A 141793-nucleotide genomic window follows, 5' to 3' on the forward strand; every position below is an offset into this window, starting at 1 on the left:
CTGGGAAAAAGGTGGGATGCTCCCGAGAGAGGAGATGAATAAGATCAAGGCGGATGCATTGGCTCGTCCAATCGCTGTTTGTGGATCCCGCTGCAAGTGAAGGTGGAAAAAAAGATCTTCCCCGTCTGCTCAAGAGATGCTGGTTGAGAAAAAACCAAAGACTTATTCCGCTGCTCGCGAAGGTTTGCTGGCTGCCCCCATGCTTGTGATTGACTTGACTTTTTCCAAAAGGACGAAAGACGGGGTTGCTAAATCTAAGCCAATGATGTCTGACATGCAAAAGATAGCTAGTTTGATTTCTGATAGGGTTGCTCAGTATAGAGGTCCTATCATGCCCCCAGTGCCGAAGTCTATACCAAAACATCCGTTAGAAGCTAAGTCTGGTTCACATTTGGAGATGTTTGCTATTATGAATAGCGATAAGGTAGACTCTGGTGCTAAAGTGGCGCCAAGGCTTACTCCTCCTCCTGCTGAGACTGAATCGCCTGCTGGGAATGAGGAGACTGCTCGCGTGGGCAGATGTGAGAAATCCACTAAACCTGCTTCTGATGAGGTTGTTGAGATCTGTGCGCTTTTGAAACCAAAAATGCTTGAATACATGGACGCTTGTGCCAAGTTTATCGATGGCATTAGAGGGATTGTTTGCCCCAAGTTCCTTTGCGAAGCATATGACCCAGTATAGGAAGACTGCCTGTTTGCCATGATGCAGAAGACGACTATTCTGGCAGCTGAGTCTATGCTTATTGACCAAATGGATACCAAGGCTGCCAAGGAGGTGGCAAGAGCTGTGGCAACCGAAGCTTATTCTTCTGCCGAGAAGATCAAAAGGTTGAGCTCGTCGTTTTGAAGGGGTCTAATATCCATGCCCCTACTTCTCTGCAGTTTGAAACCACTCGCCAATAGATCGTTGACTTGAAGACTAGGCTTGATGCAATCTAAGTTAAGTATGAAAGTGCAAAGAATGAGATCGAGTGTCACGTACCTCAGATTCAAGATCTTGAACGTGCCATTTCTTAGCTTCGTTTCGCTGCTTATGTAAAAGATGAAGAATTGATTGCTGCTTATAACTAAGTGATCCACTTCAAGAAGGTCGTTCATAGGCTTGAACTCAAGTGTTGGAACTCCAAGGTGTACTGAAGATCAATGAAAGTTTGAAGAAAGAAGTGGATGAGCTTCAGCGCGTCCGTGTTAGTCTGTTCGAGGAAATTAGGCAGTTGAAAAGTGAGAAGGCTCGGCTCAAGGATCTGCTTGTTCAGAGTCAGGCCAATTTCTACAAGTAGGTTATGTAGATCATCTCTTTGGTAGGCCGTTTGACTTCGAGTTTGCTGGGATAGATTTCAAAACCTTCTTTATTTCTCCGAAAGACTTGTTTGCCTTTACTTTTGAGGCCTTCATTGGTGAAGTAGCCGGAGATGTTAGTGCCCGGGCTAGAGCAGTTGGGGGTGAAGTGCCGAATGGTGCCGTTGCTGAGAATGTCGCGGCTGCTGAAGGTGTGGCGACCGAGTATTCGTAGAGTATCTAAGCTGCTGAAGAGTAGTCTTCTAGGTAATCTTTAGGATTTTCTTTGTTTCCCTTGTTGCTTTTTTCTTTGCTTAAACTTCTTTGGTCTTTGCTAGTTGTTTATCAATTTTGCTAGAAAATTTAATAAACTTGTTTCCTTCACTTTTCTTCATCTTTGCTTTGTTTATTCATGCCCTAACCTTTAGACTTTATAGACCAGTGGCAGGCATGCTACTTTTTTATAAGCAGACAAGTCGCATAGCCTATGCAGTCGTAGGTGTTGGTGTAGAACTTTGCAAAGTTGTTAGCCATAAGATCGGCAGCCAAACGCCTTACTTACAGAAGCAGATTAGTCCGTGTAACCACTAGGCTGTTAACGTTGGCTTTCTCTAATTCCATAGGTTGCATAGCAAGTATCATAACACTTTAAGACTTCGTGTAAATCGTTCCGCGCTTGGCAAGCTTATTGACTACGTAGCATGTCGGCAGTGGATAAAGCTTCATATATGCACACTAGCTTGTTTAACCTTTCATAAGAATGTGCAGTTGTATAAGTCTAGTGTGGCTTTACTGTTTGAAGGGCAAGTCGTAGATAGTTTTCTGGAAACCGTAGACTACCTTAGTGCACTCGGTAGCAACTTTAGGGTTCTAGGGCAGCCATCCATCGGGCGTACTGCGTAACGTGCCCCTCCGTCTCTAAGGCCCGGTTCCCCATGGATTAGGCCAAGAGACCCAAAATCCTTCAGTTAGCTAAGCCTTGAAAAAGACCATTGTGGCTACTTCTAGGAATCCCGGCGCAAGTCATCGTGCTTCTAGTTATACTAGGGCAGCCCTATTCATCCACGTCTGGATATTTGGAGTGGTGAGTTTACACGTCTGGATATTTGGAGTGGTGAGTTTATCTTTCTACTTTGGAGAGCATACCCATATGGGTGTCGGGGAATTGGTTTACCCTTTCGCATTGGAGAGCATGATTGGTCCCTCGAGGGGGGTGCAATTCCTGCAATGAGTCCCTAAGAAGGGCGCGATCTTCTTTTGAAGTGCAAGGATGATCAGTTGTTGTAAACATATAGTTGAGCCAAGTTGCAAATTACTTCTAAATTCTTCATTGAAAAACAAGCGAAATGAACGAATAACTTTGTTATAGAAAACTGCATAACAATCGGATAATCCTTGGCTTGCGAGGTGGTGCCCATCGAGCTGCTTGAGTCTTTGGGCTTTAATGTAGCAGGAAGTCACACATGGTACTTCCTCAGATTGTAGGCGTTCCACTACTTTTCAATCACTTTGTCGTTCATGGTGGCGAGGGTGTAATTTCCTTTGCCGCCTACTCTGCTGATCTTGTACGGACTTTCCTAGATGAGATTCATCTTTTTGGAGCCTTCTCTGCAGGCAGTGATGAAGGTTTTCCTAGATCTTCGGGCTGGAACTGCCGGATCTTGGCCTTTTTATGGTAGCTGGAGAGGAGTTGATGCTGGTAGGCTGTGATGTGAATGATGGTCTGCTCGCGCTTCTCCTCTACCAGATCGAAGCTTATGGCCGTCTCCTTACTGTTCTACTCAATACTTGGCAGTTGAGTGCTGATACTTGCTTGTAGTGTTGGTAGTGGTCACACTTTTGTACTAACTCCTTAGCATCTTGGTGTATGGTAGGCTAGTAATAGCCTTCGTTAAGAGCCTTATGTGCTAAAGATCAGCCTCCAGAGTGGTTTCCACAAATGCCTTCGTGGATTGAGCTTATAACCTTCAAGTCATCGAGAGGCGCTAGGCAGCTAAGATGTAGTCCGGTGTAGGATTTTGGATGAGAATATCGTTCCACATGTAGTAGCGTGTTGCTTTTATTTGGAGTTTTCTAGACTCCAATCTTTCCATGAGAAGTGTGTCATTGACCAACAAAAAATATACCAAAAAAGTTGATAAAGAAACAAGTAATTAAAGATAATATTTTGCAACAAGCAACGTGTAGTAAACATAATGAAATGAAATCTATCCACCACTCATAATCCTAATGTCCTTTTCATTTACAATTTAAGCATCTTCTCAAATTCTACACACAAGTTGATGCAGGCGATCACATGACCACTTTGGGTATTAATTTTTAAAATTCTTTTTGTGTAAGTTTATCTTACATTGTCGGTCCTAAGTCCGGATAAAGAAGGAGGAACAAGGTGTCGAGCAATCGACAGCCGGCACTCCGTTCTTACGTCGAATCCTTATAATAATGAATCCTGAATGAAATTCCCTTTTTATAGAATTAGGCTTTATTGTTGTTGTTTAATTTGCGCTTACTAAATATGGGTTCAAATTTATGTTTACTAACACGTAGAATCTCGATAAAACTATAAATTTTCCTCTTAAAGTCCAGAATCCAAAACTTCAATTAGAAATCAAGTCAACTAGAGGATTAGGTGATCCGATGTTCTTGTCCTTACTTCCCCTTTTTCTAAAAGTTGTTCGATCCCTTGCTTCTATCATCCTGTTAAGTAAACAGAAAGATAATTAATGTCATTCAGCACATCCATTGGTGTTTATACTTTATATAAGAAAATTAATTACATTTGATCAACTTTTATGCTCACCCATCTTCATTATCACCAGTATTGTATTCCAATCGCTTCTTCTCTTACATTGATAGTTTTTCAATATTTTATGGGAAAAAAAAACCCAGGGTTATAATGGCATTATGAATCTTTTTTCTATTAAACCATCCAAATGGAATGTCCTCACCCATATTTTTTAGAGAGTTGTAACGAAAAGCCCACGGTACTGTTCACTTTAATGAAAAACCACATTTTTACATTAAAAAATCAATCTTAATACTCTTCACTTTACTCTTTATTTTGTCTTTATCATTAAAACTCAAAAATTTCAAACTCTTTTCATTAGTTTTTCTTATTTTTTAATCTCTCTTTTCGTTATTGTAATGAATTAATGTTAACCTATCAAATTGAATGTCCTCACCCATATTTTCTAATCTCAACTAATTGTATTAACCAAACATGACCTAAGACTTGAACTCGTAAGTCTTTTTAGCACTTATTTTTTCTTAAATCAAACGATGGGAGGTTGAGAGTTGAACAATCGTTGTAAATGTGATGATAAATGCTCCAACATTGAATTTGTAACCTCTTTATCAAACTGAATTTTGATCATTGACTTCTGTTTATTAATCATTTTTTGTCATTTTCATCTAAGTTGAGTGCTAATGTGTGTACGTGACACGACAAAGACTAATGCATCAGAGGTTTTTTATTTTTCTAGTACAATGATATATTTTTTACTAAGGTGAGGGGAAGTTCGAGTAAGTCACATAATGGACAACCTAAATTGGTATTGAATTCTTTATTCACGAGATTCGAATGTAAGATTTTTCACTTATAAATGAAAAGGAATATCATCAAATCATAGTAATGAATGACCATACATTATAGTTAATTAACGTCAAATTAAGCAAAAAAGATTTTAAAAACAATTAAGGACATAAAACACAATAACAAATACTTCATCCTTAAAAGACAATACCAAGAAAAAATCCAAATAAAATACAATAAAACAGAATAACAAATGGTATTTCAAAAATACAAGTACAACCAGTTTTCCCCTCAATTTTAATAGAAGATAATTGAGTGGGTCCATCTTATATAGTATGAGTTATAACGAAAATTTATAATATGCATTATAACTCATAAATAAAAGAAATCGAAACTGCAAATGAGGCTTTACTATAATAGCGAAAATAATAATGTATATACAGATTAATGCGGGTTTGATTCCAATCCATCCTTTCACCCACTAATAATTAACTGTCTAGAGGATAACTTTGCAGAATCCTTAAAGTGGAGGTGATGCTTACCCCTCATTGATTTTGGTTTAACTGATTTAAGATATATAAATTAATCTAATGACAATCAATGGAGGGTGAGTATCACCCTCACTTTAAAAAGTGAGCAAAAATGCATTCAACTATCCAATCGTTGACGTTGTCACTCTACTAAAAATCTAAAACTTAAACTCAACAACAACAACAACAACAATTAATACATAGTGAGCAAAAACGACTCGAATAAGAGAAATTTTTCTATGTGATCAAAACACGAGATGATATATCACATGTCTATACAAATGGTGGGATATGTGTGTTAAAAGTTAATAACTTAGAAAATACAATTTTACACCATTTGTATAAAAACACGTGATATAAAACCCGTATTTTCGTCATAAGAAAAAATTTATCCCCAAAGAGAATCTCACCTTCATTTCTTCAAGAATATGCGAACCTAACTGTTGAGAATCTAACCTGTTCTTTCATTTTCCCTTACAAATAAATAGGCTTCCCCCTTTGGCACACAAATCCACCTATGCACGTTGCGTTTTTAACCTGTTCGATTCCAAATCTTCTTTAATTTCCTTTCTTTTCTCTCTTAATTTTATTTTTTGAGATTTTGCAAATTACAATTTTAATTTTTTAATTCCCAAAATATATTCCGCTATATAAATATATATTATATTTTTACTCAATAACACAATTTTTCTGGGCTGTGCCCTTTTCGGCTTTCACTTCAAAGGCATCGATTTCAATTTCATAATTTCTAGGGTTAGGGTTTTCGATTCATTCCTCGCGATCGATCGATTGGGTGGGAGCGAATTATGGGTGGCGAGGGCGATTCGAGCGAGCCTAAAGTCAGTGGCGAAGGAGAAGGAGGAGAGCAGATTAACATTCGATGCTCGAATGGCTCCAAGTTTTCGGTGAGGGCGAGCCTGGACTCGACTGTTGGGGCATTCAAGGAAGTTTTGGCTCAGAATTGCGATATTCCAGCTGATCAGCAGAGGTTAATTTACAAAGGTCGTATTTTGAAGGACGACCAGACCCTCAGTAGTTATGGTAAGCTTTGTTTCCTCTTCGATTTGATTCTGTGTTCGTTTTGACTTTTGAATATTTATTTTGTGATTTTAATCGAATCTGGGGTTGATTGTCATGTGGGTTTGTGTTATTTTGTAGAAATTTGAGTATAATTTTGTTATATTTGTGTTGGGAAATTGTAATTTGGGGAAATTTTGTGGATTATTGTATCGTTGAATGTTTTGGGGTGAGATTGTTGGATTTGGATGCTATCCATGGCTGTGAATGTTCCCATATGTCATGTTTTGGGTGATTTACTGTATTCTAATGCATAGTTGATTTCTTGTGTTGAAGGTCTGCAGGCAGATCATACTGTTCACATGGTCCGTGCCTTTGCTGCACCTGCATCAACCCCGGCTCCCCCTACTGCTACTGCTAGTCCTACCACTGCTCCTGGTGTTACACGCGGTGTTGGTAGTGAGGGGCTTCAGAGTCCTGACCTTGGGGCATCTTTGTTATTTGGGCAGGGTTTAAACCCACTTGGTGGTGGTGGTGGAGGACAGGGTTTATTTGGAGCTGGGCTTCCGGAATTTGAACAAGTGCAGCAACAACTGACTCAGAACCCGAACATGATGAGGGACATAATGAACATGCCTGCCATTCAGAGTTTGATGAATAACCCTGATTTGATGCGTGGCTTGATCATGAACAATCCGCAAATGCGTGATATCATAGACCGGAACCCAGAGCTTGCACATATACTTAATGATCCTGGCATTCTCCGACAGACATTGGAAGCCGCAAGGAACCCTGAACTCATGCGTGAGATGATGCGAAACACTGACAGAGCAATGAGTAACATTGAATCTTCCCCTGAGGGATTCAACATGCTGAGGCGGATGTATGAAAACGTTCAGGAGCCATTTTTGAATGCTACAACCGGAAATGCTGGAAATGATTTGGGTTCAAATCCGTTTTCTGCTCTTTTGGGAAACCAGGGTGGGGCACAGGCCAGGGATGGGTCTAACAATCCTTCAACCACTGGTTCAGAAACAGCTGCTGGTTCTGCTGCTCCTAATGCAAATCCACTTCCTAACCCTTGGGGCATTGCTGGTGGTGAGCTTCTCCCTCTTTGTTCTCTATTATCCAAATATTTGTTTGCTGGTAGTGTTTCAATTTATCTCGACAATTTATGGGTATTAAATGGAAGAGACTTCACATGGAAGTATAATATATTCTCGGCACTAAATTCTATCCTGAAAGTAGGACTGATTTTGCCGTTGGACATAGTCTTGATATCTGATATACAGTAATCAATTGTTATGCAAACTTGTTGCTGGGTCTTGAATCTTAATAATATGCTTAGTAGTCAATTCCTACATTTGTTACATTTGTTGGGAAATTTTAGCATGATTTGGCCCTCTCAATTTTAATGGGTTATATAGATGCTCTCACTTGCACCCTTCTGGAAGTTTGTGTTCAAGTCTGCATTGTATTATTTAAACCGTTGCATAATTTAAGAGTCTTTAGTAAATACAGTCGCTTGTTTGACCTGAAATTGACTGCTGTTGGCCCTTCAAATTGATTATTAGGTTAGCTTATGCCTTTTTCTGTTCTATTTTTGAGCTGTTTTTTACTAGATTTTATATTGTAAAAGAAGAGGTGCTTTGAATACATTATGACAATTTCCATATTCATATATTTGATCTGAATTGTCAGGAGGAAATCAGCCAAATACTACGAGGACAAATCCTGTTGGGGATGGAAGGGCCGCGGGTATTGCTGGCCTGGGAGGGCTTGGTCTCCCCGGAATGGAACAGATGCTTGGTGGCATGACAGATGCTAATGCAATGAATCAGCTTTTGCAGAATCCAGCCATATCACAGATGATGCAAAGCATGCTTTCCAATCCCCAGTACATGAATCAGGTACCATCAGTTGACAAAGTTTTCCTTACCCAAGATGTGGATTTTTGCGAAAATGTTTCTTAATGTTTCCAATTTTTTTTTAACTTTAGATTCTGAGCCTCAATCCACAACTACGTGAAATGGTTGATTTAAATCCTCAACTTAGGGAAATGATGCAAAATCCAGAGCTACTAAGGCAGTTAATGAACCCCGAAACAATGCAGGTACTTTCCCTTTCAAAGTCTGCTAATATATGTTTTTGAATATCTCTCCCGGCTTGTTTACTCTCCCTAGTCCCTGCATGGATCTTTATTTTTTATTTTTATAATCTAGACTTATTGTCCCTAAGAACAATGAAATTTTTGGGATGTGAACCACCTATCTTTAACTTAATTTTTTACTACTCTGACTTTTCCTCTTGCAGCAAATGCTCGCGTTACAGCAGTCACTATTTTCTCCCAATCGACAACAACCAACTCAGTGAGTCTAATACACCTTACCACGCCTGCTTGGTTTCCACATTCAAATTTTATAGTTACATTTTCTATCAGTATTTGATGGGTTTTTTACTTTATACTTTTGTCAAAATACAGCATCATTCTAGGGTGTCAATGATTTCTTAATATAATTGTGTCTAAATAATATACATCATGTACCCATAATTAATTCTCAATCCGTGGAGGTGTCAACCTATCTCAAGTAGGAGTTTTGGCCACTTAAAAAGAAACAGAAAAATACTTGTCTTGATGTTAACCTTATTACTAATCATTTGTTGCGTTCTTGCCAGGGATCCAACTCTGACTGGTGGTGCTACAGGTACTTTGAGAATAAGAAGTTCAAATAAAGTTATGGGTTCCTGTCATTTTCTTCTTTTGGGTGTTCACACTTGTTTAATTTCTGTGTATGATCAGGTGCCCCTAATAATGCCGGGTTGGAGATGCTGATGAACATGTTTGGAGGTCTTGGAGCCGGCAGCTTGGCTGCTGCAAACCCTAATGGTTAGGCTCCCTATTCATTCATAACATCTTAATACAATCTTACCCTTTATGAAATCAACTTTTTATTATAAGAAGTCGAATTAAATAAACCGTTATGTTGACTCCGAACACTTGTCATTGCGGTTGCAGTACCACCGGAAGAACTGTATGAAAATCAGCTGAGGCAGCTTCGAGAAATGGGTTTCTTCGATACCCAAGAGAATATCAGGGCATTGCAAGCCACTTCTGGGAATGTCCATGCTGCGGTAGAGCGACTTTTAGGGAATCCTGGGGTGTAACTTCACTCGGTTTCAAGTTTTTATATTATTCGATTGGGAAATTTTCTTGTGGACGTGTGAAATTAGTAAACTTGGAGTAAAGTCATCGCAAGACAAGACATACAGGCGCTTGTAGATTCCATTTTGAGGGGTGTGAATAAGCAAGAACACACGATGATAGAGCTGTGAAACTACTTGTGGCTAAGCTTTTGCATTACCCCTACTATTTACTTGCTTCTCTCTCTTAGTTTCTCCCTTGTTTGCTTGAAAAGTGCCTTTTTGATCCGGAGAAGGTTTCTCTCCTCGATTATTCCTCTCCTTCCTTTCACACTTTGTTTTTGTTTATAAAAAAACCAATATAAAATGTTGATGTGTCTTAATCCTATAAATAGAAGGAGAGAGATTAAGGGGGGAGATAATCCTCCTCCTTTTGGGTTATGTATACATGCACATTTGAATGGTTTCAAATTTGAAGAATGATTCTTTACCCTCCTATTCTCATTCCCTTCTCTTCTCTCACACATTACTTTTTGTTTTATTATTTCTAAGAAAAAATCAATATAAAATATTAACGTAGTTTAACTGTGGGCCTTCAAATAGAAGGAGATGGAAAGATAGAGAGATTAGGATGGCAGAGAATAGAGAGATTAGGATGGCAGAGAATCTTACTTCTTCAAATTTAACAAATCTTAATTTTTGTTTGGTCATAGAACAAATCATAATTGTTGCTGTCTGGTTGATTTGTTGAAACGACCATCAATCAATTCAAGGCCTTTTTTTATATAACAACTTACTTGCCACATATACACCATCAACCGCCATGGGGTCTTATGCGCACAGGAATCAAACTCAGGATTTTAGGTGCATGAAGAAGCTTCTTAATCGATTGAGCTACAATCCCATAGCAAGATTCTTAGTTTGAATACAAGTCATCATGCAAGGGCACACTAACTTTCTATCACTGTGGTAAAGGGTTACTAACCATCGACGGGATTCGAACCCAAACCTTCATGCAAAGATACAATATCTTTCTACCATTATGGTAAATGATCACTTACCATTGTACTATTGTTTCAATATTGATCAGTCCTATCAAAGCTAAGATCATTTCCCTAATATAATATCATTTGATAACGATGCACCTTAGGATTCTTTAGATTTTGACCGAAAGTTACAGATAAATACAAAAAGGAAACGTAAATTGTCAACAAAGAATTAATGAACTTCTATTTTACTTATTAGAGTTTCATCCCTAGCCAACGATGTGCTTTGATCAAAGCTTTATAGTATTTCATGCTTTGATCAAGGTTATTTGACTTTTGTACACGTCACATTTTAGCATAAATATATTAACATGTTATTAATATATTTTTTAAGCATAAATTTAAATTACTTTTTTAGGGCTTTTAGTGCTCACATTCAATTGGTTTACTTTTTTTTTAGAGGTTTGGTTTAGCAAGATTATCTCTTAATTAATTTCAGTTTAAAAAATTCGTTTCCTTTTTAATTTTGCAAAATTTTCACAGTTTGTCGAAAAATGTACCGGTTATTTTTTTTTCTTCTAAAATGTACCTAATTTGTTTTATTAAAATGTACCTTTAAAAAAAAATGCACACATTTTTATTAGATGGCAAGAGAGGAACTTCAGTAAAAACCTAAAACGCATAGGGGGTGTTTGTTTGTCTTCCCTAATTCTCATTGGACATGATTGGACTAAGGGTTAGTCTAGTCATGTGTTTGTTACCCGCAAGCAGGATGACAATTCTAACCGTTAAACTCAATAACCGTGGATAACCGTCCGAATGTATTAGATTTAGGTATGAAAATTTGGGTATATTTGGGATATGGGAAAAAACCGTGAATTTTATTCGGTTATGGTTTTGGATATGATTATATAGGTCCCCAATCTGAACTGAATAATATTATTATACATAATTGTATTATAATATAATAGTATTAATATATATTCATTACTCACCGAATCCATTATCTTGAGAATACAAAAGTTGCATTGTATGAGTTGCATTTTGTGGGAAAATTCAAAAGTTTTGATATGAATCAAAATCAATGAGAATTCATGGTACTTATGGGAGATATCAAAGATCAGCCAATATTATCAATGTTTAGCTTTAATTTTATACTCCACAAGATCCATTCATTGAATCATTTTAGACATCAAATATTTTATGATGAAATTAATATTTATTAAATTATAATGCGTCAATTGAACGAATATGTTTTTTGTATTGACAAAGATAGATATAACTGTTAACCGATAGGAAATCCATTACCTGGTAGGTATGGTTATGGATAATACCCGATGGTTAATTTATGGTTATGCATATGATTACTTTCGTGATTATGGGGATGGATATAACATTTTCATCCCCAAACCGAACTTTCCATCCCTAAACCAAACTGTTGTCATCCCTAGCCATCAAATCCCTAAACCAAACTGTTGTCATCCCTAGCCATCAAAGATTAGGTTTGCTGACCCTAACTTTCACTCGCGTCGACTAAACATGGGACTAGCAGTTCTTAGCGACGTCCCCAAAAAAGCATGAAACTAGCTAAGACTAACCAATTTTCACATGAATACCAAATTGCAGCCGGGAGTGGGCAGGGGGTGGTGGGAATTATACCTGAATTGAGAACAAAAGGGGTCAGAGATGGTTGGAAAATGGCCTGGAATTCTCAACCTATTTGGGTGATCGAATTTGGATCCAGGGATGGTGAAAAGTTTGTTGGTGGTGTTAAACCTCGTCTAAGTCGACGAGGTTAAACATAGATATAATTAAAAAATCTCTCCCCCTCGTGTGAGAGGTCTTCTATCCCTGCTATGAGAGTCTCTTCTTGCCCGTATGTGAGCTTGGTTCTAATTTTCCGTTCCCCCTCTGCCGTCGGCCCTAGCTATGGCCAGGGTCGGTGGTCCTTCTTCCTTGCTTCCTTGCTTCCTTTTCTCTTTTTAATTTCTGTTTTTCCTGCTTCTTCCGCACCAATCTGCCCTTTCCTCCAACCCTCTGTGCTTTAAAAATCAAATTTTCAGCCATCACTTTCCATCTCCCTTTCCCGTCCTCTTTTTTTCTTTTCCCACCATTAATCTCCATGCTTTTCTTCCATCCTTTTGTTACCCTTCCCACTTGGTTCCAACAATCCTTGATTCCATGTTTTTTTTTCGGATATGCAACTTTGAACCATTAATGCTTTTTGACGTGGTTCTCCCGGGAAGTGCGTAGAGCTCCGACTTGGGTGTTCGCACCACCACCTCCCATGGATTTGTCTTCAGTGGCTTGGTTGCCTTCGACGACTTTGTTGCTGGTGGGTTATTTCTCACTAGTTTTCTTCGGTTTCTAGTTGTTGTCCCGCTCTTCATGGTGGTCTTTGGATGTTGTTGGAGTCGCCTTCTCCTTCACTCTTGCGGATTTGGTTGGCTGGATCAATGGCGTCAGGTTGGAATTTTGGTCTGTGGCGGTTTCTTGGCTGCGCGGCGGTGGCGGCTGTGGTTGCAGGAATGTAGAGTTTTCTTTTTGGTTTGTCTGTTTTCGGGCTCAAAACTGTTGTTTTCGGCATTGGTTTGGGGTCCCCTTTTTATTTGTGTTTATCTTGTAATTGGGCCTTCTTGTATATTTGGTCTTTGTACTTTGCTCGGCCTTGGCCCTCTAATACTATTTTCGGTTTACCAAAAAAAAAAAAAAAAAAAAAATGAAAAAAGGTCGACGATGTTTGGCCGAAAAACGCTTAGGGAAAAGAGGTTTCGCCGTGAGGGTTCTGTTCGAATAGCGCACAGCTAGGAGAGAGGGGAAGGAAAGAGGGAGATATAGAGAGGAATCAAGAGGGAGTTTACGGGAAAATTTTTAAGGAGTCCAGTTCAGTGAGGTTTGATATGGGGAAGAAGGGAGAAAAAGAAGGAGAGAGTGGGAAGGAGAAGTGAGAAAAGAGGGGATTAATAATAAAATCCTATCATACTTCTTAGTCTGATACTCTACTAAATATTTCACTAAGTTAATTCATCTTAGTCTATTATAAGTCAGTCTTACTTAGTTCCTGAAGCTAATCCAGTTCAAGATAGTCTGGTACAATAGTCACCCCCATAAGATTTTTGTCCGTAACAGTTGGGGGGCGATGGACCACAACTAAACCACTCAATTAGTACTTCTCTTTCAGACATTGAAAGTGATCATAAGCTTGTATCTCCGCTATTTGTTGATATTTTATTCAATGACGGAATCAAGCTTCATTTTTTAGAAAAATTTTATTCGGACCTAATATTTTTCTTTCTAAACCAACATATAATTTTTTTTTTGTTTGAAACCTTTGTTTTCCCCATATACTACAATGCCTTCGATTATCTCATTCCCGCTCCTCCATGAAAACACCCTCTCGAAATCATTTGTCATTCCTATTGAATGGTTTAAACTCATTGAGTTTCAACCTCAAATTGGTTTATCACAAAATGGTTGAATTTTTCTGAAAAGGAAGAACGAATAACTAGGATTATGCACACATACTCATTGAACTCATTTTTAATGATTGGGATTGAACAAATTGGCTTAACTAGATGATACCTCTTAATTGATTTATTATTATGGTACTTGGAGTATTGCATCTTTATTATGGTGGGATGAGATTTGGGTCTTTGATTGTGGGCGGTATGGGAGGTGCAAATGGCGTGGTTGGGTGGTTGGTGAGGAGGTGAAGAACATTGGATGTCTTTGGGTTTAGAGATGTAGGGGTGGATGTCGTAGGTGATGTTGGCGGGGTTTCTTTTTCGTTTTCTTCTTTTTCTTTCTAAACCCATTTTGCACCCACTTTTTCTCACTTTAAACACCCTTGTTAATTTTTAGTTTTTGAATTGAATAAATCACAATAGAGTCAGGAAACACGTGCATGTGGTTTAGTATCTTAGTGGATAGAGTATTGAGTTTCTACCCATGCTCTCGAGTTCGAAACTCCTCATTCCCTATATTATTGTAAAAATTTCAAACTCTCCCTCCCTTCCTCTAATAATGATAAATTGAAAAAAGAAAAGGAACCAAGTCCAAGAATATATAACCAAAGCAACAATTCAGGCCCAACAGGCTACAGGAAAAGAATGATAATCAAGTCCTTCTGGGGTAAAAATATAATACCAAAAGACTCTAAGGACCAAAATGCAAAATGCCTTGCGTAGTTACTAGTTAGAGAGCCATAGTTTCTGGCTTTTGAAACCCATAGTTTCAAGCGGTTAAGGTAAATGCTCTTCCCCTTCACCTTCCATTGCTTTTTCTCGATCAAGATCTTCGTTTTCTTCTTCGAATCATTAGCTGTTCTGGTATTTTTCTTCTTGTTTTTGCATATATATGCATTTGCATTTTCAACGGTCTGATTAGGTGTTATGTGATGGTAGAACATGAACAAAATCTCAATTGCATGTTGATCTTTTGGTATGGAGTTTGATTTTAAAGTGAAATTGATCAGATGGGTGTTGCTAAATTTTTTATTTTAGTAGAACCCATGTCTCGAAACTGATAAATTCATGCGGAAATGCAGTGATTTGGATAATGGTAATTTTCTTTGACGCATATTTGTCTTTAAGTTTCCGGAATTAGGAAGTGGTATCTAAACGTGTGAAAGCAAGTTATTTGATCATTGATTAGCCTTTAAGCTGCTTTTTGTGTGAAAAAGGAATGCAGCGTTTGGTATTTGGAAGCTAAGTTGGCGTTTTTGTGAGACTTGAGTTTGGGTCTTCTTTAAAGTTTAAAGGAATGCATTTTTAGGTCATAATACCGAACTTGCGTTTTTCCCGCCAAGAAAGATAAAATGTTCGGTATACGACATTTAATGTTTTTGCTGATTTGGATAAGGTTGATTTCTTTGATGCTCTTTGTCTCTGAGTTTATAGAGCTAAATAGAGGAATCGAAATGCCTTTAAGCTGCTTTTGGTGTGATAAAAGTATGCATTGTTAGGTATTTGGAAGCAAAATTGGTATTTGTAAGTTTAAATGAAACTTGCAATGCAATTTAGGTCATAATACCGAACTTGAGTTTTTCCTGCCAAGAAAGAACGAGAGAAAATGTTGAGCATACAACATTTAATTTGTTTGCCGATTTCACTTATTTCTTTATTTATAATGCAGTAATGCACTTATTAGCACCTTCTTGTATTAGATATGGTAGGTTTCTACTCTTGTGTAGATAATTACAAGGATGAATACTTGGTCAAACCACCTCTTGTAAGATATTACTTTGATATTGTGTTAGATGAACTCTTCCGACGGTTTTAACTGTGTGTACTACTTTGAAACCTATATCAAGAACGATGTAGTCTCTTGTGCGCACCATTGTGGTCTGTAGGAGAGAATTTCTGATCAAGAACATGCTTTGTTTGTCGTGCTCTGGAGATCTTATGTAAAATAAGCTTGTCTGCTTTAGTTTACCATTGTAAGTTTGCTTTCGTTAATCATCGAATTACTCTTTTGTTTCTAATTTTGACTGGCTTTTCATCACAAGGTCTCTTACTTTAGATGGTTCAGCCAACCATAGGTTCTGTAGTCAGTAATATGGGATGGGAACTACTGAATCTGAGTCGCCTCTTCATGATAAACAACTACCAGCTCCTGTAAAGAAGACCGTGTTAAGAGATCTGCAAAATGTGCCCAAGGATATAGGACACACTAGTTATGTCCCTAGAGTTTCGAGCACCAAGAGACCTTTACCTGAGCAGAAGATGAGCCCTCCTCAACACCAATCCCACGGTAGCAGTGCTGCAAATGCACAGCTTGTCTATGTTCGTAGAAAATCAGAAGCAGACGCAGTCAGAAATAACGCATGTGATAAAGCAACCATTAATGCCGAGTGTCAGGTGTCAAGGAAACTTAGTCACCACGAGGCAAGCACCCGACCCATATCCCAAGCAAAGGAAACAAAAGTTTTTTGTGTGCCGGCTTTTGCATCTTTTCCAGTGGCAGCTTCAACCATTCTGCCTGGAAAACCTTCAGTTCCGGTCCCACTTTGTAAGTCTGGTACTGGACTACCACCAGCAGGAGCCAATGGCCATCCCCATACTTCTGCTACATTGCCAAGGGGTCTAAAAAATCTGCACTGGGAAGAGCGATTCCATCAATTGCAGTTGCTGTTGAGGAAATTGGACCAATCAGAGCATGAGGATTATCTCCAGAGTACGCTCTTGAATTGAGAAAATCCACCTTAATATGTTTTGATTGAATTTCCTTAGATTATAACTGTACTGACTTCCCCTTTGGATTTTGATTTTATGCTAGTGCTACGGTCGCTGTCCTCTGTTGAACTGAGCAGACTTGCAGTTGAGTTGGAAAAGAGATCAATTCAGCTTTCACTGGAGGAAGGTATTATGATTCCATTTTTTTTTTTTTTTTCAGAGATCTGTTATAGTTAAAAATTTGCTAAGCAAATATCCCTTAATTGGAATTCAATAATGGAAATTCTTGTTTTATTGTCTTGTTACAAATATAATTATCTTGGTCTTTGTGTAACTCCGGATTGGGCAAGTTACCCATAATATATGTTAAGAAATCTTGACCTGCTTCAATGTAAGCATTGTCGTCCAAATACGTGGCTTCTATCTTTTTCAAAATCATTCATTAGTTTCTCATTTAAAAGAGTGCATTTTTGCTCACCACCCTCAAATAGTGGTAATGCTCACTACCCCTTATTACCATCGGATGAGTTTAAATCTGGAGATTTGTCTATCCACTACACAGATATTGAAATTTAAACTTATCCAATGGTGAGCATCACCATCACTTGAGAGTGGTGAACAAAATTATTCCCCATTTAAAACTCTGTGATCCATTTGATGTTGGGTCAGAGTTGAAAGAGCCCAAGTTCTTTTAATCTTCTATAAGTATCTGGTAATCATGCGTTTTCCGGTCGCCATAACTGTTGTAGCCGGATAGTGGCTACATATAAACTTTTCAAGCTTTCTGTTAATTGTTCCTATTATATTTCCACCGTCCATATCTGGAAAAATAGAAAACCTGTGCCTCTTACATTCCCTTTTGCATCTCCCATTATTGCAGCAAAAGAGTTGCAACGTGTTGGGCGTTTCAATGTTCTCGGGAAATCTGTGAAGCACTTTAATGTGCTCTCAACTCAGGAAGACCAATCCAAGAAGTGAAATGAAACCAAGAAGGAGCAAATTGTGCTAATCAGTAAATTGCAGCTGGATAAAAGTGTGCATACTAGTTTATTTTCCACCGGTTCCTACCTTTTCTGCAGTTGGGTCTCCTCCTGGTATTCACTGCAAGTTGTCTGTAAAATTTGGGTTGCCATATCAATATGTGCAGTATTTTTACGTCAGCGGTAGCCAAAGCTGCTGAAAGTGTTGAATTGGAACTGTTGAAAAATAAAATTAAAAGGTAAATTTGTCAACTGCATTCCCGATGCTTTATTTGTTCCTGCAGCTTCTAATTTTACACTTGCTTGTCCTCTTATGTTCATTGGGCTCAAAATGTGGTGGTTCACTTCGATCATAAGGATCAATTTCTAATCGCATAGCTTCATAATAATTTTGTAAAGCTTCTGCTTAATTTTCTTCGGATTGAGTTGACGTTTGACGTTTGTTACGGTCATCATTCGATTCAAAATTTTTTTGTTAAATCCAAGGTTTATGTGAACGTTTGGCCCAATTGTATGATCCTTAACAAATTAATGTGGGAAAAGCATAGCGACTGGTTTTTAAGTAGAAATGGTTTAAAAAAAAAATTCGAATTTGTGTTGCAATGCATCCTTAGAAGTCTCCTTTTTATTTAATTAATTTGAAGTCCGCCTTTCTTGTAAAGAGAAAGTAAAGATTTGCGTAATGAAATCTTGGGTTAGGCGGCTTGAGATTTCGTCATGCCGTTCATGTTATTGATACATGCTATATAAGACACTAATCATATTTGATGCTTTGATTCCAATACTAAAGGTATGTTTGTTAGCTAATGCCACTCTAGGCAGAATTCCCATTGTCGAAAGTACATGACAATTTGGCAACATCTGAGTTATCGAAGAGGATACATGATTAGGTAACCAACTCAAAATATATTTCATTTAACGAGTTTAATGGGGAAAATAAAAAATGAAAACTTGGTAATTGCTGAAGTGAAAAAAATGGGAAACTTATAAAGAAAGTAAGGAACGAAAATCAGATAGGTTATTTCCCTTAGTTGATCTAATAATATTTTTACGGAATGTGCTTGCATATTTGGGCTAAATACCCTAATCTGGATTCATTACTTTAAATTCATGGACTAATCTGTTAATTTGCCTGCGTATTCCAGTGTCCAAAGAAGACCTAACCAAAACAAAGCAATTTAACAATTGCTTCCAAACCAACTTAGCTATTGGAATGGGAACAGAAGAATTGATTCAATAACCCTAACGTCTGAATTTCTGATTTTTCAGACTCGATTTTCCTGTATAATATGGCACAGCTTGTAGCTACAAATCGATCGGGCCGGTCGCCGCTCACGCCATATTTTGGCTAATGGCTTGTAACTCAATCCCAGAGACTAAACAAATACCAAACCAAACTAGCAAGAAGGTGCAACTTGAGTTCATACGTTGGCAGATGAACAACAAATTAATGTGCTACATGCATTAAGACAAACATCTAACAAACCCAACTCAGCTAATTTGTAATTTCTTAGCTAAGAAATTTAATTGTAATGAGAAATTTGTCTAATACACGATATATTTATATATATTCTCCCAATTGAGGAGCCAATAACAAGTATTTTAACTAAATACACATATATTTCCATGTCAAATATCAATTGTTACAAAATATACCAATCACCTATTTAAGTTCCAGAATACACACACTATTTTATATATATATATATATATATATATATATATATTCAGTAATTCAGATTCCTTCAAAGACCCAACCTTAAATCCAAAGTGAGTCCAGAAGAAGAGTAGTGCTGATGATCATCTTCAGTAGTGTGAGAAGCAGAAGCAGCAGCAGCAGCAGCAGCACACAAATTCAAGTCCAACCCCCCACCACCACCAGAATTTTGACCTAATAATAATCCTTTTGAAGTTTCACACGGATGCTGCAGGTTGAACCCGAACCCTAGCTCAAACCCTAACCCTAATTGCGTCTCATCCCCTTTGTCCCAGTGACACCTCATGTGCCCTCCCAATGCCTGCCCACTTGAAAAGACCCTCCAGCAAACACTGCACTTGTGCCCTAATGATGATCCCAAGTCCATGTGATCCTCATCCATCACATCCTCATCGCCATCACCATCATCATCACCACCATCTCCATTATGGTGATGATGATCCTGATCAACCTCCCCATCGCTTCTCGTAATTGCAAAACAGCCCTTCACATTCTTGTGGCTTGCCCTGTGGCCCCCTAACGCCTGGTGGGATCCAAACACTTTCTTACAACTCGAGCACTCAAACCTACCACTGTTGTTACTATTACAACCATCAAACCCCTCTAGTGCACCTTGGAGATTACTAGTATTACTCACACTCTGAGTAGCGGCAGTACTAATGATGATCTCATTACTTGTCCCAGAAGTAATCCCACTGGAAAGCATTAGCAAACTCGAGGCCGCCTCGTGGTCCTCTTCACCCATTGCCAATCTCAACTCGCTCAGCGGTATGTTGGACGACACGGGCTGCCGCAGATTCGGTGGCGGTTCAATGCCCCGCCACTGGCGTTCAGGGTGGCACCGCATGTGCCCGAACAAAGCCTTCCATGACCAGAACGTCTTGCCGCACTCAGTGCAGGGTTTCGTGATCTTCGGGGCAGACGGGTCGGGCTTTTTTGCATACTTTGGCCTCGAAACCTTGTTCAGAGCAGTCGGGTTGTCGAGCCTGATCAGCTTGGAGCGTTTCTTCCTGGGATTTTGGTGGGTTCTATCGTTTGCAGTGAAACAAGTGGAAGAAGAAGAAGCGGCGTAGGCGGTGGCAGGGGCGGTGGGAACGACGGCGTCCTGGTGGGTTGGTGGAGATATGGGAAATCGGAAATCAAGGTCGGGAGTGTTGTTCATTGAGGAATGCTTTGTTCTTGTTGTGATGGGTGGATTTGGTGGAAGAAGAGACAAGAAAATAGGAGAAGAGGAAAAAAGTTCGACAGTTAGAGTGGGTTCAGATTTTGTAGGGCAACAAAGGGCGGTTACTTTGGACTCATCTCTGAATTGGCAGTTATAGTGAGTTATTGTGGTTCCTATCCGTACAGTTCAAACCCCACTATTCCACAATATCTTTTATTTAATTAAAATTTTTAATTTGTTTTATTTTCTTCCACATTGCGTGTGCATGAAGGTATCCCACTATCCCCGCATTGCGTGTGCATGAAGGTATTAAGATCTTATATAGAGTTTTTGTTGCCATTTTTTTTTTTTAGTTTTTGGTTGGGATTTTGGCTTTGTTTCCTAATTTTCCTAGCTACAATGTTTAGCTATTAGAAATGGGTTGACCCACCTTGATTCGGGATGTCCACTAGGACTTCGAATCGAGCTGTGCTGGCTGACACCTGGAAGGTGACGAAGTCATAAAGTGTAGTGATGTGGAAAATGAGAATAAATTTAAACCTAAAAGTGCTTAAATAAAAGAGTACGCTAGTGAGCGGGAATGAACCCATTTCACAAGTGATGTCAGAGCATAAGTAAAGTACAGTGGACTGGATAAGGATCATACCCTCAGAGGTAGCCACCCATACTGAGATTCACCAAGAATCCTTGTCGATACAAACGTTTAGTAGCTAAAACTTGGAGGGGTGCAAAAATAAGGGTGAGTGGGCCTGAAAATAAAGTTTTAATAAAAACCTTTTGAAAACGTTATAACCTCTCATTGTAAAACCCGTATAGTTTCCAAAAAATAATATTACACATATACATACGAAAACCAATGCACAAGGCCAGTAAAAACTGAAGTATGCCATGCCATAACGTTTCCGCACTAAAAGATGTAAGTCAAGTGAAATCAATATAAAATAATATGCCAGTCGAAGTCACCTAATGTGACATGTACGACTGGACCTATAGCTCATCAATATATACTAGCACACGAGTTGGAACCACCTATTGTGGTCTATACGACAGGGTTGGGTGTAAATATGTACGCTCAAGTGCTACGATCACGTGAAGGCTGTGCAAATAATCGTAGATCACCCACAAGTCGAAACCACCTATTGTGGTCTGTACGATAAGGCTGGCACCAAACTTGGATCCAAAGTGAGCGTGCAGTGGGGGAGGTGAACATCACGTGAAGGATTGTGCCCTGGCCTCTGGCGGGAGCATTAACATCGGGGTGCAGCAATGATGAGCTCTAAATGCATTTATGCACACCAATATGATGCAACCAAATTCAATCACATAATACTCACCTGAAGCTTACCTGAGCCTCCGCAGCATATTCAATATAAATATAATTCATACTAATGCAACATTTAAAGAATCACACATTTTAGACATGGCATAAAATGCATGAATCAATTCAAGAGCATTTGTGGAAACTATCATTCACACACACACACACACACACACACACACACACACACACACACACACACACACACTATAAAAAGGAAAAGACCCACTCACCTGGAGTCCGCGCTACAACTCCCTAGCACGAATATCGAGGTGTCATGAATGATTGGCTCCTAGAACAATTATCAAATCACATCCCAAAATTCTTATCGATAGAACACGTAACTTACATAAAACATATCCCCAAGGACGTTCTAGAATGTTTTGTAACCCATTGACCAAAAGTCAACCGTCGGTCAAAGGTTAACGGTAGGGTCCATAACCCTACATAACTCGATCCAAAAGATCCACATCTCAGATTTCCAATCCGTACTTCTAAATATCCACATTATGCTTCTAGAATAACATATTAAAATCTTACCACGATCCGATGGTCGGATCTCCGCCAATTGCCAAAATTAAGTGATGGCCGATGTTTTATTTTACGAACTTACAAATCCAATTCGGGAAGATCCGTATGTCGGATTCCTGATCCATAAGTTCCTATGGTCCTCAAATATTATGTACTATAATGTATTAAAGTTTAGTGACAATCCAACGGTCGGATTGTCGATTACTATACTATTTAAGTGGCGGATCTTAATGGAACTAAGTTCAAATGATAGAATTTCATCAATTGGACTTCACATATGGAATTGGAGTATCAAATTTAGCCTAGGAAGGTCAGGGGACGCCTCGGCCCATGAGCTGCTGCAGGTGGCGGTCGGCCACCCCGACTCACCGAAAAATCCAACTATTTCCAAAATTTACAAGAATGAAGATCTCAATGAGTAGAGCAAGTTTTATACATGTTGCCAAGTCTAGTTTGGCTAGGAAAGGCTCCAATTCATCTCCAACCCGCCAGAACCCTAAGAATGGGTGGCTTCAATCAGTCACTTTCGGTGCTTCGTCGTCCCTATAGTTGTTTAGGCTTTGTTACAGGCCTCAAGGGAAGCCTAATGGTGGTGGAGATGCATGTAGTTAGCTTCAGATTTAGGTGATTCGAACATACAGCTGCTGCAACCCATCGTGCGAGTTCTCCTATTTTCAAGGCCAAATCCCTTGGTTTTTGGGGTGTAATAGGAAGCGGGAAGATCATGGATGGTTTTCCAAGTGATGGTTTGATGTAATTTGCCGGAAAAATGGGCGGAAAGCCGTCTGAAGAGTAAGGAGCCGATCGGGTCAAGTCAAAAGGGTGCGGGTCAAGAATCCCTTGTTTCCCCTTTCTCTCCTTGCTTCCTTCATCTCCTCCGTCCATCTCACTTCCCTTCTCTATCTTAGCCACACACATGGCTCATCCCATTACTTCAGATTTTCTGGAGCCTTCCAATTAAATGGTAAATTATCTATTTTGCCCTCCACTTCACTCATTAATAACTCCTTCATTATAACTTTATTTCACAAATGATTTACGCCTGCGCGTTCGTGAGGTCCCTCAAAAAATTACATTTTGCCCCCTAAGGCATTTCCATCAATTCCCTCAATTAAAATAAATAAAAACGTAAATTTAGGGACGGGTTGTCACATGGGCATCAGAAGTAAAAAATATATATATTATTTGTCCAATTTTTGACTTCATGTTTGTAAAAACACATGAAAGAAAAACGTGAATCTCACTTTAAAATCAATATTCCAACTTCTCAAACCAAAAATTGGATCAACTTGGAGACTGAGTTGTTATGGTTAGTATTTCTTACTTTTCCTATTCATAATTCCAATTCTTTACTACTTTTACAATTCTTAATAAGTAAACATGTCATAGATGAGGAAATTATTTAGTTAGACTCCCTGACCACGTGTCTTATCTGACAACCGAGATGCATCCACTTTGTCATTCACCTTTCATTTAGATTTTCGTCAACAGACACTAGGGAAATGGCACATGCGATGCAACGTGGTGGAAGTTAAAGAAGGATTTATTAGCAAAAATTGAAATTTACGAGTGTGGGAGAGGAAAAAAAGCATAGTTAGAAAAACCGTAGACCCAACACAATTGAAAGGCGAGCGATTTTGTATTATACTTTGATTTTTGAAGTGTTTCACTAGTATTTCATACCTATACATTGCTAAAAATACAGATCTGTTCAAAGAACTAAAGGAAAACAGGAAGAATGGGAGTAGTAAAAAAGTATCAAATACGAAACCAAGTAGTATGTAAGGGCCAACGGAGACGTAATAACGGAGTAGATGCCAGTCTGACGTTTTCAATGGGCTTACGGAGGTCTCAGAATCGAGTAGAGGCAAGTTTGCGACTTAGCAGTATGTCTACGAATGACGAATCACACTTCTTGTCCCATGCACCCTCAGCTGGTCTGGAGGTAAAAACTGTGGTTCTAGCTTCCTTCAACTTTGCTATGTGATCAATGCTATTGATATGCGACCAAAACATAGGACCAGAAGCCGAATCAAGTTGACCCGAAGCACATGAGAAAGACAATCCTGAAAAAGAAAGATTGGCTGAGCTTTTGTGATAGAAATAAAGGAACTATAGCAGGTAGCTGAAAGGTTAGAACAAGAGACCACAAAAGGTTGGATCTTTGCAAGAAGATGATAAGAATTCACCTAGTCAGTTAATTTCTAGTAAAAAACAATGCAAAACTATGTTACAGAAACTGTTTTGTGGTGAAAGAGAACTCTTGAAAAGAAATCAAGCGACCAGTCTAACATGAAGTGAGCTGCATGAGATCTTACATACCATGAACATTTTCTTTTGTGTATTTTAGCAGCTCATACAAAGGAAACTAAGGAAGCATCGACACCGTAGTCATATATGCCTTAAATATACACAATGAATAAGGGAAATCTAATTTATGGACAGGATGTTAATCGATTTATAGTTAGTCCATTCAATATCCTAGGAAGGATTTCGGTACAAGTGTGCTGTAAGATTTCTAAAATCAGTCAAAGTCTGTTATTCAATTGAGCTGAGCGAGCATTAAAAGTCAGCAAACTTTGACTCTGCGAATCCTGCTTGCGATTTTAACAGGAATTACTTCTGGGATCATATTGATATAAACCTGTCCCTTGTATGGAATTTATTAAAAAAAAAAAAAAAGAAGAAGAAGAAGAAGAAAAGGAGAGTCAATAGCAGAAAACCAGTTATACCTGAGATCTTAAAGGTCGATTTCTTTCTTGGCTTTTTTTGTAAGGTTCCATTACGTCGCCAACCAACTCCAAGTTTTTTAGGGAAATCATTTCCTCTCAATAATCGATAAATTCATTTGTGTGGGGCTGCAAATTAATTAGACTCTCTCGACCCCAGCCTTTCTGTACCCGCTTGAGGGTTTTCAATGCTATTCCACTGCCATCATCTCTGAAAAGAAGAAAGGTAAGTTACCAAGGAAATATCAAATCAAAAGTAAATAAGTAAAGAAACTGAGATGTCCCATGCATACACACAAAGCAATTCCAGAAGGTGATTAATCCAAAACGGAAGTTAAGAAGAAAAGAATCATGTATAGCTATTAATCAACCATACCTGTGCACTATGGTCTGCCAATCACTTCTGCAGGTGTTATTTGGTTTTCGACCACTTGTTTCCCTCTCATTTCGGTAAACCTTATCTGTTACCCTACCCTCTGTTTCCATTTCCATCATTCTCTCTGCAAGTTCATCCGCCCCGTGCTTATTTCCCCTTTTACCTAAGCCATCAATTACAGGCAGGAATGATGCTGTATCAAATCCATATCCTTTATTCTTCATCGTGATAAGAATGCTGCTAGCATCCTCTAACTTTTCATCCTTGCAAAGTCTGTCAATGAGATCTTTGTAGTTAAAATTTCCAAGATAAAAACACCTGTCTAATGCAACTTCAAATAGCTCTTTAGCATTCCATATTTCCCCTCCAGCGAGCAACTGATTGAACATCAAACCATACAAAGCTTCCTTGTGGCCACATACACTTAAAGCAATGTCGAATACCTCATGCGCGGCTCCAAAATCACATCCCTTGCAGAAAGCTTCAATCAATATTCTGAAGGTAGATATGTTCGGGGATATGCCCTTCTGCAGCATTTCATCTAAAAGAGATGTGGCATCTCTGACTCTCTCTCCTTCACAGAGACTTTTCATCATATTATTATAAGTGCGCACATCAGGGGGGACTCCTCTTTCTCTCATCTCATCCATCAGTCCATATATTTCAAATATTTGCTTTTTACTCCCTAATCCTAGGATTAGTGAATTATAAGTTTGAATGCTCTTGTTGCAACCTTTCTTCTCCATGTCCTTCAACACCCGGAATGCAGATGATATCTTTCCTTGCTCACAAAAACTACGTATAAACATATCATAAATCACTGAATCAGGGGGCAAATTTTTCCCCAACATCTCCATGAACTTCTTCTTCGCTTCATCAAGCCTCCCAGCCTTGCATAACCCACCAATTATGGTTGAATACGTGATCAAATCAGGGCTGCATTTCTTCCCATTGTTACTATCATCAACCAGGCCAATAAAGGAGTTCCCTAAGTTTCCAAGAGCCGCACTTCCATGACTCCACATCCCGCTTACAATTTCAATTGCTTTGTCCAATTTCCCATCATTGCATAGACCATCAATCACAATATTGCAGGTCACAGTATCTAAGCCATAACCTCTCTCATTCATCTTTTTCAGAAGCTCCTCTGCTTCTGATGTCCTTCCCTCCTTCCATAGGCTATGCAGTAAAGTGTTGCAAGTATGAGTATTTGGGAAGCAGTTATTCGTTATCATCTCATGCAGGATATTGTTGGCCTCAAATACCTTACCCTTGCTGCAGAAACCATGAAGTAAAGTACTGTAGGTCACCGTATCAGGGGAAATATTGTTTCTTTCCATTAGACTCATCACCGTTCTTGCATCACGGAGCATCCCACTTTTGCATAACCCATTTATCACAATGTTGTATGAGTAAATACTGGGTTCTATTCCTTTATCTACCATCTCTTGAAGAACCAATCGTGCCTCTAAGAGCTTCCCTTTCCTGACCAGACCCAACAACCATATGTTATAACTCTCTAAATTAATAAAATCACCAGCCTTTTCCATAGATTTGAGCAATGCCTCTGCTTCCTCTAGCATCCCTTCCTTGCAAAATCCTTGCAACATCAAATTATATGTTACAACATTAGGTTGAGGCAGCCCCAACCCTTGATCATCTACACGCATATCTCTAAATATTCTAGAAGCTTCAAGGATTTTCCCTGCACTGCAGAGAGCTGAAATCCTAGAATTGAAAGTAACAGCATCTGGAAACAATCCATCCTCTCTCATCCTCTCTACCAACTTCTCGGCCTCATCAGTCCTTCCTTGTTTACAGAAGCTAGAAATCAAAGTATTATACACAACCTTATTCGGCATAACATTACAACTCCTCACCTCATCCAAAACCTCCAAACCTCTGCCAGCAAGCCCAGCTCGACAATACCCAAGAACCAAAATCCCAACACTGTACTCATTCGGTTGACAACCCTTGTCACGCATTTTATCAAACACCTCGCGGGCATCATCCAAACGATCCGATTGACACAAGGCCCAAATCAAAAGGTTAAAAGTATAAGTTTCGGGCTTAATCCCGGAGAAGATCATATCCTTATACAGCCACAAGACGAAATCTACATTGTTCTCCCTGAGAGAGGACTCGAGAAGCAAATTATACAAATACACAGAGGGGGGCTTATCAGGGAAGCGGCTGCGGAGGGATTTGAAATGGGCAACGGCTTTATCGGGGAGATTTGACTTGGCCAAGATCCGCACGAGCGAAACGAGGCAAGGGCGAAGGGTTTCGAGGGATTGAGAGAGGAGGAGGAGCTGGTGAAGGCTGTCGATTTCGCGGTGCATTTTGGAGTCGATGAGGATACGGGCAATGACGCGGATGGAGCGGAGGGGGAGATCGGAGGAGGATGAGGAGGAGGTGGGGGAGGAGATGATGCGCTTGAAGAGGTGCCATGCGAGCTTGGGATTGTTGGTGTTGTTGAACAAAGCTTTGGAGAGTGAGGTGGTTGGGTCCATGTTTTGGCGGGAGACGAATGACGAGCTGCGAACTCAAGGAACTAACTTTTAACACTAAATTGTAGCAATAATATCTTAATTTTAACTCAATTGAAGTAATTGTCCATTAACTAAAAGTTCATTACCATCGGTTTTTCAACTCATCAAAATATGCAGCTATGATCTTTCAAATAAAAATTCATTACCATTGGTTCCTCAACTTTAATCTAACTAGAGAAATAATCTCTTAGCTTTAACTCAATTGGAGCAATGGTCCCTTAACTTTAACTCAATTGTAGCAATGGTCCTTCCAACATAACTCGTTTTGACAAAATTCTAACGAAGTTAATGAAAATGACCATAGTTACACGTTTTGATGAGTTGAGGGACACCCCCCCCCCCGAATTGTAGCAATGATCCTATCAACATAACTTATTTTGACAAAATTGTAACGAAGTTGACGAAAAAACCATAGCTACACATTTTGATGAGTTGAGAGACCAATGGTAATGAATTTTTAGTTGAATAACCATTTCTCCAATTTGATTAAAGTTGAAAGATTATTACTACAATTTACTCAACTTTTAAATATTTTTTCTTCCTTTTTTTACTATAAGGATAATACGTCGCACGACATGGTAATTCATGTGTACAATCACATGATTAACATTGTACTTATAAAATGTTACTAAAAACGTTAACTTCTTTTTATTCTTTTAATAAATAGTATGAATTATCGTGTATCAATCAACTTGTGAGTAGAAATGAACATAATGCGATATACATAGGTCGATCAAACGGCCACTTATGCCACTTTATACCTACTTTTATTTACCAATTGAAATAATGTCCGTTGTGCTCAAGGCTTTGGACCTGCTTCACTTCCTCTTATTGTCAAGCCCAACCTGTTTAATTTTGTCTCACTTGGGCCCTGCCGACATGGTGCAGCAACTTAGCTAGCTTGAGGGCCGACAATACAACGTCGATAATGGCATCGCCAATGACACAGACACCCACACGAGAAAAACTTACATGCACCACACAAGTTGCATATTGGCAAGTTTTTCTCTACCCGTATATTTCTGATTATGAAAATTATAGAAGATCACAGAAGGTGTACGATTTCTTAACAAGATTTTGTGGTTTTTATACCTTTTACGTAATCTGTCACATGTATCATTACAACATAACTGTTATCTTTGAAGGGTCACTTTTTACTACATTCCCACCAGCAAATGGGAGAAGCCGGGAGCGTTGTGCAAGTACGAGCACATATAGTTTGACAACAAAAGTAGAACCTCGGCCCGGAAAAGGAGAGCCATACTTCCACTAGTATTTCAACTCAAGACCGGTGAAGATTCAACTTCTTGCATATCAATACTTGCGTGCCTATTCGGTGGACCAAACAAGCTCAATACCACCTGCAAAACCACAAAAAGCAAGCTCATGTACTTGTTCGTTCAATCAGTTTTATCAGCGAAATATGTGTTTCCGTGATGAATAACAAATCTGTTGAAGGGACTTGCAGGAGTTCAACCAACAAAGAAAGTGTTTCAGTGGTGCAAATATCGCCAGCAGAGCCATCTTATAAGGGGATCAGAGTGGAAACAGTGCCGAGAAGGAACTCCAACAAACTTACCGGCAAAAAGACGAGCCCATGCAAGAAACCAATAAGAACCAATGCCAGGTACATTCGAAAATAGTAAACCTGCAAAATTCATAAAGCTACTTAGACATCCAGCATTGCGAGAAGAATTTAAAAAGCTGAGAGGGAGAGATCAAACACCACAAAAATTTCTGATCTTGAGAAGGCTAGGACAATTACTCCAACCAGCTTTGTAAGTGTAATCCCACTGCCATAAAAAATGCAAACAATCAAAACTCTACAAGGTATATACGTTGTCATATTTGTGGACAAAAGCACTGCCCTGTGTAGATTATAAATTAGACACCATAGTAACAAACTTAGAACGCTGATATATATATATATATATATATATATAAAGCAGTATGAAATTGAGATCTGTAGAAAGTCATGGGCCTGATGGCGAACAAAGTTCCTGAAGTGAGCAAGGCCATTTAATAACTTATCATATTTGTCCCAGTGAGTCTAAGACAATTCTCATTGCAAGAAGATTTCAGCTCAATCATGGAAATCCACTGAGTGCCACAGATGTCACCAACCCTAAATGCTTAACAAGAGAATATTACAGTTTACCTGAACACAGAAGGTCCCACTCTACTTAGAGCTTTCGTTGCTCGTTGGCTCCTGTTGCCATGACTCACCTGTACAGGTATGCAAGATTGGTAATATAGTAGCAATATATAACCCAATCAAAGGCGGTTGTCCATTGAGGAGAGATCTCAATGGAAGCCAATAGAATTAGTAAAAGTTAATTACGCTGTTTATGGTGTGTAATGTGATCATGTGAGAGAGAGACAGAGAGAGAGACATACTAACCAAGTAAGCATGCATTATATGGACACAGAACTCAACAGCAATTCCGATTGACATTATAAGATTTACAACAGAGACTGCGTTTAGTTGGATATTGAAAATGGCCATTACACCCTGAAAGTTCAGTGAAGTTTGTCAGTTCTAATATGGGCAGAAGTTAAAGGAATGAAAAGTAAAGCTGACATGAAGGACAAATAAATACAAGGGCGCATAATCGGGAAAATATAGTTGCAAAATTAAAAGCATTACTAATGACAGGTAAACATACCATGAGGTCCACAACAATCATTGCCAGTACAAGTAAAATGATAGCAGAGCTCCATACACTGTAATCAAACAGATGAAAAAGAAAAATGATAATTGCAAGTTAAAGTGATGGAGAAACACAGCTTTCTGGCCTCAAGAAAGAAGACAAACCTGGATGTCATGAGCAGACAAACGATGAAGATTGCACCTGTTATGTTATGTTATGTCATCATACGAGATAATATTTTGGTAACTGCTTTAGGGGAAAATAAATTTTTAAATTGCAGATCCAGATCGAATGATAATGAAATCTCTGCAGAGTAAAGCACAACTAAATAGCAGTTCTTCAGTCATCCTAAAAACTCATATGTAGTGGACAGATACAGATTCCGCAGTACCATTAAAGATTTCTTTCAGGGACTAGAATATGTAATCTCTATCAGCAGAAATATATTATGAAGAGCACACATGCAATGATAGTCAGGGTTAATAGCAACTTAGAAAACCAAGGGACGTGCAAACACATATTGTAGAAAGACAAAGAATACATCGTGCATAACTGTATAGTAATAGAGTTAGAAACACTAACCGAGTGCAATAGCAATGTTGATCAAAGCTACTCTCCATATATCCAGATATTGCTCAAAGAAGATATAGAACACCGAGTACGGAAAGATATCCATCTGCAGAAAATAAACACCGTAAACTTAACAGAGATCCACATCCACCTGAGAAAGTAATGTGGGCAGAGAAATGTTGAAGATGCAGAAAAAGAGAAGTTGAAAGGACAAGAATTGTCAGTTTTTCTCCTCTCCACTATTTTCAAGTTCAAGGCATTTGGGAACGCAATCAACATTGTTTAAGTAGGAAATGCCAGTGGGATACAAATCATTAGGTTCAGTTATGCTTCCTAAGTAATACTTAAGCCAGAAGACTCAAAACACAATCAACAAGAAGTTGACACTACCACTCTCATCGAGAAGGTTTCAATTAATGAAACTTTAATGAAAAACTTTCAGCATTATTTCATCCCAAAAAGAAACAAACAACATTACTTAGAATATTAAATACCCAATTGATAAACATGCGATGTCATTTCCTGCATAGAAAGTTGTGTTCTTGATGTGGTAATCAAATAATAGATGGACCTCTGGGCATAACTTCTACATGTTAGGGTTTTGAGAAATGAGAACTCTTTAGACATCCAACATTATCACATTCTGGCATACAGAAGTGGCTTTTAATTTCAGTTCCACTATGACGATATGTGTTTCATGAATTTAATATTCCTGCAGTTTCACCATATCAAGTTAAACGTTCAGGCATTAGGAACAAAACACCACTAATCCCGAAATGAATATATACATAAAGCAAATTGAAAAAGTGGAAAGCATAGCATCTTATTCCAAATATGTGAAGAAAATTTTCCAAAGCTTATTCATGGAACTATGCTGCTTGGTTATACCTTTAAAGAATCAGACATTCTTGAGCTGAACTCCCGCGCAGCTCGTATTGAATTGACATAATCACCCTGAAAACAATGAAAGATCAAACAACAGAAGGGTGTCCAATACAAGCTATGCCGAAATCATAAAAGTATAATTCTAGACTCAGTTTACTCAAGATACAACCATACTTGTGCGTTAAGTGGTGTGTGATAGGTACGGAACTCAGATGCACTTATAACACCACTCCCATAACCTGAAAAAGGGAGCACAAATGTTCCTGAAATTAGACTGACTACAGATTCAATTAAAATATTTTGGCTTCATGGAAGGTTATAATCACAGAACTTGAGAGAGAGAGCTGATCTTTCACACCTTTTAGATCCACACTATTAGTGTAAGCACCATGGCCCCCTTTTGCACAATCAGCAGAAGGCAGTGCATTTAGGAACCATGGAAGCTTCTCTCTAAACTGTGCTGTAGATGGACGATCATTGACCAAATCTGAGTGCCGAAAGCACTGGAAAAAATTTAAAACATTAATTCTTGACCCTGGTCGTTTCTAAGGTTAATCTCAACTGTATAGGTAAGAAGAGCCTTACTGTTGTACAATCTTTGCAAACTCCACCAAGGCCACAAGGACCTTCATCAGGTGAACAACAAGGTGGCTGGAGACAAATGCATCTGCTTCAGTATATCATTCTTAAATAAACAGAAATAAATGGGACGAGAACACCACCAAAGTTGAATCCTTACAGTCTACTGGTCAATGAATGCACCAAATATATCACTAATGTGCAATAATGCAATCATCACAGCTATCTTACAAATGAACAACAAATTAGCAAACCTAACTGAGTCACAAAAGTAAAACTGTTGCCTAAAATAAATGAAAGAAAGATCGAAAGATACAGATTGGAGACATTATCAACATATCTATGTCTTTTAAATGTAAAGAAAAAAAATATCTAAATGAATGATAGTAGGAAGGAGCACTCAAGTCCCAGAAACGAAAACAACAGATTCCTTTTCAAGTAAGGCATGTAAAATGAGCACCAACCTGATCATCAGGGGGACAATAAGAACCATTTAAATACTTCCGACAGCAACCAAAAGCCTCAGGTGAAATCCATACAAGAAAATCATCAAGCCAAGAGGCAGCTGGCTTAGCAATGTAGCTTGATTCCGGTGTTGAAGATGCTCTGGATATCTGCAGCATTACAGAAGAAGAAATTAAAGAAAGGAAAATAAAGTGTGCGTACACACAGAGAAAACGCTTCACAGTTGTCACAGTTCAGAGCACCAACACAAAGACATAAAATGACAGGATGGTCAAATAGAAAATAAAGCAATAAACACAAGGAATAAATAATCAGAAGAATGCAGCAACCAAAAATTACATTGTGATTCTAAAACAGGACAATTCAATAGTAGAGAGAAACATGCATTAGAAGTAGCTTTTGTTGGATGCATCCAGCAAAACCCACTTTTACTTTTTGAGAAATACTACTCAACCATTGTTGTACATGTACCTCATTTAAAAGGGAGTTGGAATCACATTTACTGATGGAGCATAACTGGTTTGTATGTCTTGATTCCGAACTGAGACAACCAGACAACACTCAACTGTTAATCATTGTTCTGAAAGTAATTTCTTATTAGTTATTACTTTAGATTATGGTGAAGCAAACCCTTTGACATGGAACAGGGGACTATACTAGAGAGACATATTGATATACAGCAGCCATAAAAAGACAAATAATAGTGGGCATCATGATAAGTTCATCTCAGTATCTATCTCAAGTTAGCAAACGATTGTCTGCAATGGCTCCATCATCACCATATAAGAGGCAGCGAAATCAGCCCCATCATTACTAACCCAAAAAATTTTAAAAATTTTACAAAAGGTAACAATAGATCTTATGTGACAACCCACAACTCCAATAATATAGCGATGTCCCCTCATCTTATACATGTGATAAGTCTATAATAGACAATGGACATTAAAAATGGATTAAAGCCATCAATGAGGTACTTACCTAATGGAGCGTAAAATGTACTCTACTTCTAAACAAAGGCATCCACAAAAAAAATTCATATTTCATCTGATGCAGACTATTAAACATCCACAATTTTCCCTTCATAACAGCATTATTCTATTTCCTTTTTTTATATCTTATTTCAACCACTGCATGCTATCTTCAAGCACTGCATGCAATTATCTTCAAGCTTGGAAATAAAAACCAAGAGCACAGAACCTGAACATTGAAGTAGAAGAGAGATCACAGAGATACCTGTAGTTGTAATCCTTGACAACAAAATATAACGGTGGTCCAATCCTAAGATGCTCTGAAATGTTATTGAAGTACCCCTGATACACAAAATATTCAAATGAAAAAAAAGAACAGGTCAGAACTTTAGGGAAAGAAGATTCCACAAAACTATGGGGCACCTGAAGGTAAGAATCCCGGGGAAGGGCAATCTTCTGTTCCAAACCAGGTTCAATACTAGTACATAATGTCTGTAAGGATCAAAATCATGTAAAAGGTTTCTGTTAGATACTCAAAAGATAAAATAAAAAGAAACATAAAATCATGTGTAAAAAGATCATAAGCAACTTACAATGCTTGCCAAGGTGAAAGCAAGAAAGACAGCAACAACAACCATTTTAATCACCCAATATCCAAGAATGCGTGCATGTACTTCCTACAATAAAGCCATGACCAAACTTATTTTTACTTTTGAATTAAACGAAGGAGAAGATATCTGGTCACTTAGTTTACTTCTGTCCAAGAAATAGAACAAAATAGTGATTTTTATTTTTCATGTAATACACAATAAAAACCCTGGGCTCTGATAGATTCCTAAAGATGAAGATGTCTAGTAGCCCAACATGCCCATAAGAAAAGGCAGAAACAAAGAACAAAAAAGAAACAAAAGTTACCTTCATATAGCGGGTCAGCAATCCAGCTCTTCTATGATATATTCCTACATGATTAAAATAGAAAAAATTTCAAATCAACGCTATACTACTAGAAACGCAAAGAAACCTCAACTCAAGACACTAGGTCAGCCCACCTGTATTATAATTAATTTCATTTCCATAAGACAATAAAATTACACAACTGAAAGAGACAACAAAATATAAACAAAAATCAAACACTGAAACAAAAGTGCCCCTAGAAAGGAAGAGCTATGGAGAGACTTGTATACCTTCACTAGTTCCCTCAGAAGATGGAGCGACTTGTATGCATGGAAAACAATCAACCCTGTTGTCCTCAGCTCTCAAAAAGTCAAAATATATCAGCGCAACAAATGCAGTAACTTGCAGGAAGAAGTCCAGTAGAACAGCAAGAGCTACAAAAGAAATAGTAAATATACAATCAATGCACTAGTGAAACCACGATTCCAATGTAATTGAATTAGGATAAGAGGAGAATAACTTTACCAGCAAACATGGAGAAGACACGACAAGCTGGCATAGGAATGAAACTTCCAACTGCAAATGCCAGAATCTCAGATAAACTAGCCAGCGTTATGGATGGGCCAACTTCAGCAAGTGCATTGCTTATTCGTATTTCTAAAGGTAAGTCCAGTGGTTGCCGTTTCACCGCATGTACCAGTATACACATGTTATCTACACCAACCTGATTACAGGATTACAGGAACCAGAAGGGAATACCATTTGAAATATCATTCCATACAAAGAAAACACATAAGATAGGTAATGCCAAGGGAGGAGGCAAAAATTTGCAAAAATTCACAAAAACTCAACAAAAGATCAGAAATATATCAATAAAATATCTCTTCCCCTTTTGAAAGAGAAGGATGTGTTTGAATATGAGGAAGGGGAGGGTTGGCACCTATTAAGTATTGTGAACAACAAAGACTGGATAAAATCTAAAATTAGGGCAACAAAGGAAAGCTCTGAAAAAGCAAAATGAAATAAAAATGATCACGTACAACGAGAATCACGAAAAAAGTTCTCTCAAACCATCAGGAGAAAACCTAAATTAGAGGTGCAAATGTTCAACACCAAAAGAGAGTGGTATAACTCTTCCATGTTTCTATGTTTTTCACTTCCTTTCAGTTCCTCTGGTGAATACTTCACTCCAAATTCGCTAATCTAAAGTGGTGGAAGCTACAAGGAGGGATATACGACATTCTATAGATATTCTAGGGTAGCAAAAAAGGTAATCGATGTGTTTTGATTAATTTATTGATGAGTTGTACTTGTAACATTGTATTACTACACACATGTACATTACTTCCCAATTATCTCTCCAATTAGAGTGAGTTTGCATCAGGGTCTCTCACTGGCAATTTGGTAAATAATTACCATTCTCTTAGCTAATAACAATGGAAACAAAGCTTCTTAGGCATGTCACATGGTGACATTAGAGTGTTGACTACAGCAGACCTACCATAACAGGAAATTTTAGTAACTAAAAACTGCACCCATAGTAGTTGGGTAAAAAAAAACTTACAGCAAGAACAAGGAACGGAATGACTTCCATTATGATTAATGTAGATTTAACTCCAACAGCACTGAAAAATCCAACAGACCCAAGGACAGAAAGCATGACAAGTATGACTCCTGACAAGCCAAGCAGGACCTACAAATCATTGAACCAAAAATTAATCGCATGTCTGAAAACTTCATCAATTCCAAATTGGTATCTATGTATGCCACATAGATAAGAAGTAACATGGTAAATACATGTTCTTGTGACACTTCTTCAATTATTATCTAGTGGTTGCTGACACGATATGTGAACCAACAGTAAAACACCCCAAAATCCTCCAACTTGCTCTCACAAAAGCCTTCACAAGTTAATCTCAGTGTCTTGAGTACTAGTTCTCTACACCCTTGCTATGACTTGATGCCAAGAAAAAATCTAATAGAGACAATTTTATTTTACTTTTACAGAAAACAAACTGTTCAACAGTGAGAATTGTTGATGCCATATCAGCACTTGTAAGATCAACCACGCAGAATTAGCACATCCAGATAAAGCATTGGGGGGGAGCCATAGTTATAGATGATTAAAACGGTGGCAGCCGGAATTAAAGTATAAAGTAATAGTCAAAGTAGCTTAACTATAAAAGCAAGCAGTAAAGGACACATTAGTGCACACAACATAAAAATATGCATGCTACAAATCAATGGTCGTAAGGATTTGCAGACTACTTAAAGCCTTAAACAAAGGTTTAAACGTACCTTGGACGAGAGGTAAAAAGAAGACAAATGAGGTGCATCTCCCAAGGCTAGAGATATGTAAACAAACATTACCAGATAGCTTACCTGATATAATGTAGCAAAAGAAGAATACTTATAAAACAGTCACTTATTTAAGTCAAATGTTTGGCAACAAGTATAAATATTATATTTATTTTGTTTATTAATGTAAGATGGCATGATGCACTTGATCTGCTGCAGATTGATCTGAGCAACATGAAGATATCCAGGTCTCAGACTTACTAATATGGTTATCACATCTGCAGTACTTTCTCTTTTTAACTCTTCCTCAATTGAGTTTTCGGCTGAGAATGAGAGAGTAAGATTCCGAGACAGAACCATTGGCATCAGTTCCTCCTGTCAACATAACATCAGATCTCAATATGCAAAATCATCTATGGACTAGCTCAAGGGCTTTTTCCTTCTAATGGATAGGGGCACATTTGAAATTTAATAGCAAATACAAGAACAGAAACACAAAACAAGCAATATAAATATCTATATATATATAGCCTTCAGAAGACCTACTCCTCTTGATAAAATTTCACCGGACGTGCAATTTAGGATAACCATTTACAAAGATGCAGCTATTATATAGATGCAATTTATCTTGAGCTTTATACAGAGTCTGAAATTCCATGAGACAAGCATCACATGCCACTACAAAAACAATCAAAGGATGGATCTGTAGTGTTGAAACCTTCGCTAGCTGAATAAAAGCCTTCTCCCAAGCCAATGCCTTCCCATTCTCATTTCCTACATCACCAGCTGCATTATTAACTGGGTAGGTGACAATGAATGCAGAAGCCTGAAATTTGAAGATCATCGTAGTATTAGTAGATACACATATATCTGAGAAAAGGATCACTTTCCTACCTCTGAATGGTTGTTTCCTGAGAATCCTCCCAAGGCAGTGCTTGGATCAAGTGGAGCCTGAAACGCGCTCAAACATGTGTCCGCAGAAGTAAAATGCTGCCGGTGGGAAAATGAAGGTGATGAGCATCAGTGAGTATTCAATACTAATTCAACAAGAACAAGCTTTTGATGTGCTTGCAAAGTCATTTTTCAAGAAGTTAATAAATAAAAACCTCACTGTCCCTGTCTAAAAAATTAAAACAAAGTGGCTACCGCAGTTTACCTGAAAGCAATACTCTACATGTACAACCCCTCCATAGCTGTCAAAGTTTTCAGGGTCCATCTTAAAATACTGTCAGAAAAAAGAAAGTTAAAAGAAGTAAACTATCAGCAATGCAGTAAGTCGAGAACTTTACACTAATTCACTTCATCATTAGGGGATTTAAACATTAATCTCTAAAAATCATAATAACAGTCCCAATAAGCAAGGTGTAGCCTCTGGTCTTTCCCAGTGCAGACCTTCCCTTAGTGCTGGTTGTCTTAAATACAAACTGAACATGTGAAAGAGTAGAAACAAAACTATACGCTATAACACCTGCAAAATGCTTTGGGTGGCACAATCTTGGCCAATAGGCGTCAAGCAAATATCAGTTAGAGCTACCACCGAGTCAGAATAATTAGCACGAATTCCATCAACCTGTTGAAACTCAGAGAATGTATAAATTAAATTAAATACTTGTACCAAAAAATAAAAGAGAAAAAATACAAACTAAAAAGACATCGTAGCACATAATAGTCAAAATACCTTGTTTTGTATGTCAAAAAGTAGCTGAATATTATCATCTGTGACAATACTTGGTGACTTGCCATCTTTGGGATCTGGCACAGTCGCTATTATGAGCTGAAACAGAAACCAAAACCAATTAGCATGTTAGTTTTTCCAGAAAACCATAACCTTCTTATGGAAATGCCGTGAAATATGCTACAGAGAGATAAAGAGCAGAAAACTGCATAACATAGGAACATAATTGATGATCACTTGAAGACTTGAAGTTAAAAGATTAGACATCCAATTTCTTTCAAGCCATGGAAAACCTTTATTACTCGGCTACAATAGATATAACAACTTAAAAGCAATTGTTTAATTGCATCATGTAATCCATTAACGTCGTAATAATATTAAAAATATCATGGAGTGCTACTTGACAATTTACCACTGTAATTTCTGTAGAAAATGGAAGAAAATATCACAGCTAATGAAGGAGAAGTGAAACAATAAGACCTGCTCAATTCTGTAGAAGGGGGCAAGATGGCTGTCAAAGTATTGTTTCTCTTCCGCTGCCTTGCTCCCAGGACCTACCCACAGCTGCGAAAGTATCTATGTCAACCCTTGACCAATATTGTTTCTTTCTTTTTATACAAGCACACTTGACCAACAGGTCCAATACCAATTACAGCAAAGCTTATAACAGAAATTGACAACTGAAACGAAAAGATCTATTCTCATTATCTTCAACAAAATATGGGTCTTTAATTATGTTCTTATCTATTTATTTGTCTTGCTTAGGGTTTTATGTTTTAAGTTATTTGGTGGACGATACCTAGTCTTACTATTTTTAATAGTCCAGTCATGTGAATTTTTAATTAGACCTAGTACAGCTGGGACTTATTAGTTATCCTAATAGTAAAGGGCTAAGATGCTAGTGCTGCTATAACCTAGTAAAATCTACTACCAGGTATTCTTCAAGAAGGGATACCACAACAAGGACTGAAGGATTAAATATGAACAGAAACATGAACCAAAATAATGGAAAAGTTAAAGCAACTGTCCCACACAACACTGTTATTAATTTGATTCAGCATGGATATTGGAGCTTCAGCATCACAGTAGCAAAGGCTTTTTCACATGCTATAAGTAATAAGAGAGAAACATGATACCTTCTCTGGCCGTGTCTCCACCTTGAAACGAACTAGACCCACACACAGAATAACAACAATTGCCACCGAGGAAAACAGCACAAGACTGGGATTTCTGGAGACCCAGCTTCCATAACTCCTAAATAGAAAACAAAAATTATTCAGCATAGACTCCATATGCTATAAGCAATGGTAGAGTTCTGACCTGTAAAAGTTTGACATATATCCCTGAACAGGAGCTAGGTGGATCCCTTCGGTAACTTGAGGATCCATATCATGCCTCTGATGATTATATAAAAATTACAATTAACAAAGGCCAATGACTTTAAAAAACTCTAAAAGCGTTACAGCAAACTGAACAGAAGATTAAGTTAAGAATTGAGAATAAGTTTCCAAAATTTACATTGCAAAAATTCAACAAAATGATATTACTACTCAGCTTCTCAGCAACCTAAAATAACATTTTAATGCATTCCGATATCCATAAAGCCCCAGTTAGTGAGGCATACATACAAAACAGCTCCTGAACTGTAACAAATCATGGATCTCTGAACACTTTTTTTTGTACCCAAGGTTATCAAATATGCCACCAGAAATATCCAAATTTACCTTTGTGGCAACACTTTCATCCTTGTGCAAGTTAACAGAGTCAATGTCATCATCATGAATGACATTCAACAATGGTTCCTCGCTAGATCCAGATCCCCTCCTTCGTCTCATCCGACCAAAAAAGCTCCAACCAAAGAATGCAAAAACTAAGAGAATATACAATATGGCAACCGAAACTTCAATGCACTTTACCTGGAAGCATCAATAGGCGGATGTAACGTAATTTAAATGTAAGGCTAAATTGACACACAGATATAGCAACAAATTAGTTACTGCTCTATGACTTCAACTAATGGCCACAGCCGTGAAGTTGTAACCCTCAAAAAAAGAAAAGAAAAGAAAAAATCTCAAAAGAAACAGTAGAAAAACTTAAATAAAAAGCGATTTTATCAAATCCAACCTCAATAGATAGAATTCTAATGGAGCATGGCTTTTTCTTTGGCGGAGGAGGTTCAGGATTTGAACACACTGGAGATGAAGGGCAGTCACCACAAGAGCAGCCTAGTGAAGTGTCACCACATGAATAAACTGACACATTCATGAGCTCCATTCCAGATGACTCAGGAACAACCAGCTTAAACTCAATCGCATAAGGTGAACCAGGGAAACCGGGCTCTGCTTTCGCACCAATAAAATCGAACCATTCTGTTGAAATGGAAATTGATGCATTAGAACTGGAAATACAATCAAGGAAAAATGGGAACAAACATTCTAGTCACATCCGAGCTATCTGCCTCAGGGCTAATAAGGACAAGCCAGATAATTTAGGAAAATTCTCCTTGTCAATCATTGTATATGAAAAGTCAATTATATTCTACTGAAGGCCTATAACAGATAATTTAGGAAGTCATCTAAAATCTAATGATACTTTTGTCACTACAGATAAACCCACTTTTTCTCCCACATTCTTATGCTTCTCTCCCCCCACTAACTTCCATATTTCCACATGAATAAACTTTATGAATTAGGGACAAGTGTTGTGTTTCAAACAAAGGAAACATCAAAAAGTCACAAACAGCCAAACTTGACTAATGCGACATAAAAAACAAGACATTAACTGCAAAACAAAATGACCAACAATAGACTGTATGTATTCCAAATTTTAAACCCACCAAAGTTGTTATAGTAGGTTACCTTCAAAATTTTTAGCACCGGCACCAATAAATTCTATTGCCCGTGTGTTCATAGTCCCAAATTTAACATCCTTGCAAGAGTCGAACAACCCTTCTCCAAAAGTGTCAGCTATGTAAAAGTCAATGCCATCCACAGTCATATTTCCATTAACCTGGAAAACATCAATTGTATAACAATGAGACTGAAAATACGTATGAGAGAAGCTTTCACTAATGTTGTGATTATTAGATAGACTTACTGATTTTAACAATCAAGTTGACCCTTTTAAAATCAAGTTGGCCTTTTTTTACTAAACTGTGTAATAGAACTAAATATTCAAGGGTCAACAACTTATGCCAACCATGAGAAACACTTTGTTTGCATATCGAGTTGTATAGGATGAACAATTGAACATAGAAGCTGAAGATCAATGACAGATACTTTAGTTCAATCTACACTGTCCAACAGAAGAAGAGAGTGGAAATGGAGAACAATAAAGCCATTTAAGAAGCATGCAGCAGTATTGATGCCAACAATCCTTATGGTTTACTTTGAAATGAAAAATACAAGCACAAAAGTCGTACCAACTAAAATCCAATCAAAATAGCAACAAAAAAGAAACCATAAACAAGCTTTAAATAGGAACTTTCAACAAGTTTAACAACATTAACATCAAGTCTGACCTCGGACACAGAGGTCACGTTGATAAACTGACTCTGATTTGGAGAGCAAGAAAGCTCACAAAAAAGATTTAGGAAGTTCCTCAAGCATGCTGGGCAGCCTACAAGAAACGGAATTGCCTGCAATAGATTACAAACACTAAGGTTGAGGTCTAGCAAAAGGCATTGCAACAAGTATCTTAGAAAGGCAGATACACAAAGAGATCAACTCGAAAAGAAAAATCATCTGCTACTATTTAGCTGCATGCCATAACTAATAGCTGTGATAGAATCATAGAAGTGACCTTAATAACTGAATTCGGTATAAATATGTGTTAAAAGAAGCCTTACTTGTTGAACTTGCGCGCGTAATGTTTCAAACTGAAGCTCCGTGCAACAAACATTCCCACTTATTGTTGGACACAAACTTTGAATTTTGGCAGAAAATAGCTCATCAGGCTAGAAAGCAGAACATATTACAGATTCCATCAAAATGCAGCATTGAAGGTGAAAGGAAAAACGAAAGAAGCAAAGATATTCATAACAGTGCAACTAGCCAGAAGTAATGTACCGTCACGGATGGGGAGCCATAAGGGCAATTCAGGACTTTTCCGTCGCTGCGTTCACCACATATATCATACATTGCACAATATTCTTCAGAGTTCCTTTTCCTAATAATTATAAACAGGGCATCAGCATCGTAAAGAGCGGAAATAGGCCACTCCTCCATCATCAGCAATGCAGTTACAAAAAGACACTAAACAAATCCATGTAAAAACCCTAGCTTCACAGAACCTAAGTCCACTCGGAGCAAATTAGCCTTACCCCGATGATGCGATGTCCGAAAATGAAAGAGCCGGTGAATCCGTCTCCTCAGCACTCATCAAAGGGGCGAAAAAGATAACCTACATCAAACAGTTCAGAGAAGAAAAATAAATAAATATCTCAACTGGAACAACTGAAGAAACATATAACATCATGAAAGAGTGGAACTTTTTTTCTCCAAAAATCATCACTCATATAATTATTCCATAAATCTTCTCTAAATATTATCTCTACAACTACAACCCATCAGAATTTGCCCAGAAGACCAAAATCAAAACAGAAAAAAATTGCAGAAAATTGAAAAAAAAATCATACCTGAAAGAGAAGGAAAAAAGCAGCAAAACCCAGAAACGACTCCATGATTTGTGAAAGATGGATCGATGGAGTAGCAGCAAAGACGTCGTCGGGTTTTGGTAGTTGTTGGGCAAAAGAGTCAAACGGAGCGACTGAGTGTGAAACCGTTTAAACGCCTCTTTTTTTTATTCTTTTTTTTTCTGCAAATTATGAGGATGCGACACGAGACATTAATGTGTATGTGTCATCATATCTTTCGCGAATATTTTACACTATTTGTTCGCACAACGCTGCGTTTTGAACGGGGCTGGCAGTAAACTGTAATATTTGACGTCGTTTCTTAACGGCACCAGAACGGTAACTTTGTTACCGACATATTGGAGGATATTTAGGTACATGGAAATGGGTACTAGCAACTTTTTGGGTTGGGAACGAAAAAGTTATATTTATTATATAATCACGAAAATTAATATTATTTATAATTGTAAATTAATCATCGAAGATTATTTAATAATTATTTTTATCGGGTAACGGATTTCTGATCTGTATCAATATGAAAAATATATTCGTTACACATTATAATATAATAAATACTAATTTTGTCATTGTAATATAATAGATACATTGATGTTGGCTGATGTTTGATCTCTTCAATAAGCACCATTGATCTCTCCCAAAAATGAAACTTTTATAATTCTCAAAATAATGAGTTCGGTATATATTATACAATACTATATTTATTATATACAAATTATATTATATATAACATGTATTATTCGGGTTGGATTCGATACGATAAGGAACCCTATAACCATAACCGAATAATATATCTGGTTTTTCCCTATATTCGAAATATAACCGAATTTTCATTTCCAAATTCGTTTCATTTGGACGGTTATCCACGGTTATACAAGAAAAATCGGTAAAAAATATAAAAAAATCATTTTTTGAATTTCAGTTACTGAAATGATCGTTTTTTTTTTTTTTTTTTTTTGGAAAAATTAGTATCTGGTCCCTAGTTTCCAATGTTCATTGATTAAGACTTTATCAATTTTTAGATTTTGATCAAAGTTTCTAGCATTAATATATTAAGAAATTACATGTCAGTTACATAATGTTTTAAAATAAAAATTAATAAGTAATTTAGAGTTTTAATACTCACACCCTTTTTTTTTTTTTCAAATGATAGATTTCTTAGATTAAATGTTAGATTAGAGAGCGGACAAAGTTCGAACACACGATGTGATGCAAGGGCAACACTCTTATTAAACCCCTAATCAATTTTCAATTCAAACATTTCCAAAATATAAAAAATAAAATTAGAATAAGTTTGTACCCATTAAATTTTTATAAAAAAAAAGTTCTCGAACAAGAGTTCCCCATTCTCGAATGGCAGGCAAATCTCGTTACAAATTTCATCGTAAATGTGAAATACTTATACAAATAAAACACAAATCAAAATGTTCCTGAGTTGTAGAGAACAGCACGAATTGAGGCAATCTTTCTGGATTCACTCCACCTTACAGCCTTGCTTCCCATTTTAATTAAATTTCAATGTTTTAATCTTATATGTACCCATTCATATAATTTTTTAATTTTGTCTAATCTTAAATGTACCCATTTCTTAAATATACCAATTTGTTATATGAAAAATGTTCCCTTTTTTCAATATAAAATGTGCCTATTTTTATATAAAATTCATTGAATCTTTTCTGTAATCCATTTTTTAAACTTATATGGGTACATTCCATTTAGTTGATTTAAGAATGTATCTCATTAATATAAAATATAAATAACTACAAATTTCATTTTAATTTTAAATACTATAACCTACATAAAAATATATTATTACGTTAATGTCAGGGATTTTAATCAAAAATTGAAAACCACAAAAATTTCAGTCAAAGAACCTTGATAATTAGGGGCCACATCCAAAACCTTTTTTTTTTTTTTTTTCAAAACAAGTGATATTATAAATAATAAGAGAGAGTGGGTGAGCTAGTCTTACAATGGCTAGCACTAATATAGTTTAAATTCACCTTTAACAAAAATTGAATTTAAGCCTCTCACTTACAAGTGAAAAAGAATATCACTAGACCGTAGTACTAAATGGCAATGATTGGCTTTTGGTATCTTTGGTTGTTGACATTTGATTGTTACGTCATCAATATTTAATCTCAATCACCACAAAGCAACTGAACTAACGAACTTTATTCAATTAAGTCGAAATCATCAACAATATTCCTGTTTCCGGTCTTGAACATGCAGGCATGCAACAGCTCAAGCATTGAGTGCATATTTCCATGAGATGGTGAAACGGATTTGGAGTGGGAATTACCATCACCAGCAACAAATCTACATGCCTTGTTACCAACATTCACTACACTGTAACCAGCCGCAACCCTCACCCTTCTTTCCTTCACCAACCTTCTCATACTTGCAGCGTCGACCCACAACCCGTTCGCTGCATAAATGCTCGACGCCAGTAAGTACCCGGCTGAGTTTTCAGGCTCCAGCTCAAGCACACGAGAGGCGGCTTCAAAACCAACTTTGCTGTTCCTATGGCTTCTGCAAGCGCTCAATAACGCACCCCAAGCATTACTTGTTCTGGCGGCCATCAAACTTTCTGGGATTTTTTTAATAAATTCCATTGCCATTACAAGCTTTCCTGCTCGCGCCAGCATGTCAACTACACAAGTGTAATGTTCCAGTCTTTGTTCAATGCCGTGATCTTGAACCATCGAATTGAACAAGGAAAGGCCCTCTTCGACTAGACCTCCATGGCTACACGCAGATAGCACAGAAAGAATGGTCACTGCATTTGGTTTCAAACCATACAGCTTCATTTCAGCAAGTAAAGCTACTGCTTCATGGCCAAGACCGTTCATTCCATACGCAGCTATCATTGCACTCCATGAGACGACGTTTTTTTCAAGAATTTGTCCAAAAGCCTTTCTTGATTCTCCTATTGCTCCACATTTCGAGTACATGTCAACAATTGCGGTTCCGACAGCTACTTGTGCTGCCAAACCTCTTCTGATAGCAATTCCATGAGCCCATTTCGACCTCTTCAATTCGGCTGAAGCTGAACAAGCGTCAAAAAGATTTATGATGGTGATCTCATTGGGCTTCTGATCTTGTCCCTGCAGCCTCATCATCTCGTTGAATACGGCAATTGCTTCATCAGGTCTGCCACAACTAGCAAACCCTCCAATCATGTTGCTCCACGAAACCACATCTCTTTTCTTCATCCCTCTAAAAAGTTTCCATGCAAGTTCAACATCGTTGCACTTTGCATAAGCATCCATGAGAGAATTCAGGAGCAATTCATTTGATTCGTATCCCTGCCTGATTGTTACGCAGTGCACCGACTTGCATTGAATCAAGCCCAAATGTTCGGATGTTTGAAGAACATTCACAAGAGTCACTTCGTCCACCTCAATTCCTTTATTCCTCATAGAGAAAAACAGTGACAGGGACTCCAAATGCTTCTCGTTAAACACAAATCCAGATAAAATAGAATTCCACGAGACCTTATTCCTTCGCGGCATTGCCTTGAAAATTTTAAATGCAGAATCTGCATCACTGCACTTGGAATACATATCAATCAAAGAGTTTCCAACGAACATATCACAATCTAAACCTCTACAGATTACCAACCCATGGATCGACTGTCCCATTGTCAAGTCCTTCAAATTAGTGCATGCTTTAAGAACACTGACCATTGTAACACCATCCGGTTCAATGCCAAGCTCGGCTACCATCCTTCGGAACATCTGCATCCCAATTAGAGCTTCCTCACAACGCACAAAGCCCCCAATCATCACACTCCAAGAGATAACGTCTCTCTCACGCATTTCGTCAAACACGTTCTGCGCGTTGTCCATGTCACCTTCCTCTGCATACAGACTCAACAAAGAGTTCTGAACCGAAGATACAAAGCAAAACCCGCCTCGAATCACATAACCATGTACGATCAGCCCCTCGCACTTATCCCGGAGGTGGCGACACGCTTGGATTACAAGCACCAAAGTAGAATTATTGGGTTGAAACTGACACCCATCAGCATAAACCCTAGCATTGTTAAACCACCACAACCCTTGTTCCAAATCACCCTGATCAAGGCACCCACAAACCACAATATTCCAAGAAACTCCATCTCTGCTCCTCATGCCATTAAAAACACACAATGCAGAACCCAATTCCCCTGTTTTAACGTAAAAATCCATGGCGGAATTCGCCACGAAAGTGTAGGACTCGAATCCAGTCTTGATCAAGCCTCCGTGCACAGCCCTTCCAAAGGCGGAGGAGCGGAGGGTTGAGCATGCTTTGAGGATTGGAGGGAAGGCTGAAGGGTCTGTCAGTTTAAGTCCAGATTTCTGGATTTCATGGTGGTAGCAGAGTAGTTCTTGCCATTTTCCATTAGATGATAGCTCTTTGAGCCTCACATTGCAATTGGAAAGGTTTGGTATCATGGGGAAGCGCATTTCCAACATGCACACATAATGTATGTATGTGCTGTTGTCCTCCACTCTTATTCAGTCCTTTTTGTTGGTTCTTCAATGCAGTGAAAATCTCGGGTGTGATAGTCGTCGACACATGGTGGTACAATATGATTGATATTTCATAGGCTTTTATAATATTGATGAATTAGTACCAGCATATGAGGTTGTGACAATCAAACTAAAAAAAATTCTCAATAACGTTTCATGTGCTTGCACCCAATCTCATTTGTATCAACAACAAAAAAAAATGTGCAAAATGACTATTTACGTTATCAAACAACAGAGGAGAAAGTTTCGGAAATTTTTCATACTCGCAACTTTGAATTAGCTTTTGAAAGCTGTTATTGGAACTCCAAAAAAAAAAAATAGGCTTTCCAGTTTGCAGAAACATTTTTGTTCTCTTCCTAGACTAAAATGACGTCATCTTTGAAAGAAATAAAGAATTTTGAATTTCCATTTCTTCTTCCGACCGACGGATATTACAAGAGCCGAGTGTGTGTGTGTGGTAAGGGGAGGGGGGGGTAGGTTTTTATTCACTGATTTTACAAAGTCGAAGATAAGGGTTATCAGACATTACATATTTTGACCAGTACGCCTTGTACTTTGAAATAGCCAGATCCAACCATGGCTTGTAGTTTCCATTGTAATGGATCACAGCTGCATTCTCTATCGCCGTTTTGTTGAGGGCCGGGTCATAGCCGAGTCCCAACGCATGCCAACCCCGATCCAGCGGATAGGTCAGGTTGTAAAAAGTTATAAGTCCTGGTGGCAATGTTCCAAGTTTCCAAAGTGTTCTATCCTCGTTCTGCAGAACAGTTCTTCCATCAGTTACGGTTTCTTAATTGGGAATAGCTTAAGAACTTGAGAATACAAAATGGGAAATAATGGGAAGAACCGAAAAGGTGATGAAACTTTACCATGTCTTGCCAACGATGATATATACCAGTGATGTTTCGCTTCCTCCACTCCTTCAAGTCGAAGATATTCATGCCGAATGCCCAGCCACAAGCATTGGAATCAAAGTTTTCAGAGATTAATGGATTTGAGAAGTTGAGATATTTATCATACCGATGGAAGCTCTCTTTACAGGTCTCCACTGCACCATTTACATTCCCTTGAAGATCAACAGACCAAAGAGCCGTCAAATCCTTCTGAACTACAATATCATCATCCAGAAACAGGATCTTGTCCAGCTTCGGGTAAACATCAGGAAGGTAGAATCTTAGATGATTCAGCAGGGACAAATATTTTGGATTCCGATATTTGAGAGAGTCAGAACCCTTAGAGAGGGAAGAAGGATGATTTGCCTTGAAATAATATTCTTGAAGTCTGGCAGATTCAAGTTGACGGAGAACAGAACACGAAGAAGAATTCAGCCACTTGAAATCATCAATGTTTTCAACCTGGACTGTTGCTCCCCCAGGAGGGTTGACAATAAACCACATTCTCATAGCAGCATAATTTAGTTTATCGGTGACTACATGGAAAACATGTTTGTTGGGTTCCTTCGCATGCAGCACGGTAGAATTAACAACCACTGATGTCGCTATAACATTATCAGAAAAGATGGCATAGTGGAAGAGAGAAGGATCCTCAAGCTTTTCTTTGTTCGCATCCCCTCTATTATGATAACCCAACAAGAAATAGTCAGATGCAAGTTGTAGAGGAAGGCAATGTAACGGTTTAGGGACTGTTTTCGCGGCAAGCTGAATCAAGAATGCACTCTTTTTCTTCAAAGCATTTACATTCTCTTCAGTTGACTGAAGCATGACTCTCAACTTCCTTTCGACAGTGAGGCAGTCATATAATTTGTCTTTCGCTGCAGAGAGAACACGGCCCATTGCTTTGGCTCGGTTAAGTGCACTGGTAAAAGAAAAATTAAACAAAATAAAAACTCTGCATAAAATCGATAAGCTTGCAAGCAGATAAAGAATAGAAAAACCTTAAATGAAGCTCAGCGTCTGAACTTGCTTCTCCAATAGCATGCTGACTAAGTTTATAGTGTTTCATGAGAGAATTAAAAAGATCAGTTTCATTCTTCGACTTGGCAATGCTTGCGTAAGCTTTGGCCATTATGATCTGGTCCAGCATAAGTTTCAAGGTTGAATCAGAATTTGGGCTTTCATAATCACTCCTCCATATGCTGTACTTTCCCTTGACAAGGGGATCAAAGTCTTTTGATCGTTCAATTGCTGCTGCAGCCATCTGGTTATTAGCTTCTGTATCCTTTCCTATCAACTCTGCAGTCCGAAGATTCCTCCTTCCTTGCCGCATTACCTAACGGGCCAGGAAAACCTTTAGACTACAAACCCAACTGAACAAAATGAACATGGTGAAGTAAAACAAGTAGCATTTGACAATTCACCCGACGCTTGAGCTTCACTGGGCTCATTGACGATAGACGAGAATATGGAAGTTCACCTTCACCAGATTGATGATCATCTGTAGGATGCTGAGTCTTTTCTTCAAATGTCATTCCAGATTGAGATGAATCCTCCGCCATCTGGAAAGAAGAATTAACTAAGTTAATTTCCGATCCAAGTTTCTATCTAGAAAATACAACTCCAATCCAGTTGAACTAAGAGACTATGACAAATAGAGATGTAGAAGTTGTGAAATTTCAATCTATGTGACCTTCATTTCCTTCAGCTATGATAAGAAACTGAATATCCAATACCTCAAATCTCTTTGGATGTTCCTGCCTCCCATCAACAGGATTTTCCAAGACCCAAGAAGCAGATAGGTCCCCCATTTTAACCCTACTACTTTGCACAGCTCCAAGATTGTTGCTGTATGTCGCAATTATGTCAATATTCTGTTCGGAATAGGATAAAAGACATAAGCACCAATGGCATCTACAAACATAAATAAAAAGTACCATCATCAATTACCTTTTCATCTGGAAGAGTACTGGCTCCGATCACCAATGCACCCTCTCCCTGCTCAATCAGCATATATTTAAGATTTAGCAACATGACCGCTTCAATTGAAGATAAAGATGAAACATATGAATGCAGGATTTGTGGGTGTCAGACAGTCAGTGCAGATGCATATCACTTCAGCGATCAATCTCTCTGGCAATTCAAACCATTGGGTTGTTAAAGGGTAAACCCATTTAGTTTGATTATACCAGAATAAGGTACTACACCATCGTCACCACTACCAGTCTCACTACCATATTATGGTGAAATCAAATTAAATGGGTCTTAACGGTAACCCATTAACATGCCACCTCTACCGGTGAGGGAACTTAAATGATTGTAGATCAAATACAATTCTTTATACCCTTCAGTGTAATGTATTTTTCTATATCATCAGGAAAATGACAAAGGCTAACTTTTCCCATAAACTAAATATTAATCATCTATATAACTAACTCTGAGATCAAATGCATACACTATAATTGCTACTAAGGTTCCACTTCATTGTCCTTTCCTAAACGGCCTCTAATGTTTCTGAACTAAGAACCCTCTTAACAAATAAACAAAAAAAAAAAGTACAATTGGATGCAAGGCCATGAAAGTGAAACGAAAACAACTCTGAAAAGAAAATAAAAGCGATATCAAATCACAAACAACTAAACATGTCTGTTTCCTACAGGCTGGTACTTTTTTTGGTGAAATCCTACATGCTGGTACAAGTAAACTAGCATCACCACAAATGCACAGTTACTAAATTTTTAGCATATGTGGAAAGACGGGATGCAAACCTTGCTGTCTTCACATTGCTCGCAATCACAGAGCGATCGGTATTTAGTGATATCTCTTTGCCTGAAAAAAAAAATCAGCAACAATAATCAAAACAATAAGAGTAACAAATTGGAATAAACCAAACGAATCAATTCCGAAAACCAAGAACAAAGCGGGTCATACCGTACTGTAGCATCAGATACATCTGCTCCAACTAGGACACAGTGCAAAGCAACCTGAACGAATTGATTCATCAAAACCAGAATTTAATACAGAATCTGAAATTTACTGATGCATAACCAGATATTGATCAAATAAGTGAATGATTGAACGGTATAACATTAATCACTAAGATTAGCATTAATCAATCAATCAGAGAATGCAGAGAATCTGAGCTATCGCTTTGGCCAAATACATTTAGATGAATAATTGGAGGATTATTTTCATACGAGGGATCTAACTTCTAAGCTATGGAAATCGATCCGCCATTGAAAAAGAAACCCTAGAAAATCACAGAGATAGTGAATTGGTTACCAATGAGATGCAGAGGATAAGCAGAGAAACGAAGCTCGCCGACGTTCTCGGAAGAACTTCCATTGCCGATGTACGGAGAAACAGTGTCGCTTCTTTTCTGAATTCCAATTCAATACGACGACATGTTTTCACTGTACAATTACAACCTCATAATATTTTTTTTTTTTTTAATTTCATACCACCGTAAAAGATCTGTTAAATTAACCGTTAATAACGTAGTAAATATGAGGTCCGTGTTGTCACATTTTTACCACATGGCTAAATACTTAATAAAAAATTAAAATAATTAATTAAAGAAAAGTAAAATAAAAAATAAAAAACCCAAAATTTCATTCTCACTCAACCTCGCCCCGTTCTCCCATCTCGCATCTCCCATCCCCCCATCATCACCCTTTCCCTCATTAATTCTACACCTCCATCTAACCCAAAATTCCAAATTCCCCTACCCGAGCCACCCCTCCATCAACCCACCGTTTTGTTTCCTTCTGTTTCCTGCACGTGGCCCCCTCTCTCGCTTCCGTCCCATCTATTTCCCCTTCCCCTTTTTCTCTGCCTCAAAAAATATGAACCCAAAAAATCCTAGAGATTTTTAGAGAAAACAAAAAAAAACAGGACTTGAAACTTGAATCGAGATCGAAATAGGAAGAGGTTGAGCTGGATTTGAGGTTGTTGATCGGTAGCAACTTCCGAAATCCAGAGAACTCGAAGCTGGCCAAAGCGTTCGACATAGATCCAAAAAAGGATGAACACCAAATACCGCCATCCCAATTGAACACGGCATCTTCGTCACCATTTGAGTCGTCGGAGCCGAAGAGCACGTTTCTGGATCCATATATGAAACAGGAGATGTAGATGATGAGAAGGCAGGAAGCGAAGAGGAAGCGGGAGCAAAAGAAAGGCCGAGGACAGAACGATCCTCAAGCGGAGGAACAGCCGGCCAAGAGGGTTAATCCAGTTGGCAGGGAGAAAGGGGTGGGCTCGAGTTAAAGTTTTTGGATTGATGGGGAAGACGAAAGGGATTGATGCAATTCTTTTTGGGCTCAGGGGGGGAAGACGAAGGGGATTTTGGGGTTTTTGTTTTTTTGTTTTTTTGTTTTAATTAATTTAATTTTTTATTAAGTGTTTAGCCACTTGGCATAAATGTGGCAGCCACGTCAGCACAAATAAGGACTCTATATTTGCCACGTCATCACTTAATGGTTAACTTAACAGATTTTTTTTTAACGGTTGTATGAAATTAAAAAAATAATAATACTAAATGTATGAGATTGAAATGCGTTAAAGATATTGTATGAGATTATAATTACACTGAAACCTGAATGGGTAAAATGTAATTTACCCTTTTTCTTTTTGTTGTTTCGCGGATTTACCCTTTAGGAGGTTCCTATAATTTTTTATTTTTTCCAACAAAAAGTTACTATAAATTTTTAATTTTTAATTTAAACAATTACCTCTTAATTTTTGTAAATAGCTAGTTCCTAAAAAAGTAACCATTCTCAACATTAGATTTTCAAATTTATATCCATTATTTCGTCTATGTTTAACATTAGATTTGTTATTTTAATCTCTCTTCTTTTTTTTTCTTTTTTAAACCAACCATAGGATATCTACATTAAATTATGAGAATGATGATTAGAACATGAAACATCGGGGTGTAAGGATGAAGACTCCTAACTAATTAATTGTAATATTTTGAAATTCTAGTTACTTTTTAAAAAAAAAAATATTATTATCAGGAAAAGAGGGAGAATTCAAAACTATTACAATAATTAAGGGATGAGGGAGTTTCAAACCCAAGACACTTAGGTAGTTCCAACACCCTATGCACTAAGACACTGGACCACATACTGAAATTCTTGATGCTGACAATTTAGTTAAAAGAGGCCAAATTTTGGTATTTCAAGTGATTCACCTAATTAGCATTTTCTCTATATATACTAGTATTTGCCTACACAATTCGTGTGTATGAACACATTTTTTTAGAAAATGAGAAGGGGAGAAAGAAAGAGAGAGAGAGATAACGTGAGGGGAGTGGGAGGTTTTTGTTTTTTTGTTTTTTAATATTAGAGATATTTTAACATCATCTGTAGATGAGGCTTCAATAAAAAACAATAAAATTTAGACCTGTGAAATTACATTATTGCCCATCATTTTTTTTTTTGTGTGATAGAAGACTAAGTTGTCTTTTCACCCTCTTTTGGTTGACAAATAGGATTTCATTAATTTGTGTGTGTGTGTATATGTAAATTTAAAATCTAGTGCATTGGAATTTTACCTTGCAGACAAGAATTTGTGAATTAGTGAACCACGAGAGAATGAAGCAGACTAGAAAAACCTTGTGCAAGTTATTTTAGCTGGACTGGGATCACCTTCGGATCCTAGCTTGCGGAGCCAGCTAATCACACATCCCATCCTTCTGCTTTCATCTTGCCTTGTTTTGCTTGTGAATTTTTCATTATTTCTAGCCACAGGATCAAAAATGAAAGGATGAGATGTTGTGGTCAGCTAGCTCCATAGGCTAGGATCCGAAAGTGATCCCAGTCCATTTTAGCTGATGCTAGAGGTGAAGCAAAAGTACTATTTGGCAATAAGACTATAGGTATTGACAGTGACAATCATAATTTTATAACAATAGGGTCATAATTTTGGCAAACAAAAAATTCATTGGATCATTTTGTAGAGTGTTCATTTGTTTGTTTGTTTTTTTGTTTTTTTTAATTTTTTTTTTTTTTTAAGTTGACCTTGGAATAGAGAAAAGTTCTTAATACCACAATATCTTACTAGAGAAGTATTATCTTCCACAATTTCCTACTAGAGAACTATTATTTTCTAGAAGTGATTTGCACACCCCCTTGAATTTGTTCCTTGGTCCTCTTCTTTTTATGATAGTTTAATTTGTAACCTTGTCTGTGATAACCCGTCCCTAATTTTACGATTTTATAAATTTTAAAATAGTGATTTGATGAAAATGTCCCTAGAGGTGAGATTGTTGACTTTTGTTGACTGTCTTTTCATGATGTGTACGAGCTACTATTTTATCGTATTCTTAAAGTACTCGACAGTACAAACATGTAGGTGCAAGCGAAAGCGAATTTGGAGTAACGGTTAAAATTTTACGGAACTACGAACGCGAAAGGTATTTTGGTAATTTTTGCATCGCATGGATATTTTCCTTTTTTGTTCTTTGGTGACATTGCTTTGTGAGCCAGTGGGGCCCACATCACATTCTCTCCCCATACCCCGGTGTCCTTTCCTCCCCACTTTCCCGGACATCTCTCTCATTTTTTTCAAATATCCTTCACCTCACTCTCCACTTATTTGCTGCCACCTCATCTATCATTCCCTTATTTCACTCACTCACTCTCTCTCTCAGCTCATTCTCATCTCTCTTTCTTTCTGAAAGTGTAAAGACCACACCACACGATCCTAGCCGGAACGACAAGCATCGCCACACCACCTCGTCACTCCGGCGATCCCTCTGACACTGAACCACCACCATAGTACCAGTTACCAAACTCCATTCGAGAACTGAGCTGTCTGGGTGTATACAAACCGAGAAGGAGTTTGTATCAATTGATTTTTTCGGCGAGTTTCTTCCATCCACGACCAAGGTATGCTTCGAGACACCTCAAACCTTTATTATAGCTTGATCGAATCCTACTTAACCTAAATGTCATCTTGGGGAAGCTGGGAACACAGAAATACCTCAAGAGTATAACTTCCCAGATTTCCAGCAGTTTTTTAGCTGTTTTCTGGCCAACTCCGGCCACGACCTAGGAAACCAAAGGTATATTCTGAATCTCTGATTCCTTATCCTATGTGCTTCGATTTGATATATTGGAAGGCTAGGTTTAATGAAGATTTGGAGTGGTCAGAACTAGGATTTATCCCGGTGGTTGCAGCGACAACCGGTTGGAGAAAAAGAAGAAAAAAAAAAGAAAAGAAGAGGAAGCCCAGATCCGCGGATCCGGCCCGGCCCATTTTTGAATTGGGTTTGGAATATTCCTTGAGTTGACTTTTTCGAAATTTTCTCGGAAACCCTCATAGGCTAATTTCGACGTCCCAAGTCCCTTTTTGGCATCCATTTAGTGAAATCATAAAGTTTTAACATAGTTGACCACCGAGGCATCTTAGTTGACTTTTTTAGGGTTGATCGTTGACTTTTTACAAATTTTGCCCGAGACCCTTATTAGCGTATTTCGACGCTTTGATTCCACATCCGCACTTTGTTTTCCTAAATTTAAATGTTTTAATCAAGTTTTACTAACATGTCCCAATATTATGCTTATGTGCAATTACTATCGGAGACTTCGACTTTCCTAGTTCAAACGGCTATGTCTTCGCCAGTATCTGTGAATGAGTCTTTTCTTTTATATAGTATATATAATTGTTAGTTTCCATTTATACATCTCATAAAGAGTTTTCCAAAATACACATAGATTAGCGTGACGTTATTAAGATTTAGCGCATTGATAGAAATTATAACGTTATGCTACATGCTACGGGATGCACAGGTATGCATATTATTGATGCCTTAATTATATTTATGGACGTGAATAATATTATGTTGACTAGAATTATCGAATCAAATATTATGTTTACTAGAATTATCGAATCAATGTGGCATGACTATAATTATGTTATATGCTCATCGTTTGTTGCACCGGTGTTAATGCTTACTCGGGCCAGGGCCAGTCTTTCACGTGTATGTGCACATCACACCGTACGCTCACCTTGGATCCATTGTAGGTGTCAATTCTGACCTAGATTGCTATAGGCAATTAGGACTCGTATGTGCTGCGCATAGAGTCAATCTTCACATGATTGTACTACTATAGCGTATATCATTGTTACACTCAATCCTATTCATGTCATGATATCTCTACATGAACTCATGTGTCAGCATATGTCGATGAACACTCGATATTATATGTTTGCTTATGCAAGATTATGTGATTACGAACGTCATGTGCTTACTTACGAAATATTGTGTCGTATTGAATTTTTGAGATTTTGCAAGCTACAGTAAGTATTTTTTTACTATATGTAGTACGTATATTTTGGAAACTATACTTATTTATGGCGAGGGGTTATTATGTTTTTGAAAAGGTATTTATAAAGCTTTGTTTTTAGGACTACTCACCCTTATTTTTCGCCCCTCCAGGTTTTAGTAGCTGAGCTTTCATATCGACGAGAATTCTTGGCAAATCTTGGTATAGGTGGTTACCTTCGATGGTATAATTCCCACTCACAAGCACATTCTTATATTTAGGCACTTTTAGGTCTAAATTTATTCACATTTTCCTCGTCACTACACTTTATGGTTTCGTAACCCTCCTGGTGTCGGCCATCACAACTCGATTCGAAGTCTAGATAGACATTCCGGATAGGGGTGTGTCATTGTCTATAATGAAATTAGGGTTTTCAAATTCATGTATGCTTTAAGGATTCATTCAATTTCAATGGACTTTTTTCATTATTGATTAGAGAAAATTATTGTAGCTTTCAGAATATGAAGAAGCATTGTGGATAATTGTAGCTTGTGATATATATATATATATATATATATATATATATATATATATATATTTTTATATATATATATTTATTTATTTATTTATTTATAAAAAGTTCCCAATAAAGTTCTGGAAGACTTTTTAGCCAAAATGGTCCCTCAGATTTGCATAATACAACACTTTGGTCCCTGAGATTGAAAATCAATAGAAATGGTCTCTGAGATTGTCTACCATCCATTATTTTGGTCATTCCGTTAAAAAATTCGTTAAGTGGTTCCGGAGCTTATACCGGAAACTAAGATTTTTGGTCGGAAGTTTGGGCAATTTTCAAAGCTTCATAACTTAATCGTTACTTAACCAAATTCGACCCACAATATATCAAAATGAAGATAGGAAAGTTTTGAACAAGATTATACCTATTTGGAAGCCCGATGGTTGCTGATGTGGCCAAAAAAGAGCCTGAAAGGTGACTGGTTCGCGGAAAAACTAGAAAACTCGCTGGAAACTGGGTAAAATTTAAACGTTCATAACTTCTTCAATACTCAACAAAATCGAGTGATTCAAAAATGAAAATCATACTTCTCAATGAGAAAAAGAGAATGTACCATTTTCAATGGCTAATTGGCCATGGTTTGGCCGGAAAATTGCTCGAAAGTGGCTAACTCGATGAGACCAAGACAACCAATTTCAAACCATTTTTCAGTCAAACCACAGCGATTTAGCCATCAATAAAGGTACCATTCTCTTTGTCTCATCGAGAAGTATGATTTTTATTTTTAAATCACTCGATTTCGTTGAGTATTGAAGAAGTTATGATCGTTTCAAATTTACCTAGTTTTTCAGTTTTCCCGTAGACCAATCACCTTTCAGGCTATTTTCCGGCCAAACCATGTTTAGTTAGCTGTCTTTGGCTCGTTGAGAAGTATGATTTTCATTTTTGAATCACTCGATTTCATTGAGTATTGAAGAAGTTATGAACGTTTAAAGTTTACCCAATTTCCGGCGAGTTTTCCAATTTTCCCGCGGACCAGTCACCTTTCAGGCTATTTTCCGGCCATCTTCGGCAACCATTGGGCTTCCAAATAGGTATAATCTTATTCAACACTTTTCTCTCTTCATTTTGATATATTATTGGTCGAATTTGGTTAAGAAACAATTGAGTTACAAAGTTTTGAAAATTGCCTAAACTTCTGGCAAAAAATCTAAGTTTCCGGTATGAGCTCCGGAACCACTTAACGGAGTTTTTAATGGAATGACCAAAAAAATGGATAGTGGACAATCTCAGGGACCATTTCTATTGATTTTCAATTTCAGGGATCAAATTGATGTGTTATGCAAATTTCAGAGACCATGTTGGCTAAAAAGCCTTTCTGGAATGCCAATAACAACAACCTATACAATAGTAATGCTCACACTAATGTATTATAGTAGAATGTTAATATGGATTATGTATTTAAACAAAGGATTATTAAGGAAAACGAATGAAAAAAGTTTTAAAACTTTAAATTTTAACCAAAAACTATCTAATAACTTTATTTAATAATAAGGGTAAAAGAAAGAAGAAAAATCAAAAGAAAAAAAACCAACAAAAATAAAAACCTAACCCAAAGCGCGTGCAAGGTGCACGCCAACCAATTCAAGTCTATTTTATTTTATTCATTTGAAAAATTAATGAGTCAAACAAAGCTGACCATTAGTTTTTGCAGTGCACTGTGTGTACCACTATGTTTCTTTTTCCCTTACTGAAACCATGTTCACTTGTTGGTTTTTGCGTCTCAAAATTAGGATGGTGCATAAATTAGGTATTTATTACCTATTCCTTTTAGTGTCCTATTTGGGTCTGGATTTGACTTCTTGGTTAGATTCCTTACTTGGTAGAGAGATTTTGTTAATTACCCATTCGATTGTGTTTACTTCCTATTAAGATTCATATGTAAACCTAATCTTATGCTCTATAAATAGGGCATTATGGTGAGTTTATTTTGTGTGGCAATTTGGTGAGAGCCAATTTGTGAATGTGTGAGTTAAAGAGCAATTTGGGAAGATTTTCTCCGTTTGTTTTGGGTCCTCTACTCATTTGGGTTAGATTTGTAATTTGTTGGATTTTGGTTGTGAGAGTTAAACACTCTTTTGTAATCTCATTTTGTTTAGTGAAATTCCTCGCCGTGTTTTGCCTGTGGACGTAGGCTTTACGCCAAACCATGTTAAATCTCTTGTGTTCTTATTTTGAGATTGTTTTAGTTTTCGCCTACGATGTGAATATTTGGTACTTTATTAGAATTTCTTTGAAGTATCCTGCGAGTCTATATGTATTGAGATACTTTAAGGACTTCAATTTCAGTTGATTGGAAGTCTTTTCTCCCTATATTTACTATTTAGAGACTATATGATTGTAGAGACTCCATTTAACGTCTTTATTGAAGATGCTCTAAGTTCAAGTTCATTGGCATACTGTTGACCCTAAAAATTACAAAGCATACGTGGCGTGCAAGCCTAGTAACTAATAAGCTAACTACGTCCTTCGGTTGAATGCAGGGTCTGCCAACTCGTCGGCCGAGGAGTAAAATTTGTTGATGTTGCGTTAAGTGTGCTGCTGACTTCTTGATCTTGCGATTGCGGCCGATGAGTAAAATTTGTTAATGTTGAGTTGAGTACGCTGCTGACTTTTTGATCTTGCGATTGCGGTCGAGGAAGGAACAAATCTCGGCCTTTTCGTTCTCGAGCCTGAAGACAAGGCTGCTAGTTCTGTGAAGTTCGATATCAAATTCGGCTCTCAGGGTGTCGAATGTAGTAACCTGGTAACACTTCACTTCGCCGAGAAGGCTAATGAGATGACCTCTACTAATAAGGATTCGAAAATCCTTCTCGACCAAGACTCGGATAGGTAACCAGTCGGCCTCAACGCAGTACTGTATATCCAAACTGAAGGTGCTTCGTGGTCGGCTGATTTTACGACAATAGTGCTGTTTATCCAAGCTGAAGGTGTTCGCCAGTTGCCTTTACAGTGTTGTTTATCCAAACTGAAGGTGTGTTGGCAGAAAAAGAAAATAAAAAAATCTCAAAGTGTTTGAGAGGTTTGCGCAGGGCAATTGTGTGTTGAATTGGAGGTCCCCATTTTCATTGCACCGATGCTTGTATTTATAGGCAAATGTTGTGTGGCGCGGCCTGCCTATATATATATATATATATATATATATATATATCTGATCTGTTGGTAATTGCATTAGCATCTATCTAATCTGTTCATTACTATTCACATACTTGTATCTTATCTGCATTTCTTAATCGTCGGTCCTCAGTTCTTCTTTCTTCCAGCCAAACAGTAATACGTGGTCCAAACAATAAGTCCCAGGAGAGGCATGAGCGGAGCGCATGAGCGGGGGAAGAGTCTAGACATACGAGGAAGGTGAATCTTTTAAGTCTTGCATATAGTATACTTGTTTTGTGCATATCATGAGTAGATTATTTAGATCTAGTTCAATGGCCAGCACTAGCTCTAGATCCACCTTAGGAACTATACCTGACATTGTCAATGAAGAACAAAAACTGGATTTTCAAACAGACGAAAGTATTGATTTTTCCGACTGGAACATTCCAAAAGTTTCAACCCAAAATATTTACAAGAAAAAATGGTCTTTGACCTCTTTTAAATCCGAACATCACGTCAAAACAGTTGAGAAGGCTTATGCTCTTAGCAAAGAACATGAGACTTGTCAATTATTTTCTCCAGAACAAATCAAAGCGCATCGCAAAAATGGTCATAACTATCTTCACATTGGTTTAGTTCAAATCGCTGTTAAACCTTTAACACGAAAAGGTCTTAATACGTCTATTCTTTTATGTCTTCGTGACGCCCGATTTACTGATTTTAACGATAGTATTCTTGGAATGATTGAATCAAGTCTTTATAACGGACCTATCCATTTTGATTGTTTTCCCGATCTCACAATAAGTCTTTCAGATCCACATGTTTTAAAAGCTCTTACTCTTAATATCAAAACCTCCGGGTACCAAGTCCTGGAAGGAACACAACCTTTGGCACTTATTTTTAGAGTTTATTACAAAGTCACTGGCACAAACATGAATTTTCAAGCTTTGAACAAAAGTCATCGCGACCACACTCTTTTAATCCAAACAACCCAAGAAAGCGCAAACATTAGAGTACCAAGAACCATTAGGTGGTCAGGCATCAGTCTCCCCTCAGATTGGTGTTTAATTAATGAAAGTAAGCCGGTTTCTGTCCAAAACAGCCTCGTTAATCTCGACAACATTGAACAATATTTTGACGGCACAGTTAAAATCAATTTTGATCGTCCAGCAAGAAAATCTTGTGAATCAGTTTTGTCGCACAAATCTTTTACTCCTAGCAGACAGTCTTTTTCTGGATCCACGTCAACCGATAGACTGGGTCGAGATCAAGATTTGATCAAATCTTTAGTAAACAAAAAGTTAAAAGAGCAGGAAGCTGCACAACAAGATCTAGTCAATGATTTACTCAAATTAAAGTCTGTCGACACCTCTTCACAAGTTGCACATCCTGTTTATCATCCTCCAAACCAAGAAGAACCCACTTCTCCAACTCCTTCTGATTTTGAAACAACATCGGTGAATCACCAATTACTTGTTTTAAATAAACCACATAAAATCCGATGGAGGAAGCTTAAAGCTGACATCACTTCTGAGGAAAACATCCCCATAAGAAATATTTTTAGAAAAAAGTATTGTGATGAAGAAAAGCTAGCCATATATGCCGAATGGAAAGCTTTTGTAGAACAATACCAATTTGAAATATCTTTCTTTGATTTTATTGAAAAACATTTTGAAACAAAAAATAAAGTTACGGTTGTTACCAAAGAAAATTGGGTCAAGGAAGACAAAACTTTGATTTGTTCCAGTCATCCTCCCAAAGAAACTATTTTGATTTCCACTGGTAATACCAACATCCCCGCAACCCCTTTTAAAATTCCAAAAGAAGATTCTGGTTTTAAACCTGTCATTGAACAGAATAATTTTACAAACCAAAGTCTTCATACTATTGGAAAACAGTTAGACAAAATTGAAACCAAAATCGACAAATTGTCTCAACCAAAATCTTCTCCAAAAGAAAAACCTTTAGTAAATTTTACTGATACTGCTTCAAGTTCCACTGCTTTAAAATCCATGACTACTTTACAAAAAATTGATCATATGCTCACTGAGCTCAAAAAAGAAAAAGTTGTTAATGTTTTGCAAAACAATGATGTTTCTGTCGAAGAAGAAAATACTTCTGATTCTTCTCAGGACACGGAAACTAGTTCTGCTATCCAAAATATTGAAAATATTTTTCAAAACATTGATCTTCAACCAACTTTTGATTTAAAACGTATTCGTACTCATCCGGTCAACCCTACTTCTCTCACAAAAAACTGGTATCCCAGGCCAACTCCTCCTGACCTTCAATTTGAAGAAAGAAATATCCAAAATCAATTTTCAGTTTCAGCCGACAAACTTTATGAGTGGAACATAGATGGCTTATCCGAACAAGAACTTTTGAACAAACTTCAACACATGTCCATGGTTGCTAATAGTTACATTTCAAATCACAATTTTACTCAAACACAAATCGTTGATCTTCTCGTCACTGGTTTCACTGGAATGCTTCATTCTTGGTGGGAAAAGCACTTAACTTCTCAGTCCAGAGATGAAATACGCTTTGCGGTCAAAAAAGATGAGGAAGGATTTCCCATTTTTGACGAAACGATAGGACAGGGAATACCCGACGGAGTAAATACTTTACTTTATACGATTATAGAACACTTTATAGGAACACCCAGCAACGTTACTACGCGTATTCACGACCAACTGAGTAATTTAAGGTGTCCAACCTTAAGTGATTTCAGATGGTATAAAGATGTTTTCATATCCAGAGTTATGCTTCGGGAAGATAGTAATCAACCTTTTTGGAAAGAAAAATTTATCAATGGTTTACCAAATCTTTTTGCTCACAAAATTCGAAATGTTTTAGTAAATGAAGAAGGTGTCATACCTTATCATACCCTTACTTATGGTAACATAGTTAATGTTATTCAAAAGGAAGGATTGAAAATGTGTATCGACATGAAGATTTCAAAACAAGTTCATAAAGATAAATCTATTGCTAAATACGAACTTGGAACATTTTGTGAACAATATGGTTTACCTCCAATCGCTCCTTCGAGTAAAAAGAAAAAAGCCCAACAAACCAGCAAGTTTTCTAAACATCAATCCAGATTTTATAAAAACAAAAGATCTTCCAACAAACCTTTTCAGACAAATAAATTTTATGAAAAACCATCTTCAAACAAAAAACCTTTTCGAAAGTCTAAAAAGGATTTTCAAAATAAAAAGGGAAAGTGTTACAAGTGTGGTAAATTTGGTCATTATGCAAATGAATGCAAGGTTAAAAAGGTTATTAACCAACTAAAAATCTCTGAAGAAGAGAAGGTTCAACTTATTCAGGCTTTAGAAATCAGAAATACCGACTCTAGTCAATCTGATAAAAATCCAGATTTTTCCGTCTCCGACTCTAGCAGTTCTAGCGACGTCTCCTCGCCAAACATTAAGTTTGGATGCACGGACACTTGTTGTAATAAAATTTCAGTGCTTAATAAGCAAGAAGAACAAGAAGAGTTTTTAATGGAATTAATTAGCAAAGTCGATGACCCTGATTTAAAATCTTTTTATTTGAAAAAACTAAAAAATTTGATTTCTCTCCATGAACCTGGCACTAGCCAAAATTCTTCCCAAAAGATTTCTCTCAGTACCACTTTGGAACGTTTCAATAAATCCAAAAAGGAAATCACCCTCAAAGATTTACAAAAAGAAGTTAATCAAATCAAATCGGAAATTAAGTTTTTAAAATCCGAAAATACCGAAATTCGTTCACAACTCAGTAGAGTACGTACGCAAGAACTCGTCCAAGAACAAAATGGTTCTTCATCAAATTCCGATTCCGACGCTCACTCGACTAAATCTTCTTCTTCAAAAGAACTTGTTTTAAGTCTTTTAGATAAAATAAGAATTCGAAAATGGTATTCTAAAGTTACGATAGTAATCGAAGATTTTCATTTAGAAACCATCGCTTTAATTGATTCAGGTGCAGATTTAAATTGCATTCAAGAAGGATTAATACCTACTAAATATTTTCACAAGTCTACGGAAACACTTAGCGCTGCAAATCAATCCCCGATGAAATTAAAATATGAAATTCCCAAAGCCCATGTTTGTCAACAAAATATTTGTTTTAAAACTCCATTTGTTTTAATCAAAAATATTTCTGATCCAGTTATTTTGGGACTCCCTTTCATTGCATTAATTTATCCTTTCAAAGTTCATCATAACTGTATTTCTACTAAGGTTTTTGGCCAAAAAATTACTTTTGAATTTTGCATGGAAACAGATCTTAAAAAGTTAAAACAATTTCAAAAAGATAATGTTTCGAAAACCCTCAACCAGATTACTGCAAAATCCCAACAAATTGCTTTTTTACAGGAAGAAATTCTTCACAAAAGAATTGAAGAACAATTAACAAACAAATCTTTATTAGATTCTATTCGCCAGTTTTCCGATAAGCTTACTAAAGAAATTTGTTCCGATCTTCCAAATGCTTTTTGGCACAGAAAACAACATATTGTTAAACTACCTTATGTTAAAGATTTTATTGAGTCAAAAATCCCCACAAAAGCACGACCAATTCAAATGAATCAAGAAGTTTTAGAGTTTTGTAAAACTGAAATTAATCAACTTTTAGAAAAAGGAATTATCCGTAAAAGCAAATCTCCATGGTCTTGCCCTGCTTTTTATGTCCAGAAAAACGCAGAATTAGAACGCGGTGCTCCACGACTGGTTATTAACTACAAACCTTTGAATGATGTTTTAGAATGGATCCGATATCCAATTCCTAACAAAAGAGACTTGATAAAGAGACTTTCTCAGGCAACTATTTTTTCTAAATTTGATATGAAATCAGGCTTTTGGCAAATTCAAATTCATGAATCTGATAAATACAAAACTGCTTTTGTAACTCCTTTCGGACATTACGAGTGGAATGTAATGCCTTTCGGCTTGAAAAATGCACCAAGTGAATTTCAAAATATCATGAATGAAATTTTTAATCAATACAGCCATTTTTCGATTGTTTATATTGATGATGTATTAATTTTCTCAAAATCAATAGAAGAGCATTGGAAGCATTTGCATGCATTTGTTAGGATCATTAGGTCCAATGGGTTAGTTGTTTCGGCATCTAAGATTAAGTTATTTCAAACCAAAGTTAGATTTTTAGGTTACCATATTTACAGGTCTACCATTCAACCAATAGATCGAGTCATCCAGTTTGCTGATAAATTTCCAGATCAAATTATTGATAAAACCCAGCTTCAAAGATTCCTTGGATCTCTCAATTATGTTTCAGAATTTTATCCTCATTTGCGTCAACAATGTAAGCCCTTGTTTGATCGTCTCAAGGAAAATCCTCCATCATGGTCACAAAATCATACTGCCATTATCAAACAGATCAAAAATCATGTCAAGACTTTGCCTTGCCTTGGCATTCCAACTCCCGGCTCTCTCAAAATAGTCGAAACCGACGCATCTGAAATCGGTTATAGAGGTATCCTTAAACAGAAAATTTCTTCCGAAGCTCCTGAACAAATTGTTCGTTTCCATTCAGGAGTTTGGAATCCAGCTCAAAGCAACTATAGTACTATTAAAAAAGAGATTTTATCTATTGTATTATGTATTAGCAAATTCCAAGATGATTTATTAAATCAAAAATTTTTAGTTCGTGTTGATTGCAAATCTGCCAAACATGTTTTACAAAAAAATGTTCAAAATATTGCATCAAAACAGATTTTTGCACGCTGGCAAGCCATATTAAGTATTTTTTATTTTGATATTGAATACATTAAAGGCAGCCAGAATTGCATACCAGATTTTCTAACCAGAGAATTTTTGCAGGGGAAGAATGAGTACTAATCCTACTCAGCAACGAAGGCTCCCAGCCACCCTTACCCAAACCCCAGCACCAGTAAAACAAGAGTCTATTCCCGACTCTTCATCGGCCCTCGCCATTACAAACAGATTTACTCCCTTAGGATCAACAGTAGGAAATATCCGACCAAATTACCAAACGGCCTTAGCCACCCCTTATGATCCTTACTCATCAGTTCGTTCTCCAGCTCCCTCACAACCAAAAACACCTAGCTATGCTAAAACATCACCATATGTCCAGAACCCTCATTCTGAAAAGCTTTTTAGCATTCTTCTTCATATTGACAAAAACCAACCCCCAGAGCGCATTGCCAAATTACTCCTTCCACCAAATTTTCATTTCTTACCAACTGAATCCTATAAAAGCCTAAAATATTACCAGGCTATCCTTTCAGAAACAGAAAGCATTGCTATTAAGCCAATTTACAGTACCACTCACCAAAACAAAATATTGTATCATTCACTCCATATTGGAAAATTCCTTACCGAACTCGAATGGGGAATTCCCCTTTTTCACACAAAACCCCTTCATACCCAGCATGTTCTCATCCCAAACAATCATTACAATTACTATGATTATATCCAAGCATGGACCAACATTTTTCTCCACCAGACAGAAGACTTTAGTCATTCATGGTTCATAACTTTTGATAAGAATTTCAGATTGCGGTTTCCTGCATGGTTTCCAGATTGGTGGGCTTCCCATGGCCCAAGCTCTTCCATCATTCCAGATGACCTTCGTCATGTACTCACAAACAACTTCCAGCCCAGTTTTGACAGAAGTCGTTTCGACAACAGAGTTACTATTTTTTCACTGCTCATGGCCAAGTACAAGATCCCATGGATTCTCAAATGGAACTTTGAAGTGGACACTAGTGGTCTTTACAGAACCCGATGGGTAAAATGGTGGGATAAATTCAACCACCAAAAAATTATTGATCTTGTAAAAGTGGAATTTCCCCAGGCATCTTCTCAGGCACTGCCAATCAAAGCTTCAACTTCGTCCTCACATGCTTTGTCAGAAAATCAGCAATTTCCTGAATTATCAAAAGCTCAGGAACCAGTTCAGTCCTTATCAGACATTAGTCCATCTTCCTCTCTCAAAGGAATTTCCAAGTCAGCAAAGTCCTCCAGCTCAAAGAAAGAAAAAACTACCCAACTGCTGGATATGGCTCAGCTGCTAATGGCGGAAGCAGCTTTGCTGCAAAAGAAAAAAGGATCAGACTCAGATTCAGATAATTCTGATGCCTCGTCTCAGCTTCCCGCCAAATGGGCTGATCAAGCAGATTTTCAAGATGCCCAGGACCCATTTGATATCTGAAAAGCAATATTTGCCCATGTGATTGTGTCAGCCCAGCAACATCATCAGCAGTAGCTGTTTTCATCTCTTCCGCAAAAGACAAAGCATTATTCTTCAATAGTGAAAAACAAAAAAGTCACTATTCACAATAGTGAAAACAAAAAAGTCACTATTCACAATAGTGAAAAACAAAAAGGTCACTATTCATTTAACTTTTGTAAAAGAATCAAAGCATCTTCACTATTCTTTCACCCAGCTTTAGCAGACAGCAGGATTCCCGGATCATTTGGCCAAGTCTCATTCAACCTCCTCGCTCTATATAACGAGGATTCATCTTCAGAAGACGAATAAGTTTTTAACTTCAAACACTCAGTTCAACCATATCTCTCTGAGATTATTCAAACACTTGTAATACATACATATTATTCAGGATGTCTGCGAGCTCCATCTCTTTGTTTACTTGTTTCATCTGCCATTAGGCAATACCTGTTTGTTATCTGCATTGCAGTAAGTTTTCAATAAAACTTATTTTCCAAATATATTTGCATCATTACGTTTAATTCATTATTTTGATATGCTACTCTGTTTTTATATGTTTTATTTCTGCACTTTAAATTCTATGGATGGCTATGCCTCCTGTTGCTATTTTATGTTTTACTTCCGCACTTTATATTCTATGGCCGGCTTTGCCGCCTGTTGTTAGTTCCGCCCCATATATATATATATATATATATATATATATATATATATATATATATATATATATATATATATATATAAGTAGCCTAATGTAGGCTGACTTTAACACCAAGGCTATAATGATGTTGGTTTGACATTTCAAACAAATTGCACACTGCACCAGGCATATATATATATATTAGCAAAAGAAAAGAAAAGTGGCCTAATTCTTCTCTTGACAAATGCCACCGAGTGGAACCACTTGCTGATGACAAGGTCCTCGGCCGAGACAAAAAACTGGCCGTAATGAACAACAAATGCAACTGCATGCTGACTTGCAGTACAAATATATGTTGCATATATGCTTAACCGTTCGTACTGCACGTTGCCCTCTTATTTTATTAAGAAAATACCTGATTCTCCTTTTTTTTTTTTTTTTTAGCAAAAGAAAATGAAAACAGCTGAATCATAATCAGGATGAGGCCAACAATGCTTTATTCCAAGCCGAGACCTTTTTACATCAAACTTTCACTTTGAGATTTTTCAAAGCCGAATAACAGATCATCTCCAAATATGTTTGGCTTGACGAAAGATTTTTTATCATCGGTTGCCGAATGTGATAAACAATTATTATGCCCCCCAGGCATAATTTCGCCAATTTCAGCTTTTAACTCGAAAAACTTAGCCGAACAAGATTTCTCCATATCGGCTTTATCACCAATAACCATGTCAATTGGTGTAGTTTCGGCATCTAAAACCATGTCTCCAATTACCATATCAATTGATGTGGTTTTATGGTCTGAAGTCGTGTATTGGTCTTGTTCGTCATTGGAACACTCCTCTGACAAATTATTTTCTGAGTCAATTTTTGGCTCAGAAACTTGAACATTTTGTTCTAGGCCTACCACACTTTCAGTCTCGATCTAAAAAATAAGTGGCCTTTGTTCTTCGGCCAAATTAACAATTTTCTTAGACCGATGTCTGATTACGGCGGGAGCGGAAAATTGCCCCCCTCCCCCGGTCTTTTCAACCAACCATTCCTTAAATGGAATCGATTTGTAGTCGAAAACGTAAGGAAAATATTCTCCATCTAGCCAGCCATTAAATCGAGCCCTGTCTTCATTTACCCATTGCTCTTGCAGGGTAACAAGAGCTTTTATTCTCAACATGTAAGCGAATGACTTTTGCATCTCTCTATGGCCGCGAAGAACTCTTTCCACTTCCAAAGATCTTTTTCGTTCCTCATCATGTTTTTTCAATTCCTCTAGGAGCTCGTATAATCGGCTACGTGGAGTCGAATTGGAATCTTGATATATCATATGAACTTCATAGTTTTAGCACTGGGTCCCACCAGGCGTGCCAAAATGTTGACCTTAAAAATTACAAAGCTTACATGGCGCGCAGACCGAGTAACTAATAAGCTAACTACGTCATTTGGTTGAATGCGGGGCATACTAACTCATCGGCTGAGCTCGGCCGAGGAGTAAAATTTGTTGATGTTGCATTGAGTGTGCTGCTGACTTCTTGATCTTGCGATTGCGGCTGAGGAAGGAACAAATCTCGGCCTTTTAGTTCTCGAGCCTGAAGACAAGACTGTTAGTTCTGTGAAGTTCAATATCAAATTCGGCTCTCACGGTGCCGAATTTAGTAACCTGGTAACACCTTACTTTGCCGAGAAGGCTAATGAGATGACATCTACCAATAAGGATTCGAAAATCCTTCTCGACCGAGACTTGGATAGGTAACCAATCGGCCTCGACGCAATGCTATTTATCCAAACTGAAGGTGCTTCGCGGTCGGCTGATTATACGGCAACAGTGTTGTTTATCCAAACTGAAGGTGTTCGTCGGTTGCCTTTACAATGCTATTTATCCAAACTGAAGGTGTGTTGGCAGAAAAAGAAAATAAAAAAATCTCAAAGTGTCTAAGAGGTTTGCGCAGGGCAGTTGTGTGTTGAATTAGAGGTCCCCCCTTCCGTTGCACCAAGTCTTGTATTTATAGGCAAATGTTGTGTGGCGCGGCTAGATAATTTTGTAGAGTCCCACTGCAATCCTAATTTGTGGAACTGAAGGATATCCTTCAAATTGATTTTGTTCCTTGACTTTTCAAACTCGTCAATTAGATAAGCAACAGCCTATCTAGATTTTACCACACCACATCAGAAACCTAACCCACCTAGGCTTCTAATCTCAATAAAAAAACCTTCAGCTGAAATTTATATTTCCATCACCATGCAAAAAACAAGAAAAGCCTAGCCTACCTAGGTTTCCTAGATCATCATTATACCACCACCAAAAAACCTAGCTTTTCTAGGCTTGTTTCGTCATCATCCAAAGCCATCATCTTTAATATCATCTTGCAGCATATCCAATTCACACGTCCACACACATCCAACTCAATTTAAACTGTACCACTTGCTTTGGGATATAATTCGCACCCTATTTATCTGGTTGAAAAAGATGCTAGGATAATTCATATTAAAAGATAATTATTATAATAAAAACAATAATATTATCCTTTAATAATGACAAAAATTATCTCCACTTTTCCATCCGATGATTGAGAGCTATGCTCACTCAACGGCCTTAATTGCACGGGCCAATGGTGTAAATTTAGATCCAAACACATACTCAATAATGTCTCCACGACATCTTTCGTTGATGGCCAGTTTATGTGCTCATATTCCATGCAATTTAGAGCAAGATGAGAAATTCGGAATGTGGTTTTGGAAGGACATCTTCCCACCACACAGGATCCATAAGAGCATCTCTAAAGAATGAGTTCAAATATCCACATCAACAATAATAGTAAAAATGGACAACTTGAGTGTTTTTCAACCGAAATGTCAATTCTTACGTGGCATGACTTGAATTGACATCAAAGATGGTTGCTTCAAATCTATTTTTAGTATTAATAAACGCTTTTTTGTATTTTTATTATTATTTTTGGTTCTAAAATTTTTTTTTTTTTTTTTTTTTAACAAACCATATTATCACACTAATGAGGAGGGAGTGATTTTAGTCTCACAATTGGCTAGCAATAATATAGTTCAAATTCGCATTTGGTGAGAATCGTATCTAGAACTTCTCACTTACAAGTGGAAAAGAATACCACTAAACCGTAGGACTAAGTGACTGTTCTAAAAATACTCATTACAATTATAAAATAAATAATAGTTTAAATTTGACATATCAGGTGGAGAACAAAATTTTAAAAAATAAATAAATAAATAAAGGTTCCACATAAGTCTTCAAATTTAAATTTTATGTTTAAAATTTGACATCTCATTTGAAGATTGTCTAATGTTTCTCAATTTTCTTTTGTTTGAAAGAAATGATTTTGTTCAGTCTACTAAATTATGTTTTCCACTAAGAACCCTTAATAAATTAATCGAATGCTCATTTTACATATAGGTGTCTATCTTGATCCTAGTCACACTTCAATATTTGATGCAAACTTTAATGACAAAGAAGAAAATTTCAACCGTACATGAATCTTTCTGTTTTTTGTAAAATATATTTAGGGTCGAGAGTGATATAATTAGTAAGGGAAAATGAGATTGTTCGGGTCAATTGCATCCATGGCCCCTACCTTGGCTCTGCTAGTGGATGAATACAAAATTTAACAACATGATTGTGTTTTAGATATAGTCGAAAATCATTACTGTCTAGTCTAAATTCTAAAGTGAGAAGGGAAATTCATTTAGACAGTGACTCACTTGTGTTCCGTGCATGACACATTTTAGAAGAGCTATACTCGTACTAGATTCATGTCGGCTCGGCCCGCTGTACACTCTGTATTATGAATAAGAAATGTCTTTACTTTAAGTGTGAAATAAATTTGGATAAATTACACTTTGTCCCATCGCGTTTATGCTTATTTTAATTGGCTTGTCATTCCTCAAACCCTTGTGCAAGCTCTCACACTAGTTATTGGAGTTTGGCAGAACCCCAGCAAATCCCCGTCTTTTTCTTAGTCCTCTTCCTCTACCTCTTGGATTCTATCTACTTCGAGCTTCAACCACTAAAGGGGTCTTCTCTCTCCACTATCCAAGAAACAATGGAAAAAAAAAGGGGGTCTTAGACTTTGCTATGCCCTTGAGTTTTGTAAGTGGACGACTTTAAGACGGGCTGTACTCGTGCGAAAATTGTGTCAGGTCGGCCCGTTCTACATTCCGAAGCAGCTCGGCTCGTACGAAAATGTTATGTTGTTAGATTGTTGTTCTGAACTACTGATAACGGTTACGCTTATTTTAAATTTATAACTCAAATAAGATTCTACTAACAACTAGTATAAAATGCATTAGTGTAAACATCACCATTATAAATTAATTCCCTACCGAGGTAACAACTAGTATAAAATGCATTAGTGTAAACATCACTCCTATAACTTAATTCCTTGCTGAGCTAACAACGCTCAAAGAATTTCTTCAGCTTTTGATATTAAGAGTGTAGAATTGTTAAATTACAAAAAACAGAAGGTAAACTGACAATAAAATATTTGCCCTTGAATCTTTAAACTTTGACAACAAAATGGAAGAGCAAATTTCCCTTCCAGAAAACTACAACTAATGACTCTTGTAACAAGTTTTGAAGCTCAATCACCGAAGCTACACAATAATTACAGTTTCACTGTTCACGTAACGTAGCCAGTTTAACACAAAATAAACATAATCTAAACTCCCAGGAGATACGTAAATGAATCAATTGAAACTTTTTGACACGATATTTCCTGACAGCAGTCGTACTAGAGTTACCTCACTCGAGCCTGGGGTGACTGTTGGTAGCTTTGAAATCCATCTTGCCTGGGGTGAAGTGGAGAGTGATGATGCAAAGGCTTCTGTCCTTGTCGATGAGCCATAGGATGAGTAGAACGAGGCCTAGGCTCCCTTGTAAGTTCTTTGACAGATTCAATCCGTTCCAATTGCTCCACGACATCTTTCATTGATGGCCTGTTTCTGTGTTCAGATTCGATGCAATTTAGTGCAAGGTGAGAAATTCGAAATGCGGCTTTGGAAGGATATCTTCCCTCCAGGCGAGGGTCCATAATGCTTTTCAATTTTCTTTTGTCTGAAAGAAATGGTTTTATCCAGTCTACTAAATTGTGTTTTCCAGCTGGACGAGTTGTATCAAGGGCCCTCAAGCCTGTCAATATCTCAATCAAAACAACACCAAAACCATACACGTCGCTCTTCACATACAGATGCCCTGTTAAATTTAACATGAAATGAGGAATGTCATGGCAAGAACTTGAATTTTGTAATTGGCCTAATACTTATGCCAAACTAACGTCAAAATGTTGAACCTTAACACCAATTAATGCAAGTTCCATAAGTTACGTAGAATTACCTGTGGCAACATACTCAGGAGCAGCATAACCATATGTACCCATAACCCGTGTTGTCACGTGCGACTGACTAGCTGAAGGACCCATTTTTGCCAAGCCAAAGTCGGATATCTTGGCAGTATACGACTGCAGTACAACCAAAAGTTAAAAATAAGTCAAATTTTTCTTCTTTTTTTTGACCAACAGCTTTTGAAATTTTTTATTTCAATGAGTATTTGTTTTCTTACTAAAATTCACACTTAAAACCTACCCCCAAATCCAACCTCCTGAGTCAATCAATTGACCTAAAGCCTAAGAGTAACGTTGTTTTAGTTTTTATTTTTTTTGGTTCTGTGACAGCGTGCATATTTTAAATAGACATGATTCTATTCACAACAGTTTGGTGGATAATAATGAGTATATGGAATGGGTAAGGGTTGAATATATGGTGAGAAAATAAAACGTATGAGCCTTTCTTAGCTTAGTTCTTGATAACTGTTCAATAGTCAAATAGAATTTTACCGCGTCCAGAAGTATATTTGAAGCTTTGAAATCTCTATAGATAACTTGCTTCTCTGATGTATGTAAGAATTCCAGGCCTCGAGCAGCTCCTATTGCAACTTTAAGCCGTATATCCCATGGAAGTGGCTGAACAGCCGATCCCCCTGCAAAAGTTGAGAACATGAAGTGTAAGGTGAAGAATGAACTTGCTATATTTGTAAACAGCATTGCCTGCACATAGGAAAATGCTTGCATGTATAACTAGTAATGTGGAAACTTATTTATCCTTACTTCCAAATAGATGGTTTTCCAAGCTACCCTTTGGCATGAACTCGTACACAAGCAGCAGCTCTTTATCCTCCCAACAGTATCCGAATAACTTAACAAGATTAGGATGAGACAGTCGCCCTAAGAAATTAACCTCTGACTGCACCAGCAAAGAACCAGATTAGGATGAGATAGTCGCCCTAACTAAATTGACTTGAGGCACTGCTTATAAACTTTATGGTTCCAAAAGACTGATAAAACAGGCCAGATATCCTTGAAAATGTATGGATTTAGGTGTGTGCGCCATGCACGCCAGGAATGCTAGAGAGAGATTATGGCTTGAGTTGAGGGATTTGGGGAAAAGAACTCACTCGAGTTGGCCCTTTTTTAATTCAAACTAGAATCCACAATATCACCAAACCAAATTTGAAGAAATTGTATATCATGGAATTGTTTTATCATCTGCAGAACTCTATATCTCCCTTAAATTGTTGTGGACTCAGGGCACCAGCTACATTAACCAATCGAAACTCTGCCCTCCTACACGAGCAGTGGATACCAGTGTTTGACACAACGAAAATATTTATTTACAGTTTAATTTTGGTAAAGGATTAGTATCTCACCTTCCATTTTTTATTAACATATCTAATCAGAGCTGCAACTCTTATGATCTCATTTGCTTGAACAAGTTAAAGTGCTAATACGAAACAATTAAACATCACCAATTATAATCATTTCCTCAAGTGCAGTTAATTTACCTGCCATTCCTCAAACCCTTGCAAGCTCTCGGAACTCAATTTTTTCACGGCAATGACTGTTGATTTTCCTGACTTGGCCGGCGCCTTGTCATCAAGCCAGCCTTTGAAGACCATCCCAAAACCTCCTTCCCCAAGCACTGTATCTGATCTGAAGTTTCTGGTTGCAGCCTTCAACTCCAAGTAACTGAAGATCCTCAAGTTTGGGGTGGGCAAGATCTGCCCATGTGCACTGGCCTCGTCACCGCTTGCCGCGGAGAACTGGCTATTCCGGGATACAGTACTCGCCCCTGAAGATGTGTTATTACTGGTTGTCTGAGATATGTTGCTGATCACTGAAGAAGCAGCACAGAGTCAGAAAATCACACTTAAAATGAAAAACACATGGAAAAAAAATTTCCCATTTGACATGCAGCAAGTTACAAGAACATCAACGTTCCTAGAAATCCAATAGCCACAATATTCATGATTTAATAATGAGAAATACCAAGGAGACTCTCTCAAAACCGGGCCTCTCCGACATTTCATGTTTTTGGCATAATGTTTTATAATATTGACGCAGAAATTAACGTTACATTGTGAGGTGAGAAAGAATTCACGAAGAATCCCATTTTGAGAGTCCCCTTAGCATTTACTGGTCAATGAACCAGTTCAGAAACATAATTTGCAGCACAATTAAGGATGGGCAATTCTCAAAAACTAGTAACAACAAATCAAATACAACAAAAACCCAAATCCAAAGTTGAAAAGTTAATGAAATCAACAAAAAATCCAAATTTAATTGTGGGCTGTACCTGTACTGAGATCACCAGTAGTTACCGGTGTAGGGTTTCTAACTGGAGAACCCCAACAAATCCCCATCTTCTTCTTCCTTTCCCTCTTCCTCTTGGATTCTACCTCCTCCAAGCTTCAACCACTAAAATGATGAACAAAAGGGCTCTCTCCCCCCTCTCCTCTCTCTCTCTCTCTCTCTCTCTCTCCAGTATTCCAGAAAATGATGAACAAAAGGGCTCTGACTTTGTTATGCCTGTGGTTTTTGTGAGCCAATTAAGCATAAAAAGGGTAAAAATGGAAGCAAACGAATAAAGACCGAGTCTTTAAGAAGAAACAAGGTGAAGAGCTTGGTGGGGTAATGCAGAATTTCCAGTCTCTTTTGTTCCAAGTCAACAACCGTGGCAATGTGACTCAGTTTGGTCAGGCACAGAATTTCCATTCAAATGAAGCAACCAGAGGGAGAAATAAATTAATAATTTAACGCTATTATTGTTAGACAGCAGAGAAATATGAGTAAATGTGCTCAATTGTGGCCCAATAGAGTTTTGATTGTAAATTCTTGGAATTGTTATAATGTGAAATAATGATTTTTTTAATTAACTTCGTTTGAACTTCATTTATTTTTGTCTTTTGAAATTTTTTTATTTTAAATAAAGGATGGAGTTAGTCAAAAAGACTATTATTCTACGTTATAATTGTTTTTTTAAACAAACGATGTTATCTTCACTAAAGGAAATGATGAACAAGTAATAATGTTGTTCAAATTCGTATTTAATTAGAATCGAATCTAAGACTTCTTAGGTACAAGTGAAAAAGAATAGCGCCAGAACGTAATACTAAGCGGTTACATTATAATAGTTGAGAGATCAATCCTCACAAATTTTTAATTTATATATCAAGTATCAATTGAGCTAAAATTCAAAGATCAAATTTGCTCCAATCAAATTATCTCATACTAAGCGGCTACATTATAATAATTTAGAGATCAATCTTCACAAATTTTTAATTTATATATATCAAGTATTAATTGAGCTAAAATTCAAAAATAAAATTTCCTACGATCAAATTATCTCGTTGATAGTACGTTGTCCTAAGCAAAAGACCTTTCTGTTCTACCCAGTGCCTACAAAAGAAATTTGTCACCCCAATTAAATTAAAATTTTGTTATAACTGTGCTCCTTGACGTTGACTTGCTGTTTGTTAAGAATTGGTTTTGGAATGGTCTGATTGGGAAAGAAATCCTCTTCAGATCTCTTTCACAAAAGCTACCGAATTAAGTGATCCGGATTTTTGAAATTTCATTCAACGGTCCACATGTTTTGATCACTTAAAAACTATAATAATTTTTGGCCGTTGAATGAAATTTCAAAAGCTCGGATCACTTGATCCGGTGTCTTTAGTGGAAGAGATCCGAAGAGGACCTCTTTCCTTCTGATTGGATGAGAAAATTATAGATTATTAAAGAATTTTGAGATAATAGAAATTAGAACAACGGAATTTTATTTTTTAGAATTTGTAAGTTTTCTTGTTTATTTAATTTAACTATAAAATTTGAATACGAAATTTGTTATTTTTAAACTCTTACTCACAGAAATTTAGAAATAACACATGTTTACATAGAATTTCAACTTAAGAATGGAGGTCCCAAATTTTTAGTTTTTTTCACACAGAAATTCTAAATTCTCATGTTTATGAATCCAAACAAGGGAATTGATGCATGTCATCAATTTATAAATTATGACTTTTACCAAAATTTCAAGTTTATTTCTCTCATCCAAACATAGTGTAAGTGTTTTTTTTCAAGAACTATGATACATTTGACAGAAAAATTATATATGCTTTGGGTTGTAAAAGTGTTTTTTTTTAGAGAAGCACCTCGATCACATATTGTTGAATACGTTTCACATACTTAATACACCTCACATATGCTTCTTTAAATAAAATTTATCTTAATACACGCTACATACCTTCTCATAATACTCTGACACCCACACTTAACCTACACCTCCCATTTAAACAACTCAGCACATATAAAACTGAAGTACAATGAAAATTCATGAACCATGAAATTTTAGTGTTTATGCCAGTTTCTTGAGGACCAGTGTAACAAAAATTTTGGGCGTGCTGCCTTTACCAATCCAAGATGGAAAGAGTAGTGGGGAGGAAAAACAAAAGGGGAAAGCCAATCAGATATGTTTACGCATCATTAATCGTACTTTTTTCGAGATATAACATCATGATGCAGGCATGTCAATGTCATTGAAATATATCAAGCAAATAAATCACAACTATTTATTAAGATATCAATCAATTTGCATAACGATGTTGTTGAATTCACTAAAACAATGAAAAAAAAAATGAAGTTTTACCTTATATGAAACTTTCAAGATGTCGATTTCATGTTCTCGTCAAATTTCTTTTTTCAGTCAACGTATTTGTAATTTCATTGGTTAAAGTTTGTTCTGCAATAGGGGGTGAGAATGATTTTGAGAAAGAAGAAGATAAATAATCTTGAAATATTTGGAGTGGTAGTAAAAATACCCTTCTAACATATACATGTATTATTTTTATAAAAACATTTCCAAACGAAGCGCATTTATCGTTATTTTTAGAGAGCTGCATATGCTTACATGGTGCTTTAAAAAGTGTATCGATTTTTCACTGTCAAAATACCCTTCAAAGGGGTCATCAACAGAACACCTCAAGTTGTCGAACGAAAAAGAGAATGTATAGGTGACGCATTGCAACCAAGTTGACAATGTATTTGTGAGGTGACAAATGGTATAAGAAAGTGTATAGTATTTGTCTAATTTTAACCTAGTAGTGGTATTGGTACTGAGAATTAAAGGTTGCGTTGTTTCATTGGAGCACAACAATTCCAGGTAACCAAAAGTGATAAGATTTGGGTCAAACACTAGCTATTGGAGTATTTGACTGGTCACGCAATATTTAAATTGATTCAAAGAAGCCAAATCTTGTTAGCCATTAAACTTTGACAAATTTTCTTAGAAAGAAATAACTAATCTGATTTTTGTCCAGAGAAATATTAAGAAGATTTTTTATGAATTCTTTGTCGTCTCATATTTTTAGCATAATATTTATAATGTTAGCATGAAAATTAACGTTAAATTATGAGATGACAAATAAGTTCTTAAAGAATTTCACCTTAAGAGAATCTTTTTTATTATTTCTTATTAGACACCTAAGCTTAGAAGTTTCAAACCACTAAAGAGAGTGAACCCCAAAAGTAATGAATGAACCACCTACCAACTTCCCAGCTTATTAATAAATGAATACCAAATTTGGTGGGGTACATTTTTGCTCATTCATATTCGAGCGCCGGTAACACTCATCATAATATTTATTATTATTGGATGAGTTTAAATCTTGAGATTTGTCTCTATTCATTATATAGATCTCAAAATTTAAGATCATCCAATAGTAATAAAAAAAAAGGTGAGTAAAAATATTTCTAATTTTGCGTCCATTATTCATTCTTAAACTTTGGTATTAAAATATGTAAACAATTTTAAGTTTTATATAAAAACTTTTAAAGAATCACAAGTAGTTGACTGCCTTGGAGATTCCTCTTTAACCCATTATGTCATGGTTTCAAACTCTTTCATATTTTCTTAGTACAAATTAGTATAGAATACCGTTGGTAAAAAAACAAAATAAAAAAACTTTTGAAGAATTGCCGTGTGTCATGCTCTAATTTATTTTTGGTGTATGAAATTCTTTATGTGTCCTCCTTCATTGAGAAGCCAGAAGCTGTTTTTCTAGAGCGAAGTTGGAAGCGTCTTTCTAAACTGAAGTTGAAGTGTTTTTCTCGACTATAAAGTTGAGGTGTTTTTCCAAAGCAACGTTGAGGTGTTTTTCTAAAGCAACGTTGAAGTGTTTTTCTCTAAACTATAAAGTCGTTAATGACTTATATGTGAAAAGGGTTATTATACAAAATGATGCTTGAGATTTGCATGATCAATAAAAATAGTCTATGAGATTGTCCATCATCCATGATTTTGGTCCTTCCGTTCAAAACGATTTGGGCAATTTTCAAAGCTTTGTAACTCAATCGTTTCTTAACCAAATTCGACCCATAATATATCAAAAATAAAGATAGGAAAGTATAGAATAAGATTATACCATTTTGAAGCCTAATGGTGGCCGGAGATAGCCGGAAAATAGCCTGAAAAGTGACCGGTCCGCAGGAAAACTGGAAAACTCACCGGAAACTGGGTAAACTTTAATCATTCATAACTTCTTCAATACTCAACGAAATCGAGTGATTCAAAAAAAAAATAATACTTATTGACGAGACGAAGAGAATGATACTTTTTTCGAAGGCTAACGCGCCGTGGTTTGGTCGGACAACAGCTCGAAAATGGCTAACCATTTTCGAGTTAGCCAATTTCGAGCAGTTTTCCGGCCAAACCACTGCGAGTTAGCAGTAAATAAAGATTCCATTCTCTTCGTCTCACCGATAAGTATGATTTTTTGTTTTTGAATCACTCGATTTCGTTGAGTATTGAAGAAGTTATGAACGCTTAAATTTTACCCAGTTTCAGGCGAGTTTTCCAGTTTTCCTGCGGACCAGTCACTTTTCAGGCTATTTTCCGACCATCTTCGGCAATTACTAGGCTTCCAACTAGTATAATCTTGTTCTACACTTTCTTACCTTTATTTTGATATATTATGGTCAAATTTGGTTAAAAATCGATTGAGTTATGAAGCTTTGAAAATTACCCAAAGAGTTTTTAACGGAATGACCAAAATCATGGATGGTGGACAATCTCAGAAACCATTTCTATTGATTTTCAATCTCAGGGACCATTTCTATTGATTTTCAATCTCAATGACCATTTCTATTGATCATGCAAATCTCAGGAATCATTTTGTATAATAACCCTATGTGAAAATTCCTAAACTTTTCAGAATTTGTTACTTTCTTTTACCATTATAGGTAAATTGAAATATACTATTCCACTCTATTCGAGCTAGGCTTTAGTATCATGTAAAAGAGTCAAAATTATACCAGCATAAATTATAAATTAAGCCTTCTACGCGTTTGAAAAATGTGCGATAGTAACACATTTGAGAAGTCACACTGCATCAACAACTCGCAATCGTTCACGCACAAATGTAAGGGATTCGACATAGCCTCCAAGTTGACAGCTACTTGTCATCCATTTCTAAGAATAACACCATCACTTGCAAGCTTAGATTGAGAAATTAAGAGGCAAATGTGATTAATGTAGTATTGAACACCATGCTATTGTTGACCAAGTCCCTGCCTAGAACAAGAGAGCACAAAGACAGCAATACCCCTCCCTCTCACAAAAGTCAAAACTGCCATTGCTTCCAAAAGTCAAACCTGTGAACGACTTTTGAATAACAAGACAATTTCACAAGGCTACGAGCCACGATCAAACAAGAGAATGTGTTTGCAAGCGTTTGGTGAGTGTCTATTTTATTTTTAATTTAACATTAATGCGCGGGCATCATCAGTTAAAAATATTTATTATTATATTAAACGTCTCAAATTTGATTTGTCCTTCTTAAGTATTTGCTCGCAATAACCATCCTTATTTTGTTGGTTATATGTCTATGTTACTCTTAATGTAATGAAAAACACCTAATATTACTTTGTTGTTAAGTTCCTAGTCAACCAATGTGAGCACTGCCTGCAGGGTTGAAAGAATCTTTTCAAGCTTAAATTAGGGTTCAATTTACTCTTAACTGCTGGCATTTTCACAATTACAATTGGGGCGAACATTGACCGAAATTCAACAGTGTTTGGACGAAATGTTCAATTTCAAACCGATAAGAAGGACAACTACGTACTATTAGGAGTTTTTTCATCGCGAGAGTAACACTGATATATAAGTATGAGAAATTTTTCATTGTGCTCAGAACATTGACCGGTACCGTACATCTCATATGCCATAATACAAGTGAACGGATAAGTGAAAAAAAAAAACCCCTCCTCCATCTATATAATACATATGATATATCAACCTATATTTCGAAAACACTGAAAAATCTCTTAATATACCCCACACCACAAAATGACGTGCAATTTGACATGAAACGTTGAAAATTTTGGGCACTGCATAAAGTCGCTTGCATTAGTTTTTCAAAAGTCAGAAGTCGTGTCGGTTATCCTTTTTGATAGGACATCAATGTAGAAGTAATAAACCAGTCATGTCTTGCATATCAGGACGCCGTATGAACACATATTATTGAATAATCTCAGGCATGCAGAAAATGTTTTTAAGTATAAACGATATTTTACTGTAATCTACGCTGACAGAAAAGGGAGAGGGTATAAACCCGATAATCAGTGAATTGAGGAGGAAGACTCTTTAACGGCGAGAGAAATGCACCTGATGCAATCTTAAGTGAAGTTTTATTTCTTCAGACTAATAACAAATATTTCAAATGTGTGAAATAACATTACATCATCAGAAACCATACAGTGATTACAATCCTTGGACTAAACAAGGATTCTCAGATAAATGTTAAAAACAGATTATCCTACATCTTCAGACAAACATCCTAAACCTAAATCATGGTTTCTTTCTAACCTCACTAATGAAGCCTTTTTTTTACTTGTGGCCCTAACAATTAGCATTAGGAAGGATACATTAATTAATCTGTACAAGAACAATCTACTCCTTTACATTACGGTCGAGTGGGGATGCGCTCGATGTCGAGAGACCGGCTGTGGTCTCGTCACTAGAAGGAGCAACTGAATCACCCACCATTCTATTGGTTAACTTAATCGAAGGAGAATGGGAAATGGGAAGGGGAGAAAATGGATTATTATCGGAGCTGCAATGCTATACCCGGCTGCGCTGAATCAGCCCGGCTAGAACTGGGAGGGGACCCTGGGGACTGAAACCTGAGGTTCAGCTCTGGTGGAACTGAATCGGATATTTTGTTGGGGTGACAACCCTGAATCGGGTTTCTGTTGTTACGACAATCCTTGCCAAGATGGGCGGGTATGAGTCCCCGTTGTCCGTGCTGCCATTGCCTCATTCACTGGACTTAGTAATGAAGGGGAAGAGTTTATCGTACCTGGAGTTTCAGAGAGTTTAGTTTCTTCCGAAGTTAAGCTGTTTGAAGTAGCTGAATGGAAGTTAGCATTAGTCCTAGAGACCTCATCAAGCATTTGAGACGACTGGAAGTTAAAACCACCGGGCCTTGCCGCTCCAACTAGCTTTCTCATCTGAGCAGGAATGTTTAATCCGTTTGTGCCATTAAATCCGTTGATCCCAGGTTGGAATACGGAATTCTGATGGATCTGAAATGGAGGCCTCGGCCTCATTAAACCAGGATTGCTGCTCAGCATATTAAACCCAGTACGAGTGTTTGATCCTACAGCAGTTTCTACTTTTCCAGGGAGGGGTTCAGGAGATTTATTAGCAACAATGGGGGGTGATAAGGTAGCAGCAGACAGAGGAAGAGAACTGCTTTTATTGTCATCCAGTGCTGAAGGAATAGAAGGCACATACTTCTCTGATGAGTTATGTCCCGATGGCTTCTTTGATGAGTTATGTCCCAACAACTTCTCTGACAATTTATCTCCGTTAGACTCAACAGAGCAAGATGTTGCAGCAGAAGATGCATTTGGACGAATGGGAAAGGGCTCTGATGAAGATGGCTGACCTAGTGAGGCTGAGGCTAATAACAGTGGCCTATGTGACGCAACATCATTTTCTCCAACCCACCCTGGGCCGAACTTAACACCAGGGGGCAAAGGCCTTTCGATCTTCTTTGCGGCAATGTTCCAAGCTGCAGCTCCAAGATTTGCAGCAAATCGAGCCAGGCTCCTTGCATAACCATAGTCTGAGTGAAGCCCTACCTGATTCACATAAAAGACAAGTCAGCAGACCACACAAATTAAACTCCACACAAAAGATAGCACATACAAATTCATCCACCAAAAGGCAGAAAGCAGCATGTCCAAACCTACTGCATCGTTTAATCATAAGTCTAATATCCTTTTTCCTTTATTATGGTTTGTCCAATTAAAATAACACCCAAGACGGGTCATGACCATCCACTAGCAAACAAGTAACCTCTAAATATATCTAAGACACCAATATACGCAGTCCTTATACAAATTTGGGGCAAAATTCAGGCACGGACATAAGTATAATTGAACAAAGTTATATACATACAGCCATCAGCTGTTTCCTTTCTCCATCAAATGTAGTCAATACAGATGACTCTCGTCCACCGACTGAAGGATGAGATTGACTATATGTATTACGCCTGTTCTCATCAAACACAAATTGTTTTTTCCCAAGCTTCGAATTACCCCTTGTGGAACCTGAAAAAATTGCAGTTTAATATCAACATTAATCAAAGATCCACCAAGCCTATTAAATGGACAAGTAATACCAGAATTGATGCACATAAAAGCAAATCAAACCTGTGACATCATCATTCCTCTCAAATTTGTTATCCGTCAACCAATTAGTATAAACATCATTATTCCGCAAACCCGCCAAACCAGACTTGTCTGAAAGAAGAGATCCTTTTCTAAGATCCAATGCGGTGTTTTCAGCCCCACTAGCAAGAGTGGCATCTGAGACCTCTGAACCAGCACGGTCCAAGGAAGGCCTGCCCAGTTTCTTTTGGAAATTTTTTGTTGGTGGTCTGCCTCTTCTTACGACCTTTGGTCCTGGTTCATTATCATCACTATCTTGCCTCAAATTTTCAAAATTCTTTTTCGCAAGCTCATGTATTGAGCGTGCCTGGAAAGAAGTCATCGAAGTTCAGTCAACAAACAAATAACCTCAAACAAAGTAAGAAAGGAGCTGGATCAAACTGTACCTGTCGAAAATATATGGTATCTGGGGCATTGTACTGCATCGCATTGGAGCAGATTAAGAAAATATCATCCTGCAAGTTCATAAAATTAAATTTTAACTCTGATAGGCCAACGTTCTAGCAAAAATGAAAATTTTAGATAATCACCCCTTCGTCAATGGCACAATCCAAATTCTAGTGCTAATTTTCAGCAGTCAAATACACAATTTGTCACGTAGTACTCCATGAAGATACTAAATGGTAAAATTCAACAGTCAGTACCAAAAGACAGCCAAAAAGTTATTAAACAAAATGGTTTTGAAGGAAAACATATTTTTGAAACATCCAAGGTTAACATCAAGCAAACCATCGCACTCAAACATGGTAAACTGTTATTGCTTAAACTAAACAGGGAGGAAATAATACAGTCAATAACTACCAAAGCAACATGTCAGTGGCCCAAATTTCAGGGTGTTGAACATTTGATTATATACTCAAACATGGTAACCTTTTATGAACATTCACCATAGGACACGCAGGACGAATTTTCGGCCGACAGACTTTGATACGGTGGGTAACATGCTATTAAAATAATTGCAAGTAAACCTCATTCCAAATGAGGACATCTCATAATCAACCCATTCAAACAGCATGCCGGAACACATCAAACACCGGTACAAGATAACACCAAAACCATCGCGGGATCTCAAACAGAACAAGGAGGACAAAAAGACGATGAAATCAGAGTAAACTGACCTCAAACTGTTCCAAACTGGAGTAGATTCCACTCGTAAGTTTCTTCTTCACCGTCCCGAAATCCATAGGGTGCTCTATTACTTCATGGTAGTCCGGAAGCTGCATAACATAGAAGAAAAAAAAAAGTCAGTGTAAAAAAAGAAATCTTTACACAAATCCTGGAAGTTAATGCATCACCATTTATATAACCCAACCTCTTTGGGGTCCACTGGTTCAGAAAACACACCGTACGTGTCCTTCCTGAAAAAAAAAAAAAAAAAACAATCAAACATCATCAAACTGTGATGTTCTAAAGCTACTGCAGTAAAGCAAGCAAAACACAAATCCAGAAAACCCAAAAAACACACTTTTGGAGCCTGTCGAGAACGAACAGCAGCAAATTTTTATCAGGCAAAGGGGTAGAGGGTCCAGAGTCCAACGTTGTTCTCCCTCCTGCACATGATTATAACCTCAATGCTGTCAAATACACAGCTTCCAAATCCAAATCCAAAAAAAAAAGATCAAATTTGTTTCCACTAAATTTAGTAAAAATCAAACCTCGTAGGCTGCTTGCTGGGTTTGCAGCAGGAATTGACTTCTCACCCTGCAAAAGTAAAAAAAATTAAAGTCAGTAACCCAAAAACAGCAAATTTATATTTTTCCATTGTGGGTGTGAAAAGGCAAAGTAGCCAGGAATTCAAAGGACCCCAAAAGGGCAAATAATACAGTTGCAAAAACTGTGAAATAAAAATTATAAAATTGGAAAAAAAGACAAAAGGCAAATTTAAACTTTTGGCAGATCGATATGACAGTCTAATCATTATTAAGGGTTAGTAAATAAACATGAATTTAAGCAACAAAATCTAAGAAAAGACTGACAATTATGATCAAAGTTAAATACTTTTTGGGAAATTTATGCAGATCTGCAGAAAATTAATAAAGACCGACCGGGTCAACCCTATTTACTAAAGATTTTTAGGAAAAAAAAAAAAAACACTGACAAAAACATAGTTCAAAGGTGCGAAATTCAAGGAATTTTGAAATAATAATGTCAACGTATAGTTTTCCAGACCCACAGAAAAAGACCTGAAAAAAAAGGAGGGTTTTATTTTGGCGCTTCGAACCCGCGAAAAAAAAACAAAAAACCAATTGAAAATCCTGGCATTTCACCCAAAGCCCCAAAATTGAAATACCTTTTGAGGGTGAGCGAGTCCAGATCCATAGCCGATCGCATTGATCTTGCGCTTCCGGTCGGTTCTGTCTTTGCCATCGTCGTCGGCGTTGGACTCGGAGCCAACGCCGGGGGAGTTCCAAGACCCGGAATTGGCCGACTGTTTCTGATTGCCGAAGGGCAATTTGAGGACGAGCTTGAGTTTTTTCTCGCGGCGATTCCCGGCCGAAACGGCGTCGTCTTCGTCCTCTTCCTCGTCCTCGTCGTTGGAATTGCCGTCGGGGTTAGGGTTGCGGCGGGTGGATCGCCGGACGGAAGCGTGGGCGGATTCTGTAGGGGCAGTCCTGTAATTAGGGTTGGAATGAGGGGCAGAATTGGGCTTTCGCTTCTGGTGCTGGTGTTGTAATTGCTCCTGCTGCTCTCTGAGAGTCCGTTTTTGAAGATCCAAAAGAGAGGGCCGTCCTTTCTTCTTCTTCTTCCTTTCCACTACCTTACCCATTTTTTGTGCCCTCTCTCTCCTTTCCTATCTCTCTCTCTCTCTCTCTAGCCAGACAACAAACAGGGTGTTATTTTTTTTATTTTTTTTAAATTAAATTAAATGTTTTTTTTTTTTACTTTATACACATGGGAAAATTATAACTTTTGGGACGAAGGGGGCACTGCGAGTCACGTGATTCTCAAACCGCCTTAGCGTGGCGTATCGCCACGTGGTGCGGGAGATGTCGAACTGGCTGTAATGTCAAAAGGACAAGAGCCTTCCACTTGCGGTGTCCTCTCATACTTTCTAGTTTTGTGTGATTATAGTTAAGGTACGTCAATATTTTATATTATTATTTATTTTTATCTTATTATCTCTATAAAAAAATAATATAAAATATTAACGTAGCTTAACCGTGACTACATAAAACAGGAGGACACTGAAAATGAAAGGGCAGACAATCCTTGTCCATGTCAAAAAGGAGCTGATGAGTGTTGGAGTTGTATCCTAAAAGTTAATTTTGTTGGAGTTTGATTATTTTCTCTCAATCGGTCACGATTAAGTCAATATATGGTGTTGAATTGTTTTCAGAGAGAAAAAAAATGACGAGTGAGGAAGAAGGGAGTGGAAGTGATAAGATTTGAAGAAGAGATAATTATATAGTAGTAATAATATACAATGAATGAGTTCGTAGAGTAGAATTTAAGGTATATATGAAAATAATGTCCTAAACGAGGTTAGGTCATGAAGACTTGTATCTCATAGTCACTTAATTTTTAAATAACGATCTTAGTAATTTGAAAAGTCAACTAGACATTGATATATAGAAAAGTCGGTATATATCGAATTAAGGTTAGCACAGTCTTGTGCTACACGTGTTCAGGTTTCTTCCTCCACATTTATTTTTGTTTACAGTTGTGAGTACATATAAAAGTACGCTTCTTTGTGATGTTGTGACACAAAAAGTAATGTTATTCGTACCATGCCTTTGTAACACATTTTCATACCATCTTAGGTGACATTTGATGTGGACTACCACATCATTTGAATTAATCAGATTTTCAAATTTAGTTTATTATTTAATAAAATAATAATTAAGAAAAACTAGTTAATTAAATGATGATTGTGATATACGAGGAGTCTTTCTCCTTCCTTTCCTTGGATTTTTCAAATGATGTAACAAATACCAGCTAAAGTGGTATGAAAATATAATATAAATATACGATATGAATAACATTACTCTACACAAAATCCTCCGTTGCTCAAAAAGTTTCCTCTTTTAGAAACCTTACCGTTACCGCCAATCCCACGCAAAATCCTGAAAAAGTGCAAAGCTTACCGTCAAGAGGGCAGCTATTTCCTGAGACCCACGATACAGTGGGCCCAACTCACAACGAGGAGAGTGAAAGTGAGAGATCACGATGGACCGACCTTCAATGCAGAATCACTGTACGTTGAAGTGATGAGGAACCAAGAATTCTGCAAAGACAAAGTAAAAATTGTGGGGAAAAAATCGAATAAAAGGGCAACCAAATGTGTATAGCTGTGTTCGTGTGGCAATTCTGGGTTGTTCTTAATTTTCTGTTTTCTGTTTGGAATTTGATGATTGATCTGATTCATTGGGTTGAATAAGTTAAAGCTATAAGTGGGTTTCTTTGGTTAATTGGTTTGGTTTTTGGATGGCTCTTCTGAGTTGTTCTTAATTTTGGTTTTTTAGATTTAATTTCATTCGATTCATTCCGGTGAAAGAGCTAAAACTGAACGATGGGTTTTTTACATTGTTCTTGTTTTTGTTTTTGTTTTTGGATGGCACTTCTGAGTTGTTCTTAATCTTAATCTTGTGTTTTCTGATTAGTTGATGTAATTCAATTGGGTTAGCGTGCTAAAACTACAAATAGGATAATTTTTGTTTTGGTTTTTGGATGGCTTTTCTGGGTTGTACTTAATTTATGTCTCCTGATTGAATTTTAATTGCTTTTGTCTTTGGAGGCCAATAGAGCCTTTGGCATGGTGGGAAGGTGGAGAGATCGTAGGAGGAAGAGATGGGTTAGCAGGTGGGACGTGGCCGGCTTGCACCAGAGATGGCAAGGTGGCTTTTATCCCAAATGCAAGAGAAGTTCAAAAGCTTGCTCAAGCTAAGAGCTGAGGAGACCTTCCGGTTCGATTCTTGGAGGTGATTGTTGTATTAAATTCTCATATGTTTTGCATCTTCCACTCTGTCAACTATTGGCAAGAAGTTTTATTTGCATATATTGATGGGATTTTGGGTGCTTTAGTGTATTGGATTGCAAGCTGAATTCCCGTGTGTAGGTTGGGAGATAATACATAAGAAATTAGGTGGAACATTGAAGTAGGTGGTCCAATTAGCTTGTGATACACCGGTTATTCTCCGGGCAGGATGTAAAGACAGACGCCATTTAGAGCTTAAACTTTAGGATTCGAGTCTCAGATTGGTTAAAAATTGATTCGTTTTCAGATTTTAGTATCATACTTTCGGCAAACCAAAAACCAAACTATAAAGGGTGATTCTATGCCCTAAATGATCAACAATATTAATAAATCGATCAAAGTTGAATAAAAGTAATTTAACTAAGGTTTTCTCGAAACATCCTGCATAAAGAATCTCTGAGTGATCCGCACATATCTACATTCATTTTTACTTTGTACATTTTTATGTGTTTGTGGAAATGAATACCACCCAACTGAAAAAGGTTCAAGATTTAAGGTGTAGGTGAAAACTTGAGTAACTTATATGAAGTTATGGAGCTGGTACACTGCTGCTATTATTCCGAAATTACAACTTCCTTCACCAAACTTTCTAGATTGGCAGTGAAGAAAGTTACTCTCTCTACCAGTTTCTGTTTACATGATTAATTAAATTTTACGTTCCCTTTCATGTTATTGTTTGAGGAGGCTGAATGATTTTACTGCAATGTACTACCGCGAGCTTTAACTCTGACATGCGATTCAATTGCGAGCCAGTTCTTCAGATAGTATCGAAAAGGAAATTTCGTTGATTTCTTTTTCGTTGGTAATTATGTTCTCTTCTTCTTATTTTTATCTTAATTCTCTGTCTGATTTTCTCTGGTGAATTCAACAATCATTCAATATTTCTTGGTTTTCTTCTAAGCATGGTGATTTCCAGTCTAAATTCTAAACTTTAATTTTCTCTCAGACTAATCCCTTTTATTAGAGACAAGATGAGAAACTTCCTCGGATAATAATCGCAATTTTCTGTGATTGCGGAGCAAAAAGAGTCCCATGGAGTTCCACTACTACAATATATGCTATCACCGGCAGAGGAAAAACCGACGAGAAATCAAATTTCTGTCGGAAATTTGGCACGAATCCGACATTAAACAATGTAATGTCGCATTGGAATAGCGACACTATTGCTAGCGTCGCGAAAGGGCTTCAGTGTCGCTTTTTGGGCTTAATCCGCCACTACACAGCGTCGCTTTAAAGCGACACTAACACAGCGTCGGTTTAAAGCGACGCATACTCAATAAAATTAAATAAATAAAATATCCCTATTGTCGCTTTTAATCGACATTATAATAAAATTAAATAAATAAAATATCGCTTAAACCGACGTTAGATAACAATTAAATAAATGTTTGCAGATTGCTCTCCATTGTTGACTTGCATTACAATTTTTAAAAACATAAATTCAATCGTACAACAGAAAAATAAGCTATAGAAATAAATACTAATAAAATCAAATACAAACACGAAAAAATCAATTACCCCTGTACGCTCCGATGTTTCATCAATCCATGTTTTATCTTTTCGTGTATGACATTCAGGAAAAAAGGTTACAGGATCTGCTTCTTTCCCATGCTTCTTCCGCTTTATCAAAAATAAAATTTCATACAAACAACTTAAGCAAACCTCATAGTAAAAATAAATATAATTATTTAAAATTAATCATTAATTCAAAAAGTACAATCCATACATATTCTTCCCGCACTCTTGCAAAGGATTTTGTACCAGTAGTATGGTTCATTGATTTCAATCCCCGATTAATCTTATTTTTTTCAGCAACCTCCTGAAAAAAAACGAACGAAAAAAAAAAGAAGATTATATTAGGCAACTTTAACGTTATAACGAAATAAATCGTGTAAGGTTTACCTTTGTTTTGTCTCTATTCCAATATGCCAACAAATCATCCCACTGGGCAGGAATCACATCAGGAGGAGGCTCGCTGCGCACCTCTTCTGCTCTTTTAGTATAATACTTTTTTTTTTAACTTATTTCTAAACTCTTTGTGCGCATGCTCTGCAATCTTAAGCGTCATATGACGGATCAAAGGCATTTTTACTATATCTGCATCTTCAAAAAAAATATTTCCCTACATACATAAAAACAAAAAAAATCATGCTAGTCAATTATTATTACAAGTATTGACCTATTCTTCTATTTTCAACTAAAAAATAAAAACATCTATACCTTTATTCTATTCCAGAAAGCTTCCTTATCTTCTTCCGTAACCTTACGCCAATCTTTCTCCAACGGCAGATTTCTATAGTCCCTAACCTCCGCTGCTACATGTTTAGAAAAAGCACTAGCATTATCACTAATGCATTTTCCGGACGAATCAAACGAACAAAGTTGTTTTGTCCATTTAGGAATTGAGGGTCCACGCCTCCGTTGAGATGTACCTTGTTAATACAAACACACAATTAAAAACCAGGAAACAAATGTATATTTTCAGATTAGCAATAATAATAGTTCAAACACACAAAAAAAAAAAAAAAAAAAAAAAAAACTGAGACTAATAACAATTCAAAAAAGAACTAGCATTACCCTCGTCCTCTTCCAAATGAAGTTCCTCAGAACGTTGATCTTCACGGGAATTATCCATTGCAAAACTTAATGGAAGGAGAAGGAATATGGCTGAAATGGGGGAAAGAGGAAGCCAGAAATGGGGGATAGAGACGAGAGACAGAAGTGGAATACGGAAGTGAAGGGAGACAAAGAAGATTAAATATGGATAAAAACTTAGCGTCGAAATATGAGCACATTACGTCGCTTAAAACCGACACAATGACTGACTAAACCTCGCCACACGTAACCTGACTGACAGAAAGCCTGCACTTTTGACAGAAAGCCTGCTATACTTGTCAGTGCAAGGGTATTGCGTCGGTTTAAACTGACGTTATCTTGCATAACGTCGAAATAATGGCCTAGTGCATCGTTTAAAACCGACGTTAGTTTGCATAGCGTCGAAATAAGCATAGGTTTGTGTCGCTTAAAACCGCCACTATATCTGATTCGACCTATATTATAGCCTGACATAGTTTTGACTGCAAACCTGACATAGTTTTCAGTCATAGGTCACTTTGCGTCGAAATAAGGTCACATTGCGTCGGTTTTAACCGACACTAGCCTGACAGGTTTTCATAACGTCGAAATAAGAGCAGGTTTGTGTCGAAATATGAAAAAATTTGCGTCGATCTATGAATTGTGTTTGACAGAAAATTAGTCTCGAAAATGTATAATTTTGCATCGATTAAAACCAGTATAAGCATGAGTTGACATGCCAATGACTGACAAAATCTTCCAACCCATTCCCCAGCAAAAAAAACCGGGAAACCTCCCGCCCATCATAAAAAAACAAAGGAACAAGGATAAAAACAAAAACAAAAAAAAATAAAAAAGTTTAATCCAAAATTAAAAAATAATTAGTTATGTTATCTCATATAATATTTTAATAAATAAATTTATTAAGTTGAATCAATTTTTTTTGCACTGTAATTGTTATTTTAATTTGTTGTTATTTTGATAATTTTCTGTTGTTATTTACTAGAATGGATTAGATGAACATAATTTGAGTTGTTATGAGAAAATGGAATGAATAATATTTATAAGCATTTATGTTAAATTAACAATATTAAATATAACCTAAACTTATAATATTTAGGAATATAAGAATATATTATGTTAAATTAATTTTTTTTGCACTCTAATTGTTATTTTAATTTGTTGTTATTTTGATAACTTTGATAACATTTGGTTGTTATTTACTAGAATGGATTAAGCACCATTGAACCCAAATCAAAGTTGGAAGTGTGGTGATATGTAGAGTTGCTCCACATCGGAAAGTTAATTACCCTAGAAAGCTTAGAAGAGTTGAGTCACTCTCTTGTTACTTATCGCTTCAACTTTATTCATAATATTAGAGCATAATAGTGACTTGGCGTACAAGTAAACTAAGTTCATAGGGAATACGAAAAATCTAACCCAAGAAGACTTGGAATCCTAATCAGATTCTCCTATGTACACTAACACATGTGCTTCATGTTATCTTGTTAAATTGTCAAGGTCTTAAGCTTGAATATTCGGCACACATGAAATAGTGTGTTTGATAATCTAAAGAATTGTCCCTAGTATTAGAAAGTTAAAAACAAAAAAAAAAAAAAAAAAAAAAAAAAAAAAAAAATACTTGCAACGACGTATATAACGTTGATCCATTGCTTTTGGAGCTTCCCAAAGAAACCTCCTATTTAAATTACGGTTGCCATTGTAATTAATATAGTTGATAATAACTAATATATATATATATAGTGATTGTTGAAGCCTTGATCGAAACTGGAAGGTAGCACATGCAATGAGGAAATGTACTTGATCATGACTAATTAAAGAGGGCAAATGAAACATACTCGGAGTGGGTGATGCATGGAACATTATAAAACCAGTTTAATCGTTGTCTGCATATCTCGAGACATATTATTACATGCATGTTATAAAGGCGTGCGTATATTGATCAAGTGCAATGTAACATTCAGGAAACGCAGCCTATTCATTTGTACTAATTATGTTATTGTTAATTATTTTATAAGATATATGTAAGATAAGATGTCTACCTAAAGCACATGTTTACCTTATAGAACTCCACTGATCATAAAATACTTGTTGTATCAGTTTTTAATCAAGTCAATTAATTAACAGTTTGGGTGTTTTACGACTTGAAATTTATGGCGTACAATACTAGCATGCCTTAAATGATATTATTCACAACATTCGTAAAGTTCATGTCATAATACTTGCACATAATCTAGCATTCACGGCATCACTTTTGTGCAAGTCATTAAATAAAAATATTTACGGCGTAAACATTGTGTGTCGTATTTAACAATTTACACGACGTACTTTCCTTCTCTTTTAAGGCATTGTGTTATGTTGTAAAGTGAATTTTATATATATTTAGGTCCCTACCTTTTATGGCACGAATCATACATTGTAAATAATGATTTCAAACTTCGCGCCCAAACCTTCCCACTCCACACCTAATAAAAAATGGACAGTGGGAAATTATAGTGCTAGAATGAAATATCAAACAAGTGAAATTCTAGACCATCCCACTTCACTTTCCCCTTTCTTTCTCTCTGCCTTTCAGATTGCTCGTTTCTTTCACACCACCGTGACCCAACAGGCATGTCATACCCACATTTATTTACCCAGAAAACAAACCCCTCTCTCCATCACTTTGTCGCGGTCCATGGGCTCATCTCCATGTCGCTTGTTGTCCACCACCTAAATTCAAGAACCCAAGAGATCCATTCCGCCAAAACTCATTCCGCCGTTTTTCTCCTAATGTTCTAAGGTTGATTTTTTTTTTTCCTTTCAAATTTTTATTTTATTATTATATAAATTTGGTTTTGAATTTACAGGTACTTTCCTCATGTTACTTGTGTATACCAATATCCTGGAGGCTTATCTCCTCATGTTACTTGTGTATACCAATACTTGTATCACTCATACGAAAATCAATGAATCGATCGGTTTTTACTAATGATGGAACTTGTGCTTATTGGTTATATTTGGTTTTTGGGTTCACTATCTAATCCATAGTTTGTAATACACTTCAATATTTTTATATAATTATTATAGTTTTTAGGGGTGTAAAACAGTTAAATTAATATATAATTATTATTATTAGGGGTATAAAACTGCAAATAATAAAAAATAATTATATATAATTATTATTATTAGGGTGTAAAACATTCTTTGTATTCATATAGGGGTGTAAAACAGTTAAATTAATATATAATTATTATAGTTTTTAGGGGTGTAAAACAGTTAAATTAATATATAATAATTATTATTAGGGGTATAAAACTGCAAATAATAAAAAATAATTATATATAATTATTATTATTAGGGTGTAAATGTAACAGCCCGTCCCGAAACGTACATTTGGAAATTACGATTTTACCCCTAATCTATTCGTTTACGTGTAGTTTTGTGTAGTGTTGTGTTGTAGGACCACACACACACTCACACATCACCCTCACTTTCCCGGGATTCCCTCCCTCATTCCCTCACTCTGTCTTCTCTCTCTCTCTCTCTCTCTCCCCGAGTCCATTTCCTCTCTTCTTCTTCTTCTTCTTCTACACACAGATAACACACACATATACTCAAACCTTCACCAATCCAGGAACCAATTACACCATTGAACTCGTGAGGTTGTGAGGAGCACAACCATACCAATTCCAGGTAAGAATTCGAACGTTTTCACGTAGTTTCAACGAGGTCCGATTATTGCACTGTTCATGCAAACCTAAACTAGTGTGTTTTTGGAATTTCTAAGCTTGTAGATGTGTTTGTGAGGTCCCAAGGAGCTTGGGAGTGGTTCGTTGGGTGAATTTGGACGTCACGATCGTCCTGTGCAAAGTTGGCCGAGTTTTGACCTTGAAGACAGGTGAGATTTCATAGTTTTTAGGCCTTAAAACTAGTCTAACGTTGTTCTACTAGTCCTAGGCTTCATTTTGGTATAAAGAACGTGAAATTTGGTTGAAAAACGAAGGAGAAAACAAGGTTTGAAATTTTCCCAGTTTTCCGGCGACGGCGCCGGCGACGGCGACGGCGACTGGCCGGAGAAGGAAGGGGAATATTCCATTAAGTTTAACGGAATATTCCTAACGGCAGTGACGGCGTCAGTTAGGGAATATTCCGTCAGGTTAACGGAATATTCCTGACGGCGTCAGTTGACGCCGTCAGTGTGCAGTGCACGTGACTGCGCGTGGGGGCGCGTGGGTCAGTGACTGTTCAGGCGCGTGGGGGCGCGTGCGTGGTCCAAAAATTATTTTAAAAATATGGGTGTGATCCTGAGGTTGTGTAGATCACGTTGGTATATTCAATTGTCCAATTTGAGCAATGTATGAGAAGTTATTACGAGAAGTTGCTTAGGTGCTTTTAAATTAATGTTTTCGTAACTTTGTTGCGTATAGGTGATTCGTTTCCCGAGGACGAACGTTCACATTCGAGGCAGGGGGGCTACGACCCTTCTAATTACCAGTGAGTGGGCTTTTGTTTTCCGTACATACCTATATACATATTAATTCCCAGAAATTAAATAGAAAAGGTTATTGTTTTATGCCATACATTTTATTATTAATACTTATGCATCATTACATGCATTAGTAACGGCATACAGTTATAAATGTGTATTTGGTGCTGTGGACGCACAGGTAAGTGCCAGGTAAGTGGTACGTATGTTGTTATGCAATGGTAGTTTGAGATGTTTAGAGAGCTCATAATCTGCACCCCGGTGTTAGTGCTCCCGCCCAGGGCCAGGGCATAGTCCTTCACGTGATGTTCACCCGCACCACACGCTCGTCTTGGATCCAAGTTAGGTGCAAGCCTTGTCGTACAGACCACATTAGGTGGTTCCGACTCGTAGGTGACCGCGATTATTCGCATAGTCTTCACGTGATCGTAGCACTAGAGCGTATATATATTACACCCAGTCTTGTCGTACAGACCACGTTAGGTGGTTCCGACTCGTGTGCAGATTCAGATATTGAGTTGAGTTTGGAGCTCTATATGCAGCCGTACAGGTCACGTTAAGTGACTCCCGGCTGCCAGTTTATATGTGATTGATGTGAATTACGCTTGAGCATTTACATTTGATTATGAGATTCTGTTGTGTCATATTCTCAAGCATGAATGGCATATGTGGAGCATGATTGACATACCTATACATACGTATATATGTTCATTTTCTGGGAAGTATACAGGTTTTACGGCGAGGGGTTAGAATGTATTTTGCTAAAGAGTTTTCAAAGAGCTTTGTTTTTGCCCACTCACGCTTTTGTTTTTGCGCCCCTCCAGGTTCTAGTGGTCTAGCAAGTTCAGTGGTTTATCCCAGAGGGCGTCCCGGCATTTCTGACAGACACTCACCATTGTAGGGTCACCTTCGGGTGTAAATACATCGTATCTTTTCCTTTTGGACTGTTGTAGAATTGCTCTGAATTGTGTCTCACATACACTAGTACTTTGTATGCTTTTAGGTTTTTATTTATTCGTACTTTTATATTACCTTCTTATTAGCTTCCGCACGCGCACATGGTTACGTCACCTTCGTGTGACGGCCAGCACGCCCTGATCTCGGTCGGGGTGTGTCAGTAAAACATTCTTTGTATTCATATAGGGGTGTAAAACAGTTAAATTAATATATAATTATATATAATTATTATAGTTTTTAGGGGTGTAAAACAGTTAAATTAATATATAATTATTATTATTAGGGGTATAAAACTGCAAATAATAAAAAATAATTATATATAATTATTATTATTAGGGGTAATACATATGATTGACAACAAGTACCTTGCGTCGAAATAGTCTCATATTGCGTCGAAATAGGCTAGGGTTGCGTCGGTTAAAACCAATGCCAAGGCTGACACACATGTCGTATTGCGTCGAAATAGGCTAGGATTGCGTCGGTTAAAACCGACGCCAAGGCTGACACACATGTCGTATTGCGTCGAAATAGGCTAGGGTTGCGTCGGTTAAAACCGACGCCAAGTCTGACACATCATATTGCGTCGGTTAAAAGCGACAGAAAACAAGGAAAAAAAAAAAAAACAGAATAAAACAAAGTCTAATTAGATGAACATAATAAAACAGAATAATAAAAAAAAACAGAATAAAACAAAGCCAAAAGGATTATATGTTATGATACGATATCATAGCATACAAAATAAAACAAAGTCTAATTAATACAAAAAATAATTAATATATTTATTCCCTGTCATCATCTGTTAGCTCTTCGTCGGTATTGGCATGATTAACGAACCCGGTAGGCAACGCTAATGATTCAAGAAAGGGAGTCTCTTCCACGCCAACCCTTGTATGGAAATTTTCATTATCAAGAATTCGATCATCCAAGTTCGGCGTGGCATAATCATCAATAGCATCACTATCCTCTAATACGTCAAATAAATCTCTTGGCTGAGTTCGAACAACTACGTGCCAATCTTTTTCAATCGTGTCCTCCACGTAAAATGCCTGTAATGCTTGTGATGCTAGTATGAAAGGATCCTCTTTAAATCCCAATTGATTGAAATTCACCATAGTAAATCCATACTGATCAGTTTTCATTCCTCGTGGACTTTCACTATTAACCCATTCGCACTTAAATAACATCACAGCTCGACCCCTATCTCTTGCTTCAGTAGGACCGCAATATTTGACCTCGAACATATCTACAACTCTGCCATAGCAATTTACTTGCCCAATTGCTCCAGGAACATTTGCAGGTACAAAGACACCACAATTTTGATTCTTATGTTTATCATCCACAGATTTTATACGAAATCTAAATCCATGAACAATGTGACTTTTGTATCTACTCACAACCCTACTAGGATAATTAGCTAGCCAATGCAAGTCTTGAGATATCAATGTGTCATTAGCATCATATCTTGAATTCATCTGTAATAAGTATGAAGATAAAAATTGACAGAATAACTATAAACATGTTATAATTAAAATGCAAAACAATAACAAATTTGGTTGCTTCATGCACATCCAAGGTGGCAAATTATAAACAGAAAGCACCACAGGCCATGTGCTATGATCATTCCTCATTTTCCCAAAAGGATTAAATCCATCACTGGCCAACCCTAATCGGACATTTCGAATTTCTAACGCAAAATCCGGATATAAATTATCCAAATGCTTCCATGCGGGAGAATCTGAAGGATGTCTCATAAACTCATCCTTAGGACATTCAATTGCATGCCATCTCATATGTTCAGCCATATGCTTCGACATAAAAAATCGTTGCAATCGTGGTTTTAAAGGAAAATACCACATAACCTTAGCTGCGACCTTTTTCCTCGAGCTATCCTCTGCATTGGTAATTTTATATCTTGATTTACCACAAACTGAGCACACGGTCAAATCTGAAGTATCTTTCCAATAGATCATGCAATCATGGGGACATGCATCAATTTTCACATACGACAGCCCCAAGTCATTTATAAGTTTGTTTGCCTTATATCAGGATTCAGGCAAACAATCCCCTTCAGGCAACATTCTTTTAATTAACTCCAGTAAAGTGGTGAAGATCTCGTCAGGCATTCCCGCTAAACACTTGATCTGATACAATCTTACAACTGCTTCCAATTTCTTAAACTCCTTACAACCTGGCCACAAATCTTGATCTGCCTCTTCAAGCAACTTAAAAAAAGTCTGCACCTCTTCTGGACGCCCTTCCCCAATAGGGGGTTCAGTAGATGGCCCAACACCTTCTTCTGTTAATGGTTGGACAAATACATCATTAAGAAAATCATGCATGCCAATCACCTCATCTCCTGTTTCTTCTTCTCCAATTCCCACATTTTGCTCTCCAATGTTTTGCTCGCCATGATGTCGCCAACAAGCGTTTTTATAATCTTTATCCATATCATACAATATGAGATATTCAACAATGGTGTTCCTAACAAAAGTATATCGATTACAACATCTTTTGCAAGGACATCTAAACTTATCAGGACCAACACCATTTGCAACTGCTTGATCCAAAAACAAATTAATTCCAGTTGTATACGCTTCAAAATTTCGAGGTATTGTCAACCAACTCTTATCCATATTTTATCACTTTACGAAGGTAAAATATTACGTTGACACTAAGATGCCTACAATCTTTCAATTCCTATCATGTAGGCATAACTATCAAAATTTTCAATTTCTATCTTTCACCCCTCGAACTCTATCACGATTGCAATCTTTTAATTTTCAACACCTATTATAGTAAAAACAAATTAAAATAACAACAAAAAGTTATCAAAATTATGCTCATCTAATCCATTCTAATAAATAACAACCAAAAGTTATCAAACTTATCAAAATAACAACAAATTCAAATAACAATTAGAGTGCAAAAAAAATTAATTAATATATTCTTATATTCCTAAATATTATAAGTTTAGGTTATATTCTTATATGAAAGGATATTCTTATATTATAAGTTTAGGTTATATTCTTATGAAAGGTTATATTCTTATATTCTTATATTCCTAAATATTATAAGTTTAGGTTATATTCTTATTAGAGTGCAAAAAAAAAAAATTAACATAATATATTCTTATATTACTCAATATTATAAGTTTATGTTATATTTAATATTGTTAATTTAACATAAATGCTTATAAATATTATTCATTCCGTTTTCTCATAACAATTCAAATAATGTTCATCTAATCCATTCTAGTAAATAACAACAAAAAATTATCAAAATAACAACAAATTAAAATAACAATTAGAGTGCAAAAAAAAATTAACATAATATATTCTTATATTACTCAATATTATAAGTTTATGTTATATTTAATATTGTTAATTTAACATAAATGCTTATAAATATTATTCATTCCATTTTCTCATAACAATTCAAATTATGTTCATCTAATCCATTCTAGTAAATAACAACAAAAAATTATCAAAATAACAACAAATTAAAATAACAATTAGAGTGCAAAAAAAAAAAAATTAACATAATATATTCTTATATTACTCAATATTATAAGTTTATGTTATATTTAATATTGTTAATTTAACATAAATGCTTATAAATATTATTCATTCCATTTTCTCATAACAATTCAAATTATGTTCATATAATCCATTCTAGTAAATAACAACAAAAAATTATCAAAATAACAAAAAATTAAAATAACAATTAGAGTGCAAAAAAAAAATTAACATAATATATTCTTATATTACTCAATATTATAAGTTTATGTTATATTTAATATTGTTAATTTAACATAAATGCTTATAAATATTATTCATTCCATTTTCTCATAACAATTCAAATTATGTTCATCTAATCCATTCTAGTAAATAACAAAAAAAAATTATCAAAATAACAACATATTAAAATAACAATTAGAGTGACAAAATTAATTAATTCGACTAAATTTTTATTAATTTAACAAAAATAGTAGAATTTTATCTAAGTGCTTAAATTATAATTTTTAAATAAATAAACTTGTGTATTATACAATTTAAAAATTAAAGAAGTTAGTGATACAAACCTGATTTGTTGAAGAATTTCGACGTCAACAATTCTTTATGTACTCAACCAGCTCAAATAAATTTCCTACAAAAATAAATTGTAACTAAAAATTAAACATAAGAGGAGAAAATAAAAATATTATAAGCAAGAAAAACTTACTGTTGTGAAGAGGAACAAATGAAGTTTGAAAACCAAAGGAGAAAGCTGAAAGAGAGAGAACACGGGAGACTTTGTAAAAATTGGAAGAACGAATAAGAAAAGTGCAAGAGAAGAAAAAGAAAACACGGGGGAGATCATATAAAGACCATCAATGTGTCGCTTACAACCGACACTGGTTTTCAAAATATATGTCGCTCAAAACCGACGCAGGATTTAAAATATTAAAAACAAAGAATTAGTGTCGCCTAGAAGCGACACCCATAGTTTATGTCGCTTAAAAGCGACACTATTTTATTTAAAGCGACGCCAGTACTTAAAAATATTAAAATATATGTCGGTTATAAGTGACACTAAATTTTTACGTCGGTTTAAAAGCGACATAGAAATTTTACGACGCTTATAAGCGACAGTAAATACGACGTCATCTTCAGTGAGTGTCGCAAATCTCTTTTTCGCCACTATATAATATTAAACCGACGCAACAACTGACACTATTAGGTCCTTTTGTAGTAGTGTTCCCCAAGGAAGTTGTGGAGGAGGCGGATCAGTACAACGGATTAAACCTGATATTGGCCGATCTTTGTTCTAGGACCATGGCTTATGTAACCAACAGACCAAATGAGGACAAATGTTTTGTTACTGAGGTCTCGCATGGGATTCATGTCTTGTCAAATGCAAAGCTAGACTCTCCTTGGCCGAAGGTAAGAAATCTTGTTGTTCCAGCTTGTTTGCCTTGATACAGTAACATATCAGTCCTATGATCGGAACCTGGAAGCCGACACTGATACATATTAGAACCAACGAACCCGATGGCAATGATCTCCCAGTAAAAGAAAATGAAAAACTAACAAACACGGTTAAAGTTGAGGAAGAAAGCCAGCTGCCTCACATTTATCCTCCAGAAAGCCCCTCCATTGGTAAATCCAGTTACCTATGGAGAAGTTGGTTACCATGAGAGATGTCTGGAATGAAGCATGGAAAGAAGGAACAGTAACTAATCGGATCGATTCAGGGTTCAGTACGTGAACGATTTAACCGTTGAACTCGGCCTACAGGAACCAGGCTATCTACCGCTTTTAACCCTGTTTGCATAGGCTCATGCACAGATTTACGTTCAATAAGCCCAGGGGCTTTCACTTCGACACATCTTCGCTCGTGATCGCTAAGAGCCCCAAATGGTGAGTTTATGGCTTAGTAACTCTACAATCATTTGCAGAAATCGTTGCTGACCTCATCTGATCATACAAGATCAGTCTGATACTTAATGGCTTACCGTGTTTCGGGTTCGAAAGAAACAATGTTGCTTCTCAACAATTTATGGCTGGTTTAGCACAGGTTCATGCCTTGTTATCATAACCACTTGTTTGGTCATACAGGAAGAATATAAGCACGAGATCCCGCAGCATCTGCTCTGCCGTTTGTAACTTGTACCTCTTATAAGATTCTACTCTTTGATCCTTGTAACATTAGTTCTTGTGCTTAATTGTTCTGACTACAATTTGGGGTTAAATTGAACATGTGATGAGTTGGATAAATTACGGTGACACCTCTTGCAGCTGTTTGTACAAGCCAAGTGTTATTTTGAAAGAAAACTGATTTTTGCATTCTAAATTATTTGTTTATTTTTGTTTCTCGATTTTCTAATCTATTGTTCAAAGAGAGGATCATGCACGGCAAAAACTTTTTTTTCTTGATTGAAAACCAATTTTCACCCTTGATGTTTGACATTATAATCTTCCAAATTAGATTCAACCCCATTAATTTGATGGGGTTTCTTCGATTATGTGAGGGCCTCGTGTAAATTTGAATTATTAACAATATCAATAATATAGATAATATTAATAATTGTGATTGTGAGGAGGGAGGAAGAAAGAGGGAAAAAATAAAGGAAAACTAATAAAAATGATTTGAAAAATTTAAGTTTTAACGATAAAGACAAAATAAAAGGTAAAATAAATAGTACTATAATTGATTTTTAGTGTAAAAATGCAGTTTTTTATTAAAGTGAACGGTACCAAAAAATTTCATTAAAGTTGAAAAAAAAAAAACATTAAACATACTTTATTGACTTAGAATTTGATAACATAACCAAATATAATATTCGAAAAAAAATGAAATTATATGATCTCTTACATATATTTTGTAATCTCGTTAGAAAACATATCCAAATATGATATTTGAAAGTCTGACAACATATGCGATTTCTTAAGCTGGTACTTGCTTGCAAGAGACGCCACCAGGGCACGGATTCGGGCAGCCGCACCAGTCGTAGGAGCTGGACGCTATAACTAGCTAACTGCTTTGGAATAGAATTATCTCTCCTTTTAGTCTTTTTCTCTTTTCTTATTTGAATGATGTGTAGTTAAATCATGTTAATGTTTTATGTTAATTTTTTAATAATCAGAAAAAGACAAAAAATAATTTGTGAAAAGATGAAAGGAGTACATGTGTGATGCATTGCTAGACACCGTGGTGATTCGAGATTTTAGGGCAGTAATAATAGTGGAGGTGGCAATAATTTTTCATGCATTTCTTATAGTATTGCACCACGTAAACAAAACATTCAACATCTTTCTAAATTGGTTAAGTTGAGTACAATATCGCTGATGTTGGTAGGAAACCATATTAAATTTGAAAAAGTTTATCAAACTTAAGTATACTTTCTTTGAAAAATAACTTGCATGCAACGCTCATAAAATAACGTCTATTTTTTTATTTATTTATCATGTGATCATTTAACAGTTTAGCGTTTTAAAGATCATCTAAAATTGAGCAAAGTAAAGATAGGATACCATGGAGAAGCTGTGTTAAGGATGTTTTAATGTGAATTTCCTTGATTATGCCAGCAGACAGCAGAAAATACGATCCACCATCTTTTGCTTTGGGGCATGGCGTGTGGATCATATAAGTGGGGTGCGAGGTTTAGATATTTCACAAATATCATCGACAAGACAGTGATATATCAAACATCATTACATAATCGATAATTGAGGTAGTTCACATGCACAACATCGAACTATTTGCTACGACAAAAATTGGAATCAAGGGATTGTAAAATATGAACAAATTTGAGTATTTTAGGAACCAAAAAAATATGATATTGTTAATCGCTCATACGTTTTTCGCAAGATCTGATCGTTGATATACTATGAGCTAATATGTATAATGAAAAGGAATTTTTCATGTATGTACGTGCAACGAGAAGACGAAAACACCTAGGGTGCGTTTGTCTGCACTCGCTAGCATTCATTAGACTGGATTAGATTAAGTGGGAATGCAGTGTCGTGTTTGTTCCACTCCGGGACAAGCTTTAATGAGACTCGTCCCGACTAACCAAGACTAACGGCTTCGCTAGAGGGTCTTAGTGAGATCCCTCGAAATTGGCCGGATTGCTAAGACCAACTCCTTGCTTCGCCACTGCCGCCACCCCACCCCCCCCCCCCCGGCCGGTGTCCTCTTCCTACTTGTTCCTCGCAAAATTCGAAACCCATATCCCATTTACCAACTTTGCTCTGCTTCGCCCCTCTCATATACCATTTTCAAACCTAAATCCCTCAAAATTCGAAAACAAAAAAGGAGAAAAATTATGCACTCTTTCCATTCTAAAAACCAAATCCAAATCCAAAATTCGATACCAAATAAAAACAAAAAAACAAAAAAAAAACAAAAACAAAATCGTTGTGCGTATGAAACACACAGCAGTCGTCCATTCACACATGCACAAGAGCCGTTCTAATTACACATGCACTCCAGACTCCCTAATCGCAGAACTTCATCATTGACGCCGGAGAAGCAGAACGATGAGTACCCATATGACTCAAACTCTGATATGGGTTCTAATTTGCCAATTGCGTGTTAGAAAAATTAGAAAAAGAAACAAGAGAGATGCACCGAGAAAAATGGGAAGAAAAACGTGGAGATGAAAAGGGGGATGGACAAAGAAAAAGAGAGACTAGGACAGAGAAACTTATGAAGGGTGAGGGAAATGAACAGAAAAGAAAAAGGAAAGCACTACTGAGGTTTCTAGAGAGGAAAAATATAGACAAAAGTAAGAATAACATAATAATAAACCTGAATTAATAATATAAAATAATAATTATAGTTAATTACATAATATAATATTAGAATTTGTTATTATTTTTAGTTCTTAGTCCGACACTACACCAAACGCTTCAATAAGTTAGTCTAACTTAGTCTAGTCTAAGCCAATCCAGCTTAATTCTCAAAGTTAATTCAGTCTGAAATAGTCTAATGCAACAAACACATTCCTAGTTGCTAATTTAAAAAACGTGAGACATTATTTGATTTGATAGATGAGCCAAAAAAAGGAATAAAACTGTAGTATGTTTATATTGTACAATTTCTTCTGTGTAGTTGAAAGCTTTCAAACTAGCTCTCTCTCTCTCTCTCTCTCTCTCTCTCTCTCTCTCTCTCTCTCTCTCTCTCTCTCTCTCTCTCTCTCTCTCTCTCTCACTCATATTATAATCTTAGCACGTTAGCTCATTTAAATTACCAAAGTCCATAAATGGAGCACCATCTATGATTCTATATGTCTTTTAATTAAAATGCACCTTAATATATGTGGTGGTAAAAGAAATTAACTTGTTACCTGTAACAATGACCAAGGTTCTAAAATGTATTAGACGTTAATTGGGTGGCGAACATGAGTTTAGCGTTTATGCATTTAGGCGTCTAGATGGGACTTAGGCAAGAATTTTTAGACCAGTGGCAATAACTTCCTTTCAAGAAAAACAAACAAAATCTATGAATGATAGTGTCACAACCTCATCGTATAAGAAGTTTTCGCAAATCAAGATATATAGCAGTGATTAGAAGAAAAAAAAATATGTTAGAATATTCAATCTTGCATACATTCATTGACAAACCCAAAACTATTCGTATTTAATATTTATTCATACACAAACGACTGATTCTACCACTCCTCTTACACGGAATACAATCATTATGCTGAGAGATTTCAAACTTCTACTCTTTGAGAATCATGTCCCAAGTATATTTGGTTCATGATCTATGTGACTATATTTCAACTTGCATTGCGTGTCTAGGAAAGAAAAGTTATTGTCAATGGAAAAAAAAAAAAAAAGGAAAAGAAATGTTGTTTATCACCGGCATCTGCAGTAGAGTTTGGCATTTGGACCTTTTGGACCGACCCTTGTCATATTTTTGTAACTAAATCCTTCTTTATTTTCTTTTGCAAGCAGCCACTCCAAAGACTTTGCAAAATTGCAAGCCCCAAGGCCCTCTTTCGCAAATAACAATATTAATGTCCACTTTTGTGGTCCCCAATATTAGCTGTAGATCATAAACGCGCCATTAAAGTTGGGACTTTGGGTCATGAATAGATCTGAATTTTTTTTTGCACCATCCATTAACAACAGGATGCGAAAAATAACAAATTTTACTGTTTTAATTTAATTTGTTAATGAATTGGATTGTTATTAGATCACTTGTAAATGAATCGTATTGTTATTAGGTTACCTGATACGATAACGGATATAATACGTAAACAACAAGGACAAGACATGATACATCACAAAAATAATAAATTTCGGGGCAATTTGTTAACAAGTTCGGTCGTTATCAGGTTACCTGTTGAGAATATATTAAAATAACAAATTTCACATGACAAAATCTATTATAATAGATATAATACAAAAACAACAAACACGACTTGTTTGCTAAATCTAGTCATGAGTGTGGCCTATTGTCCAAGTTTCTACCAAGTATTACACAATTTGAATAGAAATAAATTTGCCAACCCCATCATAAAATGACTCATAATAAGATCCATGGCTTCCTCCTTCCGAATTCAAAATATTTAAATTAAAATGAAGTTTTGGCAATGTCGGGTTTATAGAATCAACATTCCTTGGCTCTTACCCTACTTACTTCTCTTAACCTACAAATTATGGTTAGTTATGCGTACATATAAAAATAAAGTTTCAAAAGACGTAGTTAAAAATAACCCAATTTAAGTTTAATAGGGATATATTTTCAATACGAGTCCAGATACAGTTAACATGAATGACTGTTTTCATATATGCATGCGGCCATGCATTTTCTTGTTGCAAAAGGAGGATCAAATCACATGGTCAAAGTGCTTGTAAGGTAGGTGGCGACGGTGATTAATATTGAAAGAGAGCTTTTTGCATTGTTTGACTTGCATAATCTTGTAGGGACTTAGCATAATCCAAAGATTACGTCCACCAAATTAATCACACTTTTGGACTTATGTTCAACAAATACTTTATAAATTAAATTATTTCATCACAATTTTATTTTATATTTTTCTTAACTTGTGTATTGAAATATAGACGTGAGAAACCCATTTGAAATGATGACAGTAGTAGTGCCTTTGACAGCACGATGACGACGACGACCGTGAAATATGACATTTTGGACTCTCCTGCTTTGTCTCTCTGTGCACCTCTGTGTATCAAAATCTAAGTAAAATGCTTAATTAAATGCTACATTTCATTCACTTTGACAAGCTTTAAAAAATCTACTACTAACCTCTACATTTTAAAAGACCTAATTCTTTGTCCAAGTTGTTAGTGTTGATAATGACATCGTCATTCATTTTTACCCATTTTTTAAAAACCTAATTTTCCAACATGTATCAACGTTTTTATAATACGTAAATTGATATCAACACACATTACATGCATGTTTGCATCATATCACTTACTCTCCGCTGTCTCGTTTCTTTATGCCATAAATTAAGAGTGCGTGCACGAATTTATTGTTAAATTGGTAATAATAGTGAATTTCACTTTTACATTCAAGTTTGCATCTCTCATTCGTATTTCGAATCGGTTTAAATATATGTTTAATTAAATAAAAATAAAATTAGTGACATGAACCCTCACAAAAATTAAGAGTGAACAAAATTGCCAATGCAAATTTCATTCAAATGGGAGAAAAATAGATATAAACATATATGAACATATGGTATAAAAATTCGAAATAACCTAACTAACCCACCACAATACAAAACAAAAAATTCAAGAAAATTACTATAAGCTCAAGCGGAGCTTACTTTATCCTCCAGCACGCCCACCACTGCCACCAGCACCACCACCACCAACCACCAGCAGCGCCACCGCCAACCACCAGCAGCACCACCGCCACCCAGATTCTCTCAACCTCCAACTATCTATAACAAAATAATACAAATTTCTATCTTTTTTTTTCTTTCAAATTTAATCTAGTCCAAGGCATTAGGCCCAGCACAGGCCTTCAAAACAGGGCTCCAAATCCACTGCAACAAAAACTTCCTCCCTTTGCTTCCATTCACATTGAACGTCTTCCCTTCCCGATCCCTCATCACCTGCCCAATGTAACCGCCGCCGCCACCGGTCCCGTACAACCCTTCGCACAAGTCCCCAATCTCCGTTGGCGCCGTTGGGTCCTCCCCTGCGTACCACGCATTCACCAGCGGGTTGGACGAGAGCTCAGCGAGCTCGTGCCCAATCACGCTGATCATCCCGTCCACGCCAACGTCCCTGTTGGGCGGGGACAGCGCCCCGGGCCCGCCACCGCCCATGTACCCCGGGACTGCGAACGGGTAGGCGCAGACCTCCGGGCACTGCTTGCCGGAGTTTCCGATCCAGGCGTATGGCAGAGTGTAGCCCACCATGGAGGGGAAGGTGAAGTAATGGAAACCACAAACGGCGCGACAAAAGTCCTGAACGGTGACGTCCTCGGAAGTGAGGATTAGGTAGACGCCGTGCTTGTGATCGACGGGGAAGGGGGCGGATCGGACGGCGGAGGCGATGACCTGCTGGACTGAGAGGCGGGTGAGGTGATTCCCCTGGGAGTACTTCATGTCGGAGTACTGGCCGGCGACGACGACGGCGCGTGAGACGTTGGCGCCGGTCTGGTCGGTGTACAGGGAGACAGTTTGCCACCACTCGGCGACGGAGGGGGAGGGGGAGGCGGAGGGAGCGGCGGAAATGGAGTGGATGAAGTCGGTGATGAGGAGCTTCTGGGGCGCGGCCCACTTGCCGTACCAGATGAGGTAGATGTTGATGGGGGAGGAGGAGAGGACGGGGCCCATGTGGTAGCGGAGGTCGACGAGGTTGGAGGAGCCTTCGAATTTCTTATTGGAGGAGAGGGTGCGGGGAGGGAGCTTGGGGTTGAAGAGCTCGTGAGTGTTCAGGGTTTGGACGGAGGGAGTGGCGGCGGCATTGGCGAAGACGGTGGTGGTGGTGAGGAGGAGGAGGCGGAGGAGGAGGAGGAAGGTGAAATTGGTGAGCGGCATTGTTGGGGTGAGGGGGATGGAGAATTGGAGAGGGGAAGGGAGGAGAGGGGGTATATAAAGTTGAGAGTGAGAAATGGAGTGGGGATTGGGCTGGAGACAGCTGCAACCTCTGTGGGCACAGAAGACAGAGAGAGAGAGAGAGCGCGCGATATTTACTGTCAGTGAGTGAGAGTGGGTGTGTCACCGTCTATCTCTCTCTCTCTCCTGTCTGTACTGGAAAACCGGAAATCGGCATTTTGAGCGGTCAGTTTTTGTTTTCCTTCTGTTTTTAAATTTTTCAACACGAAGAGAATATGTGAGACAAAAATAATGTGTAATTTGCTGCAAATTTTTGTTCCTAAAGAAATATATTGTCTCTAATGAGAGTCTTTACACAATAAATCCGAAATTTAAGGTTTATATAATTGAAACCGTTGATCTCTAACAATTTAAAAGTAACAAAATCCATAATCAGTATGCACCGTTGATTGCAATAGTTCACAAAAAATTCAGTGAAGCAGCATGTTGCGGGGCCCACGCCTATAGCTGTGTTAGCAGTTGTCGGGCGAGTACATAGAAACTACGTCTGAGGATTTTTGTACTCACAATGGGCTCCACTCTTTGCACAACAACTCAGTCTCTAAGAGCAACTCCAGCCCAACACCAATTGACTGGCACCAAGTGAAGAAAACAGCCCGGCATGCAGGGAATGAGCTCTAGCCCACAAAATTGATTGGCACCCAGCCCGTGCCAGTCAACAGCCCAGCCCAAAATGGACAGACCCAGAGGCCGGTCTGTTTCTTGGCGCGTGCACAACACGCGGTGGAGATGGCGAGTAGCCGACAGCGTCTGCAGGCAGTGGGGCCCGCGGTGCAGGGCAAGTGGACTAAGTCTGTGAGAGGGCTACGTGGCCCTCCTCAGAGCCGTTGGATTTCCAACGACTAGTTTTTGTAGGCCGTTGGATTTCCAACGGTAAAAAAAATTTAAATTTCACTTTTAAATTGGATCGTCCGATCACAGATCAACGGTCCACGTTTTTTTCACCAAAAATTAAAAAAAAAAAAAAAAAAAAAAGGCCCAACGGTCAGAAATTTGACCGTTGGCCACGTGGCGGCGTGTTGGCTGTTGGCTGTTGGATTTGATTATTTTTCAAATACAACGGTCCAGATTAATTACAACATTAAAATTTATTAAAAATTAATTAAAAAATGTCAAAATTTTTTTAAAAAATACAGAAAATTTTTAAAAAATTAATTTTTTTTTCTATAAATACCTAACCCTCATCTTCCACCTTACACCACATTTCAATATTTTCTACACTTTCTACACTTTCTACATTTGAATATTTTGTACACTTTGGGTTCGCACTACTCATGACCCGATTACGGGTAATGAGATGGATAAGCGAGAAATGTGGAGTAAAATTACGAAATCGTTCAACGATGTACATGGAAAAGATGTACATGGAAAAGATGCCAGATCTAGTCAAGGTCTTCAAGGTCGTTGGAAAAAACTCAACGCATACTTTACTTGTTGGAAAAACGCCCTCTCTCATGCTTCTGGTAATCTGCGTAGTGGGACAAGTTTAGCGGATGAGGTAACAATATTTTTATTTATTTATATGCATTCCACCCACATCAATATTTTAATTTATGTAATTTTTATGTAATATGCATTCCACGCCCATCAATATTTTATGTAATTTCTTATGTAATTTATATGCATTCCACGTCCATCAATATTTTAATTTATTTATTTGTGTTACACCCGTATTTTTTAATACTATCTTATCCCACATTTTTATAGACACTACAAGCACAAGCATTCTACAATGCAAAGAACCATAACAAATCATTCAACAAATGGGAATGTTGGCAAATTGTCAAAGATTGCCCTAAATACAACATTGTGGCAACCGGTCCAGAAGTTGTCATGCACGGTATGGGTCTACACAGTTCGCCAGAAGCAGACACAGCCAAACAAGAAGCCAACACATTTGAAGACACGGAAGGGACGCCTGAACAAGTGCTAGAGACCCAACCGACTCGTCAGTCCCTCAGGCCTCAAGGTAAAAAGGCATCAAAGAAAAAAGGTAGTTCTTCCAAAAATGACTACACTAGATATATGGAGGAACTTACTCGTCAAGGTGAACTGAACATGGCATGGGAAAAGGCTAGAGATGAGGAAAAAGCTAGAGATATGGCAGCAATTATTGCAGCTACTGAGGCTCGTGATACGGCGGCTGAGAGACAAAGAGAAATAGTTAATCGAGAGAACGAGATGATTAGAGAAGCACTTCATCGAGAGAATGAGATGCTTAGAGAAGAAAGGATGGCTCAAACAGATCGTGACACTATGAACAAGTCTCTAGTAGGACTGTCTCCGAATTCAAAATATTTTTGGACTTCAGAAAAAAGAGATGTCGTGCGAAGGAGGCGTGCAAGAGATGCCGAAACAAGTCAAGGGGGTTCCAGCTACAAAAATCCTTGCAACCAAGATCCTAGCACCACATATCCTAACTCCACAGACTTTATTTAATTTCTTATTTATTTTTAGAACTTTATTTAATTTCTTATGTAATTTCTTATTTATTTTTAGAACTTTATATAATTTCTTATGTAATTTCTTATTTACTTTTAGAACTTTATTTAATTTCTTATGTAATTTCTTATTTATTTTTAGAACTTTATATAATTTGTTATGTAATTTCTTATTTACTTTTAGAACTTTATTTAATTTCTTAAGTAATTTCTTATTTATTTTTAGAACTTTATTTAATTTCTTATGTAAACTTAAAACACTTGCCCTAAAATTACATAAAACACCATTTAAACTTAAAACACCATTTAAACTTAAAATTACATAACCTCACCATTTAAACTTAAAACACCAAATAAAATTACATAACCTCACCATTTAAACTTATAAAAAAAAAGCAAACACACTAAATAAGATTACTTAAAAAACAATACACTTTATTCTTCAACCACAAGCCTTATTTTAATTATCTTCGCCTTCGTGCAATCTCCACTGATGGTCAATCAAGTCATTCTGGCGGGCTATGTGCCAGTATGGCTCTTGCAATGAAGTGTATCGTTGAACGATCAATTCATTGTAACGTCCATCCCGTTCCAACGGCTCGTGTTGCACGGGATCTTCGGTCCGGTCATGAGCATAGTAGATTTGTGTTCTTGAGTTGTTCATCGGATCCGGCTCGTATTCATCGACGGCATCATAATCATACTCGTCTTCAACAATCATGTTATGGAGAATAATACACGTCATCATGATGGATCGAAGAGCCTCGACATCAAACATTCTAGCTGCAGCCCTGACAATGGCCCAACGAGCTTGCAGGATACCAAAACAACGCTCGACATTCTTCCTACACCCTTCTTGACACTTTGCGAAGTGTTTCTCTTTTTCACTCTGTGGGTGTGGCACTGTTTTGACAAATGTTGACCACCTTGGGTAAATACCATCTGCAAGGTAGTATGGTCCCTCGTATTTATTACCATTAACCCAATATGTGCATCTCGGCCCACGCCCTTGTAGCAGTTCGTCAAACACTGGAGATTGGGCAAGGACGTTTAGGTCATTCTGAGCTCCTGAAAAACCAAAAAAAGCATGCCAAATCCATGTATCAAAAGAAGCCACCGCTTCCAGAATGATGATTTTGGCTCCTTTTCTGTCGCCATAAGCTCCTTGCCATGCACTTGGACAGTTTTTCCATGTCCAGTGCATGCAGTCGATGCTTCCAATCATGCCAGGGAAGCCTCGCATCTCACCCTTCCTCAGAAGCCTTCGCATGTCCCTTGTCGTGGGTTGCCGAAGGTACTCATTGGTGTAGAGGGCTTCAATTGCAGAGCAAAACCGCATCAGGGACTCCAGAACTGTTGTTTTTCCCATCCTTGCGATCTCATCCACTTGATCTGCAGATGCTCCATATGCAAGCATTCGCAAGGCAGCCGTAATTTTTTGCTCAGGAAGAAGACCTAGAACATGAAAAGCATCCTCTTTTTGCACAAAATATGGATCATGGTTGCAAACATCACTCATGATTTTAGCGAACAAACTTCGTTGCATTCTAAACCGACGTCTAAAAACATGATCAGGGTAAACGCTGTTGGGAATAAAATAATCTTCCAAGAGATCTTTACCTCGTCTTTCCCTTCTTCTATCGATGTTTGCCGCACGTCCGGGTTTGGCTATCTGACCCATAGCTTCCATGATACGGCAGGAATGTGGGGCCCTCCGCCTTCTATGGTGATCATCCTCATCCTCCTCCATTGCGAAGGCCTCATCTCCACCTCTACCTTGGTCAAGATTGACCAATTCTTCCTGTTGTGCCAACAACCTTTTCTGCTGCTCTTGCAACTGTTTATACGCTCTCCTTGAAGAAGACATTGTAAGAACTCAAGATTTGAAAACGATAAAGAAGAATTCTGAGCTAAAAAAAGGATTGAGTTTAGTGTGAGGATGGATGTAGGGATGTAGGGTTTATATGGACAAAAAAAAAAGAAGATGAGGTTCTGGACAATGCCACGTGGCACTACGTGATTGGTTGAAAATCTTAGCGGAAATCATTCAAAAAATAGTACGTTCGGATAATGACACGTGGCGTGACGAGATTGGTTAAAAATCTTATCGAAATCTTGCCTAAATTATTGTAAACAGGAAGTGACACGTGGGTTGTCGGGATTGGTTGAAAATCTTAGCGGAAATCTATTCAAAAAATAGTACGTTCGGATAATGACGCGTGGCGTGACGAGATTGGTTAAAAATCCTATCCGAAATTAAAACTATTTTTTTTAATTATTTTATAAAAAAAATTATTTAATATTTTAAATGGACTGGGTGCCAGCGCATTTTATAGGGGTGTAGATCGTTTGTGCCAGCGCATTTTTAGACTAAGTGCCCACATTTTTTTTGGGGTGGAGATGTTTTGGCCTATTATTGTTCATTGGGTCTATTACTGTTCAATTAAGTGGATAAATGGGCTGGGTGCTGACGCAAAGTGGATAGGGGTGGAGTTGCTCTAAGAAGTCCTTGATCGTGAGGATTTTTATACATACTTCGGCTAGGATCTAAACCTATAGTTAGGCCTCGTTTGGCAGGTCGGACTGTACTGATTATTTCTGTCGGATACGATAAATAACCATCGGATAGTACTGACTAAATTAGTCAGGTGTTTGATGCAGTATCGGACTAGTGACCGTATTATTTATACTGTGTTTGATATTATACTAGATAGGAGGAATTAAACTTAAAAAAAAAAAAATTAAAAAAAAGTGAAATCATTTTTTTGTTCCCAGATCTCTCCCCCCAAACACCCTCCCTCTCTCCCTTCTTCTTCCCTGACTGCAGAAGAATCCCAAATAATTGTTCCCCAGCTCTCTCCGCCACACCCCCCAAACTCCCTCCCTTTCTCTCCCATATTCTTCTTCCCCGACTAAATAATCCGGGCGTTTTGGTTGGTTTTATTAAGCGGGTGTATACCGTGTTATCCTATCCGACCGGTTAAATTAATCCGGCACTTATTTAATACGAGTGAACGCCAAACACCCGAGTCCGTATAACTAATCCTATCAGATCCTTTATTTGATTTGCCAAACAGGACCTTATTGTTTTTAGATCCATTGGTACACCTTGGACATCATATATGAGAGTTGTATGGTTGTAGGGACTAGATATATAGCACCACTTGACATGCTCTTACTTTAGATGCACAGGTCTGCACCTTCTACTATAAAAGTTTCTGCATCACGAGTTAGAGCAATTTAAGATATTGTCTTGTTAGAAAAATTATAAAAAAAATTTGCAATTTCCCTAAATTAAGACCTTATAGCAAAATTATCATATTTACGACACAAATTTAGTATTTACTTGGAAGATTCAACTTGGTTGTAAATCCTCTAATCTTTTAAAAAGTATCAATTTAATTAGTCGACAACTATGAAGCACGAATTCAGGAGCAAGAACAAGGATTCAAGAACAGCAAATTCGGCGATTCGTCAAAACTCAAAGAGCTCTAATTTGGGAGCTACATTGATTCGACAATTAAAAATATTAAAATAATTTTAGTAATAACAAATGTTCCAACTGGTCTATTACTATTAGACCAACTCCAACCCTTGGAGTAACTCTCAAAATTTGCCTTCTATTCCCCCCCCCCCCCCAAAAAAAAACACTCCAACCTTTCGCCTAAAATTGGGTTATGGGCTAAAACTAAAAAATTGGCCAAATTCCGGCCAAGATTTGAGTTTGCGTTAGTGGGCTGGCCCACGTCTGCGCGTGGACACGACCAGTTTTTTTAAAACCACATGGGAATGACACGCCATTTACAATCCCACACCCCCCCCCCCTCACTTTTCCAAAACAAGCAGCAAGGGGACCCACCCATGTGGGCATGTCGAGGAAGATATATGAGCCCAATGGCTCTTCATTTCATCTAACGGTGCAAAGCAATGGACCGTTGGTTCCATCCAACGGTTCATATTTAAACTTTGTTAATTTCCAATTTTATATTTATAAATTTGTTGAATCTGACGGCTGATATCTAATATAATCAAATCCAACGGTATAAAAAAAGATCTAACAACTCAAATTTAAATTCAACGGCTAAAATAATCTTAAAAAAATATTCAACTCAAAATTCACCCAAATTTAGTGATTTTTCAATATTTATCGGAATCTAAAATATTTTTGGGTTAAAATGTTCATAAAATTAAATTCGGATAGTGTACATAATTTTTTTCAAAAAAAAAATTTTTACTTAAAAAAAATTAGCCTAAATTTATTCTTTAATAATTTCGGGCTAAAAAATTTAGGCCAGAATGGTTGGAGCAGAAAAGTTATTTTTGGGTTAAAACTTAAATTTTATAGGCTAAAAATTTTAGGTTTTACTTCAAGAGTTGGAGATGGTCTTAGGAGTCTTATTATTTAGTATTTTTCTATTAATAATTTTATTTAGTATGTATTTATATTGAGAAGGGAGGAAATAGAAACAGTATTAAATAAAATGATAGGATTTCAACTTTTTATTCTTCCTCGTCGCCATATACTTTGTACAAGAGAATGGCTTCTCTTTTTCAAGATTGCATAAGCTTGAGAGCTTTGGCAACGCACGGAGGCCGTAAAATTGAAGGGAATCTAATGAATGTTTGGTATCCTATTCAAAATTTCATCATTTCTTAAGAACATATTTTAAAAACAATTTTCGTTAAGATCCAAAAACTTGATTGGTATGAAATTTAAAATTGTTTTCAAATTTTAATAATTAAAAGAAAAGGAAAATTATCTTGCAACAACTCCCCACTACACAATTCAATTGGACAGATAGAGATATTTAAAAAGAAGGTCAGAGAGAGGGAGATCAAAGAGAAAGATGAGAGAGGGTGAGGAATCCGGGATCCTCTTTGTAAGGATCTCAGGGATATGTGAATCGTGTTCATCGTACATTGTGAGATCATAAATCATTTTAAATTTTTTTATTCAAAATTGAACATAAACAGTACTTGAAGAAAATTGAACGCACGAACGGACATGATTCTTGCATCTCCGGGATCTTCACAAAAATAATTTGGGGAGGATCCTGTTGGGAGAGCGAGAGAGATGAGAGAGAAAGAACAAAGAGATGACAGAGAAATAAGAGAGAGAATCAGAAGAGGAGGGGGGATGTGAGAGAAATAGGAGAGACATTCTGGATGAGGGGAGGAGAGAAAAAGAAAGAAGAGAGAAAGAGCAAAGATGAAAGAGAGGAGAGACGAGAGAGAGCAAGGGACATGATTCACGCATTTTCGGGAACTTTACAAAGAGAATATGGAGATGATCCTATTGGGATAGCGAGAGAGATAAGAGAAAGAGAAATGATAGAGAAATATGAGAGAAATTTAGAGGAGGAGGAGGAGGGGATGAGAGAGAAATAGCAGACAAAGTAGAGATATTCTGGAGGAGGGAAAGAGAGAAAAAGAAAGGAGAGAGAAAGAGAGAAACTAGAAAGGGCAAAGATGACAGAGAGCAAAGGTGAGAGATTAGTAGGAGGAGGGGATGAGAGAGAGAAAAAGGAGACATGAGAGAAATTTGGAGGGGAGGAAATACTAAGGGTAAGAATCGTAAGATAGGATAAAGAGAAAAATTGGAAGTGAGAGGAGATGAGAGAGAAAAGTAGTGGGTTTGGAATTGGGAGTGAGAGAAGGAGAGAGAGGAAAGTAGTGAGTTTGGATTTTGAGTTTAAAAACTCTAAAAACTTATTTTTTGTGTTTTTTAAAAGTAGGTTAATTTTCAAGTTAGTTTTGAATTCAGTTTTTTAAAACAGTCATACCAAACAAGTATTCAAGTTGTAGAACTTTAAAAATGTTTTTCAGTTTTAAAAGTTGAATTCAAATAGAATACCAAACATGCTATAAATTGAAAGGGTTCTTGATGAATTGCAGCCGCTTGGAGTCGCTTCTTCAATCTATTTTAAGCCAATTGGAGCCGTTTTCAAGCCGAATTCTTAGCAAATCCAGAGAATTTGCCGCTCGAAGAGAGCAATTCGTCACCAACTCAAAGCTCCCGTGCTTCATGGTTTGGCAGCAAGAGGAAAACTGACACAATGCAAAGTTTGAAAAATGTCATAAATTCATGGTATTTAAATTTAATTTACGTTTAATTTATGATAATAGAATAATAAAAAAAAATTTTAACGAAAAACTTATGGTACTATTTATTTTAACGAAAAACCATATTTTTACACTAAAAGGTCAATCCTGGTACTATTCACTTTATCCTTTATTTTGTCCTTATCATTAAAACTCAAAGTTTTCAAATCATTTTCATTAGTTTTTCTTAAAAAAAATAACACTAGTTTTTTTAAATATAAATTACACATTGGTGCGGAAAACAACCATGCATGTTCACCATGATGTGAGTTTGATTCTCACTAATTCCGCTTTTCCTAACAACTAACTATATAATCGACTAACGTTATTGTTATACTAATATATATATGTAAACGGATTACATTAACATAATTAAATCATCCTTTTAGACTTTAATTTATTGATTCAAGGCCTAGTGACAGTTGTTAATAATGCTACAACAACATTGAAACTACAACACCAAGAAATTGGTTCCATAATATAGGGTCCACAAATATTATTTTGGCAAAGCAATTCAAAGTTTTTTAAATAAAATTATTAGCACTCATTTATTTGTCTCTTATCTTTCTCTTGGCTCATTTTCTAAACCTTGTCTATTTTTTAGGAGAAAAGAACACATGATGAAGTAGCATGATCAATAGCCACTGACCAATAAGCATGCTGCTGCAGCTGCTCCCCTCCCAAACCTTCATTATCAAAGGGGATGGGAGGTGATAAAAAGGTAAGATGCTGTCCGTTTTCCCTTTTGGCAAGTGAAGAAAATTTTCTTATGATTATTTTAAAAATTAAAATGTTCATTGAGAAATACCAAAATACCAAAGGAAATGAAAATCGAGGAATATTGTAGGTTGCGCAGTCAATTTGAGTAGTGTGTCTTATATCTTGCAGCTCAGTTTTCAGTGATTATAGTAATTAGAATATCTTATCATGCCATTTTAACTTGAAATAGAATTTCAACAAACGAAGGCTACCTCGATCGTCTTGATTTTATTCTGGAACAAAAATAAAAGGTATATTTTAAAAAATAATAATAAAGTTAGATTTTGTTGTGACAACGGCAGAGATATACGACCTAAAAGTTTGGGACAATGTTTATTATTGCCAATATTAGTATCACTTATTTAATTAACAAATTAACAGTGAAAGTTGAGCTGGCTGATCAGAACACCTGCAAACCATTTGAGCCAATTTTCCCTTATATCCCATAATTGGTGGAGAAAAGTGTGAAAATTACATCCAAAGTTGACTAAAATATATGTTCCTCGTTTAATCAAACAATTTTTGTTCACGAATTAGAGAGGAAAGAAAGTTGAGCTTTTATCATAAAAATAAGTGATAATATACGATGTAGCTAAACTTACTTGTAAATTCATGTAAAGTCTATTTTCTATTAATATTTGATTCATTCTCAATATATTATCTTACGTGTGGTGAATTTAAACTTAACATGTGAATAAAACAAATAAAATGACATGATATGTGTGTGAGCGGCTTAAAATGTATTAATTTTGACTTGCTTTTGCAATAATTGAGAGGCCAAAAGGCCTACAAAGTGACGTTGACTAGAAAGTGCAAAAAGATCTACTCTATGGAACCTCTGAAAATATCTAGTGGGAAATTTCAAGTTTTCTGTAAGTAACTACTGCAGTTGCATTTAATGGGATCGATCAAACTATATGTCCCAGTCCCTTACTATTTCATTGATGATTATAAACTTTTTATTTATTTTGACAAAAAAAAAAAACTCAATATTTATTGGAACAGAGATGAAAAGAGAAGAGTTTGTGTTATTTTATCATTTTTTGTTAGGGGCCAAAAAAAAATAAAGAATAAGCTTACATGAAACGAAAATATTAAAGTGATGATATCTCAAATTAATTATGCGATATTATGTCAAATATTAAATTTGTGCCATGATACGTTTGAGCAGCATTAACCAAGCAACCTCGTTTTATGCAATTCTTTTCCAAAAATAAAGTCCAAACGAAAAACTGTTAACCAATGTTGGGCCTAAGTGTTTTCCATAAACTCATGGCTATTGATAATTAGAAACTCACCTAATAGTAATTATTAAGATTAGTCAAGGGTTTAATATTATTTTCTGATGTAAAAAATCCTATAACTTTATATATGATAAGAGTTGCAACGCTCACTCTCTTCCCTCCTTTCTTTTAGATCCTTATATTATCGTGTATAATCTTTAACCTAGTTGTTGCATTAATCTTTAACCTTATATTTAGATTTGATTCGACTAACAATTCTTTGACTCAAGTTCGTTACATTACCCTATTTGTTAACATAAACAATTAACAAGTTGTGAAGAATTATTAATTTTATAATTTATTGATTACGATGATATTGGAATGATCCTTGTAAATTTCTATCAAGCATTAGCAAATTTTATTTATAAATTTGTGTCAGCTTTGTGTCATGTTGTGTCAAAATTTGTCATCCTCCGATACCAAAATTGTGTGTCAATGCGATAAGGATTAAGCACTAGCACCCTCAAGAGAAATGCATGACTGGCCACAAACTCGGCTTTAAATGTTATGAATGGTAAATTGGTTTGTGTTGACGCTCTCAAGAGAAATGCAGCCATATGCCACACCAAAATAGACACCGTGCAGCCAAAAACAATGGAATTAGGACAACGACAGGCGTGTGAGATGTCTAGTGTCGTTTCGTTGTAAAAGGAAAACCGTATGTATTGTGTGTCGTTTTTGTTGTAACAGGACAAGATTTGTACCACAAGAAAATGGATGGACATCGTCGTCTGCTTCTGAATTCTGATTCGAACACAATGCTTTGAGAGGCCGAAGTAAATGGGCTTGCATTAGCTAAAAATAAGGCCCATTTGGAAAAATAAGAGACCCATAAGGCCCATTTTTTGATAGGACGAAATGTAGAGGAGATTTTAGTTTTTGGCACTAAATGGTTGATAGTAATGTGTGAGATGAAAACATTTACAAATGTGAACGAGCAATTTGAATCGTAAAAATTTTACTATTACCGGTTTGGTTCAGTTTATTCGTTTCCTAAATAGGTCAAATCGAATTGAACTAATCTAATTGTGATTTAGTTCGATCTAGTCCAAGATTGTAGTATTTTAGTACGAAACCTAAACCAAACAACTCGAAAATTTTTAAATTGATAGGTTTGAATGGTTCGGGTGAATTTTTGTCTACCCTTACTCTCATTAGTATATGCGGAAAATAATAAGGAAAACTAATGAAAATGCTTGAAAACTTTGAGTTTTAACGATAAAGACAAAATAAAAGGTAAAATGAATAGTACCATAATTGATTTTTTAGTGTAAAAATGTGAATTTTCGTTAAAATGAACAATACCGAGAGCTTCTTGTTAAAGTTCCCAAAATAATATTCTCATTGATATTTTCTACCTTTGCACTCCTTCCTTTTCTCTAGCATTTGCATTAATAAAGTAATAGACAATCAAGTGACATAAACAAGAGAATGAGAACAGAAAGAGAAAACGAGAATGTGAAAATCGCTGAAGTTGTTTATCTTTTATTTGTGATAACTAATTAGTTCGGAAATGATACATGATGAGAAAGCCAATTTGCTTTGGGTTGTTGACCCAAGAAAATAAGTCCCATGGAACATGAAAATGACCTCTCCTCTAAGATAAGAAACAACTTGGAAAATGGTCTTCCCAACAAGGCCGTCATCAAATCTAATCATGAACCTTCATTTTTGGTGGGGTCGGTTTTCAAGATTGAGCATTATTTGGTAGTACCTAATGGGCCGGGCTCATTAGGTCCAGTGGCAGTTTTGATATATCACAACAAATACAGTACCATTTTTGTCACAAAAAAATCAAAGCAAAAATCGATCAACGCCGATCGTTTTTTCCTTAAACTATTTGGCATCTCTCAGTGTCTCCATCGGCTTCTGATTTTCCTTCTGATCGGAGAAGAAAGGCAACCAAATCCCAGCTGTACGTCGTCGTTTTCAGGGTTTCGAATTCCTTGTCCGCCGAATTCGTGGTTTTCTGATTCTTTCCCGGTGCTCCTCACGCGTACGTTAGCTGAAAACGCGGCGCTCTCGATTGATTTCATGGTCTGATCCTTCTCGAATCGCAATCCGGCGGCGGCGATGGCGTCGGCACAGAACCAATCGGCGAATGTGGATCTCTTCGATGCGTATTTCCGACGAGCCGATTTGGACGGCGATGGCCGGATTAGTGGCAATGAAGCCGTCGCTTTCTTCCAGGGCTCCGGTCTCCCCAAACAGGTCCTTGCGCAGGTACTCTCTCTCTCTCTCTATACATATATTTATATTTTTTTTGTGTGTGTATATATATACATATATATATAATTGTATGTGTATTGTAGTGTGTATGTAGTGGTTGATCGGGATTTGGTAACGGTGGAAATGTGCTCCAAATCAGATTGATTTGAATTTTAAGTTTAATTGTTGGTGAAGAGGTCTCGGGATGTCGTAATTCTTTGATCTGAGCCGAGCTTTTTATTTCGTATATTATAAATGCGGAATTCATGTTCATTTAGTTGAAATTTTATAGTTTTATGGAAAGAAATGGTATAAAACAAGTAGATGAAGGATTTATACTACAATTGGTGAAGGTTAAGAGAGCTATGTTATCAGGTCGACCTTAGGTGGTAAGCAGACTATAGAAATGGTGTTATATGGGTACTGACTGTAAGATGTGACTACCCAAGGATTCTTTATGACATTACAATAATGTAGTAGTGAAAACCTACAGCATAAGGGAATAGTTAGGATTGTAGCATATAAGGGAAATTTTCATGGGTCATGATCATATTGACAAATAGGTTTTTGAAGCTGTATATTTGTTTTGCTGAAGGAATTTCTGTAGAAGATGATAACCGGGGGCATAAGATGTTAAATACTGATTAAATGAAAGAACTTTCTCATTATCTTTTGTAACAGAAGTTTGCATCTGTTCAATTTTATATTGGTTGCTTATATTTATTTGCAGATATGGGCACATGCAGACCAGAGGCAGACTGGTTTCCTTGGTCGCGCAGAGTTTTACAATGCCCTTAGACTTGTCACTGTGGCACAAAGTAAGCGAGAGCTTTCTCCGGAAATGGTGAAGGCAGCATTATATGGCCCAGCTGCAGCTAAAATACCTGCACCCAAGATAAATCTCGCAGCAACTCCTGCGCCTCAGTTCAATTCTGCTCCAGCAGCACCTTCGACTCAGGGTGGTGCTGTCACTCCGATGTCCTCGCAAAATCTTGGGTTCAGGGAACCGCAAGTACCACCTCAGTATAATTCTGCTGCAGCAGCACCTGCCACTCAGGGTGGTTCTGTCACTCTGATGTCCTCCCAAAATCTTGGGTTCAGGGGACCACAAGTACAATCTCAGTTCAATTCTGCTCCAACAGCACCTTCTACTCAGGGTGGTGTTGTTACTCCAACATCCTCCCAAAATCTTGGGTTCAGGGGATTACCTCCAAGTGTGAATGTGAACCAGAACAATCTCATTCCCCAAGATGGTAAGTCAATTAGGCCTCCAGTGCCTCCATCTAGTTCTGATACCCAACCCTTACAGGGTGTCGCTGCACAAGGCTTTCCCAGGGGAGGTTCAGCAGTTGGGCTTCATCCACAAACCTTGAGCATGTCAAACGATTGGGTTGGTGGAGCAACGACCGGGGTACCCTCGCAAGTTGTAAACAAAGGGGTCACTCCCCCTGCAACACAAGATGTATTTGGTCTGGCAACATCAGGACCAACAACTTCCCTACCACCTAGACCACATGCAGGTTTTGGAATTAGACCATCAGGACCACTGGCTAAGGATTCCAAACCGTTAAATATATCTGGGAATGGCTTTGCTCCTGACTCATCCTTTGGAGATGATGTGTTTTCTGCAACCTCATCTCAACCAAAGCAAAATTTTCCTCCTGGCAGCGTACCCGTCTCATCAGCCATTGTGCCAGTATCTGCTGGGACCCAGTCTTCAGCTATCCCAAGTACACAGTTTGGTGGCCAGCCTCAGCAGGCCCAGTCATTTGCAAAACCAAACCAACAGGTCTCAGCTCAGACTAGCCCTTCTGGAGTTTCACCTGGAGCTGGGAACTCTGCTTCTAGTCAGTCCCATATGTCTTGGCCTAGGATGACTCAAACTGATGTTCAAAAGTACACCAATATCTTTGTGAAAGTTGACACAGACAGAGATGGGAAAATCACTGGTGAACAAGCCCGCGACCTATTTCTGAAATGGGGACTACCAAGAGGTAGGACTCTTTTTTTTTTAATTCATCTTTTGGCTTGTGTTTTACTGGCACAGGTGCCATGTGGTTTATTGAAGCTCTTTTCTTTTGTTTGTTTCACTTCTATGTTAGCTTGTAACTGAACTAATGCATCTTTGCAAAACTTGTATTATCCCTATCCTGGAGTTAAAGTTGTTTAATTTTCCTCTTCCGGGTGGTGGCCAACTCACAATGTTTAGTTGGTGGCATTTAGCTTGAATTCCTGAACATAACAGGCTAGATCAAGCATATTTTTCTGCAAGATGCTTTGCTGCTGGATGTTCATTCTTTGCTTGATGTGTTGGTATTTTGATGTCAAAACTTACTTGATGCCATGGATATTTCGTAGATATAAATTATTTGTAATTGGGAGTAATTTTTCGCCGGACAGTTGACAATGACATACAAACATCCATAAATACTATAAAATTGAGTCACGTCTGAAGTGCAGTCTGGATTGATAGAATGATGACCCATCATGCCACATTATCTTGCAAGAGAACATGCATATGAAATTTCAGGGTGTTAAGGGTTCCCCCATTCTTAACTTTATGCTCTTGTTTTCATCTGTCAGAGGTTTTAAAGCAGGTGTGGGATTTATCCGATCAGGATAATGATAGCATGCTTTCTGTCAGGGAGTTTTGTGTTGCACTATATTTGATGGAGCGGTTTAGAGAGGGACGCCCTCTTCCAGCAGTGCTACCAAGCAATGTTATGCTTGATTTATCCAACATCTCTCAACCTGCAAATAATTATTCCAATGCTGGCAATGTAGCCTGGAGACCAGCATCTGGTATTCATCCATAAAACAAATCAATTTTTTTATTTATAAATCATACGTCTTTCTTTGATGAAGAATGGTTTCTTATTTTTCACCTTAAAAGGCTTTCAACAACAGCAACCGATGCCTGGTCCTCGTGCTCGGCACATGGCACCCCCAGCTGGAGGAAGGCCACCGAAGCCAGTTGCTCCTTCTCATGCTGAGGAAAGGCAGCAGGCCAATCAGCAGAAACCCAGAGTACCAGAATTGGAGAAACATCTTGTAAATCAACTGAGTACAGAGGAGATTAACTCACTGAACTCAAAGTTCAAAGAAGCAACTGAAGCTGATAAAAAGGTAATTAGAACTTTAATGTTTCTCAATTTATTCAGCTGGAGCAGCAAAGTTATGTGTACATGTTACTTCCTGATAAGTATCAAAGCATAACAAATGTCCCAAAGACTTGGATTTCTTGTGATGGTGGATTTTACTTTGATCTTAATATCGTTCCTTTCTGTTGAGAAGATTTTGATCAAGTTTAAGTAGGGATGCTGTGCGGGTTTTGAAGTTCATGATCAGTTTTTTGATATTAGTAATCTTAATGATTGGTGTTTCACATGTTTCTAATGCATGGGATTCATTATACTATCCTTTTGTTATAGCATTCATTATACTTTATTGAAGTTTGTTCCATTTTCAGCTTGTGTTTCTTCACCCTTTTGATCTGATTCTGTTTGTTCTTTGCAGGTAGAAGAATTGGAGAAAGAAATTTTGGATGCTAGAGAAAAAATTGAATATTTCCGAGTCAAAATGCAGGAACTAGTGAGTATCTCGCGTTCTTTCTGCCCTTTCTTTCTTGTATGCCGTTGGTTGTGCATAATGAACATTCTACCATAGTTTTACTGTTTGCATTTGAATATAATTGTTCTACGAGTGATAGATTTTTGGACGTCCTAATCATTTATTGCTTTTAAATAATCTGCAGACTTCTTACTATTTGATTTTTGCAGTGGTGTAAGATGTTTTATTTTTTGAACATGTGGATGTTTGTGGTCTGAGTCAGTATTGGTTCTTGAATTGACAAGTACTACTGGGAGAAAGTGCAGATCATCTGTTTTATCATTGTCCTATAGCTTTAAATGTAGCTTTAAATGTGGGAGAAAGGACACAGCTTATGCCGTATTTCAAGGTGGCTTCATTATGTTATTGTAGGCTCGCAATATTTTAAAAGGCATTGGACTAAAAATTGTAGCAATTTTACATCTACTTACTAATATAAGGAAATGATTGTTTTTAACTTTCGACTTTTGAATTCTGATTCGCATCATTGTGAATGCTAGTGCTTTATTTTAGATCTCACATATATAGGGTGTGGTGTTGAAACTATGATGTATGCGACTACCTTGTTATATTTGCTCTGATCTATTTTCCTTTTTGGTATAAGGTCTTGTACAAGAGCAGATGTGACAATCGCCTTAATGAGATCACAGAAAGGGCATCTGCTGATAGACGTGAGGTATGCTGTAGGATACTTGAGCCTAAGCACATATTTGCATTAATCTTTAGCAACTGTCTTGGCTTAATGAGTACTACATAAATCTAGGCTGAGTCCCTGGCTAAGAAATATGAAGAGAAATACAAACAAGCTGGAGATGTAGCTTCCAAGTTGACTATTGAAGAAGCCACGTTTCGTGATTTACAGGTACCTTTCACCACATAGAAATTGTGGTCAATTAGTAGCCCATGTGTTTTTGCTTTTGCTCATTCGAAGATCAAAGTGTCAACTGCTTGCTGTTCGTTTTGTTCATCTGAGTCGTAATTGCCTGTATATGTGAGATGGCGTGCTTTTATGTTTTATATTTTTAACTTTAAGTATTACATTCTGGAGAAACAAAGAAAAAAAAAAATTCATAGTAATTTTTTAGGCCTGGTGGGATTGATAGCAGATGACAGAGAGAAAGTAGGGTGGGAAAATAGAATCAGTTGAATGGTCATACCCCTAGTGGTGTATTCTTTTTATTATCGTCTTATGTGATTTATATGCAGGAGAAGAAAATGGAGCTATACAGGGCAATTGTCAAGATGGAGCAAGAAGGTGATGCTGATGGCACCCTTCAGGTACCTTTGCACAGCCTTGCTGTTTAAAACATACTTTTGCTCAACTTGTCTAAGATCATTATCAACTGAAATTTTCAGGATCGTGTTGATCGCATCCAATTGGATCTTGATGGGCTTGTGAAAACTCTCAATGAGCGCTGCAAGAAGTATGGATTACGCGGAAAGCCTACAACATTAACTGAGCTTCCCTTTGGTAAGTTGATCTCATTCCTTGCTAATTACTTGGCAATCTAAGAATCCTATATAAATTAATGATAAGAGTACTTCCATGAGCTTATTCTTTATCAAACTATCTGATGGATTTTACATTAATTTTTTTTTTTATGGACTTTGGCTTTGGGTAGTCAATTTATTTCAATTTATTAATAGCGTTGCCTTTCTAGAAGCTGAAAGTCATTCTGTTGTTAAATCATCAAAATCCTACAGAGAAACCCTTGTTTTTTCACCGTTGTAATCTTTTCCTAATCACTCTGCTTTGTTTGATTATCATCATTTGAATTCTGTGTAGCGTTTCTTGAGTGCTTCATTTTATTTTTTGTTATTGTTCACTGCTGTGGTATTTGTGCTACAATGCATTTTGTTATCTGAAATTTTATTTTGTTTTTATATAGGCTGGCAACCTGGCATCCAAGAAGGAGCTGCTGACTGGGATGAGGATTGGGATAAGTTTGAAGACGAAGGTAAATGCCAAAAATGAGTTTTATAGATCCAGTATTGGCTCTGAGATGATAAATTTCTGGTAGCACTTAAATTCTTTTTTCCTTTTCACCTTGTGCTTAATGGAGCATATTGCCTGCTGTTTGTAGTTCCTTTGTTGTCTGGTGGTGGTTTCCCAATCGGTTCAGGAGTTTTAACTATTCGATGTGACTGATTTAGAAGTTTACTTTTCAGGATTCACTTTTGTCAAGGAGCTCACTCTTGATGTGTCAAATGTCTTGGCGCCTCCAAAACAGAAATCATCATCAGTTCAGAAAGAAGAAGCTCCTCCAGTTGAGAGTCCAACTGCTTCTTCACCTAAAGTTGATGTCAAGTCAGAAAAGCCTCAGAGTGCGGATGAAAAGGTTGTTGAAAATGGAGCGGCATATGATAAAAAGGAAGAGGAGTCCGCAAAAAGTGCTCCGAACAGTCCATTTGCCAGCAGTACCGTTGGAAGCCCATCTAGAGAATTTTCAGATTCTAACTATGGAAGGACAGCAGGCACAGATGCCTCACCCCGTGATAAGGAATCTCAAAGGTATAGTTTTAGATCTGCAGTAGAAAGTTTTCTACATATTTAAGATCACCATGATACCTGCAAAAATTGTTGAGATTCTAAACTTTGATGTGCAGTGATGATCATGGGGGTGCTGGGTCTGTGTTTTCCGGTGACAAGGGTTTCGATGAACCAGCATGGGGGACATTTGACACTAATGATGATGTTGACTCGGTGTGGGGTTTCAATGCAGTTAGTACCACCAAGGTAAGCTGATATTGTACATTCAGTATTCTTTATTATTTTATGGAACTAAATTCTTTGGCCTCATGTTTATGATGACCGGGTAGTGTTCCATGATTGCTGTTAATACCACCTAGTTGTTTGTGGTGGTGATCATATATCCTTTGTTTCAAGAGTAGCCTCAAGTGTCCTAATGCTTGCTGTGTTTAGTTATTAGAGAAGGTTCTGAGAATTTTATCAATAATAGTTTCTATCTTCACCAAGTTTCCAGTTGTGATGGTTTCATCATGTAAATCAGTTGGTAGTACGGGTCTTTCAACCAAATATGACAAAACCGAGCTTCCTGATTTCTGTCTTGGGTCACTGTAGATATAAAAAGAAGGGGTTGTGGAATTGTTCTTGGTGCAATTAATTGCACATTGAAGGGGACTCTGGTTTTGGCGTTAGGTCTTGGTTAATCGAGACTCTGTTTATGTTTACATTGACAACAGAGGGTGCTGCATTGCACACGGAACATTTTGTAGCCGATGGAAAGTTTTGATTATTTTGCCCCTTTTAAGTAGGCATGGATTCTAGGTTCAAGGGAATACACTTTCTTTTCTAATGGCTTGTTGGTTACGTAGCACTTTCAAGCTTTCTGTTTTTTGCGGTTTTATATTTGTTGTTATTACTGGCATGCTGGATTGTGCGGTAACTGCTCTTAATCATGTGTGATGTAGGATATGGATCAGGAGAGTAACAAGGATCACTACTTTTCTGGCCCTGGGGAGTTCGGCCTTAACCCTATCAGGACTGGGTCATCACAAGGAGGTAGCTTTTCCCAGAAGAGCCGCCCTTTTGCTTTCGATGATTCTGTTCCCAGCACACCAATGTCTGCCTTCAATTCAGGATATTCACCACCAAGGTACAAGGATAGTTCAGATCCTTCATTTGACACCTTCTCCAGGTTTGATTCGTTTAGAAGCACCCAAGATACTGGATACTTCCCTCAACCAGAAACACTTGGAAGATTCGATTCTATGCGCAGCAGTAGAGATTTTGATCAGGGTCATGGATTTCCAACATTTGATGACATCCCAGACCCTTTTGGCTCTTCAGCGCCATTTAGGTCATCGCTGGACAGTCAAACACCAAGAAGAGACTCGGACCCCTTTGGATCTTCAGGGTCATTTCGGATGTCACTGGACAGTCAAACCCCCAGAAGAGAATCAGATTTTTTCGGGTCTTCAGCAGCGCCATTTAGGACATCATTCGACAGTCAAACTCCAAGAGGAGACTTGGACGCATTTGGGTCTTCTCCATTTAGGACATCATTCGACAGTCAAACTCCGAGACGAGACTCGGACCCATTTGGGTCTTCAGGGCCTTTCCGGACATCAATGGAGACTCCGAGAAAAGACTCTGATCATTGGAGTGCATTTTAGCCGGTTAGTTGTGCTTCGTTTTGTGTCTGCTATTCAATCGCCGTTCAAAGCCTTTCTATCGTGGCGTGATGGGACGGGCCTTGTGTTTTATGCTTTGAAATCACTGAGCCTGTAATGTATCTTTTGTATTTCATCCCATTTTGTGTATGCAGGTTGCCATTTCTTCATTATTTTTCCCTTTAGCTTGTTGCGTGACATATATTTCCTCCTTAATTTTGGAATGTTCCTAGTCCTATTGAAGCGAAGACCCCCATAGTTTTTTCGTTAGTTTCAAATTGATGATTGTATTATTAAACTTAAGGACGTAATTTGTTGTAATTTCCTTTTCCATCTCAAATAAATTTTGTTTGCTGATTTTGTTATTCAGTTCAAACGAGAACACAAGATTTGGCGTTTTTAGTCCAACTGGGTCATTCATATATTTCGCTCATTGCAGTTGAGCTATCGAACTATTTGAGTTTTCTTTCTTTTGTCGAATGTTCAATGTCAACTACGTGACTCGTCACTTCCACTTTCACGATGTCAAATTCAACTACGTGACACAGCCGCGGCATCTACCACCAAGAACTGAAGCTGAAGAACCTCCACCTCAACGAGGACGGCAACTTGAAGGTCACTGATATCGGAGTCAGCGTTTCTCAGCACACTTGAAGCAGGGTGTCACCCTTGTCGCGGACCCCTTGGAGCTGGGGACTTGTTTGCTCTTGGTGGTTCGGTGGATTTTCTGATTTTTGAGCTATTTTATAAGGTACTTTCAGAGTTAATTGAGCTGATTTTCTGGGTTTAATTGTGCGTTTCTTAATTCTATTTACTTGATTATGGAACTGGGCATGCAGATGGACTTAATTTGCTGGACGGATTCAGCAGGTCAAAGATCTCGCGCAGTTCTGATTATCATGGCTGGAACTTTGAAATGAAGCACTTATTTTTGCATTTACCAAACACATTTTACACTAGATTTTTTCGTAGCTGTTTGTATAAAAAGTTAAAGCAATCCCAAACCTGTACTGAGCTTAGGCAACAAAGCCTACATATCCAAAGGGAATAGACAAATTCAAAATGATATGGCACTCAGGCAAAACGCCCAAAGTATAATATGGTGGCTGACTCAAAAGCTGTAAACGAATCACAACTTGATTCACTGGCTTCTGACTCATCATCACTTTCATTTGCTCTATTCTTATAACTTGATCCACTGGCTTCCCAAGTTTCATCTTCTCTTGTTTCTTCTTGTATTTTTGGTTCCCCAGATAGTTTGAATTTCTCAACATCTTCCGCATACAACGGCCATATACCACATTTTTTCACCTTCACGCTGGAAATGGGAGTGCACTTAAAATCCTCCACGCGGAATTCAACAGAGGCCTCATTTGCAAGTTTGTAAACATCAGGGGAGCACATTTCTGCTTCCTTTTCACTTATAACGCTTTCATACCACATGTACACGTGATCTTGTCCGTCGTCACAGCAGTCATTCAATATCCGGCTCTTTCGTCCGACAAAGGAGAAAGAAGTGAACAGTTCATGGCTTTCACCCAGGGATTTGACATTGCACCTAGCTCTTATTACAAACCATTTATTGCAGTTGGAAACACAAGAAACAACAATAGAGAGAACGAAGCCCAACAAACCTGTTCGAATAAACTCTGGAGGAAGCTTGATATGGACTGAAGATCCCTCACCTTGATAGTTGAAGCTGAACCACTTTGGAATTTCTTTTCCCGGACATACAACCCTAAACCTAGATGTCCAAGGTTCCTTTCTTGAATTAGTTGCAATTCGCATAAATATAAGTTGTGCTTCATCCATTATGTTGCTTCTTGCATTATGATCCAATTTTCGGCAATTCAAAAAATCACGCTTCCCAAAGTATGTGTATTTATCCCAACCTTGTGTGAGTGCTGTCCTTGAACTTGGCACTGTCTTCAGCGACGTGCAGCCTTCAGCTTCAAGATTACATGGCACTGGGAGCTCTGGTAATGATTGAAGCCGCTTGCACCCAATTAAGCTTAGTCTACGCAACTGAGAAGCTTGTTTGATGCTTGCAGGTATGCTCCTGATCATGCTTCTACCCAGATCCAAATCTTGCAATGAGGTTGAGCCAACGAGACCATCAGGGATTTCTGATATGCGGGTGCTATGGAGGTCTAGAACTTTCAAAGATAGCAAACGAATCGAGCCAGACGGCAACTCTTTGAGTTCCCGACAGTAACGAAACCTGAGAGTTTTAAGGTTGGTTAAACTGTAGATACTACTCGGGATACTTGAAAGCCTTGTGCAAGACAATAATTCAATTTCTTTGAGAGCAGGGAGAAACTCGATTGATGAGTGTAGCTCTTGAACGGCTGTTTTCTTTAGATTAAGATATTCCAAATGTTCCATGGGCTCCAAGATCTCTGGGAAGTTTCCAAGTTTAGAGCACCCAGAGAGATTGAGTTTCTTGAGAGATTTTAACTTACAAATGTCGGTTGGGAGGCGCACAAGTCTCTCGCAATCAGCCAATGATAATTCACTTATATTCCTGGGAAGCTCAGAAACCTGGCCAAGAGATGTGCAGAAACATAGATAAAAACAACCGGAGATTTTCAGCTTACACTTGTTGCTTGGAAGTTTCTTAAGGTCTCTACATCCTGTTATACCCAAGTAAGAAATTTTTTCGTGAGACCAAACTGAATCAGACAATTCCTGTATACCACTTGCACATAACTTTAAGATTTCAATATTCTCTGGCATCTCTGGAAGATACTTGAGACTCTTGCAATATTCAAGATCAAGATGAGTAAGCTTGTCAAGACGTTGAAAATATCCAGGAATTTCAACCAAATTGTGACAACCACTAAGTTTTATGTGCACAATTTCTCGACTCCTAGAGAGATTTGGAACTTCAGTTAGATATAGAGAGCAGTCCAGATTGATCACTTTTAATTTCACAAGTCTCTGTAACAAAAGCAAAGAAAAATACAAAGAATTCATAAGGGAGACTTTCGACACTGCATTTTTATACAAGAACTAAAATAGGCATATATACCTGCTCTTCATTCCATAGCTTTTTAACTCGGCTTCCGGGCATATGAAGCTCAACTAGATTTTCAAGAGAAAAACTTGACGGCAAAGATTTCAAAGGATATCCTTCCCACCTAAGATAACGAAGAGAATTGGGAAGATCTAGAGAAGCGATTCCAGTGCAATACAATCCAGTGTAATGCACAATTAGCATCATTAGGTTAGACATCACTTTGAAGTCTGCAAATGTTTGCTCTTCAATCTTATACCAATCAACTAATATGGCTTGAACAATTGGAGTTCCCTGACAATAAGAGCAAATTTTAAATGTGAATATACATACAACAAAATTCAATCAGTAATTAAATTTTATAGATGAGCTTTTCTTTGGTGCGTTATCATCTAAAATTCGTTATTTGTTTTTAGTAAAAAAGAAAAGAAAGAAATTGAATACGTTTAGCTCTTACTGTGTTATTTTGCAGTACACGACTGACATCCTCATCCTTGAACAACCTACTCCGTTGACTAGGATCTTCACTACACTGTTCGAGAACAATTGTGCTTCCCATTTCTTGTAGCAGATCATGCATCTCTATTGTTTTCTCTGTTGAATGAATTGATATGAGAGACATATCAACGAGAACTCTAATTCCGCCAACCGCAAAGAATCCACGAACATCTAACATTCGTTTTACCTCGTCCACATCATTCCCTTTATGAAAACATGCTATATCCAGAAATATCTCCTTCTCATTTCTTCCCAATCTATCATAACTCAGTCTCAACGCTTTATGGATATTTTCATTGGGAAATTCTTTCAATTTGTTCAATTCATCTTCCCATTCTTCTTTGCTCTTGCAGTTTAGAAATGAGGACCCCAGAAGTACGAGAGCTAAAGGAATGCCTCCAGCATAATCCACCGCCATTTCTGCCAACCCCTTATAATCTGTTATAGGAGTACTGTTATTCTTGAAAGCACGGGAATAGAAGAGCTGAAGAGCGTCATCCGGTTTTAATCCCTCAACCTTGTAGATCTTATCCTCTTCAACAGTTGGCCTAAGCGTCCTCCTATCTCTACTCGTGATAATGATTCTACTTCCAGTGCCATACTGACGCTTGCCAGCTAAATGGTCCATTTGCATTGAATCACTCACATCATCAAGAACAATGAGGACCTTTGTACGACTGAGGCTTTCCCTAACAAAAGTTTGTCCCATGGATAGATCTTCTTTCTTCAATATCTTTTTAAGAAGTTTTTTTTCCAAGCGATCTAGTCCATCTGTTTGTTCTGAGTTCTCCCTAACATTTCTAAGAAAACAACTGGCTTCGAATTTAGAAGAGAGTTTGTGAAATACAGTTTCAGCAATGGTGGTCTTGCCAATACCACCCATCCCCCATATTCCTACAGTGATGCAAGCGTCTGGTGAATGAATGCATAATAAAGATTCGATTTGCTCGATGCGTCTTTCAATTCCAACCAGGCCCTTTAAATCACATGATGATTCGCGAATCAATTTGTTCCAAATATCATCAACAACTTTCTTAACTAGAACTGCCTCCGTCCTGGCATATATATGTATAATTAGGTAGAAAAGTAGTAGTTAGTCTTAAATAGGCTTTACCAAATCTTAGCACAAATAAAAAATTGTCACAAGTTTAAAGATATTTTATACAAGTTCAAGAATGAGTTAGTTACCAGGGATTGTTTGAGTAATCAAACCCAGATAGATTGGCTGCAGTCGTCAAAGCATTCCTCCACTCTTGAACTTGATTGATACTGTCCTTGAAACGTTTTTCAAGTCGAGCAAATGCAACCGCATAGCTCCCCTGTTGGTTTCGTATATCCGATGGACTGATGTCGTAGAATACGGGTATAACCATCTGGCCACATCTTTCCTTGCATTTGAGTATATGCACAAGTTCCTTCAAACACCACGTGGAAGAAGGGTAGTTTTTTGAGAAAATGATCACCGAAAGCCTAGATTTCTTGATTGCTTCTACAAGGGCAGGTCCAATTTCTTCTCCTCTCTGAAGTCTGTCATCTATGTAGGTTTCAATTTTGCTCTGTTCTAAGGCCTGGTGAAGATGGCTGGTGATGCCACGTCGGGTGTCCTCACCTCTGAAACTGATGAACACATCATACTTTTCCCGAAGAGGGGGGATTTCAACATCGTCTGCATCACCAGCTGCAGAATCAGCAGCAGAAGACGAAGAAGAAGAAAAGGTTAACGATCTGAACCACATACGCAAGAGAGAAATGATGCACCCCATCTGAGTGCTCGATAGTATATCAAAGATCAAGAGAAAGAAGCGAGTGCTTGATAATATATCGAAGAAAGAGAATAGATATATCAGAGGATCCAATTAAGCAAATTAAAAGAGAGGGTGAGAGAGAGAGAGAGAGAGCTTGAAATTGGGAAGCAAGCAAGAAAGCAGAGACTATCAGATCTTAAAGAAAATAATAAAAAAAAATGATAAGAAAAAGTGGAAATGAAATTACCCTACTCTCCAACTGATGACTGCTCATACATTTTATTAAAGCTAGGTGAGTTACAAGTCAAAAGTGCACGGCAGTGGCAAACACAAAGTAGCCAAGAGGCTCCACGTCCCCGGCCTTACGCGCTTTACGTACAAATTTAACTTTGTTGCTCCACCGACATATTTCATCTTTTGAAGAGCACAGCATCCTATGCAATTTAATTTCTACGAGGACTAATTTAAGTTGAAAATCAGACTACGCAACGAATAAATAAAATATGAAAATTTATTTCAAGGAGAGTACATAATTCAGAGAGACTACGGTCTAATTTGGGATTATTGTGTTTTTTTTTTTATTTATTAAATTGTTTTTGCTGTATTATGAAAATAAATAACTTTGTGAAAAAAAACAAGTACATGTTTGGTAAACTATAATGCTAAAAGTGATTTTAGCATAAAAAAGAGAAAGGTATGATTGTGAATAAGTTTCATTAATTGGTATTGTTCACTTGCTTTCAATGAAAAACATCGCTTTTTAGAAAACTACTAGATAGTTTTGCCCGCGCGTTGCTGCGGGAATTTGTTTCAAAGATATAAAAAGATTGTATGACAGAAAATGCTGAATAAATCTTTATATACGAAAGATTTGATTGATACAAAAGATGATGTGCATGTGAAAAAGATTAATCTTTACTTCCATTCCTGCATTCTTACATTTTTCGAACTCACCTACTTTAACTCCTCCACACTCAATAGGCACGAACCTTCATCTTTCTTGTTGGATTAAAAGCTGGCAAATCGCAGAGCTGAAACCATTTTCATTCAATTACAAAGTTGTAGAATCAAAATATCAGTTTTATCAATTTACGAAATCACAAATATGCAGATTAAATTGCATGTAAAGAAATGTGTAAATAGAAAAGTATCAAATTGCAAAAGAAATGTTAACACAACACCACTACAATAATAAGAAATCTCAAATAATAACATCTACCACATATGATTTTTTAAAATGGATACCGGTAATAGATAACTTATAGCTTTCACTTGCTTACTGTTGTTAATGAGATACAAAATACAGCCAACAAAAGAAGACATAACAAATACCAAAAGAAAGATTAAGCTCCCAATCAAGTATTTAAATGAAAGAGATGTAAAGGTAGTCAAATAACTGAAAAACATCAATGTTTCAAATAATAACCATCACAAAATTATTCCACTCAAAGTCCCCTAAATAACACATCATGGGCATCCTGCCACGATTATCTGAGAATATATCATTGGTTACTGTTGAAAATATACTGCATGGTAGTGGCAAACACAAAGTAGCCAAGAGGCCCCACATCCCCGGCCTTATGCGCTTTACGTACAAATTTAACTTTGTTGCTCCACCGACATATTTCATCTTTTGAAGAGCACAGCATCCTATGCAATTTAATTTCTACGAGGACTAATTTAAGTTGAAAATCAGACAACGCAACGAATAAATAAAATATAAAAATTTATTTCAAGAAGAGTACATAATTTAGAGAGACTACGGGATTATTGTGTTTTTTATTTATTTATTAAATTGTTTCTGCTGTGTTATGAAAATAAATAACTTTGTGAAAAAAAACAAGTACGTGTTTGGTAAACTATAATGCTAAAAGTGATTTTAGCATAAAAAAGAGAAAAGTATGATTGTGAATAAGTTTCATTAATTGGTATTGTTCACTTGCTTTCAATGAAAAACATCGCTTTTTAGAAAACTATGTGTAAAGTTGCTTCTACTTCTGCTATTTTGCACCCATGACTTTTAAAAAAACATTTTTTTTTTTTCATTTACCAAACACAATTAAAGCCCCAACTTTTTTACGAAGTAGCTTTTAAAAAATTTAAGCAATTCCAAAACAGCTTTACATCTTTAACCTATTTATACAAAAAACTAAATCAAACCCTAATCTTTAGCGGGCAAGTGATCATAAACTTAACAAGCAAGAAAACATAATCCTTGGCCCACAAGAAAAACGTATTAAAAAACAATAAAACTAAAACTAATTTTCCAACGACCTACGCCGGCCCATTGTTGTAACATCTAAGTGGCGAACTTGCTAGTGCATTATTAGTCTAGAATTTCATGGTGACAATGCCATGTGTAAATAAAACAAATCTAACGCATTTCAATTTTTAAATCAACAGGCGTGATACCTTGAAATTGAGAACGCCCACCTCCAGATCGGTTTTTGGTCCGGTCCGATTTTGAAACGCAAGGTCCTTCCCATTCAATAGACTTGTTTTCAGGACTCATCGACCCAATAAAAGAAGAGTAAAGTGAAGGAAGAGAGAGATCAAGGGGGAGGTTGGCAATGTGAGGAGAGGACTTGGCTGGGTCATTGCTGCTGGTTTTCCATATTTTTTTTTCCGGTCGAAATGGTTTATATGGTTTTTGTTTGGGGTGTGGTATCCACATATCTCATTTTACTTCTCACACACCTTTTTAATTTTCGGCCATCGGATCGGATGAATTGAAGAAGATCAATGGACAAAAATTATCAAGAGGTGTGTGAGAAGTAAAATAAGATGTGTGAATAGCACACCCCTTTTGTTTTTGATGAAGCAATATTGGAGGAGAGGGAAATTCGACACCAGACTCTGTCCACAGATGTAATTCATGTTTGTGAAAGAAACATAGCGGATGAAATAACTGAATTGTTTGAGTATAATAATTGTATTTGGTTTTCACGGTTTCTTAGTTATATTACCAAATACATGTACTATGACTACGTGTCCATTAAGATCCCTTAAGGAATAGTCATTGTGATTACAACTTGTTCAAAAAACAAATTTATGGAAGAAACAACATCGTAAGTACAATTGTCCACGAACAATATCATCTAAACAAGTTTGAGCACCTTGGTCTAATGATTTTTCAAGCTTATACCCGGCTCTACTCTGCTCGTTTGTAAACCGAAATCTAGATTTTGGTAGGTTGGCTCAGCTCAATTTTTAGATGAGCTCGAACTTATGTTTTGCTTGACTTAATAAAAATTAGGCCAAATTTTTTTCGTGATCCTTGTGGTGATACTCTACTTTTAAATTGACCTCCGTGATGAAAACGCTATTAATTGTAATCATGTGGTGAAATTCGTTATCAATCATATTCCAAATAGGATTTTTCCTCATTTTTCTGTCATTTGTAGGGGCAAAAGAGTTATTTTTGTTTTTATTGATTGCATCAACCAATCATAAAGCACCATATGAACATAATTTTTTTTTTTTTTTTTTTAATTTGAAACTTTTAGAACTACAATAAAAAATAAATAAACAATAAAATTACAAAGTTCATATTATCAGACTTTCCCATTTCAAGAATGCCAAGAGTCCAAAATCAAGATTTAAAAAATCACAAAGTACCTTACCGCATTTAGGTTAGAATATTAGTTATTATGCGGACATTGAATTTAGTTTCATTTTAAAAAGAACAGTGGTGGGCAAGATGATCGGGGGTATGCGAATGAGAGAGGGGGAAAGGTAGTGGTTGGTGGTCGCTGTGGCAGTGTGGCTGATAAGGGTAGAGATTGGGGAGGGATTTTTTTTTTTTTTTTTACCCTTCTATTTTTGTTGATTATAAAAAAGAATGAAATGATCCTTTTACCCTTCCATGTGGATGAGATTTGACAATAATTTCAATTTGGATTACGATTGATAACAAACTTCACCACATGATTAAGATTAACACTTTTTTCACCACAGAGGTTGATTTAAAAGTAGTGTCTCACTATAGGGATCATGAGAAAAATTTTGCCTAAAAATTAAAAATAATAAATAACCAAAATAACAAACCATTGATATTTTGAAAATTTTCTTGGTACAATTACTTGCACATTGAAAGGAACTGCGGTTTAGGCATTAGGTCTTGAATGGTTAATCAATATCACTTTTTGTGTGGATAATACTTGCATTCCTCCTTTGGGGGGATGTTATCATTTTTCTGCTTGTAAATAACGCGTTCATCTTTACCGTAAAAACTTTATGATCAAAAGCGTTTAATCTTTTAATCTTCATTTGAAGATAATTCCACACAAAATTATACGAAACATCATTTAGTCATCCAAATGTTTTAAATAAGCCAACGATGTAGGTACCAAATAACATATTTATACTTTTCTTGATGAGAAGGGATATTAACATCATCAGCATCACCGCTGCAGGATCAGCAGCAAAGGACGAAGAAGAAGAGGAAAATGCTAATGATCCGCAACACATTTGCAAGAGAGTCGTGATGCACTCCATCTCTCTCTCTCTAGGCAGTAGGCAGTAAGCAAAGACAGATAGAGCTCAAGGGAGAAGCTAGGTTGCACGGACACTCTAAAACTCTAGAGTGTCAGTGTATTGGACACGCTCCAGACACGGTTTGGACACGATCAAGACACTGGCATGAACTTTTTTGTAAATTTAAAAAACATTTTGGGACAATTTTGGAAATATTGAAACTAAAACCTAAAAGTGTCCCTGACCCGCGGTTCTCTCTTTTTTTAGTTCTTTAGACACTTCGTTCCACATCCGATGCGCAACCTCTAGCATCTAGCATAAGTATTTTGTTATATTATGAATTCGAAGTATTTTTTTTCTTTAGATGTAATATTTATCATATTTTAATTGTCATGTTCTAATTGTGTACATGTTCTTGTTTTTTTAAAATTTATCGTATCGTTGTATCTGTGTTCGTGTCGGTGCAACATAGGGGAGGAGCGAGCAATTGCCAGGAGAGACTATATCAGTTTTGAGTTCAGCAGTTGTACTAGTTAACTTGACTTGCACAAAGTTACCAAAAATTCTATGATGCGGAGTATCCTAAAGTCAATCTCCAAGAAAATCATCAAAGAAATGAAAATAAAAAGTAGAAAATCACCCAACTCAAGCACCTTTCGCGAAAAAATCATAGCGTTCACACATGAAGAAAGACAAATTAAGGGCAAATCATCGTTCATACCTTTTGCCAAAGCAAGCTGACTACTCACTACTCACAGGTGGGTGTAGTGCCTAGCCGTGCCAATAGGTCCCCCTTGACGCGCTTTTACGTACAATGTTGTTGTTGTTTTATTTTTTTTTATTTTTTTATTTTTTAAGGATCCAAAGAAATTTAACCTAACAAATACAACTAATCTACAACCAACGGATCACCGTAGCACCCACTTGTTGCTTTGTTATTAGTTTAAGATGTTACGGTACAAGATTTTAGGTTCGAATTTTGTAAATGGTGAATTTCGATTCCAAATTAGA

The 141793-nt window shown here is 37.1% G+C and overlaps 12 protein-coding genes, 3 long non-coding RNA genes and 1 pseudogene across 20 annotated transcripts; 5 read left to right on the top strand and 11 right to left on the bottom strand.

The window, feature by feature from the left end:
• Nucleotides 1-5730: 5730 nt before the first annotated feature.
• Nucleotides 5731-9748, top strand: LOC137728924 (ubiquitin domain-containing protein DSK2b). Its single transcript, XM_068467729.2, has 8 exons — nt 5731-6381; nt 6694-7455; nt 8059-8267; nt 8357-8470; nt 8671-8726; nt 9034-9062; nt 9158-9244; nt 9374-9748. Exons 1-8 carry the CDS (start codon nt 6147-6149, stop codon nt 9520-9522), a joined length of 1641 nt encoding a protein of 546 aa, XP_068323830.2. The 5' UTR covers nt 5731-6146; the 3' UTR covers nt 9523-9748.
• A 4889-nt stretch (nt 9749-14637) lies between these two features.
• Nucleotides 14638-17894, top strand: LOC137729813 (uncharacterized). 3 transcript variants are annotated; one of them, XM_068468849.2, is made up of 4 exons: nt 14638-14730; nt 15991-16658; nt 16761-16844; nt 17538-17894. In XM_068468849.2, exons 2-4 carry the CDS (start codon nt 16046-16048, stop codon nt 17633-17635), a joined length of 795 nt encoding a protein of 264 aa, XP_068324950.2. In that variant the 5' UTR covers nt 14638-14730; nt 15991-16045; the 3' UTR covers nt 17636-17894. The 3 variants fall into 3 exon arrangements, with proteins under 3 accessions (XP_068324950.2, XP_088533204.1, XP_088533203.1); XM_088677078.1 differs by having other exon boundaries at nt 14705-15921; nt 16014-16658; XM_088677077.1 differs by having other exon boundaries at nt 14720-14812.
• A 1488-nt stretch (nt 17895-19382) lies between these two features.
• Nucleotides 19383-20543, bottom strand: LOC137727597 (zinc finger protein ZAT3 pseudogene; annotated as a pseudogene).
• A 3445-nt stretch (nt 20544-23988) lies between these two features.
• On the bottom strand, nt 23989-28109 carry LOC137729995 (pentatricopeptide repeat-containing protein At2g17140). Its single transcript, XM_068469056.2, has 3 exons — nt 25474-28109; nt 25101-25308; nt 23989-24434 (listed from the first exon to the last, which is right to left on the bottom strand). Exons 1-2 carry the CDS (start codon nt 27984-27986, stop codon nt 25197-25199), a joined length of 2625 nt encoding a protein of 874 aa, XP_068325157.2. The 5' UTR covers nt 27987-28109; the 3' UTR covers nt 23989-24434; nt 25101-25196.
• A 978-nt stretch (nt 28110-29087) lies between these two features.
• Nucleotides 29088-43866, bottom strand: LOC137727644 (uncharacterized). Its single transcript, XM_068466468.2, has 39 exons — nt 43647-43866; nt 43332-43411; nt 43078-43177; nt 42858-42965; nt 42531-42647; nt 41869-42019; nt 41135-41379; nt 40735-40926; nt 40331-40407; nt 40147-40264; nt 39491-39574; nt 39014-39109; nt 38804-38905; nt 38492-38560; nt 38230-38325; nt 38054-38161; nt 37597-37710; nt 37336-37419; nt 36602-36730; nt 35563-35761; nt 35328-35471; nt 35059-35102; nt 34737-34820; nt 34567-34635; nt 34409-34485; nt 33647-33716; nt 33175-33324; nt 32717-32782; nt 32490-32634; nt 32306-32370; nt 32135-32200; nt 31259-31352; nt 30841-30877; nt 30692-30749; nt 30427-30537; nt 30184-30251; nt 29752-29818; nt 29605-29673; nt 29088-29386 (listed from the first exon to the last, which is right to left on the bottom strand). The coding sequence occupies exons 1-39, from the start codon at nt 43689-43691 to the stop codon at nt 29303-29305; spliced, it is 3882 nt and encodes a 1293-aa protein (XP_068322569.2). The 5' UTR covers nt 43692-43866; the 3' UTR covers nt 29088-29302.
• A 1955-nt stretch (nt 43867-45821) lies between these two features.
• LOC137729099 (Tetratricopeptide repeat (TPR)-like superfamily protein) lies at nt 45822-48231 on the bottom strand. Its single transcript, XM_068467927.2, has one exon. It carries the CDS (start codon nt 48119-48121, stop codon nt 45836-45838), a length of 2286 nt encoding a protein of 761 aa, XP_068324028.2. The 5' UTR covers nt 48122-48231; the 3' UTR covers nt 45822-45835.
• A 191-nt stretch (nt 48232-48422) lies between these two features.
• LOC137729100 (putative galacturonosyltransferase 3) lies at nt 48423-52516 on the bottom strand. Of its 2 annotated transcripts, XM_068467928.2 has the most exons (9): nt 52354-52516; nt 52003-52055; nt 51840-51900; nt 51022-51069; nt 50808-50945; nt 50496-50633; nt 50073-50407; nt 49048-49993; nt 48423-48935 (listed from the first exon to the last, which is right to left on the bottom strand). In XM_068467928.2, the coding sequence occupies exons 1-9, from the start codon at nt 52414-52416 to the stop codon at nt 48660-48662; spliced, it is 2058 nt and encodes a 685-aa protein (XP_068324029.2). In that variant the 5' UTR covers nt 52417-52516; the 3' UTR covers nt 48423-48659. The 2 variants fall into 2 exon arrangements, with proteins under 2 accessions (XP_068324029.2, XP_068324030.2); XM_068467929.2 differs by lacking the exon at nt 52354-52516 and having other exon boundaries at nt 50808-50919; nt 52003-52025.
• A 14336-nt stretch (nt 52517-66852) lies between these two features.
• On the top strand, nt 66853-68450 carry LOC148693647 (uncharacterized). Its single transcript, XM_088678075.1, has 2 exons — nt 66853-68313; nt 68375-68450. Exon 1 carries the CDS (start codon nt 66853-66855, stop codon nt 68197-68199), a length of 1347 nt encoding a protein of 448 aa, XP_088534201.1. The 3' UTR covers nt 68200-68313; nt 68375-68450.
• Nucleotides 68451-73250: 4800 nt separating this feature from the next.
• On the bottom strand, nt 73251-76928 carry LOC137729116 (putative serine/threonine-protein kinase PIX13). The gene is made up of 6 exons (XM_068467947.2): nt 76499-76928; nt 75708-76039; nt 74974-75109; nt 74704-74846; nt 74205-74328; nt 73251-74063 (listed from the first exon to the last, which is right to left on the bottom strand). Exons 1-6 carry the CDS (start codon nt 76563-76565, stop codon nt 73609-73611), a joined length of 1257 nt encoding a protein of 418 aa, XP_068324048.2. The 5' UTR covers nt 76566-76928; the 3' UTR covers nt 73251-73608.
• A 5895-nt stretch (nt 76929-82823) lies between these two features.
• Nucleotides 82824-87806, bottom strand: LOC137729166 (uncharacterized). 2 transcript variants are annotated; one of them, XM_088678342.1, is made up of 10 exons: nt 87224-87800; nt 86589-86634; nt 86399-86483; nt 86246-86291; nt 86052-86150; nt 85320-85388; nt 84916-85240; nt 84662-84813; nt 84147-84342; nt 82824-84050 (listed from the first exon to the last, which is right to left on the bottom strand). In XM_088678342.1, the coding sequence occupies exons 1-10, from the start codon at nt 87698-87700 to the stop codon at nt 83452-83454; spliced, it is 2094 nt and encodes a 697-aa protein (XP_088534468.1). In that variant the 5' UTR covers nt 87701-87800; the 3' UTR covers nt 82824-83451. The 2 variants fall into 2 exon arrangements, with proteins under 2 accessions (XP_088534468.1, XP_068324115.2); XM_068468014.2 differs by having other exon boundaries at nt 82824-84342; nt 87224-87806.
• A 1183-nt stretch (nt 87807-88989) lies between these two features.
• On the top strand, nt 88990-103760 carry LOC148693648 (uncharacterized). Its single transcript, XR_015952049.1, has 3 exons — nt 88990-89852; nt 90855-90945; nt 102663-103760. It is a non-coding gene; the product is annotated as an uncharacterized LOC148693648 (long non-coding RNA).
• On the bottom strand, nt 91473-91999 carry LOC148693649 (uncharacterized). Its single transcript, XR_015952048.1, has 3 exons — nt 91811-91999; nt 91635-91727; nt 91473-91528 (listed from the first exon to the last, which is right to left on the bottom strand). It is a non-coding gene; the product is annotated as an uncharacterized LOC148693649 (long non-coding RNA).
• On the bottom strand, nt 98614-102063 carry LOC148693650 (uncharacterized). Its single transcript, XR_015952047.1, has 2 exons — nt 102010-102063; nt 98614-98813 (listed from the first exon to the last, which is right to left on the bottom strand). It is a non-coding gene; the product is annotated as an uncharacterized LOC148693650 (long non-coding RNA).
• A 5291-nt stretch (nt 103761-109051) lies between the features above and the next one.
• Nucleotides 109052-110669, bottom strand: LOC137727969 (protein EXORDIUM-like 5). Its single transcript, XM_068466831.2, has one exon. It carries the CDS (start codon nt 110431-110433, stop codon nt 109378-109380), a length of 1056 nt encoding a protein of 351 aa, XP_068322932.2. The 5' UTR covers nt 110434-110669; the 3' UTR covers nt 109052-109377.
• Nucleotides 110670-122883: 12214 nt separating this feature from the next.
• On the top strand, nt 122884-131404 carry LOC137728952 (uncharacterized). 2 transcript variants are annotated; one of them, XM_068467764.2, is made up of 13 exons: nt 122884-123319; nt 124035-125298; nt 125888-126106; nt 126198-126430; nt 126821-126895; nt 127518-127589; nt 127677-127775; nt 128120-128191; nt 128270-128384; nt 128803-128871; nt 129083-129425; nt 129521-129650; nt 130346-131404. In XM_068467764.2, the coding sequence occupies exons 1-13, from the start codon at nt 123170-123172 to the stop codon at nt 131048-131050; spliced, it is 3546 nt and encodes a 1181-aa protein (XP_068323865.2). In that variant the 5' UTR covers nt 122884-123169; the 3' UTR covers nt 131051-131404. The 2 variants fall into 2 exon arrangements, with proteins under 2 accessions (XP_068323865.2, XP_088534760.1); XM_088678634.1 differs by lacking the exons at nt 128120-128191; nt 128270-128384 and having other exon boundaries at nt 122890-123319.
• A 553-nt stretch (nt 131405-131957) lies between these two features.
• Nucleotides 131958-136566, bottom strand: LOC137728951 (disease resistance-like protein DSC1). The gene is made up of 4 exons (XM_068467763.2): nt 135750-136566; nt 134521-135616; nt 134079-134357; nt 131958-133987 (listed from the first exon to the last, which is right to left on the bottom strand). Exons 1-4 carry the CDS (start codon nt 136322-136324, stop codon nt 132122-132124), a joined length of 3816 nt encoding a protein of 1271 aa, XP_068323864.2. The 5' UTR covers nt 136325-136566; the 3' UTR covers nt 131958-132121.
• Nucleotides 136567-141793: the final 5227 nt, after the last annotated feature.

This window comes from Pyrus communis, chromosome 10 (assembly GCF_041283825.1).
Source record: "Pyrus communis isolate YQ-2024b chromosome 10, ASM4128382v1, whole genome shotgun sequence".
NCBI lineage: Eukaryota > Viridiplantae > Streptophyta > Magnoliopsida > Rosales > Rosaceae > Pyrus > Pyrus communis.

Excerpts from the sequence above, each read along its gene's own strand:
- LOC137729166 (XM_068468014.2), bottom strand. The coding sequence starts at position 87,700 with ATGGGTAAGGTAGTGGAAAGGAAGAAGAAGAAGAAAGGACGGCCCTCT. Across the intron at positions 86,635-87,223 it reads GACTCGCTCACCCTCAAAAG|GGTGAGAAGTCAATTCCTGC; the intron begins GTATTTCAATTT and ends TTACTTTTGCAG. Across the intron at positions 85,241-85,319 it reads ATACCATATATTTTCGACAG|GCACGCTCAATACATGAGCT; the intron begins GTACAGTTTGAT and ends ACTTCTTTCCAG.
- LOC137729813 (XM_068468849.2), top strand. The coding sequence starts at position 16,046 with ATGGGAACTACTGAATCTGAGTCGCCTCTTCATGATAAACAACTACCA. Across the intron at positions 16,659-16,760 it reads GCATGAGGATTATCTCCAGA|TGCTACGGTCGCTGTCCTCT; the intron begins GTACGCTCTTGA and ends ATTTTATGCTAG. Across the intron at positions 16,845-17,537 it reads TCAGCTTTCACTGGAGGAAG|CAAAAGAGTTGCAACGTGTT; the intron begins GTATTATGATTC and ends CCATTATTGCAG.
- LOC137729100 (XM_068467928.2), bottom strand. The coding sequence starts at position 52,416 with ATGGAAGTTCTTCCGAGAACGTCGGCGAGCTTCGTTTCTCTGCTTATC. Across the intron at positions 52,056-52,353 it reads TTATCCTCTGCATCTCATTG|GTTGCTTTGCACTGTGTCCT; the intron begins GTAACCAATTCA and ends CAATTCGTTCAG. Across the intron at positions 50,634-50,807 it reads AACATCCAAAGAGATTTGAG|ATGGCGGAGGATTCATCTCA; the intron begins GTATTGGATATT and ends TCTTCTTTCCAG.
- LOC137727969 (XM_068466831.2), bottom strand. The coding sequence starts at position 110,433 with ATGCCGCTCACCAATTTCACCTTCCTCCTCCTCCTCCGCCTCCTCCTC.
- LOC137727644 (XM_068466468.2), bottom strand. The coding sequence starts at position 43,691 with ATGGAGTCGTTTCTGGGTTTTGCTGCTTTTTTCCTTCTCTTTCAG. Across the intron at positions 39,575-40,146 it reads TGGAGACACGGCCAGAGAAG|CTGTGGGTAGGTCCTGGGAG; the intron begins GTATCATGTTTC and ends ATACTTTCGCAG. Across the intron at positions 34,486-34,566 it reads CCCGGGATTCTTACCTTCAG|GGGTACTTCAATAACATTTC; the intron begins GTGCCCCATAGT and ends TTTGTGTATCAG.
- LOC137729099 (XM_068467927.2), bottom strand. The coding sequence starts at position 48,121 with ATGTTGGAAATGCGCTTCCCCATGATACCAAACCTTTCCAATTGCAAT.
- LOC137729995 (XM_068469056.2), bottom strand. The coding sequence starts at position 27,986 with ATGGACCCAACCACCTCACTCTCCAAAGCTTTGTTCAACAACACCAAC. Across the intron at positions 25,309-25,473 it reads TGGCAGACCATAGTGCACAG|AGATGATGGCAGTGGAATAG; the intron begins GTATGGTTGATT and ends TCTTCTTTTCAG.
- LOC137729116 (XM_068467947.2), bottom strand. The coding sequence starts at position 76,565 with ATGGGGATTTGTTGGGGTTCTCCAGTTAGAAACCCTACACCGGTAACT. Across the intron at positions 76,040-76,498 it reads TACTGGTGATCTCAGTACAG|TGATCAGCAACATATCTCAG; the intron begins GTACAGCCCACA and ends CTGCTTCTTCAG. Across the intron at positions 74,847-74,973 it reads GGAAAACCATCTATTTGGAA|GGGGATCGGCTGTTCAGCCA; the intron begins GTAAGGATAAAT and ends CAACTTTTGCAG.
- LOC137728952 (XM_068467764.2), top strand. The coding sequence starts at position 123,170 with ATGGCGTCGGCACAGAACCAATCGGCGAATGTGGATCTCTTCGATGCG. Across the intron at positions 123,320-124,034 it reads CCAAACAGGTCCTTGCGCAG|ATATGGGCACATGCAGACCA; the intron begins GTACTCTCTCTC and ends ATTTATTTGCAG. Across the intron at positions 128,192-128,269 it reads ATGCTGATGGCACCCTTCAG|GATCGTGTTGATCGCATCCA; the intron begins GTACCTTTGCAC and ends TGAAATTTTCAG.
- LOC137728924 (XM_068467729.2), top strand. The coding sequence starts at position 6,147 with ATGGGTGGCGAGGGCGATTCGAGCGAGCCTAAAGTCAGTGGCGAAGGA. Across the intron at positions 6,382-6,693 it reads CCAGACCCTCAGTAGTTATG|GTCTGCAGGCAGATCATACT; the intron begins GTAAGCTTTGTT and ends CTTGTGTTGAAG. Across the intron at positions 9,245-9,373 it reads GGCTGCTGCAAACCCTAATG|TACCACCGGAAGAACTGTAT; the intron begins GTTAGGCTCCCT and ends TTGCGGTTGCAG.
- LOC137728951 (XM_068467763.2), bottom strand. The coding sequence starts at position 136,324 with ATGGGGTGCATCATTTCTCTCTTGCGTATGTGGTTCAGATCGTTAACC. Across the intron at positions 134,358-134,520 it reads GTGTACTGCAAAATAACACA|GGAACTCCAATTGTTCAAGC; the intron begins GTAAGAGCTAAA and ends TCTTATTGTCAG. Across the intron at positions 133,988-134,078 it reads AGCTATGGAATGAAGAGCAG|AGACTTGTGAAATTAAAAGT; the intron begins GTATATATGCCT and ends CTTTTGTTACAG.
- LOC148693647 (XM_088678075.1), top strand. The coding sequence starts at position 66,853 with ATGAGTACTAATCCTACTCAGCAACGAAGGCTCCCAGCCACCCTTACC.